The following is a 131,943-nucleotide window of genomic DNA, read 5'->3' as shown; positions in this document are numbered from 1 at the left end:
ATTATAGAACTAGTTTTCTTATGCAAGCCTTTATACAAGTTTACAGCAAAATATAGCTTTTGTTACAGGAAATATGGTCATTTTCACTCTTTAAAAACTCATGGAGGGACTTCCGGGAAGATGGCGACGGAGAAAAGCGGGGCTTAAGAGCCCCGCTAACAACCAATCTCCATTACCACAAAATCAGCGCCTTTCATAGCCAGAAAACACCATCACCAGAGAAACAAAAAAATCACCAGGCTCCAGAGAGAAAGCAGACTGAGAACAGAGCTCAGAGCCACAGAGGAGATACACCAGCCTCATGCCCGAGGACGCGGCAGCAGCGCCATACTGCCGGCGGCAGCGGCGAATTCACCTGACGGCTACAGCAAGCCGAGATGAGCCGCTGCGGAACAGCCAGGTGGGATTTTTCAGCGCAGGGAGCATCTAAAGCTCCCAGTGGCTGAGCTCAGCACACGCTGCAAGAACTCAGAGTGGAATTCAAAACCAAGAAGAAATAAGCCAGCCTCATAGCCGAGGGCGTGGAAGCGGCGCCATATTGCCACCGGCGGCAGCAGCAGTGAATTCACCTAGTCCAGTACAGCTACATCTGCGAACTCAAGAACAGTGAGTCAAATTGCGGGCCACAGAGGAGAAATCCCAGTACTGTACTTCCTGGGACTTGACCCAGTGGGGGAGTGGCGGTGGCAGAGATATCACACCATAGGAGAACGTGCAACCTGGCAACACCCATAGTTTAAAGCAGCCTCTATCGACTCCCTGGGTCGGAGACTCTGTGATACAACCCAGACAGGAGTAGTGGGGTCTGAGATACTACAGACTCGAGATCCAGAGCACCTTAAGTGAAGTCATAGTGACCCAAGGGAAGAACCCAGAGAAGGCACAAACTTCCGAAATCATGGGAAAGAGGAATAACACTGGAGCAATGAATGCCCACAACCCCACAACATCAGAACCCAATAAAACAGAAAATCAGAGATTTCTAGAAGAGCAAATCAGGAAAATAACTGTAGAAATAATAGAGGTGCTTCGAAAAGAACTCACAGAGAGCCAAAAGGAGATAAAGGATGCAATTAATGAAGTAAAGGCCTCAATTCAAAGCACAAACAACCGATTAGAACACATGGAGAACAGAATCTCGCTCTTAGAAGATGATCATTCCAAAAATGAATGCATAGTTTATAATCTAGAAAAAAATATCCGACAGCAGGAATCTGATATTGAAGAAATATGGGCCCATTTTAAGAGAGCTAACGTAAGAATAATTGGAATAGAGGAGGGAAAAGAAAGTGATACCAAAGGGATCAACAATCTCTTCAAGGAAGTAATAGCAGAAAATTTTCCAAACATAGAGCAAGAGGTCGATACACAGATCCAGGGAACTTATAGAACTCCCTTTAGATAGGATCGGAGAAGAGGATCCCCACGCCACATAATTGTCAAAATGACCAATGTGGAAGCCAAGCAGAGAATCTTAAAGGTAACAAAAGCAAAGGGCCAAGTGACATTCAGAGGCAAACCAATTAGAATCACTTCAGACTTCCCAAACCAAGTTATGAGAGCCAGAAGGGCTTGGAGTAACATATTCCCAATTCTGAAAGAAAACAACTTCCAGCCAAAAATTTCCTACCCAGCAAAACTTTCTATCAAATTAGATGGAGAAATAAGAAGCTTCAATGACAAACAGAAACTGAAGGAATTTATGTCTTCAAAACCAGCGCTAGAGAAAATACTCAAAGAGATTAACTACAAAGAAGAAATAGGTAACACACACCAGAACCAAAGAAACAAGATTTTCCATCCAACAGACAACTAAGATTGGTTATCTGTGGAGATTCACTATTTATGTTAGTCTTTTACCTATCTCTAAATGGTATTGTTTGCCTTTATTGTTGTTAATTTTTAGGATTTCTAGTGGGAATATTAATATACTTTCAGATAGAGCATTTGGAAATATTTTATCCCATTCTATTAGTAACTGTTAACTCTGTTTACATTGTCTTTGGATATACAATATTTTTTTTATTTTTTAGGGAGTTTGTATACTCTTCTGTTGCCTGTGCCATTGAAATCATATCCAAAAAATCACTGCCAATTTCAATGTTGTGAGGTTTTATGACCCAGATTTTCTTCTAAAAGTTTATAGTCTTAAGATTTATATTTAGGTCTTTTATCTATTTTGAGTTAATATTTGTATATGGGATTAGGTAAGGGTCCAATTTTATTCTTTTCCATGTAATTATTATTTTTCAACAATATTTAGTTAAAAGATTAGTATTTCCACCACCAAATGTTCGTGGACACCTTGTCAAAAATAACTTGACAATATAAGGAAGAATTTAGCTCTAGGCTTTTATTTAACTCCAATGGTGTATATATCTGCCTTTAGAATAGTACTACACTGTTTCAATTATTGTAGCTTTATATGGTTTGAAATCAGAAAATATATATCTTCTAGCTTTGTTCTTTTTCAAGATCGTTTTGGGTATCTAGAATCCATATTCCATATTAGGATAGATTTTTTTTCTGAAAAATAAATATATAAATATATGGTAGTTTCACCTAAAAAAATAGAAAAAAAATTTTCTGGTAAGAAAGAAAGCAAAAAGAAATATCTAAATGTTATCTTCAAGTCATAAAAAGCTTGGTATCAAGCTGTGCGTGGTGGCGCACGCTTGTAATCCCAGCATTTGGGAGGCTGAGACCTGGAGGATCGCGGTTCGCGGACAGCCTCAACTACTTAGTGAGGCACTCTGCAACTCAGTGAGACCTGGTTTCAAAATAAAGAACAAAAAATAAGGCAGGGGGTGTAACTCAGAGGTCAAATGCCCCTGGGTTCCATCCTCAGACCCGCAAAAAAAAAAAAAAAAAAAAAAAAAAAAAAAGCTTGGTATCAGACAAATGAAACTGTTATGTGAGATTATCATTTTTAATTTTGGATAAATTGCTATAATACTAGATGTCAACCACTAAGCCAAGCATGGGAAGGAGGGATGGGGAGGGAATGGGGTGGGGATCGGGTGGGGGCTGACTGGGTGATGTGTGCATGTATGTCTACAAAAGTTTGTATCCCACTATGATGTATGAATACAGTGCACCAAAAAAAAAAAAAACAACAACAACAAAAAAAAAACTCATGGATGTTTCCAAATACAATGTTCGTTCCATTTAAAGTTTTTCTTTTGGCACACCATTGCTGTGATGATCCATACTGACCTGCTTTGGGTAGAGTTTTACAAAACCTGTATATCTATGGATTATAATTTTTTAGATATTTGTGGTCCAAAAATGTACATGTCAAATTACACTATGACCACATATTTCCTGCTAATTCTGCTTTATGTTTTTCCAAAAGAGCTATAAAACTGCTTTGTCACTTGCCAGGCAGGCAGCCAAAAGACCTGGTGGAAATGACCTTCTGAGTCTTCAAGCTGAGACTTATGAAACAATCTGGAAATAAAGGACTAAGGAAAAACCACCAATATTTTGGTCCTAGTCTTCTAAAGTCAAATACAAGCCAGGGAATAAATGATGGGACTTCTAAGGGTTTTGTAAATTCTGGTAAGTCACCCAATCCCTCGAGAAGGGGGATTGTGGAGACCCCAGAGATAGAGCCACCAACATATACTCTACAAAGGGAAGGTCATCAGAGAGTAAAATGTCCTCTATGCTTCCAGTGAAGCCACGTGGTCAGCAGTACCATGACATGACCTGTCCCGACAGATGGCACGACTGGTACAGGTGAAGCTTCACCAAGTCCTTAAGCCTAACCCTGACAAGCCTTGGCTGGCCTTAAGAGCAAAATTGTTATAAACATACGTTTGCCCAGCTTGGCTTTGAATTACCAGAAAAACAGTATAACCAGAGGCAAATATACTATTTCAAGGGTGACAAAAAGGATCTGTAGTAAAGCCATTTATACAATACTTCTATCTTGAAACTCACAAAACAATAAGTTATGACACCAATACCCAAAACCTTTCTCCACTTAAGTCCCTATAGGATGCAGTAAAGTTAAAAGTTTTACAGGTCCAGGACCATCAGACTTCTACCAAAAAGTGAAAATTCCTATTTCTGTAAACTCATAGAGGATGAGAATCCTGTTCAAAATCCTACAGACAACAGCCGTGTTTGAGCTAAGTAAAAAATAACGTGCTGAATCTTTTTCAAGATTTGTGCCACAAAAGCTTCATGGCCTGTTGCAAATGGGCTGGCTACCTGGCCTCCAAGTGGAAATGCTAGAAAAAAAATAATGAATAGCACAAGGTAATGGGTTACGACAAAATAATTATGGTGAGACATCTGGATGACTAATAATTATTTCATGTAGATTCACACCAAACCCCCATAAATGGCTTTGAGCCAAGATAACCAGACTCCTTCAGCCCTCCAGCTCCAGATGACATTGCTCCTTGCCATAAAACTCACTTTCCTGTGAAAGCTGTAAAGTAGGGAGCCGATGCCCACAGGACTCAGCGATCCCATCTATACCCTGTCGTCCAGAAGCTGGTCTTATAGAATAATGGGCAGCCCTCTTTAAGGTTTAGTTTTGGAACCAGGTGAGAAAACACACTTTGGGATGCAGTCCTAAAGGACTTGTCCTATGCTCCAAATAAGTTAACATTTTGGTGATCTCTCTTATGCTTAACAGAGTGAGTCCAAAGAGTAGAAGAGGAATCAACATCTCATGGTTCTATCTGGAATACTGTCTGTATATTTTGCTTTCCACTGTGAGAAGAGATGAGATAATGTCAGGGGCCCCAGGTATCCCAGCATATTATTGCCAACTGCAGTCACAGCATTCCTTTGATTGACTGTCCCCCTCCCCCGCAGGGAAGAGCAACTGGCTTATTTGCTGCTTGCTCAAAAACGATTTGGTCCTGAATATTTTTTTTTTTTTTTGTACTGGGGATGGAACCTAGGGGCATTCTACATCTGAGCTATACCCCGAGCTCTTTTTTATTCTTTTTCATTTATTTATCTTTTTGTGGTACTGGGGTTGCTGGAAACCATTTTACCTCTGGGCAACATTCCTAGACCTATTTTATATTTGGAAACGGGGTCTCTTAAATCAGCGTGGCTGGCTTTGAACCTGCGCTATCCTGTCTCTGCGGGGATTACAAGTGTGCACCACCACACCCAGCTTTATTCTTTATTTTGAAACAGGGTCTCACTGAGTTGCAGAGGGCCCAAGTAGTTGAGGCTGTCCTCGAACTGTGATCCTCCTGTTTTAGCCTCCCAAGTCCTGGGATTACAAGCCCACACCACCACGCCTGGCTGGTCCTGGATTCTACTATAATGCAGTCCACTTCCTGTGCAGGTGTCAGCTGGCTCTCTGCACACACCACAGTGTGGAACTGAGGCTCTAGTAACTGATGCAAACTTGCTCAAATCTGTTTTGCTGTAATAATGCTGTTTTTTGTTGTTGTTTTTACCCTGCAGCCTCCTGTCTGCACGCAAGGAACTGTTAAGCAGGGTAACCTGTTAGCTTGCAAGTAGGATAGAATCTCAGGCTTTTTAATGGTCTTGCTATCCATTTCCATAATTCTACATTCTTGCTGGTGTAGTAAAAAAAATTTTTCCCCCAGTACTGGGGATAGAACCCAGGGGCATTCTACCTCCGAGCTACACCTTCAGCCCTACTTTTTAAATTTTGAAACAGGTTCTCACTGAGTTGCAAAGGGCCTAAGTAGCTGAGGCTGTCCTTGAAGTGCAATTCTCCTGTCTCCATCTCCCAAATGCTGGAATTACAATCATGCACCAACACGCCTGGCTTGGTGTAGTAACTTTTGTACCCAGAGGTGTGCTTCCACAAGGAGATTCAGTAACATTTTCTCTCAATTGGAAGTTGAGGTTGTCACCTGGCCAGTTTTAGCTCATTTCTCTAGGTAAGCTTAGAGGATGTGGTTATGGTGCTTGCTATGGTGACTGGCCAACAACCACAGGGAAGTATGACTAGAATTTTCCTGGGAGTCTCCTAGAACACCTCCTCACAATACTACATTTTTTTTTCTTTTTCTTTTGGTGGTACTGGGTTTCCTGGAAGCCCTTCTACCTCCGGGCTATACTCCCAGACCTATTTTTACATTTTTTTAAAAATTTGGAAACAGGGTCTCTCCTAAGCCAGTGCGCGCAGCTGGCTTCGAACCTGCGCGATCCTCCTGTCTCTGCCTCCTAAGCACGGGGATTACAAGCGTGCGCCACCATGCCTGGCGTACAATACTACATTTTAAAATACGTTGAACTGTAAAAAAGAAGCAGACTATATACATAAGAAAGAGACTCACCTCAGATCCTTGGGTCCTCCATTAGACAATCTGAACAATGGAGATGCTGGTTGAACAGAGAAATAGGGACTAGGTGACAGTTGTAAAAAATCACAATCTCCTAGACTCAAGTCCAGAACTGAGAACTATGCTTATCATACATGTTTTTCTTCAGAGAAGTGTGGGACATAGAATACACTGTTACTCTGACAGTCTCCTGGAAATTGACTCAGTTGATATGCAATGGGACCCTAGAACTTGCATTTTTAACACAGCCCAGGTGATTCTCACCAAGGAAGCTCACAAAACATGGCTCTAGCTCATGGCACAAGCTTGTGCATGCTTATGTAATTAATTTCCTTGCTTTTCCTACTATTATTGCATATGGAGGTGATAGAACACAATTTTTTCTAGGAATTGCAAACTGTTGAGATAAAATCATTACAGAATCAGAGAAAACGCTGAGATTCTGGACTACTGAGAAAGTATTATGTCAAGCAGCATTATATGTGTATATATGAGAATAATGTATGTACATGTTGATAAGACATAAAGATGGAGCATAGTAGATCTCTGTTATGTTTTTGTGGGTTTTTTTTTTGGTGCTGATTGAGCCCAGGGGCATTCTACTTCTGAGTTACACCCTCAGCCATACACACACACACACACACACACACACACACACACACACACAAGGACTAAGTAGAGGTCTCACTAAGTTGTCGAAGCTGCATGAACCTGCGATCCTCCTGTATCCCAAGTACTGGGATTACAAATTTGCACTACCATGCCCGGCTTCCGATGTTTTTATATTTGGGTGCTATTACCAAACCCATTTTGTACATCTCCTTAAAAAGTAGTCCCATTTTCTACTTTGGAAGCTAAGAGGGTCTGATATATTTGCTATCTTTGATGCCTGAGATTCTACCAGACTCTGAATCTGTAGTGGGTGATACAAATAAGTATTTGAAATCCAATTTTCAGTGGGCATTGCTGCCAACCAGAAGTCTCCCTCCCAGGTCTTCTTAAGACCAGACTTAGACCTGACTTCTGATTCAAAATCAGAAAAAAGTCAGATTTTGAATTTTGATCATCTAGCTTCCTTTGGCTTGCATGTTTTTCCAAACTTGGTTCTCCAATTCTGGTTAACTACTGAAACCAATTCTGGTTATTCTTCTGAAATCCCCCACTTATATAATCATAATTGCTTTTTTGCTCTTTGTAACTGAGAATGCTTATTGGTACACTTTGATGTAATTCATTCTCTAAGAGTCCATTATAAGCCCAGCACGGTGACACAAGCCTGTAATACCATCCTAATACTCGGGAAGTTGAGACAGGAGACTTGTAGGTTTGAAGCCAGTTTCAGCAACTTAGCCAGAACCTGCTTAAAACTTAAAAAGAGAGCCAGTAGGGTTTAGGGGTATAGCTCAGAAGTAGAATGGCCCTCAGTTCAATTCTCAGAACCATTAAAAAAAAGTCAATTTCAAATAATCATTTTCCTTCTCTAATTTTAGAGATTTACCTCATCTTCTATAATCTAAATTTGGAGATGAATAGGATAATAGGATGTGATGGTTTCCCTGATAAATCAGAAATTAAATGTTAGGTTTTAAACCATGATCACAGATATGCTTTTAAAATTGTTAAACATAACAAGTCAATCACTAAGTCAAACGTGAGGAAGGGAAAAGAAACGGGGTGGGAAGTGAGAAAGGGCTAAATGAGTGATGTGTGCATGTATGCTCTACCATCTTGTATGCCATTAAGAAGTATGACTACAAGCACTAAAATAATAAAACTGTTAAAATAATAAACAATCAGCCAGGTATGGTGGTACACACCTATAATCTCAGTACTTGGGAGGCTGAGATAATTTACCCTTAAATACTATATGATTATAAAAGCATCACTTGATTAGTGGTAATTATTAAAGCTGAGGCTGTTTCAAACTAAAGGCAAGCCGGGCATGATGGCGCACGCTTATAATCCCCGCGCTTGGGAGGTGGAGACAGGAGGATCACGCAGGTTCAAAGCCAGCTGCGCTGGCTTAAGAGACCCTGTTTCCAAATAAAAAAGTATAAAATAGGTCTGGGAGTGTGGCCTGGAGGTAGAAGGGCTTCCAGAAACCCCAGCCCTCCCCCCCCATACAAAGTAAATAATTATCAAAAGCAATTAAAAATTCTTTCAACTATTTGGCATATATAAAAGATTGGTCTATAGAAAAAATTTAGTATATAATTATATGTATATATACACACATACATATACACACAGTCTTGTATTGCTTAATGATGTGGGCACATTGTGAGAAATGTGTCATTAAGTGAGTTGTTCCTTCAGAGTATTCTTTTTTTTTTTTTGCCTTTAAAATTTTTTATTGGTGCATTATATTCCAACATCATATTGGGGTAAAAAACTTGTGTGTACAAACATGTACACATCGCTGATTTAACCCCTACCCAATTCCCACCCCATTCCCTCCCCATCTCTCCTTCCCTTGCTCGGCTTAGTGACTGACTTCGATATGTTTAAGTACATTGTGTGTTTTAGAGATTTTCCTCTTCCCCCCTCCTTTCTCCTCCTTTAGGTTGTCTTGTTTGTTCCTCTATAGGAATTCCTTTTTCAAGAGTTCCTCCTACAACCCATTTCTCCCTAACTCTCACATATTAGGGAAAGCATCTGATTTCTTATTTTTTGTGACTGACTAATCTCACTTAGTATAATGTCCTCCAGTTCCATCCATTTCCCTGAAAATGATGTAACTGAGTTTTTCTTGATGGCTGAGTAAAATTCCATTGTGTACATATCCCACAGTTTTGTAATCCATTCATCTGTTGATGGACATCTTGGCTGGTTCCATAGCTTGGCTATGGTGAATTGTGCAGCTATGAACATAGATACAAACTTACATGGTATAGCCTACTGCACACCTTTGCTATCTGGTAAATACCATGTATATGTGTGTGATCCACTGCTGAATAAAATGCTATATTATGCAGTGCATGTCTACACCTTGAATATTTTTTTTTTTTGGTGGTACTGGGGATGGAACCCAGGGGCCTTCTACCTTTCTTAAGCCAGCTGAAGCTGGCTTCGAACCTGCGCGATCCTCCTGTCTCAGCCTCCCAAGCCTGGGGATTACAAGGGTGCACCACCACGCCTGGCAACAGACCTTGAGTATTTTAAGAGAAGTAAAGCCAGGTGTGGTGGCGCACGCTTCTAATCCCAGCATTTGGGAGGCTGAGATCAGAGGATCGCAGTTCGTGGACAGCCTCAGCTACTTAGTGAGACCCTGTTTCAAAGTAAAGAATAAAAAATAGGGCAGGGGGTGTAGCTCGGAGGTCGAATGCATCTGGGTTCCATCTCCAGTCCCCCCCCCCAAAAAAAAAAGAATAAGTAAAAAATTACAAGTATTTTAGCTCTTCCTTCAGATAGGCATTTGTTCATTTATTAACACCAGAGGCAACACAATGCTAAAAATAAACATGCATCAATTATACAATACATACTTACACAAAAACCTCCTGCCCATTATAAATGGTGAGTAGAAACAGTTGTTCCATTCACCCTTAGTGCATTATTTTTCACAAGTAAAACAGAAAAGGAAAATAATGAATTTAATGCTATTCAGCACCTTTAGTAAAGTCTACAGACTCAACATCTCCATATATCAAAAGAAAAGTTGCATCTGTATCACCAAACATGTAAAGTTAACTATTTTTCTCATTTTTAACATGAACTATTTTATTTACATTACCCTTTAGATCAATAAAATTTAACAATATTTAAAAATTCTTAATTCATAAAAGTATTTCATAAATTTCAACATTTAATTATTATGTACATATGAGGAAGTCCATGAAAAAAGGTAAAGAAATGCAGTCAAAAAGTTCAAGCAACATTACCAAATTTAGCAAAACTCCCAACCAAATCAGGGCAAAGGGCATTCAAACATTCAAAAATCTTCATATGCTGCTAACATGAACATGAAAAATTCCAGTAATAAAAGTCAATGTGAGAAATAATGTTGAAATTACCAGTAGAAAATATATTTTAATAGGCATGACAATGTTTAATAGCAACAGTAATGACTATAGAAAACTTTTATAACATTGTTGTATGAACTACCTGGTTTGATCATATGATAAAGGTATATTTTAGGACTAAAGAAGTTGATTTAAAAAATATATTTTAGCAGCCATAATTTTCTTTCCAGTTTAACATATAATAAAATGTTAAAAGTAAATTTATAGTTAATACTCCAAAACTAGAAAATTTAAAATCTCATGCTATTCTAGCAACAATGGCCTCTAACATGATGCAGTCTGATGTAAAGACTCTGGAAAACAAATAATAAACAATCAGACATACATATGGGCTTAAAGTTTCACTGAAATACTTAGGTAGCAAAATATATGAAAAAGTGATAGAAAAGTAAAAAGAAAATTAAAAAAATATTGCACAGCCACATTACCTAGAAAGTAAAGTTGATGTTTAAAAAGCTCTGCACATAGATGATATAAATTATTTTCCATATAAAAAGGTATAAATATTTCTTAGAACTTATCAGCATCTACATTTAACTATTATACATTATTTGAATCACTGTTGAATGAGGTAATTGTCAAGTCTCTAACAATGCTTTTTATCCTATTGGAAATATTTGAGGGCAGCAACCAGAAAGAATTTCTCTAAAAATATTTCGGAATCAAGAACAGCTATGTGTGCAGCTCTCCCAATGAGTGAATCAGCTGTGTTGGGCAATGCATTGATGACATTATATCGAACCAAATTACAGCTTTTGCTTTGCAGAACTGGGCGAAGCAAGTTGTGGATCATTTCTGAATAGATCTGTCCTATGGAAAAAAATTTAAAAAATTATTCAAATGAGTAACTGAAAATAATACTATACAACTTTTATATAATTTATTTAATTTTTGGTACTGGGGTAACCCAGGGGCATTCTACCTCTGAGCTACACCTCTCTCACCCTATTTTTTATTCTTTATTTTGAACCAGGGTCTCACTGAGTTGCAAAGGGCCTCACTAAGTAGCTGAGGCTGTATGTGAACCGCGATCCTCTTGTCTCAGCCTCCCAAATGCTGGGATTACAAGTGTGCACCACCACACCTGGCCCTGTAAGATCTTATAATAAGAAAATTTTGCAATTCTAACAATGAATAGATTCTTATTTGGCTATTTCTGAGTCCAAATGTGCACCACCATGCCTGGCTACTTTTATATAATTTATAAAATATAGTTCTATTATTTTCATCTAGGGTAGAAAATATCTTTTAAAAGGTTTTTCTTCAGCTATCATATCTGTGACTGTTTTATAGAAAATAAGAAATTTCAGTCAAGTAAAAAAACAACAAAATCATTATATATTATTTTTGTCGATATTACATTTTTAACTCTAAGCAATGCATATAGCAAGCAGTTTTTTTCAACATTAGGTCAACTGTAACTTGTTAAACCATTGGGAAAATAAGATAGTCACAATAAAATATTTTAGGCAAATAAGAAATTCAGTAGACAGCAAGTACTTTAAAGATATTTTTATGGCAGTTAACATTTCTAAATTATTTTGAGAAAGAACAAGAACTGCCTACAGCCAGAAGAAAATATAAGTGTGGCTCAAAGAACAACAGATCCCTTTCTGGTCTGAAGGTTTATTTAATACATGGTGGTGCTTTTAATTCAAAGCTGTGCTCCTCTCTTGCTCTTTCTGGTTAATTCTCAGAATGGATTTAGTGAGGTCATGCTAAGCCTAAGAGATAAAAGATTATATATACATACATACACATAGATGTACAAATTGCCCTATAAGGGGCAAAATATTATTTGTAATGCTTATGTACTATTTATCATTAATACATAAATACTAATATTTCCATGGGACTGTGAATTTCAGAGAGGTAATGTTGTATCCAGAAGATGCAGGACGCAGTCCTGAGGAGTAATCAGGAAAGAGTATATGGAAGCACAGTCAGAGAAAGAGCAGAGAGGTATTTAAGAGAAAGAGTAATATCACATAAACTCATAAAATACTTTAACTTTTGCCTCTCCTCTTAGTTTTTACTGAGTCAAGTTGATTTCTGATCCATACTATTTTTAAAGTATGTCTACATAGAATGATGTCCAAATAGATCTTCATTAGATTCTCCCTTTCCCAAAGGCACAAAATCTTACTGTTAACACAATAGACATTTATTTAAAAGTTTATTCTAATGTTACAAGTGAACATTAAATATTTGTTAAACGAGTGGAGTACCTACTATGGTTTCAGATACCATGCGAGATACTGCCATTATAAGCATGCCTTAAGATCCCCTTCTTTAAGGAACTGATCAGTGTCACAATGTAGAAAAAGCTAAGAATGAAGGAGGTTACAGTCAGCTTCATCCCTTCAAAAGAACCTAGGCAATACTGGGAGGGAGAAGAGCCAGGCAAGTTCTTGCTTGAAGCCATGATTAACTAACAGTGACTGAATGAGCAACTTGGTATCTTTTGTCCTTAGAGATAGAAAATGAGCAAACAGAACTCAGTCTCCTTCTAGCTCCATATTGTTATGATTTAAATTCCTTTTGTTAATCACAAATAGCAAAAGAATAAATAATAAAACAAACACTACTATCAGTAAAGAGGGGCAAGATCTTGCTGCTATCTTTGCCTAAAAGTGAGGTACAGCAAAACATGCAAAATGACCATTACTACAATTACCAATCCCAATAACGAAAAGGAATCAATGGATGGATTACTTTTGACACAGCAAAATGGAGAGCAATTGTAATTAGATGAAAGAACTACTTCATTGGTAAAGATAGCTCACATGGCAGGAAATAAAGAATTGAAAAATGGTGGAGGGATAGCGTTAATAATAGTAGATGGAAAATAAAATAAAAGGAAAAGAGAAAAAGAAGAGAGAAAGGGACTAAAAGAAAACTTTGGGAAAAAGTTCACTCATAGATACAACTCCTTGAGAAATACTTTAAATTTACTTCGTTACCTGACTGTTTGTCCTTTAAAGCTGTTTTACACATTTCAATGCGGGCAGAATGATAAGGAACATAGCGATCTTGTAAAGATCCCACCAGCACAACATTTTTAAAATAATGAAGCCCTAGGAATAAAAAATAATGAATTATAATGCATCTAGGCTTAAATGACTAATTCTCTAAAAAAGCCAGCTTCACTGTATGTAGTGAGCTAGTTTGCACTAAATGACAGCAAGGATTGTGGCTTGGCTGCAGGAGAAAAATTAGACATGGTGACTCAAGGTTTAGAGAAAATGTATCATAATATTCTTTCCAAAGAATCAAAATTACATTTTTCCATAAAATAACTAAAATGCCCCATTTAAGATAATTTAGCTGGGTGTGGTGGTGCATGCTTGTAATCCCTGCACTTGGGAGGCGGAGACAGGAGGATCGCGCAGGTTCGAAGCCAGCCGCGCTGGCTTAAGAGACCGTTTCCAAATAAAAAGTATAAAATAGGTCTGGGAGTGTAGCCTGGAAGTAGAAGGGTTTCCAGGAACCCCAGTACCACCAAAAAAAAAAAAAAAAAAAAAAAAAGATCATTGACTTACTCTCTACATTTTTACTTATATGCTATTATTATTAACATTTTCTGCTTACTTAAGTATGATTTCAGGGAAGAGACACACAGATTTTTCAGTAAAAGTGATGGGTTTCATGATCCACTCAGACTTTTGTCAAATCTGGTTCCTATCTTTTCCTTTCTTTTTTTAATGGGTGAATTTAGGGCTTAAGACCCTGGGTTACTCTGTTCATTAACTTATTAAGGTACTAAAACCCTGCTCCTGATCTCTTTAGTATCAGTAATATTCTAATTTTATTATTTATCACAGACTAGTAAATATAATTTCCTATCATTATTAAATAAGATAAAAATCAATGAGGGCAATGTATTAGAATTGGGCTGTAAGGTATATGAAATTTTGTTATGGAATGCTGTAGGCTAAAATTTTGGTACTTTATACCCACAGAAATTCAGATTCTTAGACACAGTTGCTGAGGCTGGCCTTGACCCTGTTATCCTTTTGATTCTGCCTTCCAAGCATTAGAATTAGAAACATGTGCTATACATTTAGCTCATTCACGATTCCTTTTTTTTTCTTTTTTTTTTTTTTTTTACCTTGGTGGTATTAGGGACTGAACCCAGGGGTATTCTACCTCTGAACTATATCCCCAGCCCTATTTTTATTCTTTATTTTAAAATAGGGTCTCACTATGTTGCTTAGGCTGGCCCTGAATCTGTGAGCCTCCTGTCTCAGCCTTTCAAATATGGGGATTATAAGTGTCATCTGGCTTCATTCAGTATTTTTTTTCCCCCCCAGTACTGGGAAATTGAACCCAGGAGCATTCTACCTCCAAGCAACACTCCCATCCTATTTTTTATTTTTTTATTCTAAAACAGGGTCTAAGTTGTGGAGGGCCTCGCTAAGTAGCTTAGGCTGGCCATGAATCTGTGATCCTCCTGTCTCAGCCTCCCAAGTATTGGGATTACAAGTGTGTACCACCACACCCAACACCATTCAGTATTTTTTTTTTTTTTTGGTACTGGGGATGGAACCCAGAGGCATTCTACCTCTGAGCTACACCCCAGCCCTATTTTTTATTCTTTATTTTGAAACAAGTCTCACTAGGTTACAAAGGGCCTCACTAAGTAGCTGAGGCTGTCCTTGAACCACAATCCTATGGTCTTAGCCTCCCAAATGCTGGGATTACAAGCATGCACCACACACCTGGCTCACCATTCAGTATTTATTTTTTTTTCCAAGTCTGGCGATAGAACCCAGGGGCATTCTACCTCTGAGCTACACCCCAGCCCTGTGTTTTATTCCTTATTTTGAAACAGGGTCTCACTGAGTTGCGGAGGGCTTCACTAAGTAGCCGAGACTGCCTGTGAACCACAATCCTCGAGTCTCTGCCTCCCAAATGCTGGGAATACAAGTGTGTGCCACCATGCCTGGTTCAATATTCTTAATACTAAATTCTATTTCCGAAAATTTGTTCACCATTTCGCATTTGTTTTTTGGGGGTGGTATTGGGGTTCCTGGAAACCCTTCTACCTCTGGGCTATACTTCCAGACCTCTTTTTTTTTTAATATTTTTATTTGGAAAGAAGGTCTCTTAAACTAGCATGGCTGGCTTCAAACCTGCGTGATCCTCCAGTCTCCACCTCCCAAGTGCGGGGATTACAAGCGTGCGCCACCACGCCTGGCACCATCTGGCATTTTTATGCCTATCATCATTCTAGTAAAATAAGAAATATTGGGCCAGGCGTGGTGGCGCACGCTTGTAATCCCCGCACTTGCGAGGTGGAGACAGGAGGATCGCGCCATGCTGGCTTAAGAGTCCCTGTTTCCAAATAAAAATATAAAAAATAGGTCTAGGAGTATAGTCCAGAGGTAGAAGGGTTTCCAGGAACTCCAGTACCACCACCACAAAAAAAAAAAAAGAAAAAAAAAAGAAAAGAAATATTGGGCATCCTAATTTCCCTCTGATCCCTCTGTCAATTTTGCTGGCTCCATCTGTAATGATGTCTCTTTCTATTCTCATGGCCAGGATGCTTTCTCCTCCTACCACTATCACTGCAATCTCATTTTCTTTCTAGAAAATTTAATTTCATATACTTTCAGATTTTTATTTTTTGGAAGGGTTATTAATTTAACAAATTATTTCACTGTAACTGCAGAAAAATCCACATCAATTATCATACTTTGGTTATAAATTAAAATAGTGACCATATCACTGAAGTTTTTACACTAAAATATATGCCTTTATCACTTTTGGTTCCTAAGTATTTATAGGCTAAGATCTATTTCCGAGCCACACACCCCCAACCCTATTTTTTATTCCTTATTTTGAAATAGGACCTCACTGAGTTGCAAAGGGCCTCGCTAAATAGCTGAGGCTATCTGTGAACCCAGATCCTCCTAAGCTTCCGAAATGCTGGGATTACAAGCATGTGCCACCACGTCCAGCTTGTCACAGTTTTAAATGTAATTCCTTAGACAGTATTTTACTTTAAAAATGCATTTTAGGAGCTGGGTGTGGTGGCACACGCTTGTAATCCCAGTGCTTAGCAGGCTGCGATGGGAGGATCACAGGTTTGAAGTCACCCTCAGCTACTTAGTGAGGCTCTCAGCAACTTAGTGAGACCCTGTTTCCAAATAAAGTATAAAATAGGTCTGGGAGTGTAGCCCGGAGGTAGAAAAGCCCCGGGATTCTACCTCCAGTACCACACACACACACACACACACACACACACACACAAGTAGCTGGAACTGGCCTCCAACCTGCGACCCCATCTCAGCCTCCCAAGCACTGGAGATACTTTAACACTTCTCATTTACAAGCATGCACCACAGTGTGTGGCCCTTTTTAAATCTTAGTTTCAATTCCTTGTTTAGAGTTTTAAGGAAAAGGGCAGAAACTCAAAGCGAAGCATGGTAGACCCCAGGGTTACAGTACTGGTAGAAATTATGAAAGTACTCACCTGAGTTGGAAGTCTAGCTAATAGAAATATCTGAAAGTCATATATTCTAGGTTCATTTCCTCCGTCTCTACCTCTATTACTGGTTAACTGCCTGGGCTTAATACTTCACTCAGTCCTAGAAGTGGCTATTTCATTGTTGAGAAGTTGCCTTTAACTTGAAGAAGCATGTAAGATTTTCCCTTTCTTGGGAATGGGAGAGTTTAACTAGAAAAATCCCTAAGTATTTAAGTTAATTTTCAGAATTACAAGAAAAATATTAAAATAAATCTTCAACATTCTTGTGGACTACATAGTATTATGATTCATATAAGAACAGCATGTCACTTTTTTATTTTCAGTATTAGGGATGGAACCCAGAGGCATTCTACCTCTGAGCTACACCCCCAGCCCTATTTTTTTTTTTTTAATTTTTTATTTTGAAACAGGGTCTCACTGAGTTGCAAAGGGCCTCACTAAATAGCTAAGGCTGGCCTCAAACCACAATCCTCCAGTCTCGGCCTCCAAATGCTGGGGTTACAATGTGCATCCCCCTGCTTGACACTTTCATTTTCACTCTTGTTATCTTCTTGACACTTTCGGCCACTCTTCCCCCCCCTGAAAATTCTAAAGAGTTTTAAAGCAATTCATATTGAGTTCATGTTTACTTCCTGGAGCTGGCTAAAGTGTTGCTAAACTGGTGATTCTGTATCAAAGGCATGCATCTAGCAAAATCTGAAGGGGAGGAAGTGTGTGTTATTGACATCTATAAAGTATAGGCTGCTAAATACCCTTACAATGCACGACAACCCTTGGTAACAAAGACCTAGCCAGCCCAGAATGGCCATAGTGTGGAGGCTGGAGAACCTGTGCTTTTTAAATCGATATATTATAAACAATATTAAATTATTTATTTTAAATACATTCAAAATAATCTGTTTTCTAAATAATATTAGCTGCGGCTGATTTTTTCCTATACTTTTAGAAACAAAATATACATATGGTTTGTAAATCAAGTGTTACCTATTATCAAACAACTCTACAACCTTCTGGAAAAAAATGATCTGTTTCATAGCAGCACAGCAAGAAACTTCTTTGTTATACTTTGTCAGAATTCAACAGTTGATGGAGATTCAAAGCAGATGCTTCTGGAAAGATCTCTTTTTTTTGGGGGGGGGGACTGAGGATTGAACACAAAAGCATTTTACCTTCAAGCTATAGCCCCTAACCCTCTTTATTCTGAATCAGTCATGCCTGAGGCTGGCCTCAAATCTGAGATCCTTCAGTCTCAGCTTCTCAAACACTTGAGATCATAAGTGTGTACCACTGAGAGTGTGTACCACTGAGCCTAACTGCCCGACTGCCCGATCTTTTTTTTTTTTTTTTTTTTTTTTTTGTGGGTCTGGGGATGGAACTCAGGGGCATTCTACCTCCAAGCTAAAACCCCAGCCCTATTTTTAATTCTTTATTTTGAAACAGGGTCTCACTGAGTCACACAGGGCCTCACTAAGTAGCTGAGGCTGTATGTGAACTGCGATCTTCCTGTCTCAGCCTCCCGAATGCTGGGATTACAAGTGTTCACCACCACACCTGGCCCTGTAAGATCTTATAATAAGAAAATTTTGCAATTCTAACAATGAATAGATTCTTATTTGGCTATTTCTGAGTCCTAAAGTGGAATGCAAGAGTGTTCATGATTACTCCCTCTGCCTTAATAAGGTAAACTTGCCTGCTTCAACAGTGGTGTCACCTAATCTATGTATTTTACTTTCTGCATTGCTCTAGATCCTTCATTTCCCTTCCTCTTAATAGTTAATGCTGCAATACAAATTTGCCAAAATTATATTATGCAAATTATATACATATTTGATCAGCAGTTTTTAGAATGTTATTGGTCTTTTAGGGTACAAGTTGCTATAAAAATTTGCCAGGCGTGGTGGCACATGTTTGTATTCCCCACGCTTGGGAGGCGGAGACAGGAGGATTGCACAGGTTTGAAGCCAGCTGTGCTGGCTTAGGAGACCCTGTTTCAAAAAAAAAAAAAAAATATATATATATAGTCTGGGAGTGTGGCCCGGAGACTGAAGGGTTTCCAGGAACCCCAGTACCACCACCACCACCACCACCACCACCACCACCACCACCACCCACACACACACACACACACACACACACACACACACATTATGTTTATAATTATAAGCAAAAAAGATAATTTCCCTTTAAAAGCAATAGTTCAAACTGAGGGTGGTGGTGCATGATTATAATCCCAGCATTTGGGAGGTGGAGACAGGAGGATCACAGTTCACAGACAGCCTAAGCTATTTAGTGAGGCCCTTTGCAACTCAGTGAGACCCTATTTCAAAATAAAGAATAAAAAATGGGGCTGGGGGTGTAGCTCAGAGGTAGAATGCCCCTGGGCTCCATTTCTAGTACCCAAAAGAAAAAAAAGTAATAGCTGAGGAAGGTGTGGTGGCATATGGTTGTAATTCCAGTACTTGAGTGGATGAGACAGGAGAATCATGTGTTCATTGCTAGCCTTAGCAACTTAGTAAAGCCCTCTGCAACGTAGTGAGATCTTGTTTCAAAATAAAAAATAAAATAGGGCTGGGAGTGTAGCTTGGAGGTAGAGTGTCCCAGGTTTCAAACTCAGTCAGACACACACACACACACACACACACACACACACACACACACACACACACACGCACGCACATATACGTACGTTTTGAGCTAGGTGAGGTAGTGTCCCTGAGTTTAAACTCAGTCAGACACACACACGCACACACACACACACACACACGCACACACACACACACACACACACACACACACACACGTTGTGAGCTAGGTGAGGTGGCATACTACTTGAGAGGCTGAGATGGGATTGCAGGTTCAAGGCCAGCACATGGAAACATAAGACCCTGTGTCAACAAAACAAGACAACAACAAAAACACCAGGGCTGGGGCACAGGGGCAGGACAGGGGTAGACTGTCCCTGGATTCAATTTTAATACCACATAAAAAAGGCAGTATTTCCCTAATCCTTTTCCAGATCTATCGTATTGAAAATACAAAACAGGCAGTATCATAACTTATTAAAAAAAAACAGTATTTTTCAGTGTTTTAAAAGTCACACTAATGATTTTAATCGGCTTTAAAAATGTTTTTTGCCGGGTGTGGTGGTGCACACTTGTAACCCCCGCGCTTGGGAGGTGGAGACAGGAGGATCGCACAGGTTCGAAGCCAGCCGCTTGCTCTGGCTTAAGAGACCCTGTTTCAAAAACAAACAAACAAACAAACAAACAAACAAACAAAGGATAGAATAGGTCTGGGAGTGTAGCCAAAAGTAGAAGGGGCTTCCAGGAACCCCAGTACCACCACCTTAAAAAAAAAAAAAAAAAAAAAAAGGAGGAAAAAGCTTAAATTTTGATTTAGGCTTTCCCAAGAAAATGGAAAGTTGCATGGTTAGGAAAAAAAATTGAAGCAATAACCTGGGAGTTAGAATTTTTTTATGTTAGCCATAGAAAATATGATAAAGAAATGATCCCTTTAATTTTTTTGGTATTAGGGATTGAATTCAGGGGGTTCTACCTCCAAACTACAACTGGAGTCCTATTATACCTTTTTGAAACAGGGTCTTACTAAGTTGTTAAGTCTAGCCTCAAACCTGCAATTCTCCTGCCTCAGCCTCCCAAGTACTCCTGCCTCAGCCTCCAAGGCATGTACCACTATGCACTTGAAAAGAGTATGAATAAAGTAAATTAAGTATTTACTTTAGTAACCTACTTTAGTATATAAAATATTATTTTCCCTTTACTGTTTTCTTATTTTATGGTTTTTTTTTTGGGGGGGGGTACTGGGAATGAAACCCAGGGGCATTCTGCCTCTTAGCTACACCTGGCCAGCCCTATTTTTTATTCTTTTATTTTGAAACAGGGTCTCACTGAGTTGCAAAGGACCTCACTAAGTAGCCGAGGCCGTCCAAGTACCCAGATCCTCTTGTCTCAGCCTCCCAAATGCTGAAATGAGAAGCATGCGCCACCACACCTGGCTTCTTTATGTTTTTAATGTAAACCTATATATAAATATGCATTTTTGTGGTACTGGGTATGAAACCCATGAGCATTAACCTCCACGCTAGGCCTCCAGCCCTATGTTATTTTTTCTTTTGAAACAAGGTCTCACTATATTGCTGAGGATGGTCTCAAATCTGCCATCCTACTCTCAAGCTTCCAAGTACTGATTATAGGCATGAGCCACCAGGCCCAGCATGAACCTGTATATTTTCATCTTCTATTTTTTCTACAGGTATAGCAACTTGCTAGGAATAAACTATTCATTTTTCACAATTCACTATATAAGAAAAAAGAAAACAATTCAAGAAGACAATTCAAAAAGACTTGCTTCAACTCTTTTAACAATATTATAAGCTTAAACTCAATAGACATTTGTTGGCATTCAAAACTGCAATTAGAAGTAGTTTCTAAAGTCCTTTAAAATATATATTATTGGCTTTTCAGGATATGGTTTGATCAGACAAACTGCCTACTAGCTTGTAATTCAGGCTAGTCAATCTCTGTTTCAGTGTTCGCAATTACAAAAACTGAAGCAAAAATATTCCTACCTCAGGCGGTTAATTAAGGTAATATGTATAATGTTCTTAAATGGTGCCTAGGACATGGTAAGTGCCACATGTGTGGATATTACTATTTTTCCTATACACACACACTTCTTTTTGTGTGTGTATGGGTCTGGGGATGGAACCCAGGGGTATTCGACCTCCGAGCTACATTCCCTGCCCTATTTTTTTTACTCTTTATTTTGAAACAGGGTCTCACTGAGTTGCAGAGGGCCTCACTAAGTAGCTGAGGCTGTCCGTGAACCGCGATCCTCAGGTCTCAGCCTCCCGAATGCTGGGATTACAAGCATGTGCCACCACACCCGGCTTACACACACTTTTTTTTTACTTTTAAATTTTTAGCTTGTTTAGTTTTTTTTAGTATTAATATGTTAATTATGACTATCAACATAGCACTCTTTAAAGTTCTATTTTCCTTAGTATTTTTTTTTTTTGGTGGTACTGGGGTTCCTGGAAGCCCTTCTACCTCCGGGCTACACTCCCAGACCTCTTTTTACATTTTATATTTGGAAACAGGGTCTCCTAAGCCAGCGCGCGCGGCTGGCTTCGAACCTGCGCGATCCTCCTGTCTCTGCCTCCCAAGCGCGGGGATTACAAGCGTGCGCCACCACGCCCGGCTTCCTTAGTATTTTAATACCTTTATACTGCTATTACTACTTAGTGTTTAATACTCCTACATGGCTATTAGTATACTTTAATTTTATTTCTTAAATTCTACTTTGTGTAATATAGTATAAATACAAAAACTTCAGGAAATATTTACATTTCGTTTTGCCTTCATATATTTCCTCTAACCTGTCAGTAGCAATGCTGTAAAATTCAAAGCGTAGAACTATACATTACATTTGATTTTGTAGGAATATCTCATAATTTTGTCACTCATGTACATATTACTGTGTACTATAAGCAACTTCTCATTGTTGTTTTGCATCCTTTCAAACAAAATCATAAAATATATCCTATAAAGGAACATTTTTTACTAATTTTAATAATAAGCAATACATGTAATAACCATTTACAAATTTCTCATATTAAGAACAAAATTTAGGAACCGGGTGTGGTGGCGCATGCTTGTAATCCCAGCATTTGGGAGGCTGAGACCTGGAGGATTGCGGTTCACAGTCAGCCTCAGCTACTTAGAGGCCCTTTGCAACTCAGTGAGACTCTGTTTCAAAATAAAGAATAAAAAATTGGGCAGGGGGTGTAGCTCGGAGGTCAAATGCCTCTGGGTTCCATCCTCAGACCTGCAAAAAACCCCCAAAAAACAAAAAAACAAAATTTAGGGAAGAACCCTGAAAAATATAAAACAGGACTCAAAAAGAAGTGTTATTTAAAAATAACTGAATGCATGTAGTGTTCATATTAAATATTTTATGAGCAGGATGAAGTACATGGGTAACAGAAATAAGGGTAAAAACAGATTTAAAAGGTCAGGCCTTGGGTGGGCATGGTGGCGCACGCTTGTAATCCCCACGCTTGGGAGGCGGAGACAGGAGGATCGTGCAGGTTCAAAGCCAGCCATGCTGGCTTAAGAGACCCTGTTTCCAAATATTAAAAAAAAGTACAAAATAGGTCTGGGAGTGTAGCCCAGAGGTAGAAGGGCTTCCAGGAACCCCAGTACCACCAAAACAAACAAACAAACAAACAAAACAAAAACAAACAAAACACAATAAAAGGTCAGGGCTTAAGTTTGTAAGTTCAAGGTGCTTCTAACTTGGAACTCTCAGAAACTAAATATAAGGGTTAGGTTTGTATTTTTTATATTATTTTTGCACTGTCTTTGGATACTGAAAATAATAGAACTAGAGTAAAAACTGAATGTGTATGTGGAAAATGAGGAAGAGTTGTCACAACAGTTCTATTTAAGAAAAGGAGGTTAGGACATCCAAATGACCAACATGAGAAAACTGATGAATATAGCAAAAGAGGTTTGTTCAGAATATTGTGGGAGTTTAGAGATAATATGAATAATCTTGAGACACTCCAGGTAAAGAAATGGGACCATCACAGATAACCCTAAAGTGTTCCAAACCAGTAACTAAGAGGATAAAGCATCATTCTAAAAAAGTGATGAATGTTGAACTAAGGCAGGAGAGCAAAAAGAGGAACAGAAAAATCCATCAGCTACTAAGAAAGATGAATGTCTTAGGACACAGCAATTCAGTAGATATGGGGAGATGAATCTAAAACAATTTCTAAATTGTTATAACTATGAAGCAAAACTATTAATAGTTTAGTTTCTGAGATATGTCAGAAATTCTTGAATACCCTGAAAAAGGAAGGTAGAAAAATATGTGGCAGTTTATAAAAAAGGATTGAGAACTGGGGTGGAAGACATCTAGAACAGGAAGGTTCAGACATGCAGAAGCCTCATTTAAAAAACAGAGACTAACCACAGGTGGTGGCACACGCCTGTCATCCCAGTTCTTGGGAGGTTAATGCGGATTAGTAACTTAGTCCCAAAATAAGAAAAGAAGCTGGGTGTGGTGGCCCATACTTGTAATCTCAGCATTTGGGAGGCTGAGACAGGCGGATCTTGGTTCGCAGACAGCCTACAACAACCACAAAAACAACAAAAAGGATATATACAATCATGAACAAAATTAAAGAACTACTCCTTGTTTGAGCTTTGAGTCTACAGTGGAATGTTATTTATTTTTAATCACCAGGAAGACATGTTGGTTGATTATTTATTTATTTTTCTATCTATTTATTTATTTATGGTACTGGGGAAGGAACCCAGGGGCATTCTACCCCTGATCTATATATACCCCCAGCCCTATTTTTATTCTTTATTTTGAAACAGGGTCTCACTGAGTTGCAGAGGGCCTAAGTAGCTGAGGCTGCCCTTCAACTGAAATCCTCCTGTCTCAGCCTCCTGAATGCTGGGATTACAAGCCTGTGCTGCCACACCCAGCTGATAACTTATTTATTAAAGGTTTATTTAGAAAGTTTCCATGAGCATGTTTTCCAAATTGCTATTATATACTTACCTGCTTTATTACTAAGCTTATATAAAAATGTTTGGCGAGGGTCTGAGTGATCCCGACATGTCAGTTGTAAAAGAGAACCTGATTTTTTCCATTTCTGCATAAACCAGAGACCTAGAGAGTTACATATTATATAAGTATAAATAGCAATATAAGGTAACATATGCCAGGGTAATTAATTTTGATATATATTTTCACTTAAAAAATGACATCCCTCAAGCTTTTGTTTGCTGACCAAATACATATTTACAAAATATTTATTTTGATAACAAATAAAACATATGCATACATGTGCATAGGTTAACTCTGGGTTAATGAGTAACTCTGGTTGATGGAGGGCATGCTATTTCTATCCCATTCAGTAATGAAGGAGATAATAGCATACAAAGAACAAATTTGGGAAAATCTAGATATTTTAGTTTAAATTATAAAGAAGCAGAGGGAGAAAAACTTCAAATACAATAGTAGACCCAAATACTTTTTAGTTGATAGATAATTACAGTATAGTTACAGTAGACTACCAAAGTACCAACTCTTAGAATAAACAATTGGTTAATGGTTTCTAATAATAGTTGAATATATTTTTCATACTTATACTTTATATTATCAGTAACACATATTTATTTATATATTTTTGGCACTGGGAATAGAACCTTGGGACATTCTGCCTCCAAGCTAGGTCACTAGCCCTATTTTTATTCTTTATTTTGAAACAGGGTCTCACTGAATTGCAAAGGGCCTCGCTAAGTAGCTGAGGCTGTCTGCGAATCAAGATCCTCCGTCTCAGACTTCCAAATGCTGGGATTACAAGTGTGCACAGCCACACCTGGCTAGTAACACATATTTAAATGAGTCTTCTTTTTATAAAAATAAAAAAAATCTCAAATATCCCACAAGTGGTTTATGGAATTGTGGAATACTGACGTTCATATTCATCGCTTCTAACATCACAAAGGGAACAGGAAAAAGCTTTCTAATTGATTCAATCTGATAGTTGTTTATAAGGATGTCTGAGAAAAAGTTTTATGTAGAAAAAAATTCAAAGTACAACAACCTATTCATTTTGGGTTCTATTTTGTGTTATTAGGATTTCATTTTTCTCATATCTCAAATATAGAACTGGCTGTGCTTTGAAATCACTTATTTGAAATGGGATAGAAAGGAATTTGGTATGATTTATCAATGAAAGGAAGAAAACGGAAAAACAGAAATAAGGGTTTCAGGAATTAAGGAACAAGACAAAGAAATTTCATTTGTTCTTGTAATGGGAATGAATCGATGAAACAATGAACAATTTTCAAAAATCTAAGAGAAAAAGTAAGCCACTCAACAGGCAAATCAAGTACCAGATATTTATCAATGAAAATACTAACAGCTAATCAAAATTAGGGTCTTAACTTTTTAAAAATTTTTAGAGAAATTTTGGATTAATTTCCTATATTATTATTCCTTAACTGCTACAAAAACAAATAAAATGTTAAGATCCCTATAAAATATAATTTTGTAACATTAAATATATTTTTTGTTATCTGTTCAATTAATAGAATGAAAAAATAGCTTGCTTATATTTACTAAAAATATTTAGCTTTTGATGGAAAAAGGGAAAAATGCTCTTGTGACTTTTGTGAAATACCATCTCAATATGAGATTATTTACTTTCTAAAATTACTTTTATATTTTGTTACTTTTATAACAAAATGGGAAATTAACCATGAAATTCCGTGTATATGACAAGCTGGCTCTAACATAAACACCAGAAAATGGTATTTTTAATTTAAATTTTCTACCTATACCATATTTGTTATATAGTACAATAAAACTTTTTACCTGTGTTAACAAGAGCGCTGCTATTATACAGTGTACCAAGGTGAGGTCCAGAAAGAGACAGAAAAGTATGAAGTTTGTTGAGGTAATATTTAAACCTTGGTCTTGTAAGCACTGAACGGATTATTAAATTGCCCAATGAATGTCCAATAAAGCTTTAAGAGAGAAAAAAAAAGACATTTCTTCTATAGTATTAGCTTACAAAAAGAAATAAGAGCTGATATACTATACAAAAATGTAAAATAGTAAAAATTCAAAAATTTCAATTATGTTTTAAAATTATGACTAAATCATTAATTTTTATTTTGAATTAAAAAAATTTGAGAGTGTAGAAGATTCCTGTTAATTTAAATGTTTACTCTATCAATAAGATATTTTTATCAGAAAATTTTTGTCATAGTTTATACATGTATAGAAATAAATACATTTAAAATAATAATATAATGATTAATTTATAAATCTGATTCCTGAGGCACATACACAAATTATTCATTTGTTGTCATGACTTCTTACAAATAATGAAATTGTACTTATAAAATAGTACAACTTACAAGAAAGTATGTAGATGTTTTTTATTTTTCTAGTCTATACCTCAAAGTTTGACAGTTAAAAATAATTACTAAATTTTAAGACATGTAATATTTATATATATTTATGGGGTAAAGTGTGATAATTCAAAACATCTATACTATGTATAATGATCAAGTCAGAATAATCAACACTTACATCTCCTGAAACAATAAGCATTCCTATGTGTTGGGGACCTCTGGACCCTTCTAGCTCTACCCCCATCCCTTTTGCTTTTTTATGTCAAAACAGGGTCTTGCTAAGTTATAGTATGCTGGCCTCATACCTGCAATTCTCCTGTCCCAGCCTCCCAAGTATTGGGATTACAGGTGTGTACCACTGTTCCTGGCTTGGACAGTTTTACATGGCATAGGTAAAATTGGTGCAACCACTAATCTACTTTTTCTATCTATGAATTTGCTTATTGTGGATATTTCATACAAACAAAATCACATAATATGGTCTTTCTTTAAAATCTTAAGTTTTTTCTTTTCTCTTTGAGTTGCAGTATTTCAGTTTAGGATAACACTACAAATTGTTTAGTTTTTCTATAATTCATAGAAACATAAAAATAAATTGTGTGGCATTATAGAAGTTACCTTATTTTTGAGACTGTTAGACTATATATCTGAATATATTGTATAATTTCATCCAAAAGGCGATCGGTCATACTATCAAAATCAGCAAATGTATCATTCTAAACAAAAGCAAAACACATATTTTATGCTAAAATACATATAATCACATGAAAAACTACCTGAATATAAACACATTTTTAGTATAGGTAATGAAAATATGGTAAAGCCAGTATTTTTTAGAAGTTAGTGAATGTTATGTTCATTATACTAAAATGAGCCAAAAGAGTAAGTTTCTAAAAAGTTCAGTATTCCAATAATACTTATTTTATTTAGTTGTTTATTTTGTCTACTATTACTATTCAAAGAGACTGTTTCCAGCTGGGCGTGGTGCCGCACACTTGTAATCCCAGCATTTGGGAGGCTGAGACCTGAGGACTGCGGTTCGGGAACAGCCTCAGTTACTAAGTGAGCCCCGGTTTCAAAATAAAGAATAAAAAATAGGGCAGGAGGTGTAGTTTGAAGGTTGAATCCCCCTGGGTTCCAACCCAGACCCGCAAAAAAAAAAAAAAAAAAAAAAAAAAAAAGACTGCTTACTATGGCTTAATTAATGAAGTATCTGTACAAAAATGTGAAATTCTATAATATTTCATATGTTAAAAGAACTCACAAGTCAAAATAAATCACATATATTTTCTTTGGATGTATATTTATGTTAAGTTTCATAGAAATCAGAAAATCTTATTTCTACTACCACAGTACTGTTTTTGTTTTTTTGGCAGTACTGGAGATGGAACCCAGAGGTATTCGACCTCCAAGCTACACCTCCAGCCCTATTTTTTATTCTTTATTTTGAAACAGGGTCTCACTGAGTTGCAAAGGGCCTCACTAAGTAGGAGATAAGGCTGTCTGTGAACTGCGATCCTCCTGTCTCAGCTTCCCAAATGCTGGGATTACAAGCGTGCGCCACCACACCCAGCTTACCACAGTACTTTATGGCAAGCAAAAATTTATATACTTTGGTATAAAAACATTTGCCTCCACTGAAGACACTCCTATATTATACCTGATTTCTCTCAGACATAAGAAAATCAATTCTTCCTCCAGGTAGTCCAAGTTCAATGTAAGTTTTTACCAGTCGAAGATCTGCACTGTTACCTAAATAAAAAATGATGTTTAAGGATTAGAAGAAAAAGTACAAAGTGCACAATCATATATTTTTATAGTTATATAGTTTTATAAAAAATTTTATAGTTTTATTTAAACTGGTGTATTGGAGTCATAGATCTTAATGGGGTACAAGATGCATGACTAAAATTCCCCCTCACTCATTCAGCCCGTACCCAATTCCCAGCCCATCCCCTCCTCCCTCCCTCTTTATGCCTGGCTAAAAGATTGATTTTGGTATGTTTATAAATGTACATCATGTACATTAAGAAACTTCCATCCTGCCAGGCGTGGTGGCGCATGCTTGTAATCCCCGTGCTTGGGAGGCTGAGCCAGGAGGATCAAACAGGTTCGAAGGCAGCCTCAGCTACTTAGTGAGGCTCTCAGCAACTTAGTGACACCCTGTTTCCAAATAAAATATAAAATGGGTCTGGGAGTATAGCCCGGAGGTAGAAAGCCTCTGGGTTCCACTCCTAGTACCAACAACAACAACAACAACAAAAAAAAAAAAAAAAAAAAGAAAGAAATTTCATCCTCCCCCCTCCTATCCTCCATAATTAGGTCTCCTTATTTGCTCATCTAGAGTTTCTTCTTCCTCGTCTAAAGTTCCTATGACCTTTATTCTCCCTAGCTTCCGCATATTAGGGAGAACATCCGATTTTTTACTTTTTGTGACTAATCTCACTTAGCATAATGTTCTCTAGTTCCATATGTATGTATGTATGTATGTATGTATGTATGTATGTATATATATATATATATATATATATATATATATATATATATATATGCTTAATCACAGTAATGAACTAGACTAGTTCTAGTTGAGACTTAAAATTTGGTGCAGTTGCCTTAATTGGAAATGAATACTGAATCTTATCAATGTTTCTTACTTGATTTGTTGATGTAGCATATCTTATTAATAAGGGCTTTTGTTGTGTGTGTAGGGATTGAACTCAGGGGCATTCTACCTCTGAGTCTCAGCCCAATTTTTAATTATTTTTAATTTTTATTTTGGAATAGGGTCTAAGTTGCAGAGGGCCTCACTAAGTTGCTGAGGCTGGCCATGAATCTGTGATCTTCCGGTTTCATCTTGCCAAGTTCTGGGATTACAGGCATGCAACACCACGTCCATCTATTAATAATTTTTTATATTAGTTTAACTTCAAATTGTGGGAATTAAACTCGGTTGTAATAACTTTAATATACTGATTTTATTTGCTAGAATTTTATTAAGTCTATGTCAGGCTATTTTACTGCTTTTTGGGGGTGTCGATGTGATATTGCCATTAGATTGGGTAATAAGATATTTTACTTTTTTTTTGGTGTGTGATACTAGGGGTGGAACCCAGAGGCTTTTCTACCTCCTGGCTATACTCCCAGGCAATAAGGGTCTCACTAAGTTGCTGAGAGCCTCACTATGTAGCTGAGGCTGGCTTCGAACCTGTGCGATCCTCCTCTCTCAGCCTCCCAAGCACGGGGATTATAAGCGTGCACCACCACACCCGGATGGTATGTAACTTTAAGGAATGGGCTGCATTCCATCATTTCTTCCTATTATTCTGGAACGACATATAACATAGGGCTAATCTATTTCTAGAAAATTAAAAAAAAGAATCTGCCACAGATTCTATTGGATCAAGAAGTCTTTCATGGTGGATAATTCTTTGAAAGTTTTATTGTTTAAGTAGGAGAGGAAAGGTTACTATTGAAGTCTTGAAGGTATTTTATTTCTTTAGAGCCTTTTCTTATTTAAAAAGAAACTATTATTTTATGATAATTTAGAAGCAAAGATTTTTTTTGGTATTTTTATAACCCATAAAATCTCACTTGTATCATCATAATACTAATACATGATTAGTCTAATATTATTAGGACTCTTCTAACAATTCCTATACCTAGGATAAGCTTGCTGAGTCAACAAAACAACTATCATAAAGTCACAGCACGGAAGCCAGGTGTTAGAATTTTTTTTCTTTCTTTTTTTTTTTTTTTGTGGTACTGGGGTTCCTGGAAGCCCTTCTACTTCTGGGCTACACTCCCAAACCTATTTTTACATTTTTATTTGGAAACAGGGTCTCCTAAGCCAGCGCACATAGCTGGCTTCGAACCTGCGCGATCCTCCTGTCTCTGCCTCCCAAGTGCGGGGATTACAAGCGTGCGCCACCACGCCCGGCTCAGGTGTTAGAATTTAATCTATATTTTAATGATCATCCTTAGTTCCTAGAAATATTGAATTTTCTAGCCTATAAGGTTTAAGCAGCAAGCTAAAAGAAGTAGAAAAACTCTCTAAGGGGGACAAAATGATTACTATGAGGTGACAACTGATAAAACCAATAGTAAAAAAAAAAAAAAAAAAGAAAATAAAAATTTAAACAAAATGTTATTTTATGGAAAGTTTTACTTAAAAAGGAAATTTAACTTTACAATTAGTAAAATTAAGGAGATTTCTGCTTCAGAATATTCAATTAATTTAAACCATTATATATTAACTTTAATTTCAAAAAGTAAACAAAGCTAAATGAGATTAAGGAAGAAAAATATACTGAGTTGCTATGGGTTACATCAATAGATATCACATACCATCTAAACCATGCACACAGACAATAAGATGTATGCCATCCTCAGAACCGTCTTCTTCTTCCAGGCTAAAATAAGGTACTGAGGATGCCAGCAGAGGAACATCACTATACATGAATCCTGGGAGTTTAAGTTGCTTCAATTCTTCTTTTGCCTGAAGGAAGCTGAAGTAAAATAATTATTAAAGATACTCTTTACTAAGGGTCAGTTTTCAGAACCAAAAGAACAATCTTCTGAATTTAGAAGAGGAAACCCAGCCATATTTGGTTTGAAAATCATGAAAATATGTAGGATCACCTACATGACTTAAATTACAGAATTTTTTTGTAAGGACATATTCTGATCAAATACAATGAGAACCTTAAGTCTGAAGTCACTTAACAATATGCTTTAAAATTTCATACCAACTAAGAAAATATTAGAAGTGATTATACTTCCTGCAAAATGTAGTATAGAAAAGCTAGGACAAGTACTGAAAAAATTAAAGTCTGATCTTTATCATGTAAACAAATCTTATCTTCTTTTTAATCTTACATAAATGGAAGGGAGATGTTACTCTGCATAATGAATGTAGCAGTGAGAATTGTATTCAGTAGGTTAGGTTATTTCTATTTTTCTCTTAAAATACCAGTAAGAAGGAGCAGGACCAAGTGGGGAATATAGATATAATTGCTGGCATGTACTCTTTTGGAATGGTTGAAAGATCTAACCAACATGAAGATTGCAAACATCAAAATTATTACTACTTAACATTGTATCACTGAAACTGATAAAAGTATAAGTTAAACTGATGAACACTACAGTGAGAAGGATACACCATGTGAAGACAGACCAGTGCTTTCTAATAACCCAGAGATACTGAGAAGAACCCAACTGGTGGTGTAATCTTCAGCCTCTTAACATATTACAATTTTTAAATTGGTCATGTCACCTCATTGGTTTCACTAGCTTTGGGTTCTATAGGTCTTAATATCACAAATAAATCAGAATAATCTATGAACTAAAAAAAATCTACACATGCTGACTTTTCACTCCAGAGAGTAAGATTCAGTCTAGGGTGAGGAAGCAGAATATTTTGAGAATCCATGTATGCTTGTAAACCTCTATCATCCCCCAATTTTTCTGGATATTTTATTGGTCCTAAAATCTCAATTCTGGATATCACTGATATCCAGATATTAGATGAGACAATTAGGGTCTAGTAGGCTTAAGAAGTTTCTCCTAACTTGTTATTCATTTATCTAATACTATCCTTAATTCCTAGATATACTCATGGAACCTAGCTTTTGTCTGGGAATGGATGAGGGAGAAATGAGGTAATGGTGAAAAAAAGAGTTGTACTTTAATTATTCTATACTTTTAATATAAATTTACCAATAAAAGCTTTATAACAGGAATATCTAGCCTACTGAACAGGACAATCATTCAGAAACTGCAGGCTTAAGGGCAAAATGTGTTCATTTAAACCCTTGAGAGCCTGGCGTGGTGGCACACGTTTGTAATCCCTGCGCTTGTGAGACTCAGACAGGGGGATCGCACAGGTTCGAAGTCAGCCTCAGCTACTTAGTGAGGCTCTCAGCAACTTAGTGAGACTCTGTTTCCAAATAAAGTATAAAATAGGTCTGGGAGTATAGCCCAGAGATAGAAAGCGTCTGGGTCCCACCCCCAGTATCACAAAAAAAAAAAAAAAGCAACAACAAAACAAAACAAAAACCTTGTAGATAACTAAGCAAAGAAACACTTTTTGTACTATAGAAACTGGAGCACACACAGACATTCAACCCTGTTGCTATCTATATGATATATATATTTATGATCTATGTATATTTAGTAGCATATAACTCTGTACTCCATTACTTACGCTTGAATTTGAGGTTTTGGTGAATTTTCATACCAGGAACCTGAAGAAGTGAAGTTGTAAGACGTGCTGCTTGGCTGCTTTGTAATGGCATCAAACTTAATTTTAGAAGAATATTTAACACTACAAGGAGACTCTCGTGGTGCAGATGGGAAGGACAAACAACCAGAAGTACAAACAGCAGGCATACTTATGCCACCCCCCAAATATTCACTGTTTACTTTTTCAGATTTTACAAGTTTTTCTTCTATTAGAGCATCTCTGCTTGTATAGTGAGCATTTATCGTTCCATCCAAAGCTGAATAATCTGTTTCTTCATAGTACCCATTTTGGACCATTTGCTGATCCTGCTCTTCCTCCTCATCCTCTTTACCCTGTTCCCACTGAAGATTACTAGTTTCTTTTTCAAAAGTTTCTTTCTGAGGGCTAAGTGAACTGCTGTAGCTAACAGCACATGCGTCAGAAATATCCGAACTGTTCTGAAAACCAAAATAATTTTCCACAAACCCTTGCTTAACCATATCAGTACTGGCTGAAAAAGGGTTACTTGTATCCAGGTGAGTTTCACTTTCAACTGTAGGGACTTCTGAATATATTTCTTTGAGATTTAATGTATCACTATTTTTTCTTTCCACAGTTCTATCTTCATTAACTTCTGCATTAGTAGAAATGGAACCTGAAACAACACAAGAAGTGCCTAAACAAATCAGTTCTGAATTTAATGTAATTGCTGTTCCTGCTGAGTTACTAGATTTATCAGGACTCTGGAAGTCTTTACAAACAGCATCGAAATTAGTTTTGGAGCTGCAATCACTTTTTGCATCACTCGAAGTATCTTTACCTGAAAAAAGTTGTAAAGGGTCTTTAGTGCTTGAATTTAAGGAATGTATTGCTAAAGTTTCATTGTCCAAATGCCCTGAAAATATAACACTTTGCTGTTGTAAAATAATATTTGACTTTTTAGTGTCATCACATTTTGGCAAATTAATTGTTCCTAGGTCTAACATAGTTTTGCTATCGCTTAGATGGCATTCAGGCACAAGAGATTTCTTAGAATTCTCATCAGGTGACAGTTCATCATCAGAAGGAAGAGAGTTTATAGATGTCAAAGATGACTGGATTTCACTTACGGCACTTGTACTCTCAGTGCAATGACTTCCTAATGAAAGCTTTACATTATAATCAGGCTTCACCAAAAGCAGAGGAAATAATCTTTCATTGCTGTAAGGACCTTGCCCTTGTACAGTTTCAAAGACTATATCAGGATTTGGATGTGTTGCAAAAGAACTTGGTTCACTTTCAACACCAGAATCTGAAAATCTAGATGACGCATATGTGGCATTAATATCTGGTAACTTAATTGTATCTCCACCTACTACAACATGATATTCTTTTGTAGAAGGAACAGGCAGATTAGTTCTTAATTTAGCTAATGATTCTCCAATAGAATGATATTTTGCTTCTTGCAAAGCTTCCTTTTCAAGTGTTATTTCTACAGGTTTAGATTTACCATTAGATTCTAAACATTCAAAACTGGGTAGTAAATTATCCACAAATATTTCATCTTGTTGATCAGTCGAAGGTCCTACTTTAACAGGTATTTTTTCTCCACTGAAAGGCTCTTTATTACTGGGCTTTACTTCAATTGTTCTAATTCCTGAAGATGGGGTTGTTTGATGATCAGGGCAATCGTCTGATGAACTTCTGGATGCCACATTGTGTTCCGTGTGTGCAATTTCACTATCGTCCTGGGAGATATCAAGTTTACCTGAAATGGACAAATTTGCACAAAGATTTAGGCTTCCAGAGTTCAAAGGATCAAACTGGTCTGGTTGCATATTTTCAATATCTGGAGACTTTTGTTCAGTTCTCTCTGTATTAGTTTGACTTGACTGTCTGATGTAGGTCTTTGGGTCAAAATTATATCCACATATTGTGGGGTCCAGACCTTCCTTCTGACTATGTGAAGGATTGCCTTCAAAGCATTTAGTGAGATCATCTGATGATGTATTTTTCAAACATCTGTAGCCTACCAAAACCACAGAATCCTTAGAGTTCTGTTTTGTTAATTTTTTTGTGTTTTCTGGTTTCATTGTTTTCATGAGCTTAGCAACCTTAACCTTGGATTTATTTGATTCTTCATTCTTTCCTTTTAGTGATTTTGTTAGCTGCTTTTCACCTTCTGTGTACCATATACTGGAGGCACCAGCAGTTCTGACCTTCAACTCTGGGCTAGAAAGTCCTGCTACAGAGCTTTCTTCAGTCTCATATTTATCCATTTTACTGGACTCTGATCTCTGAAGATTCTGAATTCCCATCCAGGGTGCATCTAAGTCTTTTATCCAAAGAAAAAAAGATTCAGGTTTAAAACAAGTGTGAGAACTTATAAAATGCTTAAGACTACATTTTCTAACTATAACTTTCTAATATCCTCAAAATAAATAAAACTGGAGGGGAATATTGCTTCATATTAGGGAATGGTTTTATGTATATTAGGAAATATATGAAAATGATAGACATAGCTTATATATTTTAGTTGAATTATACTTACCTTCAATTACTGAATCTAAATACCTATCTTCAAAGATTATGGGTAATGAATTGAGATCTCCATCTAATTCACTACATTCAATAGGTAGGGGTGGAAGAGAACTGCAGAAGGAAGTATTTTTGATAGCGGTGCACATCTGTAGATGACTCTGAGCACTGAAAAATATTTCTTAAGTCAGGGTAATGAAAAAAAATGACTACCAGCTACAATTTACAGGCTATCTTGTCCAAACCCGCCACCTTTCTCATCCTATTTCCTCAAGATGTAACCTCCTTAGGAAAGAGATTCTTGGTCAGAGATTAAAAACTGGTAAAATAAAAATTATGGTTTGTTGACAATAAATTTTTGACTTACAGTTTTTAAAAATTATTTAATCTCTCTTATGTTATATTTTTTATTTCAGAGTATTTATGCTTAATTACTGTCTAAGCTTTAAAATACGCTATGAGTAGTGTATAGAAAATACCAAAAGCTTAAATGTTTGACAATTACTTTTTATGAAGACACTGATTAAAAAAAAAAGCAACTTTCTGTGCAGGGCATGGTGGTGCACACCTATAATCCCAGTACTTGGGATGCTGAAACAAGAGGGTCACAAGGTTTTATTTTTTCTTCCATGGTACTGGGGGTGGAACCCAGGGGCTTTCTACCTCCAAGCTATACTCACAGACCTATTTTATAACTTATTTGGAAACAGGGTCTCACTAAGTTGCTGAAAACCTCACTAAGTAGCTGAGGCTGGCTTTGAACCTGTGCGATCCTCCTGTCTCAGCCTCCCAAGCGCTGGGATTACAAGCATGTGCCACCACACTTGGTGTAGGATCACAAGTTTGAGGACAGCTTCACAAAGTACTGAGATTCATCAACCTAGCAAGATCCTGTTTCAAAATAAACAATAGAATAGGGCTGAAGGTGGAGCTCAGAGGTAGAATTCCCCTGGTTTAGTCCTTAGTACCACAAAACAAACACATTTCTTATGGAAATTTTCAAAAAATTGAAATAAAATAATATGAAATACTCCATGTACCTATCACCGAACCTCAACAATTAACATTTGCCCTTCCTGTTTTATCTATACTTTGATGCTTGCTACCCGCCCATTTATTATTGCTTACAGGTAGGTTTTTGAGGTATAATTTATATACATTAAATATATATATATATAATAGCCAAATTATGGAAACAATCTAGGTGTTCATTAACAGATGAATGGATAAAAATGTGGTATATAAACACAATGAAGTTTTTCTTAGCTGTAAAGAACAAAATTATGTCATACTCAGGAAAATGGATGAAGCTAGAAAATATTATGCTAAGTGAGATCAGCCTGTCTCTGAAAATCAAGAGTTATATCTATTCTCTCACATGTGGAAACTATAGAGAAAACAAAATAAAATCAACTACAGATAAATGAGAGACCAGTCAAATAATGAAAGGGGTTTGGGGAAAAGACGTGAGAAGGGGATAAAGGAAGCTTGATGAAGGAAACTGCCCAAATAATGCTATGTTCATATTTGAAGGTACCACTACCAATCTCATAAACATGTATGGGGAGGGAAAAGGGGAAAGCAAGGTTGGATGTGGAGAGAAATACACCAAGTGATGTGTGCATGTATGTTTGTATGACTTTGAACCTCACTATGACAAATAATTAAAATGCATCAATACAAGTTTTTATAAAAAAAAAACCTTAGCTATATGATTCAGACAAATACATGTCACAGAACATTTCCATCTCTTCAGACAGTTTCCTCATCTTTCCAATTTCCCAGCACAGGTCAACCTAAAGATGACCACTGTGTTGATTTTTTTTTTTTTTGGTACTGGGGGTGGAACCCAGGGGTTTTCTACCTCCAGGCTATACTCCCAGACCTATTTTATACCTTATTTGGAAACAGGGTCTCACTAAGTTGCTGAGAGCCTCATTAAGTAGCTGAGCCTGGCTTCGAACCTGTGCAATCCTCCTGTCTCAGCCTCCAAGTGCTGGGATTACAAGTGTGCGCTACCATGCCTGGCTTTTGTGTTGACTTTTTTTTACCTTAGTTTTGCATCCCCAAATTTCATAATATAAAATCATGGAGCATTCACTCTTATGTTTCTCTCCTTGTCTCCTCCCCTCTCTTCCCTCCCTTCCTTCTTTCTCAGAGCTATACCCTAAGCCCTACTTTAAATTTGGGTGGTACTCTGGATGGAACCCAGGGGCATTCTACCTCTGAGTTACAACCACAGCCCTATTTTTTATTCTTTTTATTTTGAAACAGGGTCATACTGAATTTCAAAAGGTCTCATTAAGTAGCTGAGGCTGGCGGTGAACCACGATCCTCCTGTCCTAGCTTCCTGAATGCTGGGATTACAAGTGTGCGCCACCACGCCTGGCTACTATATTTTATTTTGAAACAGGGTCTAACTTAGTTGCCGAGAGCCTCACTAAGTAGCCAAGGATGGCCATGAACCTGTGATCCTCCTTTCTCAGCCTCTTAAATACTGAGATTATAAGTCTGCACCACCATGTTCAGCTTTTCTTTTTCTTTTGCTCAGCATAATACTTAAAATGTTCTTTAAAGCCAAAGAAAATCAGACCTAAATATATTCAGTGGAGAAGATGGAATGCATTTATTCTGGATATTTTAACTGTAAATTATTTACATAACAAGAAGGCAGTGGCAGTTAGACTATCTGCGAAAATCTGTAATAGAAAATGAATGCTAGAGATTCTGATAGTAAATATAAAGATTGAACAAGATGGCCAAATGGAAGGCTGGAGCTGTATGGAACTATCAAGGTTACAGTAAATGTGACAAAAGGGGAGGGAGTGGCAAGACAAGTGCAGTGTGCTTCAGGTAAAGTAAGGGGCCTTGCAGGGCGTGGTGGTGCATGCTTGTAATCCCAGCATTTGGGAGGCTGAGACAGGAGGATCACAGTTCACAGACAGCCTCAGTACTTAGTGTGGCATTTGGAACTCAGTGAGACCGTTTCAAAATAAAGAACCAAAAATAGGGTTGGGGTGTAGCTCAGAGGTAGAATGCCCCTGGGTTCTATCCCAAGTACACAACAACCAAAAAAAAGGCCTTCATTAAATAATTCATAACGTTAAGCTCAATTTGACTAAAGAGCAGATGTTAGAACTTCAAATTCCTCTAATTTCTTCTATTTTAAATATTGTATATTTTATCACAAATAACTTCCAAAATACATTATGTAAAAAGAAAAAGTAAAATCACGTAAGTTTAGGTTTATGCTACTCACTGAAGTTCCTGGTATGCAATGGCAGCTTCTCTTGGATGTTCAAAACAAAAGAATGCTTCAGAAAATCTCCGTACCTAAAGAATTCCAAAAATGAGTATTAATAACAGCACATTTTTAAAGTCAATGTGACATACATGCCAGGAATAGAAACCACCTCTATTAGGACTGTGAGAATTAAAGAAAGTTAAATTTGAGAATTAAACTTCTTGCCCTCTTCAGTATTAAAACATGGTATTTTTTTGTAATGCATGAAATAAAACAACAAAATTTATAGTGAGAAATTTGTATTTTAAAGCTGGGTATAGTGACTCACGCTTGTAATCCCAGCATCTGGGAGGCTGAGACAGGAGGATCGTGGTTCGAGGACAGCCTCAGCTACTACTTAAAGAGGCCCTTTGCAACTCAGTAAGACACTCTTTCAAAATAAAGAATAAAAAAGAGGGACGGGGTTGTAGCTCAGAGGTAGAATGCCCCTGGGGTTCCATTCCTACTACCGCAAGAAAAGAAAAAAAAGAAATTTGTATTTTAGATTTATCATCCTTAAAGGCAGGAATTCTATTTGCCTTATTTGCCACTACATTCCTAGAATCTAGAATAGCGTCTACCACATGGGAAAAAGAATGAGGTCAGCTAGCTCTCAGGCGGCCAGCTTCTTCCAAATTATGTGGTGAGTATTCAAGTATATGATGCTAACTACCGACAGACTGACTTATAAGCACTGTAACTTTGGGCATTTAACCTTTGAGCCTCAGATGACTCATTTTCAAATTATGCTTAATACTTGTCCTACATAGGGGGCTTTTGTGAAGAATAAACAAGATAATATGTGATAGCAATTTTTAATTTTGAAAGTACATGTAAGGTATTTTAACTGCCAATATAACTTCACTACATATTGCTTTAAAATAATTATATATGCAAACTGTCTCTCCTTTTTAAGTGTAATCTTTAGAGCAGGAACTCTTGATGACATTGTGTACTCTTTATCTTGGCATGTTACAGAAGTATATAGTAAATATATATTGAATTTAGTTGAATATGTCTTCCATTATATTTGTATTTTGACTCTTTTACTTTTTAATTATGAAAGCATAGTGGCACATGCTTGTAATCCCAGTACTTGGGAGGCTGAGACAGGAGGATTGCAGGTTTGTGGCCAGCCTCAGCTACTTAGTGAGGCTCTCCACAACTTAGTGAGACCCTATTTTAAAATAGAATTGAGGGGGGAGGGAGGTAGGTAGGGAGGAAGGAGGGGGGAGGGAGGGAGGGGCAAGGCTTTGAGAACTGCTGGAGCAATGCTAAGCAACAGTGAATTAGAAAAGATATCTTGACTTCCGGGAAGATGGCGACCGAGAAAAGCGGGGCTTAAGAGCCCTGCTAACAACCAATCTCCATTACCACAAAACCAGCGCCTTTCATAGCCAGAAAACACCATCACCAGAAAAACAAAAAAACCACCAGGCTCCAGAGAGAAAGCGGACTGAGAACAGAGCTCAGGGCCACAGAGGAGACACACGCGCCCGAGGACGCGGCAGCAGCGCCATACTGCCGGTGGCAGCGGCGAACTCATCGGACGGCTACAGCAAGCCAAGGTGAGCCACTGCGGAACAGCCAGGCGGGATCTTTCGGCGCAGAGAGGATTTAAAGCTCCCAGTGGCTGAGCTCAGCACACGCTGCAGGGATTCAGAGTGGAAATCAAAACCAGAGAAGAAAAAATACGCCAGCCTCATGGCCGAGGGCGTGGCTGCGGCGCCATATTGCCACCGGCGGCGGCAGCAGCAGTGAATTCGCTGAATCCAGTACAGCTACATCTGCGTACTCAAGAACAGTGAGTCAAATTGCGGGCCACAGAGGAGAAATCCCAGTACTGTACCTCACTGTACCCAGTGAGGGAGTGGTGGTGGCAGAGATATCACACCATAGGAGAACGTGCAACCTGGCACCCCCCATAGTTTAAAGCAGCCTCTATCTACTCCCTGGGTCGGAGACTCTGTGATAAAACCCAGTAAAGGAGTAGTGGGGTCTGAGATACTACTGACTCGAGATCCAGAACACCTTAAGTGAAGTCATAGTGACCCAAGGGAAGAACCCAGAGAAGGCACAAGCATCTGAAATCATGGGAAAGAGGAATAATACTGGAGCAATGAATACCGCCCACAACCCCACAACATCAGAACCCGATAAAACAGAAAATCAGAGATTTCTAGAAGATCAAATCAGGAAAATAACTGTAGAAATAATAGAGGTGCTTCGAAAAGAACTCAGAGAGAGCCAAAAAGAGATAAAGGATGCAATTAATGAAGTAAAGGCCTCAATTCAAAGCACAAACAACCGATTAGAACACATGGAGAACAGAATCTCGCTCTTAGAAGATGAGCAATCCAAAAATGAACGCAAAGTTTCTAATCTAGAAAAAAATATCCGACAGCAGGAATCTGACATTGAAGAAATATGGGCCCATCTTAAGAGAGCTAACCTAAGAATAATTGGAATAGAGGAGGGAAAAGAAAGTGAAACCAAAGGGATCAACAATCTCTTCAAGGAAGTAATAGCAGAAAATTTTCCATACATAGAGCAAGAGGTCAGTACACGGGTCCAGGAAACTTATAGAACTCCCTTTAGACAGGATCAGAGAAGAGGATCCCCACGCCACATAATTGTCAAAATGACCAATGCGGAAGCCAAGCAGAGAATCTTAAAGGCAACAAAAACAAAGGGCCAAGTGACATTCAGAGGCAAACCAATTAGAATCACTTCAGACTTCCCAAACCAAGTCATGAGAGCCAGAAGGGCTTGGAGTAAATTATTCCAAACTCTGAAAGAAAACAACTTCCAGCCAAAAATTTCCTACCCAGCAAAACTTTCTATCAAATTAGATGGGGAAATAAGAAGCTTCCATGACAAACAGAAACTGAAGGAATTTATGTCTTCAAAACCAGCACTAGAGAAAATACTCAAAGAGATTAACTACAAAGAAGAAATAGGTAACACACACCAGAACCAGAGAAACAAGATTTTCCATCCAACAGACAACTAAGATTGGTTATCTGTGGAGATTCATTATTTATGTTAGTCTTTTACCTATCTCTAAATTGTATTGTTTGCCTTTATTGTTGTTAATTTTTAGGATTTCTAGTTGGGATATTAGGATATTAATATACCTTCAGATATAGCATTTGGAAATATTTTATCCCATTCTATTAGTAACTTTTAACTCTGTTTACATTGTCTTTGGATATACAATATTTTTTTTATTTTTTAGGGAGTTTGTATATTCTTCTGTTGCCTGTGCCATTGAAATCATATCCAAGAAATCACTGCCAATTTCAATGTTGTGAGGCTTTATGACCCGGATTTTCTCCTAAAAGTTTATAGTCTTAAGATTTATATTTAGGTCTTTTATCTATTTTGAGTTAATACTTGTATGTGGGATTAGGTAAGGGTCCAATTTTATTCTTTTCCATGTAATTATTATTTTTCAACAATATTTAGTTAAAAGAATATTATTTCCACCACCAAATGTTCGTGGAAACCTTGTCAAAAATAACTTGACAATATAGGGAAGAATTTAGCTCTAGGCTTGTATTTAACTCCAATGGTTTATATATCTGCCTTTAGAACAGTACTACACTGTTTCAATTATTGTAGCTTTATATGGTTTGAAATCAGAAAATATATATCTGCTAGCTTTGTTCTTCTTCAAGATCGTTTTGGGTATCTAGAATTCATATTCCATATTAGGATAGATTTTTTTTCTGAAAAATAAATATATAAATATATGATAGTTTCACCAAAAAAACAGAAAAAAATATGCTCTGGTAAGAAAGAAAGCAAAAAGAAATATTGGAATGTTATCTTTAAATCATCAAAAGCTTGGCATCAGACAAATGAAACTGTTATGTGAGATTATCACTTTTAATTTTGGATATTGCTATAATACTAGATGTCAACCACTAAGCCAAGCATGGGAGGGAGGGATGGGGAGAGAATGGGGTGGGGATCGGGTGGGGACTGACTGGGCAATGTGTGCATGTATGTCTACAAACGTTTGTATCCCACTATGATGTATGAATACAGTGCACCAATAAAATAAAATTAAAAAAAATAAATAAAAAAAAAGAAAAGATATCTTATTTGGGATAAAGAGAGGAGAGAAAAAATTATATTGCATATGGAAATTATATGACATTGAGATTCTCTTCTCGAGGAAAATGTGATTTAGAATTCTTTAGGGTTTTTTTTTTTTTTTTTTTTGTATTGGAGATTAAACCCAAGGGCAATCTACCAAGTATAGCGATTACAAGTCTGTGTCACCATGCCCAGCAGCATTCTTTAGTTTTAAATGCACAGTGAATCAGAGATTGATTTTACTTGTCATCAAGATTTGGCCAAATAAATATCTGACTTATTAAATGTGTTTCCCTAAGCACATGAGCCTGACTCTTTAGAAGAACATGTCAACAAAGGGGGTGAGGAGAGGCAGGTATAAGGTATTGACAAGATGGATGCAATCCATGTCTTTACTTTCAAATACTATTCTATTGTGTCTTCTTTCTAACACTGAAGAGAAAGATCTATTAGATATGTTTTCACTGGGGATTTATCTGGATTTCTAGAACTTTGGCTGGACTTGCAAAACTAGTGGGTTGCTTTTCTTTCCCTACTTCCTACAATTAAGTATTAGCTTCTTTTTTCTTTTTTTTTTTTTTTTGCGGGTTTGGGGATGGAACCCAGGGGCATTTGACCTCCAAGACACACCCCCTGCCCTATTTTTTTTTTTTTATTCTTTATTTTGAAACCAGGTCTCACTGAGTTTCAGAGGGCCTCACTAAGTAGCTGAGACTGTCTGCGAACCGTGATCCTCTGGTCTCAGCCTCCCGAATGGTGGGATTACAAGCGTGCACCACCACGCTGGGTAAGTATTAGTTTCTGATAGTATTGTACTTACAAGGCTCTATGCTAAGAGTTATATTATTTATTTATTTATTTATTCATTTTTCTAGAGAAATAGACAAAATTATTTAGGAAAGTAGGAAATATACATTCAAGGGAGCATACCGTTCACCACAAAAGTGAGAGAAGCCCTTTTGGAAATGTGCAGGGTTCTTATATGGGGACTTTCATGAGGGATGGGCAGAAGTTATGTAATGTTGATTCCAGTCCAGTAGTCACAGATGATTTAGGATGTGTAGGTCCTCTTCCAGGTCCTGACCTCCACTGTCTTATCAGTAGGTAATCATTTTGCATAAACTGCTCAAGGACAGCCAACAATGCCTGAGGAGACTGCTCTCATGAAGTGTCCAAGATTTGATTTTGTGTGACCTCTGTTGTCTGATAAACACTTAAGGATGGCCTACAGTATTCAAGGTCACTTGTAAATTTCTTTTGGGTTTCACAGGCCTTATAATGGGCTTTCATATTAACATTACATTTCCTTTTTTCTCCCTTATGTCTCCTTTCCACCTATTTATTTTTCTATCCTATAACAGTACCTCTAACTGCCCTACCCCGAGACTGTGATCCCTTAATTTTAAGAACTGATGATGGGTAGAGTTCCATCTTCTAGAGCTGTTTCTGGCAAGAGGTGACCTCAAGGAAATAGAGAAACTGGCCTCAGTTGTTTAGATGGGTTCTTGATAGTCAGGTCATAAGCTAGGACATTGATTGACCCAGGAACATGAAGATCAAAAGGTGGCTTTTTCTGTGTGCCAATTAGTTTTTGGTATGTCCATTATGCCAAGCCTTCTAAGTAGATGTTCCCAAACCTGATTATTTTGATTTGTTGGTCAACAAAGCCATTCATCTACTTTTTGATTACAGTGAATATCTTAAAAGTCCCATTATCCCTGGGTTCCAATAAATCTTGGAGGGCAAGGGTCAAGATATTGGTTGTTCTCTCATCTTTTACTTCCTGACTGTCCTCCAAGTCTCAGTTGTTGAATGAACAGAAAGGTCCGTTTCATCAGTCCTTTTTAATGAATGGGGGTGCATATAACAGCTTAGGTGTTTTGTAGGTGATGGCTATTGTCTCATAACACCGGGTTGTTCTATTAAGAGTTGTACTTCAAAGTTGCTGCTTCTGAAGTCCCATCTGAGTTGCTAAAAGATGCCAATGCAGTAGGACAGATACCTCAACTCTGGAAACATCAATGCAGCAGGGTGGATACCTCAACTCAGGAACGACAGGGTCCTTGGCTTATGTGATGGAAAAGAATTTTAGCAGCCAGGTGTGGTGGCGCACACTTGTAACACCCCCCACCCCCCCATTTGGGAGGCTGAGACAAGAGGATCGCACAGGTTCAAAGCCAGTCTCAGCTATTTAGTGAGGTTCTCAGCAACTTAGTGAGACCCTCTTTCCAAATAAAATATAAAATAGGTCTGGGAGTACAGCCCAGAGGTAGAAAAGCCTCTGGGTTCTACCCCCACTACCACCAAAAAAAAAAAAAAAAAAAAAAGCACATACCAATCAGAGAAATTTATTTAGAAAAGTAGGACATATATTCAAGGGAAAATAAGAGCCACCCCAAAAGTGAAAGAAGCCTTATTCATTTAATTAAAAAAAATCCTATGGAGATTTTTCATTTAATAAGTGAGGAAACTGAGGCAGAAACAGGTAAAATACTTGGCTAAGATAACATAAATAGTAAGTGATAACTTAGGATTCAAAAATAGATTTGAAAAATCCAAATTTTGTGTTCCAAAGCACTTCTTTTCCCTTCTGCATTAAGACTGTGTAAAAATCTTTCATACCCAATATGTACTCTAAGATTTTTAATGATTACCACACTGGGATAATATGTAATGAATAAGTCTCCTAACTGTATTATGTGGCAATAAATGTGGTATGACTGCCACCTAATGGCAATACAGCTTAACTTTAGACAAAAGACACAACTTTTAAAAAGTTAAATTCAAGCCGGGCGTGGTGGTACACACTTGTAATCCCTGCATTTGGGAGGCTGAGACGGGAGGATTGCAGTTCGTGGATAGCCTCAGCTACTTAGCGAGGCCCTTTACAACTCAGTGAGATCCTGTTTCAAAATAAAGAATTAAAAATAGGGCTGGGGGTGCAGCTCAGAAGTAGAATGCCTCTGGGTTCCATCCCCAGTACCACACACAAAAAAAGTTAAATTCACAAATTTAAACTTAAGATATGAGAAATAAATATTAATGCTTTTGTATGAATGTTTATACAAATGAATTATACATATCTTAGTTTTCTTAAAATATTTACTTATTGGTAATATAAAATATTCAAAATTTTGCAATGAGAAAAAATGCTGAGCATTCAAAATGAGTATTTATAATGCTTTATAAATTAAACATTTGCCGGGCGTGGTGGCGCACGCTTGTAATCCCCGCGCTTGGGAGGTGGAGACAGGAGGATCGCGCAGGTTCGAAGCCAGCCGTGCTGGTTTACGAGACCCTGTTTCAAAAAATTATAAAAAAAAAATAGGTCTGGGAGTGTAGCCCGGAGGTAGAAGGGCTTCCAGGAACCCCAGTACCACCACCAAAATAAAAAAAAAAATAAATAAATAAAAAATAAATAAATAAACATTTAAGTATCTTCAAAAAAAGGCATATTGCAAATGTTTACTGAATAAATGTTCTTTAAGTTACTAATAAATGTTCTTTAAGTTACTGTGTTATACTTATAACAGGATACTATAAAGCCATTTCATAATAGAAAAAAGATTTATGCCTATATTATAGTTCTAATTAGTTTAAATAAATTGATTTCTCAATCCACAGGTGTTTTGGTAGCTGAGGCTCGCTGGGAACCATGATGCTCCTGTCTCAGCCTCCCAAATGCTGGGATTACAAGCATGTGCAACCATGCCCGGCTCATCCACAGGTGTTTTAAAAGAGCAAATTAAACAAGAACAACAACAACAAAAAGAATTACAGAGGTAATTACACCCAGGCAGTTACAAAAAATTATGAGAATTTAATGTTGATAAAAAAGATCCCTAGAGCATTCCTATAAAAAGCATGCAAAAGAAATTAAAAGTTAATATAACTTCAAACTTTTTAATGTAGAATCCAACATTCTAATATTTTTAATATCATAGGACACTGTGCATTAAAGTTGAGCACATTATGTGAACTAAGTCATAATGAAAGAGTTAAATTATGGCCAGTACATTCTACTAAAGAACACAGGGAACTATGAATAACATTACAAAGTTCCTATTTAAATAGTTAAAATGACTTAAGGAAAAAATCCTTTCTTTTTAAACTAACCCTTTAAAAAGCACATCATTAGAAAATAAGTTCACTTTGGGTAGACTACTGAAAAAGCTGGATTATGTTTTGTATATTTATAACAGCTAAAATATATTTTTGTTTAAAATTACAGGGAAACTGGAAATCTGCCCAAACTATGCAAAGTATAAAGTAAAAAACCACAAATAAGTAATATATTTCCAGGAAGAAGTTACAAAAGATGGCTTATATAGGTTCATTAAGTGGGAAAAATGGTTATACAAACTATTATACTTTTAGAATATAAATTTATCAATAGCAGTGAGAATAACATTTTATAATCTTAAAATCTCAGTAAAAGCCTAAGAATTTACTGCTCCACATCCTCCCCAGCATTTGTTGTTGGCTGTGCTTCTAATGACTGCCATTTTAGTTAATGTCCATTGACAGATGAATGGATTACAAAACTGTGGGATATGTACACAATGGAATTTTACTCAGCCTTAAAGAACAAAATTATATCATTTGCAGGGAAATGGAGGGAACTGGAGAATATTATGCTAAGTGAGATTAGTTAGTCACAAAAAGTAAAAAATCAGGTGTTCTAATATGTACAAGCTAGAAAGAAAAATGGTCATAGGAGGAACTCTAGACAAGAAAGGAGAAACCATAAATAGCAAATAAGGTGACCTAACTGGGGAGGATGGGAGGAGAAAAGAGGGAAATACCCTACTGCACATTCACAAACATATCAAAGTCAATCACTAAAGCCAAACATGAGAAGGAAGGAGGGGGGAGGGAATGGGGTGGGAATTGGGTTAGGGCTAAATGAGTGATGGGTGCATTATACCCATATATCTTATACCCCATTAAGATGTATGATTACAATGCACCAATAAAAAATTTAAAAAACCAAAAAAGTAAATTTGAGTGATGGAAATAGTGATTTTAAATTTCTTTCTGATGTTGCCAAAGCAAATATCTTAAAAAAAATAAAAAAAAAGAATTCACTGATTCACTAGCTTCTTTCCTGAAAAGTAGTAGCTTTAGATTAAAATCTAGGATCTTATAAATCCATATACTTTTATTTATTTTGCAGCTTTTACTTTTATTTATTGTGGTACTGGGGGTGGAATCCAGGGACCTTTCTACCTCTGAACTATACTCCCAGATCTATTTTATTATTTTATACTTTATTTGGAAACAGGGTCTCACTAAGTTGCTGAGAGCCTCACTAATTAGCTGAGGCTGGCTTTGTTATTTATTTATTTATTTATTTATTTATTTATTTATTTATTTATTTATTTGTGGTACTGGGGTTCCTGGAAGCCCTTCTACCTCCGGGCTACACTCCCAGACCTATTTTATATTTTTGAAACAGGGTCTCTTACACCAGCGCGGCTGGCTTCGAACCTGTGTGATCCTTCTGTCTCCACCTCCCAAGCGCGGGGATTACAAGTGTGCGCCACCATGCCCTGCTGAGGCTGGCTTTGAACCTGTGTGATGTTCTCAGCCTCCCAAGCGCTGGGATTACAAGCTTGCACCACACCTGGCTTATAAAGCAGCTTTTAACTGTGAATTTTAAAAAGGTGTTCTATCCACAGGCAGATGAACCTGGACAGCAATGAGGACAACCAAATTTTAGTTCTCACTCTTTCTAGCACAATGGTCGAAGTCAGGGTGTGGCCTAATCCTGAGAATCTCTTAGAACACCTAAACCAACCAACCAACCAACCAACCAACCAACCAACCAACCAACCACCCACCCACCCACCCGGATCCAGGCCTGGACTTGAATCAGCATTACCACTTAAAAAAGTTCCCCAAAGCCAGGCGGGATGGTGGCTGCACGCTTGTAATCCCTTAGCTTGGGAGGCGGAGACAGGAGGATAGCACAGGTTTGAAGGCAGCCATGCTGGTTTAAGAGATCCTGCTTCCAAATAAAAAAGTATAAAAACAGGTCTGGGAGTGTTGCCCTGAGGTAGAAGGGTTTCCAGGAACCTCAGTACCACCACCACCACACACACACACACACACACACACACACACAAAAAAAAAAAAAAAAAAAAAAAAGAAGTTCCCCAATGGCTAGGCAGGTTGAAAACTTCTAGTTTAACTTCTACTTAGACCATGATAGAGAAATTGGTATGGACTTGCCTTCCTTCTGGAAACAATGGTAAAACTGATAAAATACAAGAAGCAAATGTTTCACTGCTGAAGAACACAAGATAGGCAAAGCAGGAAATTATAATTCTCCACCAAGAAATAAATATCGCCAGTATAAATGACTCCAAGATAATCCAGATGTTAGAGCAGGAGGCAATTTTATTTTTCTTTTCTTTCTGTAACTTTTTTTTTTTTTTTGGTGGTACTGGTGGTGGAACCCAGAGGCTTTCTACCTCTGGGGTATACTCCAAAACCTTTTTTATATTTTATTTGGAAACAGGGTCTCACTAAGTTGCTGAAAGCCTCACTAAGTAGCTGAGGCTGGCTTCGAACCCGTGCAATCCTCCTATCTCAGCCTCTCAAGATGGGGGATTACAAGCGTGCGCCACCACTCCCAGCTCTTTTTTAAACTTTTATTTATTTTTAAATAAATTTTTATTGATGGACTGTAGTCATACATCTTAACGGGGTAAGAAACTTGTGGAGATATACATGGACACAATACCCAATTAACCCTTACCCAATCCCTAACCCCTTCCCTCCCTCTCCCCCTCCCCATACTTGGTTTCATGATTGACTTTGCTGGATCCTATGGTAAGTTCATTATCATTCTTCTGAGAATCATCCATACTGTTTTCCAAAGAGGTTGCATTCATGTACAATCCCACCAATAATGTATTAGAGTTTCTATTTCTCCACATCCAATCAATTACAGATTTTTTTTCTTCCTTGGAAATCCTTCTTTTATTTTTCACACTGATTCCCACTTACTGAAATTCTGAACGCTACAAGATGAGTAACTTTGATGAGATGATCCACTCACAACCAATTTTTTTCATAGAGGTCACTTGGATTTGGGAATCTGCTGAGAGATGAGGTGAAGCAGCGGCAGTGTCAAGTGCTTCCCAACCACTGTTGCAGGGACCTGCTGGCCCTTTGCTGTGGAGCAGACTCCGGTCCTGGCCTCTCTGTGTGGGAGGCTCCGGTCCTAGCCTTGCTGCATGGCAGGCTCTGGTCCCTGCCTCGCTGGCTTCAGTCCTGGCCTCGCTGGCTCTGGTCCTGGCCTTGCCATGAGGCAGGCTCCGGGCCCCATCATTGTGGGCAGGACGTTTAAAGAGGATCCCATTTTTTCTTCCATATTTTCTTTTAGTAGGAGAAAACAGTACGTGTCTTTTGCAAAAGCTGGGAATCCAAATACCTAGCAGCAATGGATTTTATCTCCTCACTGAAAGTGGAGGCCCACAGCTGCAGCAGAGAGGGGGATCTGCTGCTTCAAGCACACCACTGCCCCTAGCGTGGTGGTCATGAGTGCAGAATCTTCCCGGAACGTGCAATGTGGCCAGCCGGGCTGGGCCATGCGGGCTTTCCTCCAATGTGCCCAGAACATTTTTCCTATATAGTATGTTGTCCAGAATTCCTGAGCATGTGCTGCAGGAGCAGCCTACTTTTAGGGAGATTTCTTCAAAAATTCAGGGTGTGTCAGATTGGATCTGTCTGCCTCTCCAGAATACTGGCCACTGGTGCCATCCTGGTCTGTCTTCTTCAGTATTTTTTTAATAAAAGAAAACAGTACATGTCTTTTGCAGAACTTGGGAGCCCGAGTACTTAGCAGCAATGCATTTTCTCTCCCCACCAAGAGTGGAGGCCCGCAGCTTCACCAGGAAGAGCAAGATCTGCTGCTCCGAGCGCACCATAGCCCCCAGCACAGCGTAGAGGAGTATAGCGGCTACGAGCACCAAGGCATCTGGGACACACATCTGGGCATTCTGGTTCTGCCATGCTGGGCTCCCTCCAACGCACCCCGAACATTTTTATTACAGAGTATGTTGTTAAGAATTCCTGAGCATGTGTGGCAGGAGGAGTCTACTTTCTGATATCTTCTGGGATGTTCTTCCAAATATCACTTTTCTTGCAGTGGTGGGCACCAAACTGCCACCGTGTCTCTAATTCTGCCATTTTCCACTCTCGCCCATATATTTTAGATAGGATGTCATGACTGGAAATGTCCCTGTATGTTGTCCCAATCAGATATTAAACCAAAATCTGTTGTCCAGGGTTTCTCAGAGGAAAACATGTCCTATTTGACCACAGCTAATCTTCAATGCTGCGGCCACCACCATCTTGTCCAAAACTCCACTTTTATTTTTCAATTAATTTTTTAGAGCAGTTTTAGGTTTATAGAAAAAATGATCAGGATGTAACAGAGTTTTTACAGAGTTCCCCCTCTTCACACTTTTCTAGTTTCCCTATTATTATTATTATTTTTTTCCCTTTTTAAAATTTTTATTGGTGCACTGTATTCATACATCATAATGGTATAAAGAAAATACTTTTGTAGACATACATGCACACATCGCCCAGTCAGCCCCTACCCAATCCCCACCCCGTTCCCTCCTTATCCCTCCTTCCCATGCTTGGCTTAGTGGTTGACATCTAGGTTTATAGCAATTTATCCAATATTAATGATGATAATCTCACATAACAGTTTCATTTGTCTGATACCAAGCTTTTGATGACTTAAAGATAGCATTTCAATATTTCTTTTTGCTTTCTTTCTTACCAGAGAAATATATTTTTTTTCTTTTTTCTTTTTAGGTGAAACTATCATACATTTATTTATTTATTTTTCAGAAAAAATCTATCCTGATATGGAATATGGACTCTAGATCCCCAAAATAATCTCGAAGAAGAATAAAGCTAGAAGATGTATATTTTCTGATTTCAAACCATATAAAGCTACAATAATTCAAACAGTGTAGTACTGTTCTAAAGGCAGATATATAAACCATTGGAGTTAAATAAAAGCCTAGAGCTAAATTCTTCCCTATATTGTCAAGTTATTTTTTTTTAATTTTTTTTAAATTTTTTATTTTTTTGGTGGTACCGGGGTTCCTGGAAGCCCTTCTTCCTCCGGGCTACACTCCCAGACCTATTTTTTTATTTTTGAAACAGGGTCTCTTACACCAGCACGGCTAGCTTCGAACCTGCGCGATCCTCCTGTCTCCGCCTCCCAAGCGCGGGGATTACAAGCGTGCGCCACCACGCCCGGCTCAAGTTATTTTTGACAAGGTTTCCACGAACATTTGGTGGAGGAAATAATAATCTTTTAGCTAAATATTGTTGAAAAATAATAATTACATGGAAAAGAATAAAATTGGACCCTTACCTAATCCCATATACAAATATTAACTCAAAATAGATAAAAGACCTAAATATAAATCTAAAGACTATAAACTTTTAGAAGAAAATCTGGGTCATAAAACCTCACAACATTGAAACTGGCAGTGATTTTTTGGATATGATTTCAATGGCACAGGCAACAGAAGAATATACAAACTCCCTAAAAAATAAAAAAAAATATCGTATATCCAAAGACAATGTAAACAGAGTTAACAGTTACTGATAGAATGGGATAAAATATTTCCAAATGCTCTATCTGAAGGTATATTAATATTCCCACTAGAAATCCTAAAAATTAACAACAATAAAGGCAAACAATACCATTTAGAGATAGGTAAAAGACTAACATAAATAATGAATCTCCACAGATAACCAATCTTAGTTGTCTGTTGGATGGAAAATCTTGTTTCTCTGGTTCTGGTGTGTGTTACCTATTTCTTCTTTGTAGTTAATCTCTTTGAGTATTTTCTCTAGTGCTGGTTTTGAAGACATAAATTCCTTCAGTTTCTGTTTGTCATGGAAGCTTCTTATTTCTCCATCTAATTTGATAGAAAGTTTTGCTGGGTAGGAAATTTTTGGCAGGAAGTTGTTTTCTTTCAGAGTTTGGAATAATTTACTCCAAGCCCTTCTGGCTCTCATGACTTGGTTTGGGAAGTCTGGAGTGATTCTAATTGGTTTGCCTCTGAATGTCACTTGGCCCTTTGCTTTTGTTGCCTTTAAGATTCTCTGCTTGGCTTCCACATTGGTCATTTTGACAATTATGTGGCGTGGGGATCCTCTTCTCTGATCCTGTCTAAAGGGAGTTCTATAAGTTTCCTGGACCCGTGTACTGACCTCTTGCTCTATGTATGGAAAATTTTCTGCTATTACTTCCTTGAAGAGATTGTTGATTCCTTTGGTTTCACCTTCTTTTCCCTCCTCTATTCCAATTATTCTTAGGTTAGCTCTCTTAAAATGGGCCCATATTTCTTCAATGTCAGATTCCTGCTGTTGGATATTTTTTTCTAGATTAGAAACTATGCGTTCATTTTTTGAATGATCATTTTCTAAGAGTGAGATTCTATTCTCCATGTGGTCTAATCTGTTGTTTGTACTTTGAATTGAGGCCTTTACTTCATTAATTGCATCCTTTATCTCTTTTTGGCTCTCTCTGAATTCTTTTTGAAACACCTCTATTATTTCTACAGTTATTTTCCTGATTTGATCTTCTAGAAATCTCTGGATTTCTGTTTTATCAGGTTCTAATGTTGTGGGGTTGTGGGCATTCATTGCTCCATTGTTATTCCTCTTTCCCATGATTTCGGAAATTTTTGCCTTGTCTCGGTTCTTCCCTTGGGTCACTACAACTTCACTTAAGGTGCTCTGGATCTCGAGTCTGTGGTATCTCGGTCCCCACTACTCCTTTACTGGGTTGTATTGCAGAGTCTCATACCCTGGGAGTCAATTGAGGCTGCTTTAGACTATGGGGGGTACTAGGTTGGGCGTTCTCCTATGAAGTGATATCTCTGCCACCGCCATTCCCCCACAGGGTCAAGTCCCTGGGAGTACAGTACTGGGATTTCTCCTGTAGGGGCCCCAATTTGACTCACTGTTGAGTGTGCAGATGGAGCTGTAGTGGACTCGATGAATTTGCTGCTGCTGCTGCCGCCAGTGGCAATATGGCGCCGCTGCCATGCCCTTGGCCGTGAGGCTGGCGTATTTCTTTTCTGGTTTTGAGCTCCGTTCTGAGTCCCTGCAGGGTGAGCCCAGCCTCTGGGATCTTTAGAAGCTCCCTACGCCGAGAAATCTGCCGAATTCCTCCCAGCTGATCCGCAGCGGCTCACCTCGGCTCGCTGTCTGCCGCTCCTCTCTGGAGCCTGGTGGGCTGTTGAGTGCGTTGGTCTGGTGCTGTCCGGTGAGCTTGCTGCTGCCGCTGGCAGTAAGGCGCTACTGCCACATCCTCGGGCATGAGGCTGGCTTATCTCCTCTCTGGTTCTGAGCTCCGTTATGAGTTCTCCTCCTCTCTGCAGCCTGTTGCTGCAAGGGAAAATGGTGCCCGCCGCTTCACGCTGCGGCTCCGGCTGCAGCACTGCGGTCTGGTTTCTTTTTGATGTCTCGTTTTTCCAGCCCTCTTTTTCTCTGTCTCTTGTAATTACAGTTTTTGTTTCTCTGCTGATGCTGTTTTCTGGCTATGAAAGGCGCTGATTTTGTGGTAATAGATATTGGTTGTTAGCGAGGCTTTAAGCCCTGCTTTTCTCTGTCACCATCTTCCTGGAAGTCTCTAGTTTCCCTATTTTTACATCTCATATTGTAACAAGTGCTATACCTGTTAAAACCACGAACTACTGCTGACCTTATCAACTAAAGAGTATAGTTCACATGTAGGTTCACAATCAGTGTTGGATTTGACAAATGTATAACGACACATATCCATCATTGTGATATTATACAGAGTAGCTTCATTGCCCTAAAAATCCCCTTTGTACCACTTACTTAAATATCCTTCCCTCCCTCTCATCTTCTGCCAATCACTGATCTATTTACCATCTCCACAGTTTTTCCTTTTTAAGAATGTCATAAAATCGGAATCATATAGCATGTATGGCCTTTAAGAACGACCTCTTTCACTTTACAAACCTTTCAAGGTCCTTCCATGTCTTTTTATGGCTTGATTAATAATTTCTTCTTAGTATAGAATATGACCGTGTTACATGCAAATTTAATAGCTTGTTTAAACAATCACCTATTAAAGGTTACCTTGGTTGCTTCTGAGTTTTGACAGTTTTGAAAAAAAGTTGTTATAAATATCCATGTGCAGGTTTTTGTATGTATGTAAGCTTTTAATTCATCTGGGTAAATACCAGAAATGGATTCTTTGGCTATTTTTGCTATAAATTTCTAATTTTGAAGACAATAGTTTATCTATGACCATAAATATCCGTTAGATCTAAGAAGAATGAATAATTTTAATTTTTTTTTCCCTGTTAGAATAGTGATGAATTCCAGGTCTCTTACAGCTGGATTGAAAACTATAAGCACAGGGGGAGAATAAAATGGCGACTGTGGACATAGCACCTCTTAGTAGCTGAAACAAAGTTCAACTACCGAAAAGGTAGAATCTTGACAAGCAAAATAAATAAAGCTAACGAACCAAAACAGAACCAGGAACCTAGGCAGAAGGAATCCAGTACTCTGAAATGCGAGATCTGCTGCAAAAAGCCCGAGCGCATGACTGACCTGCTGCAAAAGTGGCTCAGCCTCTAGTGCCAGAACGGGCTACAGGCCACTCACCCAAACTGGGAGTCTTGGCTTAGGCCGACATGGCAGCCCCAAGAAATTCAGAAAAATAATCCAAGAACTAGAAGGCAGCCACAGAGCTCCAACGCAACTTTTTCTGCTTCAGGAATGCAGAAAAAGATCCATAAGCCCGTGTGCTCTCCAAAGATGGCACTTGCAGCGGTGCAGCGAACCATCCAGAGATGTTGCAGCAGGACCAGGTAATTGCTTGCATTACTCAGTACTTAGCGAAAGATCATGCAGAGAATCTATGGGACCCTGCAGGCTAGTCTAGTTAGAACCTCCAGAGATACAGAAAAGGTGCTCAAGGCCTAGACCCTGCACAGGGTCATAGGGGGTTGCTCCAAGACTACACTGGATGCTCCACTCCAGTACAGGAAGGAAGCACAAGCACAAAGCAGAGAGCCTGAGGCCTGGGTAGAGAGTGCAGAGGCCCAAGAGCATGCGCGGAACACAAGGTGGAGAAATGCAGAACCCTGGACTTACACAGAACTCATTAACAGTAACACCTGTCAGAGATGAGAGGGGTGCAAATAGAGAGTGGGTTCAAAAGCTGACAATCGGAAAAAGAGTAAATAAGAGACACTGGAATATAATCTAGAATCTACCACAGTGATCAGACATACAGATAGTATATGGGACCAGCCCCATATTTGGAAACAGGTTCTCATTAAGTTGCTGAGAGCCTCACTAAGTAGGCTGAGGCTGGCTTTGAACCTGTGCAATCCTCCTGTCTCAGCCTCCCAAGCGTGGGGATTACAAGTGTGGTCCACCACACCCGGCCTTGTTATTCATTCTAAATTGCTATCCTAAGATGAACTAGATCATCAGTATAAGTTGGCTATTGTGATTTATCAACTGTAGACTCTCTTGTTTGGCACATTAGAGAAAGTGATGATCTTTAATAAATAGCTTTTAAGAAAAAGCCTAAAAAATAGTAGTTAATTTGATAATCTTGTTTACAATATAGCAAAAATAACAAGAGAAAATGAAACATACAAAAGAAAGAAATAATAACATTAAAAGGTGGTAAATATCAGGTACAATTGGTCAATAAAAAGAGTGAAGACACAATAATTAACATAAGTAATGGAACAGTAGAAAACACCATGAATCTTACAGATAATAAAGAGATAATTGAAGGATACTGTGAACTACTTGCTATCAATAAATATAAAAATTTAGACTGAATGAACAAACTCCTAGAAAAATTTACTGAAATAGACTAGAAAAAAAATAAAATGAAGTATCCCATTATTGCTTTATTATTGTATTTTGATCACCAAGAAATTTAATACAACACAAACTGAGGGGTAGTTGACATAATGACCAGCCAATACTATTATGAAATGATTCAAGAAAAAAGTATGTATGTATGTATGTATGTATGTATGTATGTATGTATGTATGTATGTATAAAAAGAGGACATGAAAAAGCAAATATGCCAAATGGTAATTTGCATATTTTTTTTTTCTTTCTTTTTTTTGGTGGTACTGGGGTTCCGAAACCATTCTACCTCCTGGCTACACTCCCAGACCTATTTTATACTTTTTTTTATTTGGAAACAGGGTCTCCTAAGTCAGCACTGCTGGATTCGAACCAGTATGATCCTCCTCTCTGTGCTTCCCAAGCTCGGGGATTACAAGCGTGCCCCACCACGCCCGGCTGTAATTTGCATATTCTGTTGAAGAGTTTAGGGGAATACACTGTACTAATTTTTTTAATTCCAAAAATCCATTTTGAATTGAATTTTATATTTTTTTCTATGGGGACACTCAATTGATATCACATCATTTATTGAAACTGTCGTTTTCAATCTTACTAGCATGTGTCAAAAGGGTGTACCTTTATCTGTCCTTTCTCCTGTTCCTTCTGCTCTAAAATTAAGACCTCTAGTTTATCAAAAGATTGCATAAATACAGAGAAAACAAACTAAAAACTACCAGAAAGTTAAGGGTCTATTTATAAAAAAGTAATAGAAAGAGAAGTAAAATTTAAAATATATGAAAAAGTATTCATCAATACATTAGATAAGAATCAGACTTTTTATTCATTAGAAATGTCTAAAGATAGACAAGACTCATTAAAATGCTCTAATCAGTTTTTGCAACTTACCCTCAAGGTATGATGCTCTTGTGCTAATAATATTCTTAAGTCTTCATGCAGTGTTATAATTTCCAGAAACTGTCCCCACAAAGCCATCAGAAGTGAACAAAGCTGTGCAAGGTTCATATTTATAAGTTCTGCCAGTTCATCAGGATTTTCTATTTTCTGAAATGAGAAGAAAAAAACATCACTGCTTTGAGACTTTTCAACATTCCCAGATATACTATGATGAGAATATTAATACATATGGTTTAAATTAGAAGTGTGTGTGTAAATGGACATGTGTGATGAGACCAAATGATAAATGAATTTTATTGTTAATTCTAGATTATACTTCACATTATTTCAGTAACAAGATTATTTCATATTAAAATACCAGTTAAGCTGTTGAAATTGCTTCAGTAATTATCAGTTAAGTAGAAAATCAAAAGTCAGGATGATCCAAATTGTAAGAGAAAAATATTAGGAACTTTAAATACAATGATAGCTGGGCCTGGAGATGCACAACCTATAATCTCACTATTTGCGAGGGTGAGACAAGATGATTGATTGCAGGTTTGAGGCCATCCATAACAATTTAGCAACACTCTCAGCAACTTAGTGAGATCCTGTTTCAAAATAAAAAAAAGTACTTTTTAAAAAAAAGTAAAAAATGGATGAGAATACAGTTTGGACGTAGCATGTTCCTGGGTTCAATTCCCAGTTCCACCAAAACCAAACATAAGGAATAAAGCATAATGAAAGTTACAAACAAATATTTTTGAAAGATGATAACATCTTAAAGATTTTCTTCCCCATTAAGCTAAGTGAGGCATTTAAAATATCTATAACTCCTCAGAAAAGACTGAAATTCTTTTGGAAATACTTCTTTTCCCTCACTTCTATATTGTTAGGGTCTATTTTACTTGTAGGCAATCCTTTTACAGTGCTGTCAAACACTTCCTTTGTTTTGTGGTACTGGGGATTGAATGCAGTGCTTCATGCATGCTAGACAAGCATTTCTTTTTCTAATACTTCATTATCCATTATTTTTTGAGCATTTTTTTCTTTTTTTGTGGTGCTGACGATTGAACCCAGGGGCATTCTACCTCAGAGCCACACCTCTAGCCCAATTTTTTTTTTTTTTTTTGCTTTTTCCATATCTTCTCTTTATTTTTTGTTTTTTTTTTTAAAAAAAATTTTATTGGCTGGGCGTGGTAGCACATGCTTGTAATCCCCGGACTTGGGAGGCTGAGACAGGAGGATCGCACAGTTTCAAAGCCAGCCTCAGCTACTGAGTGAGGCTCTCAGCAACTTAGTGAGACTCTGTTTCCAAATAAAATATAAAATAGGTCTGGGAGTATAACCTGGAGGTAGAAAGCCTCTGGGTTCCACCTCTAGTACCACCAAAAAACAAAAAAGAAAAGCAAAAAACAAAAAAACTCAAGGAAAAAAAAAACAAAAATTTATTGGTACATTACAGTCATACATCTTAATAGGATACAAGATGGCAGAGACATACATGCACACCCAGCCCTATTTTTTATTCTTTATTTTGAAACAGGGTGTCACTGAATTGCAAAGGGCCTCACTAAGTAGTAGCTGAGGCTGTCTGCAAACCACGATCTTCCTGTCTCATCCTCCCAAATGCTGGGATTACAAGCAAGCGCTACCATACCTAGCTCATTTTTCTTTTTCTTTTATTTTTTTGGCGGTACTAGAGATGGAACCCTTCTACCTTTGGGCTACACTCCCAAACTTATGTTATATTTTATTTGGAAACAGGGTCTCTTAAGACAGCAAGGCTGGCTTTGAACCAGCGTGATCCTCCTGTCTCCGCCTCCCAAACATGGGGATTACAAGTGTGCACCACCACGCCCAGCTCTTTTTTTATTTTGAAACAGGGTCTCACTAAGTTGCAGAAGGCCTCACTAAGTAGCTCAGGCTGGTTGCAAACCCGTGATCCTCCTGTCTCAGCCTCCCAAGAACTGGGATTACAAGCATGCACCATCACACCTGGCTTTTATTTTTTGAGCCCTTTTAATACTTTTATTGGTGCATTATGGTCTTACATCATAATATAATTCATAGTAGCAGTGACATATGTGCACACAGCACTTGGTAGGCTTCCTCTGCTCCCCTCTCACTCGCTCCCCTTCCCATACTGGGGTTGGCATTGGTATTCGCACATATGTACATACAGTCAATGGAAGCGATTCCACTGATCCTCCCTTTTGCCACCCCCTTCCCCTAGAACAACTCCCTGGCTCCACTGTAGTTTCTCCTCCAATAGGGCCTATACTCTAGAGATAAAACATAATATGAAAATTTCATAGTCTAGAGGTGAGAAAGGCAGATAGCAAAGTCATTATAAAATTCTATTATGCTATAAAAGTGGTATTAAATTGTTGCATTTATGATCATGCAATTAACAGTACTATGTTATATTATGACATGCATAGTCCAAAATGCAAGTGTTTTCCTTGCACAACTAAAATTGCTAAACAGAGAATAATTAAGACTAAAAATAAGAATTATTGTCTCTCATTAAGACAGGCATTTTTCTTAGGAAGACCAGATTGTAATTCATTGAGGTTACAGTAAGTTTTCAGGTAGATTAAAATCTTGGTGCAAAAATTTGTTTTTCAATTTCCATGTAGATTAGTAAATCTACCTTAAATACACAGATGGATGACTTCATTCCCCCAGCCTAAAAAATATTGGAGTAGTCAAGTCTATATAGGCTCCCATAGTATTAATTACCACCTCTCCACCTATCAACAACTGCTAAATCTATATTTCATGATTATTACCTACAATTGTACTAATATCTTCTCCCTTCCTTAAGAATTATGCTTTTAAAAAATATATTTAAATAAGTCAAGCTTGGTGGCGCATGTTTGTAATCCCAGTACTTGGGAGGCTTAGACAGGAGGATCATAGTGTTCATGGCCAGCCTCAGCTACTCAGTGAGGCACTTTGCAACTTAATGAAACACTGTTTCAAAATAAAGAATAAAAAATAGGGTTGGGAGTGTAGTTGGAGGTAGAATGCTACTGGGTTCTATCCCCAGTACCCCCCACACAAAACAACACAAACACACACAAAACAACACACACAATACATTTAATATATCAAATATTTATAAATAGACCTTATATTTAAATATTTAATGATTCCCAAATGCTACATATCACATATGATACTACTACTCTCAGTTTATTTCTACTTCTTTTTGAAGTCTATATTTTTGGCAGACTTTTCTTTCCTCATCCAAATCAAGTTTCCAAAAAATCAAGAAATGACACAAAATAAAAATTAAAATTAGTAAGAAGTGAAGGCACTTACATGATGTACTATCATGTTTGTGACTTTAGTTACTGGTACACAGTTAAAACCCAGTAAATATTTACTAAGCAAACAAACAAACAAATGAGGAGTTTAGTTAAGAAAAAAAGAAGCCCCAGAAATTTCTGGGCAAACTCAAAAGTAATTTTTAATTTCAGAATTTTAGAATAACAACTAATAGAGTCAACACATGATGAATATGGATTTGTTAACATATGATGAATCTCCAAGTGTGTTCTGCCCTAGGAAATTATAAGTACACTAGAACTGAAGCCAACAAAATTTTCATGTCTCTGTTAAGAACATAGAGATTAAAATATAACATGAATTGAAACCTGCAGTATTATTGTTCCAAGGATGGTATCAATGGATTTTAGAAAAAAAAAAGTAAACATTAGAGAATAACTAAATAACATGGTATAATGAAGGAACAGTTTACTTAGTATAGTCTACATACAAATAGAAATCATTCTCTTAATCTTACTACAGGATGTATAAAGTACATAGTTCTTTTGTTTCCGAGGACCAGGCTATCTGGGTATCTTGCAATTATTAATTTTATTTCCTAATACTGGGGATTATTGCACCAAGGTTCTGAGAGGGAACTTCAGTATTTAGTTATTTAGTATTACTGGAAAAAATCCCAAGTATAAATTACTTCTCAGGGTTACATTGATCTCTGAAAATGAATATTAAGTTAATAATAAAGTTTTTAGGTTAAAAACAAAAATTAGGATTAAGTTTGACAAGATCTTATATATACATATGTGTATGTATATATATATATATACATACACACATATATATACATATATATATATACATATACATATATATGTATATATATATATACATACACACACACATATATATACATATACACACAAAACTGAGATGTTGCATTTGTGTACTTTTGAGGTAACATTCATTATTTTCTCTTAAAGTGATTATGATTTTTTATAACATTCACTGATCTTGTTTGATTACAAAATACTGTTTAATAGACTTGAGGAATAGAGAAAAAAGTTCATTTTAGTGTATAGGCTTAAAAATTTTTTCACTTATATACATAAAACAAAAAATAAGTTTATATTTAGCTCTAAGGTCATTTTGACTTCATGACATAATATAGGTATATTTCTACATCAAACATTTATTGTTGCTGGGCGTGGTGGCGCACGCTTATAATCCCTGCGCTTGGGAGGCAGAAACAGGAGGATCGCGCAGGTCGAAGCTAGACGTGCTGATCCTGTTTCTACAAAAAAATATGGGTCTGGGAGTGTAGCCCGGAACCCCAGTACCACCAACAAAACAAAACAAGTAAACATTTATTGTCCACCATTTTTAAGGCAGCAAAACATTTTAAGACAACGAGTATCTCCTAATTTATTAAACCATTCTACTGGTGAGTATTTATTTAGGTTCATGTTTTCACAATATTATATATCTTTCTATGAATCCATTTCTTTGACATAGACTAAGAAGAGCTTTGGCTTTACATACAAACCACTAAACCAATTTCTGAAAATGATCTATAAGGTATGAGAATCTGCACCTCATCACAAAGAAACACTCTTACATAAAAAATTTTGCAACCCATACAATAGGTTATAAAGAGTATCAGAATGTTTTAAGTTTTTGTTTCTTTAATAATTGATAATATTTTTCATGTTAAACTTTTTGCAACTGGGTGTTTATTCTATGCTAACAAGAAAAATGGTGACCACATGTTTTACTACTGATTTCAAGAGCTCTTTTTATATGGTCATTATAGCTTTTGTCAACTCTATTGTTAAAAATTTTTTCCTAGCTCCTGGGCGTGGTGGTGCACACTTACAATCCCAGTATTTGGGAGTCTGAGACCGGAGGATTGTGGTTCGCGGATAGCCTCAGCTACTTAGTGAGGCCCTCCGCAACTCAGTGAGACCCGATTTCAAAATAAAGAATAAAAAATTGGGCAAGGGGTGTAGTTTGGAGGTCAAATGTCCCTGGGTTCCGTCCCCAGACCCGCAAAAGAAAAAAAGAAAAAAAAAATTCCTAGGCTGTTGATGCAAATAATTTTGTGTGTGCGTGTGTGTATGGGTGGGGGGTACTGGGGACTAAAAACAGGAGGTTCTACCTCTGAGTTACACTTCCAGCTCTATTTTATTTTTATTTTAAAACAGGGTCTCACTTAGTTACCATGCATTGGCTTCAAACCTATGATATTCTTGTCTCAGCCTCCCAAATACTTGAATTATAGGTGTGTGCCATCATGCCCAGCTTACTGTGAAATTTTATGTTTACTCACACACTAAAATTTGAATAACGTACACCTAAAAAAACTTAATAGCAAAATAAGAATATAAATATAATGAATTTCCCTTTCTAACTTTGTTTTCTAACTTTCTAACTTTCGCACACACAAAATTATTTTCGTTCTAACTTTCGCTACTCTTTTCCACGTTACCTTTAAGAACTTGGAAATCTTTTCACATCAATATGATCAAATACGTAGCTTTTTAGGGATTTTTAAACATATATAAAATCATATTTGTCTTTTTCTTTTTCAACTGGTAAATTCTATTTTTTTTTCTTTTGTGGTACTGGGGATGGAACCCAGGGGCATTCTATTTCCGAGCTATACCCCCAGCCCTATTTTTTATTTTTAAACTGGGTCTCACAGAGTTGCATAGGGTCTCACTAAGTAGCTGAGGCTGTCCGAGAAACATGAGCCTCCGGTCTCAGTCTCCTGAATGCTGGGATTACAAGAATGTAGCACCATGCCTGGCTTGATTGGTACGTTCTAAAGAGCTTTTCAGTATGAAAACAGTACCTGGCATGAGACTTCAATAAGTATTTCTTACTTTTTTTTGTGTGTGTGTGCTGGGGATTGAATCCAGGGGTTTGTACCACCAAGCTACACCTCCAGCACTATTTTAATTTTTTTTCTCTTTGAAACAGGGTCTCACTAAGTTGCGGTGGGCCTTGCTAAGTTGTTGAGGCTGGCTATGAACCTCTGATGCTCCTGTCTCAGCCTCTCAAGTACTGGAATTACAAGCATGGGCTACCACATCTGGCAATCTAATATTTTTTAAATGGCTATATGAAAGTTTATTAATAATTTAAGAAATTCTTTATCTTCATATTTGTGTACATTTATAAAAACTTTTACAAAAGAGATTAAAAATTATCATGTGAGAGGTATTATGTATTTAATAAATGTTTTTAAAACAAACCGATGAATTAATTCATTTTAAAAAAGTATCAATTTAGCCAGCCGTGGTAGCGCAGGCTTGTAATCCCAGCATTTGGGAGGCTGAGACAGGAGGATAGCAGTTCGAGGCCAGCCTCAGCTACTTAGTGAGGTCCTTTACAACTGAGACCCTGTTTCAAAATAAAGAATAAAAAATAGGGCTGGGGATGTAGCTTGGAGGTAGAATGCCTCTGGGTTCCATCCTCAGGATTGCAAAAAAAAAAAAAAGTATCAATTTATGTCATCACCAAAATATACATAGATGATAGTTTCCCTACAATAAATATTAATAGTCACTTTAATTTTTACAATTTCATGGGCCAAAATAAACCCAATTTTAAAATATTTAATCTGAATTTCCCTGTGTTTTAGTAAATATCATTTCAGTAAGTTAACTTATTCGAAGAATTGCCCATTAGTACATCACCCCTTTCTATCCCTTTTCCACCAGGATAAGCGTTTGAAATTGATTCATGAGAGAAGTAACCAACTGCCTCTTTTAAATATTGCAAATATCCTCCTCCAGTTGCTTGCTTGCTTTTAACTTTATTTACAACATATTTTGTTATAATCCCTGTACCTGGGAGGCTGAGACAGGAGGATCGCAGGTTTGAGGATAGCCTCATCAAGTAGTGAGACTCTCACCAACCTAGTGTGAGACTCTGTTTCTAAATAAAAATTAGGGCTGGCAGCTTATTTTGGAGATAGAATGCCCCTGGGTTAAATCCCCAGTACCATAAAATCCCCACTGGAGTCGGGCATGGTGGCACACGCTTGTAATCCCAGCATTTGGGAGGCTGAGACCTGAGGACTGCGGTTCGTGGACAGCCTCAGCTACTTAGTGAAGCCCTCCCACAACTTAGTGAGATCCTGTTTCAAAATAAAGAATTAAAAAATAAAAATAGGGCAGGGGACATAGCTTGGAGATCTAATGCCCCTGGGTTCCATCCCCAGACCTGCAAAAAAAAAAAAAAAACAGTGGAAATTTGATTTGGACTCATTAAGCTGATTAACTTGAGAAAAATTGGCATCTTTCAGTGATTATTTTTCTATGCAAAAGTATAATAAATGCATTTACTTAAAATTTTTCAATCTCTTAATGGAATAATGTAGATTATTTTAATATAAACTGCATATATCTTCAGATTATTTTTAAGTGTTTACTATCCTTTGGGATACTAACTATAAGAATATAGGTGATGTTTTATTATTATTATTATTATTATTATTTTTTTTTATTTATTTATTTATTTATTTTTTGTGGTAGTACTGGGGTTCCTGGAAACGAATCCTTCTACCTCCGGGTTACACTCCCAGACCTATTTTTTTCTATTTTTTTATTTGGAAACAGGGTCTCTTAAGCCAGAGAGGCTGGCTTCGAACCAGTGTGATCCTCCTGTCTCCGTCTCCCAAGTGTGGGGATTACAAGCGTGCGCCACCACACCCGGCTATAGGTGATGTTTTAAAGAAAATATTTATTTGAATTGTGAAGGAACCCTCTAGATAGTATTGAAAATTACTTGTGTATCTTATATTTGTAAAATATTTAAGGAGAAGGTAAATATCTTCTTAAAAGAAGTCTAGTGCTCATTTAAAAAAAATATATATATATATATATGCCAAGTGTGGTGGTACAGGCTTAATAATCCCAGTACTTGGGAGCCTGCAGGTTTGAAGACAGCCTCAGCAAGTAGTGAGACTCTCATCAATCTAGTGAGATTCTGTTTCAAAATAAATAAAATAAAATAAAATAGGGCAGAAGGTGTATCTCAGAGGAACGCCCTTGGGCTTAATCTCCAGTAGCGAAAAAAACATCAAAACAAAAAAACAGAAAAAACCCTCTGAAACAAATACATATTTTTGTTTGATTTATACCTCTTATTTCTTATTGATACAGTGGATTAAGAGTGATATATAAGCCAGGCACATGCTTGTAATTGCAGTACGGGAGGCTGAGGCAGGAAGATGGCAGGTTTGCGGACAACCTCAGCTACTTAGTGAAGTCTTCCGCAACTTAGTAAGACCCTATTTCAAAACAAAGAAAAAAAAAATAAGGCTGGGGGTGTAGCTCAGAGATAGAATGCCCATGGGTTCAATCCTCAATACCGTGAAAAAAAATAGTGACTATATAGTAAGTTACCAAAGTCAAAACATTTAGTTTTCTGGTCAAAAGGGAAGAAAAGAAAACTCTATTCAATTTAACTGCCAAGAATTTGTTCTGTTGAACTAGAACAAATTGCTTTGTTTGTGTATTGTGTGTGTGAGGAGGAGAGTGCTGAGAATCAAATATAAGTTGTCATGCCTTTACCCTCAGCCCTTTTTAATTTCTTGTTTTGAAACAGGGTCTTGCTAGGTTGCTAAGTGTCTTGCTAAATTGCCAGGGCTGGTCTCAAAGGAACCCAAGATCCCCATTTGTCTAAAACTTCCAAGTACTGAGATTACAGGCTTGCAACTCCACACCCAGCTACAATTGTCACTTTCAAAGAATATCATGAGCCAAGCTGGGCGTGGTGGTGCACGCTTGTAATCCCCATGCTTGGGAAGCTGAGACAGGAGGATCACACAGTTTCAAAGCTAGCCTCAGTTACTTAGTGAGGCTCTCAGTAACTTAGTGAGACCAATGTTTCCAAATAAAATAGAAAATAGGTCTGGGAGTATAACCTAGAAGTAGAAAGCCCCTAGCCCCCCACCCCCAATAAAAAAAGAATATCATGAGCCAGGCATCAGGGTGGGTGCATGCCTGTTATCCCAGTACTTGGGAGGCTAAGACAGGAGTGAGGGTTTGAAGGGCAGCCTCACTTTATTAAGGAACACCCTAAGGAACTTAGACCCTGTTTCAAGGTAAAAAATAACAGAGAACTGAGGGTGTGGGTTGGAGTTAAAAATTTCCAGTACTACACACACACATTAAAAAAAATTATGTTACAAAACATAATATGCAACTTTTATTGATGCTTTAAAAATTTGTACAGAAATTCTTTGAATGAAGCCGGGCATGGTGGCGCACGCTTGTAATTCCAGCATTCGGGAGGTTGAGACCAGAGGATCGCGGTTCGCGGACAGCTTCAGCTACTTAGTGAGATCCTCTGCAACTCAGTGAGACCTGATTTCAAAATAAAGAATAAAAAAAAAAGGGCAGGGGGTGTGGCTCAGAGGTCAAATGCCCTCGGGTTCCATCCCTAGACCCACCAAAAAAAAAAAAAAAAAAAAAAAAAAAAAGAAATTCTTTGAATGAACAGATGAAAACAAATGCTTTTAATCAGGTAATTGTCCTTACTAATTCATATATATGCAGAATAATATATTTTTAAAAGATAAATTCTGTTAAAATCAAATGTATTTTGATAACTAAGCTCTATTTCTACAATGGTCAATCAATTTGTTGTATTTTAATAAAGGTAAGCAATGAATTAATTCATTTTATTATAGAAAATATTTAGAGTAGGAATCAGAAACCACTCAAATAACTTGATAATGTGAATTTTAAAATCCAAGTACCTTAACTTCTTCACATAATTCAGTAAGTCGAGCTTCTATATCCATTTCCTCTGAAAGGAGTAAAGAGTAATTAGAGGAAATATTTTAGTGTTAGATCTAAAAATTATCTTTGAAATTACATAAACATATTAAATTCCCTTTAAAAACCAGAAAGATTGAGAAATATCTGCGTATATTTATTGATTAAACGTCAATGTAATAATATACTTTCATAAACACATTAGTTACTTAGAAAATATGATTATTAAATTAATTTAGATAATTAAACAGAATGTTTCAGTTCTCACAAGAAGCTAACACTGAAGAAAATACTGACCAAATATGGTACTGACCAAATACGGTTGTACGGTAACTGGTACAACACTGTCACAAAAAGATAAAGCATTTCATATTCTATAATATCTAGTAAAGTTTAGTATTTTGTGTTATATGTGTATGTGCCTCACTTTTTATAGAAAAAAAGTTAAAATAGAATTAATTTTTATAACCAAAACATATTTAAAACATATCTGGAGTGTGGGCTATTGAGTGAAAATGACTAACAAAATCCTTTTCAATAAAAAGGTGACTAACAGTTTTCGTAAGACACACACACACACACACACACACACACACACACACACACACTTTGTATTGGGATTGAACCCAGGGCCTTAGTGTATCAGGAAGCACTCTGTCACTGAAATGATATCCCCAGCCCTGCTTTTACAAGATACTCCTAAAATGAGGCAAAGTTTTACCATACAGTCTTGATGCATACTTTACAATTAAAATGGCAATATTTATAAGAGAATACAGAAACGAACAGAATATAAATATTTATTTTTTAACAGGGAAAAATTATATTATGGCCTTAAGTATAATTTTAGATATACTCTAATGTTTAATTAGATATCAAACTAAAATGAGTTTTGTTACTAGAACAACATAAGCATGATCATCCAAAGTTCTATAATCTTGTTGTGAAAGTGAGTTTCATTATTCTCACACAAAGGCAATAATCACACAAATCTGTGACATGCTAGATACTCATTAGCTCAGTGATTTCACTGTTGGATAAATTAGTAGTTTCCAATTAGGTTTTCAAAAACTAAAAAAAAATCAGCAAAAAAATCTGCTTTAATATCATAACTTCCATATATGCTAACATCTATTTTCATATCACTCATGATTTTTTCCTGTGATAAAGAAAATCATTAAAATTAGAGTTTTGTTTTTTTTCCTGGCTACTGGGTATTGAACCCAGTGGCATTCTACCTAGGTTATACCCCCATCGTTTAAAAAACATTTATTTTTGAAACAGGGTCTCATGAGGTTGCTTGAGGCTGGCCTTGAACCTTTTAGCTTCCCAAGTACTAGGAGTAGGCCACCACACCCAGCTAGAATTAGTTTTAGTAGGTTCTATAGCCTACTTTCAAATGAAGAAAAGAAACTTTTATAAAGTTTTCTAATGTCTATATACTTGCTTAGATGGCACATTTGAATTAGTGCTAGTGTCACTTCAATTCAAAGAATACCTTAAAGAATGTATAAAAGCAAAAGTTAACCTCAAAATACTGAAATTAAAATAATTTCAAAATCACTTCAGATTTTTTTTTTTTTGTGTTACTGGGGTGGAACCTAGAGGCTTTCTGTTTCCGAGCTCTACTCCCAAACCTATTTTATACTTTATTTGGAAACAGGGTCTCACTAAGTTGCTGAGAGCCTCACTAAGTAGCTGAGATTGGCTTCGAACTTATGCGATCTTCCTATTTCAGCCTCCCAAGCGCAGGGATTACGAGCGTGTGCCACCACGCCCGGCTCGCTTCAGATTTTTAACCAAGTTTAAAATTCCACTTAAGCTGTATATTTCTTCTAAAAAGACATATGACATAATATGATAATTTTAGAGCAATTAATAAATATGATTATTACCATATACATGTATATTCTTTTTGGGGGGAGACTGGCTTCTCCTGCTAGTCCAAGTTTGCAATCTAGAACTCATATTTACATATTTTCAAAATCAAACACACACAGTTACTCTCTCTCCTATATTACACTCTTTGCCCAAATGATGGTCATTATCTGTTAGTGTTTTGCAACTAAGAACAATACTGCAGTAAATATGCCTGTACATGTATCATTAGATACATTATTTATAGAGCTCAGAAAATGCCAATACAATGCTAGGTTTTAAGGATAAAAAAAATTCAGAGTGTTATCTGACTAACTTTATTAGTTTCTAACTAAGTCTTTTACTATCCAACCCAAATCTGGCTCTTCATTTACAGAGTACCCATTACATTGAGCATCATTCTAAAACCCTATTTAGAATACTCAAATATAAAGAGTCTAAGCAATCTAATAGTTTAAACCAGAAGTATATTTTAACCATTAAAATAGTGTTTGAAGATGTCATAAATGGTCACACTTTCATATTTTAGTAGTAACTTTATATGAGAATATAAAACTTTTCCAAAAACGAATGTCTATAAACCTTACTTTTTCTTAACCGCCTACCCCCAAATATGTTTCTCTTAAAAATTTTATAAAAAAGTAATATAACTCAGATATTTCTGAGATAGGTTATATCTGAAAAATATTGAGGAAACTTTGGCTTTTTTTTTTAATTGATACATTGTAGTCATACATCTTAATGGAATACAAGATGGAAGAGGTACTTCTTTATTTACTTTTGTTCAAAGTTCTGACAATTAAAAAATAAATATTACAATTTTCCTTTATTTAAAAAATTTCTTCAGCTGGGCATGGTGGCGCACGCTTGTAATCCCAGCATTCAGGAGGCTGAGATCAGAGGATCGCGGTTTGCGGGCAGCATCAGCTACTTGTGAGACCCTCCACAACTTAGTGAGACACTGTTTCAAAAATGAAGAATAAAAAATAGGGCAGAGGGTGTAGCTCTGAGGCTGAATGCCCCTGGGTTCCACCCCCAGACCAGGAAAAAAAAAAAAAAAATATATATATATATATATATATAATTTATTCAATTTTTTAAAGTTTAAAAAAGTAACTGTGATAATCTATCCAAAACAAACTGAAGACTCAATATACTTTACAAATAGTAAATTAAGTACTACTGTTATCTAAGAACAAAAATCTAAAACATATGAAATATACAAATAATATATCAGAATATTTCCTTTAACATACATAGCATCTGCATAGTTGTGATTTGATGCTTTTTTCAGTATTCAGAATAAAAAAAATACATGCAAATTGACTAAAACACAAAACCAAAAACTGAGGATGTTTATTATTTCTGCAATATGTGAAACCTAAAGCATTAAGATTTTCAGTTTTAAAATCACATTCATTCTCAGTAAGCATATCCAAAGATAAAATTACTCTAAGCAAATTTAAAGTAATCATTCAACCTGCAAATTTTGGCAGTGTACCTGATTTCAAAAAAGTCATCTTTGTAGAAACACAGAATGTAAAAAAGCAAAAGAAATAATTGCAAATACTATTTCCAATTTTAAATAAAAAATTCAATATTACAAATTAAGAAATTAACCCAAATTTATCTATAAATCAAACTGATTCTAGAAGTTCTTAAAATAAAAGTGATGGAATATATTATATTAGTAAGTATATATTAAATGAAATTTGACACTAAAGCAAAATTCTATACTAATTAAAAAGAATTATTTAATTACCCTATTTGAAAACATACCTACACAGGTGTCTTTCTGGGTTCTTGGCTGTTTTCTTCTGAGAAGGCGATCATATAGGGCCTGCATGTTGGCCTTGGCTAGTTATAAGGATTGCACACAGCACTAGTTACTATATTCCTTTTACAACAAAATTTACTAGAGCTTTCCAACTTGTTAATAGAGATGTAGAATTGATCTGATAGTGCAGTTAGTTAATTAGCTTATTAGAATTACAAATGATGTACATTCAACTTTATATTATTTTGGTTTTGTTATTTAAATATTTTTTCACTTAACATTTTACATTCCAATATTGTTTTTATATATATATTTTTTTAAGCTCAGAATTTTAGTGTTGGCAGGGATCTCAGAGATCCACTAGGTCAACATCCTGCTTTTAATAGTGTACATAGTAGGGCTCAGATAGGTTATGTGACATGCCAAAACCCAGATTCCATAAGTCCTGAGTTTCATTTTCAGTACAGCTCCTTGTATTAAACAAATATTTAAGTGTCATTAAAAAATGTACATCATTCATCTAGGAGAAAAGAAAGAGGCAAAAAAGCAGAAAGCAACTTCAGGTATTATTTTAAAAGTTGTTTGGGAAGAGAAGTTTTTCCAAGCATAATGGAATTTAAGAGTTTTAAATATCTGCTTATTTGAAAATTTAAAGCTAAATAACAGAATATAACATATTCTCTAATCATTTCCACTTATATCCACTTAATAAAATTAGTGAATATAGTGTTCAGTCAACAGTGTATTATGAAAATATGTCAGTGTCACAATCTTATTTTGATAGGACAAAAATAAAGTGTTGATAAGTTCAGAATATACAACTGCTTTTATTTTGAATAATTAATAGTATTTTTAAATATTCTCCTAGAGGATAAATTAAAATATACAATAAAAAAGAAAATACAAATCATAAAGAAATGTTTAAGATAAACAAAAGTATATCAATAAGTATTTACTGAAGATGGGCCATAATTTTAAAAAACTCCTACGAAACTGTCACAAGTTACATGTTGATGGTTATACTTTCATACTTTTTCAGTAACAATAAAAATTATATTGTGATGTTTCATCCAGTCATTTATTCATTCAACAAACATTTTGAGTAATTATATGTGTAAGGCACAGTCTGGGTTTGTTTAGAATTTTCTTCTTTTTTTCTTTTTTATTGTTGCTGTACTAGGTGATGAACCCAGAGGCAGTCTACCTCCAAGCTATCCCCTAGCTCCTAGTTCCTAGCTCTTGCTCTCTTTTTTTTTTATTCTTTATTTTGGGACAGAGTAACTAAATTTAAAATTATTTAAATGATGCTATAGTTATATTAATAATAATAGAGTAAAAGTTATTTGAAACAAAGATTTGACTTTGATAAGAAAAATTTTATTTAATCAACTAATTATAAATTTTACCAATTAATAGACTGATTTTTGAGAAATATTTTTCCCTAAGTTAAAATGTGGCTCATGTATTTTTTCATTTGTAATCATTACATGTTAAATCTACTAGTATAATATATACATCTTCTTTACACAGGCATTTATAGATCTATCTCCTTTATTAAAAGCTTAAGAAACCTTGTGTCATTGGGTGAGTTTCTCCTGCTTATCCCAGTGTTAATTTTCTTATTGCTATGTTGCTATGAAAGGAGAGGAAAAGCAGAAGTCGATGTTCTTTCAAGACAGAGACCTATCTTTTCCTCAGCACCTCAGCATCGTGCCTGATACAGTAGGTGCTAATAAAGAGCCCCAATGAATTACACTGTTAGAAAGTGTTATTCTCAGAGCAACTTTAAACTCTGTCTTTCCTTCCTGACTCAGGTACCACATCTGATTCCTTTCAATCTCCCTTATGTTGCAGATGAAAATTATTCTGTGTTTGTAGATGTAAACAAGTGGCAGAAATAGCTCCAAATGGGCACTCTCCTTTTGGTTATTGTTGTGGTACTAGGGATTGAACCAAGAGGCATTCTGTTTCTGAGCTACACCTCCAGCCCTATTTTACTTTTTTTTTTTTAAAGAGGGTTTCAGTGACTCTCACTAAATTGCTGAGGATGAACTCAAACCTGTAATCCTCCTGTCTCAGCTTTCCAAATACTGGGATGACAGGTGTATACCATTGCACTTGGCTCAAATGTGTACTCTTAAACACAAGATAATGTCTCCCTGAAACAATTAACACTTTTTCTTGGCTTTAAATTTTACATGACAGCTTTCCATAGATACTACTTTTGGGGCTGATGACATGATCCTTCATTAATCCTGTGGCTTAATAGTTTTGTGGTCTGGTTATTAAACACAATTAAAATTTATAACATGATTTTCCAACAAAAATGTTTTTTAGTTACAAATCATAAATTGAAAATATTTGGAATAGCTGGGCTTGGTGGCGCACACTTATAATCCCAGCATTCAAGAGGCTGAGATAGGAGGACTGTGGTTCATGGACAGCCTCAGCTACTTACTGAGGTTCTTTGCAACTCAGTGAAACCCTGTTTCAAAATAAAGAATAAAAAATTAGGCTGGGGGTGTAGCTCAGAGGTAGAATGCCCCTGAGTTACATCTCCAATACCATACATACAAAAAAATTTGGGACGTAATTTTTCTATTAGTTGAGGATAAGGTATAGTCTAAATTAGATATATTGTATAAATGTTTCATTCTCAAATGAGAACATTTAAGACATTTAAACTTGAGGAAGTAGTGTCTAACAGAATTTTTCTAAGTGAAATAGAGAAAATCTAAGTATATGAAATATCAAGAAAAAAAAGAAAATGTTTCAGAGAATAATGATCAAAAGGCTGTCTTTTCCATACTACCATTTTTGTTTTGAGGAAGAATACATGCTCAAAGAACAATAAACTCATTTTCTTACTGTTTGTTTTTCTGTATAAACACTGGGAATACTGAATCAAGTATTGTAAACAGTTAATGCCTGTGTTTAGTCAAGTGAGGAAAATGTGAACAGAGCTGATTAAACAATGGAATTAATTAAGTCCACTAGAGTAGTCCCCATAGATACTGATACAGTATTCAGGCATTTCTCATAGCTGAGCTAAAGTGGGGTAGAAATCATTGGAATTGTTTTGTAACCCAAAACAGATAATTTTAAAAATAGTCTAATTAGTCTCAAACTCAAGAACTATGTTCAATAACACTGACCATTTAAGAGAAGGTATTGAAACTGTTAAAATACTGAAATCCTTGAGGAATAAAGAAATAACCCCCCAAATACTGATTAAGTAAAACTGTGATAGCAATGTACTGATTATTTAAATATATAAAGATAAAACTCATTTATTTTGAAGAGACAATTAGGTGTACTTTTTGTGAGCTGATAAATCTGAGAATAAATCTTAAATGTGCCAGGAAAAGTCTGAACAGAAACTTACTTTGCTAATCCCAACAATGTATCTTCTTTCTGTGAGTACTTTGCAAACTACAAATGTTATGTAAAAATCAAGGCAGAATGGTTTTTATGTACTATAACACAGATACAGATACTACTCTTAGATAAAATGAAGCTTGATTTTTTTTAATGACTAATTTTTCTTTTAAGTTGTACTGGGGGTGGAACCCAGGGGCTTTCTGCCTCCGGGCTTTCCTCCCAGACCTATTTTATATTTTATTTGGAAACAGGGTCTCACTAAGTTGCCGAGAGCCTCACTAAGTAGCTGAGGCTGGCTTCAAACCTGTGCGATCCTCCTGTCTCAGCCTCCCTAGTGCTGGATTACAGACAGAGCCATGCCCGGCTTTTAATAATTAATTTTCAAAATGTTAGAGTACTGAGTAATGCTATTATTTCCTAAAATGACATAAAATAAATAAAGATCTGATATAAACTGAAACCAAATGTATACAAAATGTTCCATGTATACACAATTTGTTTATATTTTTAAATATTTGGAAGTATGGATTTATGTTCCTATATATGTTTACATTTGCTTTACAGTACATTTTCTGCTTACATTTTAAGAGGAGAAGTATACTGGCATTAGGTTTTTAAAAAATCTATCTGAAGAACTCATTTAAAATTAGCACAAAGAAGTTATTTTTTAATATTACAGTAAAGAATTTTCATTGCAAAAAGTGATTACCTAGGGTTGAAAAAGATGGAATTGAGAGAGGAAATAAAAGTGAAGCAGATACAGTTTTAGTATAGAAAAGCCTATGGCAAAGCTGATAAATAGCTATAGAAGAGTGAAGAGAATGACTTGTATTGTAAGAGTTTGGGCTATTTTTCACATACCCAGTTCTAGTTTCTGACAAGAAGGAATCTCTTCTGTTACCGTAATGTAGTAGTTGTGCAATCCCTTGAAGGCTAGCAGCAAAGTAGCACAAAGTGTATAATGAAAATGATAGGCATGATGTAGGAAGGAGTCTGCAACGATGAAGCTGCAGCCCTAAACAGAGAACAAAGTCAGAATACAAAGTTAGTAATCAAAATCTATAAACATTATACTCAAAAATTGGAAAGGTTAACAAATATATCTTAGATTATACCAGATACAATTATTCTAAAACATATAAGAAATTCATCAACATTCTGGAATAAGCACATAGAATATGACCATGGTAATTTCAGTTATGGTATATTTCTTCGTTTTAAACTGGGAATTACTCAGGGACACTCTACAAATGAGCTATATCCTCAGCCCCCCTCTCCGCCCCTATTAATTTGTATACAAGATCTCCCTGAGTGGCTGAGACTGGCCTCAATCTTGCCATCCTCCTGACTCAGCTTCTTCAGTGGCTGGGATTACAGGCTTGTGCTACCATGCCTGCTATAGTTGATTTTTTAATAAATAGATTAATTATGATTTCTCGTAATATGAAATTCATGTTACATTTGAACTAATGGGTAGATACTGTCTTATAGGATCAGCACCACTTTTTTCACAGTAATGGGTACATCTGTACTCTTTTGGGCTGGGTCTTAACTCTAGCTATTGTTCTTTTTGTGGAAAAGAGTCTACCAGTTTTCTTAAAGGAATGGGGTGATAGTAACAAGTTTGAGAGAGGCAATGGCTGTCATAGATCTCTATTCACTAAATTTGGTAAAATGTTGAGGTATCAGCTTGGTTATAAATAAGAGATAACTAGAACTAACCAATATTTTATATTCAATTAGGTTCCTAAGATGCTGGGCTCAAATAATAAAAGGAATATCATACTCACAAATAAAACACTTAAAACATTTTTTAAATAAGGGAAAAATAAAATAAGAAGGAAAAGATGATTTAGAAACATATTCAATTCTTACATCTGGTGATAACTGTTTTGTATAGTTAGAACCGAAGACCACACTTTCAAGAGTAGGAATCACAGAATCTTTGTTTTGTGCTGGTGCATTTCTATTTAACCAAGTAGTCTTCACAGGGCGAGGAAAGCTGGAAGGATAAGTATTACATTATTATTGCTTGAACAGTCTGTTTAATATGTTAGATATTTATTTATTGGCAGTACTGGGGTTGGAACCCAGGGGCATTCTACCTCCGAGCTACACTCCAGACCTATTTTTTTATTCCTTATTTTGATTGAATGTTTCATACATGATTATATTTGAGATAAACAGGCCAAAACTAGCCAGGCTTGGTTAAAAATGCCTGTAATCCTAGTATTGGAGAGGCCAACACAGTAAGATTAAAGATTCGGGAACAATTTCAGAAATTTAGAAAGACCCTTGGCAACTTAGCAAGATCCTGTTTCAAGTAAAAAAGGGTTGATGGTGTAGCTCATAGATAGGATGCCTCTGGGTTCAATCCCCAGTACCAAAAAAAAGTGGAGCAGGGCATCATAGGTGAGTGCTAAATTCCACTTGCTATACTGTACTTTTCAGAACTGATTAATGAAAGTTATATTTCAAGAAATTCAAATGTAACAGGACATGTTAAAAAAAAATAAAAGCCGAGAGTGGTGTCACACGCTTGTAATCCCAGCATTTGGGAGGCTAAGACAGGAGGATCTTGGTTTGCGGATAGTCTCAGCTACTTAGTAAGGTCCTCTGCAACTCAGTAAGACCCTGTTTCAAAATAAAAAGAATAAAATTTATGGCTGAGGGTGTAGCTCGGAGGTCAAATGCCCCTGGGTTCCATTCCCAGTACTGGAAAAAAAAAAAAAAAAGTAAAAGAAAGAAATGCTAAATCCTTTTACTCAAATAACTGATGTAGCCGAGTATGGTGGTGCACGCTTGTAATCCCAGCATTTGGGAGGCTGAGACAAGAGGATCACAGTTCATGGCTAGCCTCAGCTATTTAGGGAGGCCCTCTGGACCTCAGTGAGACCCTGTTTCAAAATAAAGAATAAAAAATAAAAAAGTAGGGTTGGGGTATAGCTCAGAGGAAGAATGCCCCTGGGTTCCACCCTCAAAACCAAAAAAAAAAAAAAAAAAAAAAAAAAAAAAGAAAAGAAAACAGATGTATTATGACTGGCCATAGAAATTCTTTTAAATAAGCTGGGCGTGGTGGTGCACGCTTGTAATCTCCATGCTTGGGAGGCAGAGACAGGAGGATCGCACAGGGTCGAAGCCAGCCATGCTGGCTTAAGAGACCCTGTTTCCAAATTAAAAAAAAAATAAAAAATAGGTCTGGGAGTGTAGCCTGGAGGTAGAAGGGCTTCCAGGAAACCCAGCACCACAAAAATAAAATAAAATAATAATGAAAATAAAAATAACACTTAATGGAAGATTAATTTTAAAATTAAAACATTTTCAATGTCTCTAAAGGATAAATAAACTTCAGGTAAAACTTACTGGAGTACAAATAGTGAATGTTACCTTTACATATTACCCCTTTACCAGCATACCACCAACAGAAGCTTTCCTTTACCTGTTTCTTGGGCCACTTTTCTAGTTTCTCACTTACACTCAAAGTAAGGCTGGGAAAGATGATGCTAGAATCAGAACAAAGTTCTTGCAGAGAGAGAGAAGACAAATGGGACCATGACAACTAGGCAAAAAACCATCCTTAGCTGTTGCAGAAAGCTTGTTTTTCTTTTCCAGTCACTAAATTGAACTAATAGGTAATTCTCCTTGCTTATGACTCTGAGCCAAAAATGTCTTCTTTCAGGAAATGGTCTCTGGAAGATGAGCTGCCCGGTTCTCCTACTCCTTTGTGGACAAACTGCTATATTGCAAGGGGAAGCACACTTTTTGTGTGTGTGTGGATCTGGGGATGAAACCCAGGGGCATTCAACCTCTGAGCTACACCCCTTTATTCTTTATTTTTTCAAACAGAGTTTCACTAAATTGTGAAGGACCTCACTAAGTAGCTGAGGCTATCTGCAAACTGCGATCCTCTGGCCTCAGCCTCCTGAATGCTGGGATTGCAAGTGTGTGCCACCACGCCCTGCTCGAAGCACACTTTTAACCATGAGGATAGAATTAGTGATGTGAATACCACCACTTTACTTAATCAGGACCTTAAAAGGCAATACTAGAAACACGAGCTAACTTCTATAAATTGTCTACTTTTCAAGAGAAAAAGGAGCTAGTTTTATAGTCTTGGTAAGTTTTTTTTAAAAAAAGTCACAACAGTTTTATTAGAGTTTTTTAAAATTATATCTACAAGAAAGAAAATTCAGAAAACTACAGTAGTGTATTTTATAAACAGATAAACTTTTAACAATAAAAACTAATGATTTTTATAAAAGTAATATTTTATATTACTTAAGTTATAGCTAAAAAACATTTTCTTGTCAAAGACGTTTCAGTTATGTCACTGCAAATTAATCTATTCCAGAAATTCCAAAATTTTTTCAAGTTTCTAATAATATTATATACAATAAAACAAACACTTTCCTGCTTGCAAAAGCTACAGCCACTATGCCTAACCTCTCAAAGGCCCAAGAAGTAAGAGAAAAACGGGGAAAAAACCAGTTACAGATCCTATTATAGAAAAAGGAAGGCAATACATGTTAGAATAATTTAATTCTTGGTTCTGCATGCTAGGAGAGCTAAGTCAAAAGAGAACAATACAATGAAAGACATTCTCAATAACAATTAAGACAATGTAAAAATATGCCACAAGAGGCTGTCAATATGTCAAACTATGCTGAGCTTCTAAAAATTCTGAGAATTCTGCAAATTGACCCACTTAATTTTCTGATAAATCAGCTTACCATTTTAACCCCTTAAGTTTCATCCCCATTAACAGCTGTCAGAATTAGATTTGTGTCAGAAAGTGCAAATCAATTTGTAGTCTTTTCATGTAAGTTACTGAAGTGTCCATCTAGTGCCCATACTACAAGTATAAATTATATTGTATTAACTGAGCGAGTTGAATTGTATTTTTCCATAATAAAAGACAAGTTATCTTCCCATGGAAGTGGTCAGAAAATACAAATATTCCAAAGTACTTATTAGCCAGAAAATTATACACCTTCAAACTAAAATAGTACAGGACATAACTTAAAAATCAATGTAAAAATCCATAAAATTGGTTAAGACTTAGAAAGTAACAATTACTATAGACATAGCATTCAGAAGATAAAATTAGTCCACTCAGAGAAGAAACAAACAAAACAAAAAAATTAAGAAAAGAATCCATACATTTTTCCAGAGAATGAGTAATAACAGTATAGCACTGGATAAAAACACAGGTACAGACTAAACAATGTTATATGGTTATTTCTGGACTGCACTACTCTTTCTTGGTCAACTCATTTAGGATCGACAAAGATTGCTCCAATTTCTTTAATAGAAAAGTTATCAACCTACTGGTCCCATGTTCTTGAATTTTATTACTTAGAATAAAATGAAAAGTGTTTCTTGATAGTCATGAATTTTACCTCTCTTCTCTTTTTCAGTTACCTTCATCAAGGCCTAAGTCTTCCCTATAAACATGAAGGCACTTCATCAGTGAAGATGAAGGTGCACCTTACCTTATGAGTGGCTGGTGGAGTGCTACCAAGGATGCGTGGACTGTAACAGACACGACAGAAAGGTGGAAATAATCAAACATGACATTGGCATGATGATGAAGTCCTCTGCAGAGGCTAAAATGCAGCTTCAACATTCGGCTACTTATTAGTTGCAAGGTGTTCAGATCACCTGCCCTATAAAAAGTAACACATTTGCATATAAAGATGAAATATTTATTATATTTTGTATAGTAGTTTAACTATCAAAAGCATCTGTTTAGTTACTTTTTAAATTTTTGGATGAGAGCAATTTTAAAAGTATAGAAGTAGTTGGGCATGGCGGCACATGCTTATAATCCCAGTATTTGGGAGGCTGAGACAGGAGGATCAGGTTTGAAGACAGCCTTAGCCACTTAGTGAGGCCCTTGCAATTCAATGAGACCCTGTTTCAAAATAAATAATAAAAAATAGAACTGTGGTGTAGCTCAAAGGTCGAATGGCCCTGGGTTCCATCCCTAGACCTGCAAAAAAAAAAAAAAAAAAAAAAACCCACAAAAAACGGAGTCCTTGTTGATACTTCAGGAATTAATCTCATCTTAAAGTAAATTTTGCTCTGTGGAGAATACTGTTTATTATAAGGTTGCAGCATAACACAAGTCAAATTATATTCTAATAAACCCCCTCAAAATACTTCAAATTATTTTTACTGTATTAAATGCTGCTTTAAAATAGTCAAGTCAGTCAAGATAAGTCACATCCAGACACAGCACTTGTCTGGTGTACTAGAGTTCTCAAAGATAATTTGCTGACGGTGATTCACTGGTGCAGCCAGTGCTCCTGTTAGTAACTAGATGAGAAAATATGTCCAATTCTGGGTCCTAGAAAGTCTGGGTTGACCTCTTTCTTTCCTCATGCCCATTAGAAAGTTGGACCTGCCACAGTATGTTGTAAATTCTTCTCTTTTTCTAGAATAAAAGACTTAATAGAACTCTATACAATGTAAAGAAGAAAATAAAACAGGCAAGTTATGGTTTAATCAGTAAAATAAAAAACTTTTATTATATTTAGTCTGACATTACATTTATAAATGTAAAAATGTAAAACAATGTCATAAACATTAAATATACTTTAAAATTCCACACACATTATAACTACCTGCTCATTTCTGCTTACTCTCCACGTAAAAAATTCTGATTTGGTCAATTAAACAAACCTTACACAATTCTATTTGTTTTTAGGGAAGGAGGGTAGTATTGGAGGTTAGGTGCAGAGGCATTCTACCTCCAACATAAAACCCCAGCCCTATTTTATTTTTATATTAAAACAGGATCTCACTAATGTTGCTGAGGGTCTTGCTAAATTGCCGAGGCTATCCTGTCTCAGTCTCCCAAATAATGGAATTACAGACATGTATCACCACATCTGGCTCAGAATTCTTACAATGATACTTATGCCAGAGGAGCAGTAGTTTTCAGTAGAATTTCTTATTCCTCATTGATAGTGATGAGGACACTTAAAGCAGACCTTTCTGGAATGTGACTATTTAGTCTGACAAATAGTCTGAATTTATATACAATTTTCAAGTAGTTCTAAAACTTCATTTCAAATGGTTGGTGAGGGAGAGAGCTCTCCAAGAATAAAATGATTAAATAGACCTCAGATTCTTATTTCAAACGAATACAAACACACTTTGTCCCTAAAATAATGACTGCATATATTTTAGGTATGTAGGTATGTGGGCAAGTTCAGGGTCCTAGAACTTTCTCAAGGTCCTGAAATTTTCTCTAAGGCTAGAAAAATTAATGAACTAAAAACACCTGTCAAGCCTAAGAGTCATCAGTCTTGATGATTCTCAGTGTCAACAAAGTCCCATCTCAAGAAGGCAATTCATGATACAAGAAAGATTCACTAGTGAGACAGTAGAAGAAATTTCAGTTATATCTAAATGTCTTGCGGTAGTGTTATTATATCAACTACATGATTTCCAGAGTTTAGGAAATTGTTTTATATTTCTTTGACTTGTCTGGCTTTGCTCTCTGGAGTTCATGAAATCAACATGGGGATAAGAGAGCAGGTCTAATCATTCTCATGAGATCCTTGCAGAAAATACAAGTACTTCTTCCAAATAAACAAGAAAGAGATAAAATAAATTCTGGAAAAAAAATGGGGAACCTAAGAAATTCAGTCATAAGCACCCAAAGATTTTTTAATTATTTGAATAGCCTACTTACGAGTAATCGCCATCTGTGAAGTGTAGATCCAAAGACAATAAAAAATTAATTTCTTCAAGGGTTTCTTCAATCTGAAAAGAAATTGAGAGATGCGTTCTAAATATTTATAAAGTTAGAAACATGCCATAAAGCTTTAAAAGGTCATTTATCTAAATATATGTGAAAAGATGTTACCTTTTTTTCATCCAATAACATTTTAACTTTGAAGATCATAACATCATTTAAAACAACCTCTTCATTTTTGTACAGAATTTGAAATGTTTTACTGCAAATCAGAGAATCGTGAACTGAAGCTGGAAAGGCTAACGTTATACCTAAAACAAATAAGGTATGTAAGTGACTGGTAAAAAACAAAATATAATATCACAAGAGGTACTGTTACTTTAAAAATACAACAAGTCTTATTATATTACTCCGTTGTTATCATTACTTAGAGCATTTCTAAAAATTTACTAATTTCTGATAAAATGTAAGTAAGTACATTATAACCATTATAAAACTATAATTACTTACCTTAATCTGAAATGTAAAGTAGGCATACTGTCTACTAAGTAAAAAAATCCTCAGAATTCTTCTACTGTACTAGAAAGCTAGCAGCTTGATTCATATTCTCCAGAGCAGAGATAGACAAGAGACTTCTCTGGTGATTCAAAAACTGTCAAGAATCTGAGACTTATCTTACTTGCAAGCAAGCTAACAAGGTAGTGGCCATGGTTTCATAGATGCTGGTAGAAGATATGAGTCTCAGGTCAAAGATAAAAGATTATTCACAACACAGCAAGCAGCATGGACTTCTTGTTCCTATCGGTTCACCTGTACCCTCTCTCTCAAGTCCCAAAGGACTGACATGGAGGCATGCTCAGGTGGATACTGTGCATGCAATGGGTTTCTGGTCACAACTCTTAACTTCAGGAAACCTCAATCTTTTATAGGGGGCTATAATAATTCTTCTCTAATCTTTGTACTGAAGGGAGATGTTATTGTTATTATATTGAACAGTAAAAAAAATTAACCTATGCTGTAGACACACTGAGACCTATCAGACACGTGAAGATTGGATTAGTGCCGGGCGTGGTGGTGCATGATTGTAATCCTCGCGCTTGGGAGGCAGAGACAGGAGGATCGCGCAGGTCCGAAGCCAGCCGCGCGCACTGGCTTAGGAGACTCTGTTTCCAAATAAAAATGTAAAAATAGGTCTGGGAGTGTAGCCCGGAGGTAGAAGGGCTTCCAGGAACCCCAGCACCACCACCACCACCACCACCACCACCACCACCAAAAAAAAAAAAAAAAAAAAAGGACTGGATTAGTGGGCCTCAAAAGATATACTGGGGTCTGTCATCTGAAAGATCCCTGCTATCATGGTCCTATCCTTTTAGCCTGAGTATAAATTAAAAGCTAAGACAGACATTTTTTGAGGTTTCTATTCTGTTGTCTTATATTATTTGAGGGTACTCTTTTCACCTCACAGAGGCTTTCTGCTTTGACAAGCCATGAGAGTAGGAGGAAGGCCACGGGTAAATTTAAATGCAACTCAGCTTGTTACATTGGTCATTCAATAATTTATCAAGCTGGGCATGGTGGCGCATGCTTGTAATCCCAGCATTTGGGAGCCTGAGACCAGAGGATCGCGGTTCGCGGATAGCCTCAGCTACTTAGTGAGACCCTATTTCAACATAAAGAATAAAAAAATAGGGCAGGGGATGTAGCTTGGAGGTCAAATGCCCCTGGGTTCCATCCCCAGACCTAATAATAATAATAATAATAATAATAATAATAATAATGATGATGATGATGATGATGATGATTTATCACATGTGACCTTTTCTCTACCTCCCAAGGGCAGGGATCACAAGCCTGGGCCACCAGCCCTGCTATTGTTTCTATTTTAATGATTAGAAAAGAAGGGATCAAAGTAAGTAAGTAATGTGTTTTTATAACCATAAAGCTACTGAGTGGCAACACAAGACTTGAAACTTGTTACCTACAAATTCAAACATTTTCTACAGACTAAGCTAGTTTTTATTTTATTTTTTTGGTGGTACTGGGGTTCCTGGAAGCCCTTCTACCTCCGGGCTACACTCCCATACCTATTTTTACATTTGTATTTGGAAACAGGGTCTCCTAAGCCAGCGCGCGGGGCTGGCTTTGAACCTGTGCGATCCTCCTGTCTCTGCCTCCCAAGCGCGGGGATTACAAACGTGCGCCACCACGCCCGGCAGACTAAGCTAGTTTTTAAAGTATAGAAATGCAAGCCCAGCTACCTAGATCTCCTTGATACGTTATGAATTCCAGGGTCATTTGTGAGGTCTCTTCTCTTCAGTTCTCCCTTCTTACCTTGGTAATCCTAGCTCATGCTTATCTCAGAAATGTTTTTTAATGATTTTGTAAAAAAAATTAAATTTAACCATTAATAGGCTATCCTATGCACTTACTTCATTACTATGCTGAATAATAGAAATCAAATTAACTTTACTGGAAGTTTCAGTTCTTTATAATGCACAGAATAACAAATGAGTCAAAACTTGACTGCTTCTCATTCTTTCTTATATTTCTAGAAGCCCAATAATAATAATTTACATATAAAATTCTGTGTAACACTACATACTCTTAAAAAAGTTTGCTAAATACTTTCACTTTACTTAATACCTAACAACTCTGTGAAGTAGGTAATACACTGTATAGATGAGAAACTGAACTTCAGAAAGGTAGAGTTTTTCAAGGAAGCAAAAGAGGAAGCTGGTCTCTAGATTCCAAGTTACCACTCTGTGATCTATATCAGAGTATGTCTGGATCAACAATTTATAAAAAAAAAATAGACATGCATAAAATGCAGATATAACCAGTGACCTAGATCAGTACCAAGGTAACTAGATCTGCCTTAATTATCTTCCAAGAAACTTAAGATATTCTTCTTTGTGTTAGATATTCATATCAGTTTAATAATTTTTTTCTTTTTGTGATCCTACAAAAAGGCAAATGTTATTTACTTGTTTTAAACCTCTGGAATCAACCAAAAGGCAAAGCACAGAAAATTTACCTACAGTCAAAAAACAGAACATAAGTCAGGAAGGGGCTGGAGAATGAAGAAAGAAATCTGAATGCTTAAATCCTCAATACAAAAAGGGTCTGACAGTTGCTGAAATAGGACACAGAATTTTATGTAATTATTTGAAGTTACAGGGATAGAGAAAGATAGGAGAGTAACATCATCTCTTTCAAAAGGCAGGGGGAGCTGGGTGTGGTGATGCATGCTTGTAACCCCAGCATCTGGGAGGTTGAGACAGGAGGATCCTGGTTAATGCACAGACGCAGCTACTTAATGAGGTCCCATGCAACTCAGAGAGTTCCTGTTTCCAAATAATGAACAACAACAACAAAAGTAGAGCTGGAGTATAGCTTGAAGGTAGAATGCCATTGGGTTCTATCCTCAATAAGGGGGGGGGGGATGGCAGGAGGAGATAAGACAGGAAGTGGAGAAGTGGGGTAAATAAGAAATTATCTTTATCATAAATAATGTCCATATAGAGTTAACCATCAGGACTACAGAAAAAATTAAAAGTCACAGCATTTAGAGAAAAAATTATGGTTTTTGCTACAAATATTTCTGAATTAATAGGTTTTTTAATCATTTGCCTATACTTGGATAAAAATTATTTTGAAAAAAAATAAAGAATAAAAGCAAATGAAACAAAATACATTTCATTTTAATTATACTATCACTACTAGAAATGAAAAATTATTTGAACTTTTTGTGAAAACTGTACAGAACACTTCAAATTGAAGCCAGCTTCCCAGAAGCAGCAGTGCTTTCTCTGTTGTTAAAGTCCATGAATGCTTTATTTAATCAATTTTCAACAGTCTTACAAATACTCATTGTCTTTCATGACTGATGTTATTGCAGATGACAGTTGTTTCCTGATCCAAACCTCTTACTGTCAGAACAATCTTGTGCTGGAAATAATTTAAATGTACTGCAATTAGCTGTAAAATACCATGTAATTCCCATGTCATCCAACCTGTCCTACTGCAACTCACAGACAAAAGTCATTATTACTTTTTCTGTTTCCTATAAGTTTCCCAGGAATATTTAGAAGGTGTAGGGATTATGATAAAATAGAGTGCTATATGAAAAAGACACTGAGATAAAAGTACATATCCAAGGTAGAAATATTGAAAGCATGGAGAAAAACCCAAGTACTTAGAAAAAAAAAAGGAATTTTTAAGTAAAAGAGAATAGAAAGGATAAAGGGATATTATTCTTATAAATATATTTATTTTTAGCCGGGCATGGTGGCGCACGTTTGTAATCCCCGCGCTTGGGAGGCAGAGACAGGAGGATCACACAGGTTCAAAGCCAGCCTTGTTAGCTTAAGAGACCCTGTTTCCAAATAAAAATATAAAAAATAGGTGTCTGGGAGTATAGCCTCGAGGTGGAAGGGTTTCCAGGAACCCCAGTACCACCAAAACAAAAAATATATATTTATTTTTATAAAGTTAGATACAGAGAATTCTGTAGGCAAAACATTTTTGTAAGGGTAACTCCTCCTTAATACTATTTTATTTAATTAACTAATTATTTTCCTTGCGGGTCTGGGGATGGAACCCAGGGGCATTCGACCTCTGAGCTACACCCCCTGCCCTATTTATTATTATTATTATTATTATTATTATTATTATTATTATTATTATTTATTTATTTTGAAACCGGGTCTCACTGAGTTGCAAAGGGCCTCACTAAGTAGCTGAGGCTGTCTGTGAACTGCGATCCTCTGGTCTCAGCCTCCCAAATGCTAGGATTACAAGCATGCACCACCATGCCCGGCTTTAATACTATTTTAAAATGAAACAAATCTCTAGAGAGCCTGTTTCAAAATAAAATATTTAAAAATAGGGTTAGAAGTGCAGCTCAAGGGTAAAACGCCTCTGGGTACAATCCCAACACACACACACACACACACACACACACACACACACACACACACACACACACACACTTTCTCTCTGAGAAAACTAAGGTAGTGATAATTCTTTGAATGACACAGAAGTTGCTAAATGATAAATTAACGATTAAAATATTTCCATTGTGTTACGTTTGGATCTGGAATGTTTCCCAGTCTCATATTGAAAGCACAGTCTCCAATGCAGCAAGGTCCGGAGATGGGGCTTTTAGGCAATAACTGGACATAAGACTCAGATGTCCTCAATCCACTGAGGTATTCATCCATTAAGAGCTGAACTGACTACTGGAAGGCAGCAGGTCACTGAGGGAATGCTCTGGAAGAGTTTTATCTTCTCTCTGGACCCTCCTCTCTCTCTGCCTCCAGCCTGCCAAGAGCTGAGTAGCCTTTCTTTGCCACGCCCGCTTCCATGTTTTTGTCTTGGAGCCAACTGAACATGGACTGAATCTTCAGTAACCATGAGCCAAAACAAATATTTCCTCTTCTAAATTTTTCTTGTTAGGTATTTTTGGTCATAGCAACAAAAAGCTGATGAACACGAGATACAATAAAGAACATTTTAATCTTTTAAATATGAAATCTATTTGTAATTAAAGAAATAACAAAATCAAACCTAACACTAACAAGAATAACCAATTAACTGGTTTGCTACAAGTAAGGCTACACAGTAACTGAAATGAGGAAGTAAGCACTTTTTATTTCTTCAGGCACATTTGCTTTTGGCTTGTCAATCAGTCATCTACTAAGAATTTATAACTTATCTGATTTTATGTTCTGTCATTTCCCCACTTTTCTCACTAGAATATTATATCTCCTCCCCACTTTGAATATATTTTTTTCTTGGATTAACTAAATAATCTCATATACAAACACTTAAAAAACAATGTTATTTAATTTATTTCAAGTTAAAAATAAACCAAACACCAAAATGTTAATTTCAGTATAGTTAATTCAATCTCCAAAATCTTCAGGTCCTCATGAGGAAGATTTGAGCTGCCCAGAATTAATATTCAGTTTTCACATTATTTTTTTCTGAACTTCATGATAATAAAAAGGAAACTGGTTCCACTTAGAAAACACATTTCTTAAAATTAGTCAACCTTGCCAGGTATCTTGGCACATGCTTGTAATCCCAGTACTTGGGAGGCTGAAAGAGGATTGCAGGTTTAAGGTCAGCCTCATCTACTAGTGAGAACCTCTGCAACATAGTGAGACCCTCTTTCAAAATTAAGAATAAAAAATAGGGCTGCGGGTATAGATCAGAGGTTCATACCTGGGTTCAATTCCCAGTAGTGCAAAAGATAAAAGGTCAACCTAGTTAATCTTTTAGAATTTATGCCAAATAGGTTGCCATCTTGAAAAGTACATCGGAGGCTAACATTTAAATTTTTATTTTTGTTTTTGCCTTAAATGGCAACTTCAGGGGAGAAATAGAACAAGGAACTTCATCTACTAGATTTTTAAAAAGTCCAAAAGGAAGTGCCAAATTTGTTTTATAGCATCAGTTGTTTTACTACTTGTTTACTGAAAGCAAACTTACAAAAGAAGGCCTATTATGACAAATGTAAACATTAAGATATAAATGCCAGCGCCAGGTGGGGTGGCGCACGCTTGTAGGAGGTGGAGACAGGAGGATTGAATCTACACAGGTTCGAAGCGAGCCGTGCTGGAGACCCTGTTTCCAAATAAAAAGTATAAAATAGGTCTGGGAGTGTAGCCCGGAGGTAGAAGGGCTTCCAGGAACCCCAATACCACCAAACAAAAACAAAACCAAAAAACAAAAAACAAAACAAAAAAAAGACATAAATGACAGGCTGAGTAGAGCATGCTGTTACATGATTGTAATCCCAGCATTTGGGAGCCTGAAACAGGAGGATCCTTGTTCGAGGACAGCCTCAGCTACTAGAGAAGCCCTTTGCAACTCAGTGAGAATTTAAGAATAAAAAATAGGGCTGGGGTGTAGCTCAAAGGTAGAATGCCCCTGGATTCCATCACCAGTGCTGGTGGGAGGGGGACATAGATGCCAAGACAAGAAGAATTTTTTTTTTCTTTTTAAGAAAAAACAATTCTTTTTTGTCAAAACAATAGGCCATTCTGAGCATTTTGATAGTCTTTCAGACACAGTAAACTCTCCATTTATGTACAGGTCACCATAATTTAACATTATCTAGTAGTTTAGTTTCTATAGTATAAAAAAAATCCTAAAAAGTTCAGAGTCCCTGTAAATTTTTTAAATTTCAAAAATGAACTGAATCATGCTCAGCATAGATTCAGTTCAGATTATTATTATTATTAGGATGCTTTGGAAACTAGTAATATCAAGTTTACACAGTAATTTTTTTTTATTTTGCGGTGCTGGGTGTTGAACCCGTGGGCATTCTACCTCTGAACTACATTCCCAGCCCTATTATTTTTTTAATTCTTTATTTTGAAACAGGGTCTCACTAAGTAGCTGAGGCTGTCCGTCCACCTGTGACCCTCCTATCTCAGCCTCCCAGTACTGGGATTACAAGCTTGCACCACTCTCTACAATGTTTAACCATTTAATTTCCTTACTATTTGGAATAAAACAGCATATGTTGAACATTCCTTTTCCAAAATACTTAGAACTGTTGGGAGCCATCTTATCCCACGAGATGAGGTTACCATTTAGACTGACTTAACCATATACACAGTATATGTTAAATGGAAATTGTCTAAAAATAAACAAACTTCCTTGGTCCGAATGGGACCAAAAGGTAGACTTTGATGACTCCTATTCTCCCTGAAATGTTTACCTTGCTCCTCTCTAAACTAAGCTTGTGACTGCCACTCCCTAAACCTAGCTCATTAAGCTTAAGTTTCCCTAAAACTTAACTTGAAATCCTAAACTTAACTTGTAACCTCCTTGCTGTTTGCTTTGTTTAAAGGTGCTGGCTGCAGAAGGCCAGGAGAACTGCCAGCTAACTTCTTCCCAACTTCCAGATATTAAATTTAATTTTCTCCAAATTATCATATCTGATTCTTTGTCATTTTAGTGTAAGAAGACGATTTTTAGGAAGCTGCCTGGAGCAGCAACCTTCTGTAGCAGGACTACTGAGCAAGCAGCGATGTACTGAGATCCTCAGTGCCTGGCCACACATGGACTTAACCCCAATATCTCCTAGGAAAACTGAGCAAACAGATCTTTCCTCTAAATTATAGGTCAGGTCTTTGGGTTATAGCTGGGAAAATATGATGACTAGTAGAGAAAACAGTACCAGAGGAGTGGGGTCATAACTCTATCTAAATTTGACCATATGGATTATAAGACTTTAGAACTGTTTTGTGAGATGAAATTGGAAGGGTCAGGATATGGCTAGAAAAGTGGACAGTAGAGACTGTGCTCAGGAGATTTTGGAGGGCAAAGATGACTCCATAGAAAAATGGAGTAGAGGCCTAATGTGTTAAATTTTGGCAAAGAATGGAACCACATTTTGCCAGTGTCCTGAAACTTTATGTGAAGTTGAATTTAAAGATGATGGACTGATTAATTGGCAAAGAAAATTTCAAAACAGCAAAATATCCAAGTTGCATTATGTATATTGATGTATGTATTCAGCAAGTTGTATGGTGAATTTCAGAGAAGGAAAGTAAAAGAGAGACTATAGATTTGCAGTTTGGCCAGAAAGGCACATGGAAAGAGGGGCCCAGAGAGATGATATCAGTAAGATAGCTGAAAGGAAGAAGGAACCAACCAGTGTCCATGATGGAGGTGGGAGATGGACCTGAAACCAGTGGGAAACCGGATGGATGTGGGCCCAGCTGTGACCTGGATGGAATGGGCCAAGTGACTGTGACTGAAAAGGCCTCAGTGGCAATGATCAAGAAAGGTGTAACTACCATTTCTGTAGGCCCTTAGCATTCACATAATGCTGGGTTTGCTGTGGGGGTGGGGGGAGAGAGGGTCATGGTGGCTTCTCCCCAGATTTCAAAGAAAGGGCTGGGTAGCCAAGCAACATGTTGCAGGGTCGGAATCTTTGCAAGTAGGCCCAAATGGGGCAATCTGTAAAGCCAGGAGGATGAAGCAAAGGTTGCAAGAAAAACTCCCAAGATTCACAAATTCTAGAAACATGGAACAACCTGGAGGAAAGTGTGTGTATTTTTTGTGGTGCTGGGGATTGAACCCAGGGGCATTCTACCTCTGAGCTACATCCCTAGCCCTACATATATTTTTTTATTCTTTATTACGAAACAGGTCTCACTGAGTTGCAGAGGGCCTCACTAAGTAGCTGAGGCTGTACAGGAATCGTAAACCTCCTGTCTCAGCCTCCCAAATGCTGGGATTACAAGTGTACACCACCACGTCTGGCTGCCATTGTATACTGTATGCATGTACTTGCTTTTTATTTTGATCTTCATGCTCTTTTACATGGGCTCACAAAGTTCACTCTGAGTCTCAGAGGAAACTTGGGGACTTTTCAATGACGCTGAAACTGTTACAACTTTGGTATTCTTGGAGATGGATGACTAAATGCATCTTGCATTTGAAATGGGCGTAACCTATTCAGGGACTGGGGAAAAATGTTATACTTAGATACAGAATTGTACTTGAAGAGCTCATGAATTGGTTTTTGGAGTTGATGTAATTGAGTCGTGAGGGCTATAATCCCAACAGTGGATAAACCATTGTAATACATTTATCTGGGTGGTGGCCCGGGCTGGTAGGGTATGACTGGAGAAGGTGACTCCCTGGGGGTACAGCCTTGGGGATTGTATGTAAACTTGCTCTCACATCATGGAGGCTAGAAACAAGCAGTTTCCATGATGTGAGAGCAAAGCCTTGTGTGCTTTCTCTCTCTGTGTGCTTCTCATTGCTGCCATGCCCTGGGATCCGCAGCCCCTGGCCTCACATAGACTGAATCTCAATATTTCCAAGAGAAACTGAGCAAATAAACATTCCTTTCTCTAAGTTATGCAGTAAAGCCTTTGGGTTATAGCTATGAAAATTTTGACTAATACACATGGTATCTATAATCAGGCCACTTTTACCATGGACCAAAAATATATTTCTTACAAAGGCTATCACAAGATACTATTTCCTACCTTTATTTATAATAAATAAAAATAAAAATACTAGTGAAAAGTTATTTTTGACCATTATTAATGTTACTTGAATATTTTTTTTTTACTTGAAAATATTCCTTGGCTTACCTGTTGCATGTAACAAACTGGCTTCTACTCTGTGAGGAATTCTTGGTGGAATTTTCATAGAAGCACGAATCTGGTAAAAACTAAAGCAAATAAACAGTCATTTCAAAGCATATTTAAGAATATGCAATATTCCAACTTCTACACTTAGTATGCATTAAAATAATAAATTTGATGTAATACTATTAGTTTCCCATATTTATCACTGGTCGAAAAAAGATATCAACAGACCCAGACATCATATACTAGCACGGTACAAAACCAAAGTGGAAACTCAGAAAGTATAAAGATAAATGAAAGAAACAAATACAATACATATGATATTTTTACTTTACATGAGAGAATATGAGAGTAACCTGTAGGATTAGAAAAGCATTAAGGAGTTTCACTGTTAAATATAGTTTAACTTTTTTTTCTTCACTCTCTCTTCTGTGTGTGTGTGTGTGTGTGTGTGTGTGTGTGTGTGTGTGAATGTATGTATTTGTTTAAGTGCTGGGGATGAACCCAGAGCCTAACATGCAAACAAGTGCTTTACCACAGAGTTATAGCACCATCCTTTAATTTTTTTTCTAAAAAGACAATAAAAAGCTGGGTACAGTGGCACAGGCCTGTAATCACAGTATGTTGGAGGCTGAGACAGTCAAGGCTGGCATATGGTAACTTAGGAAAAGCCCGTTTCAAAATAAAAATAATATAGGGCAAGGAGTATTATCTCAGAGGTAGAATGCTCCTGGGTTCAGTCCCCAGTAAAACACACACACACACACACACACACACACACACACACACACACACACTCACACATTATTCTTAAATATAATTTTGTGAAAACATTATATACTACAATATACTACAAATTAATTACAAATGGCTAAAAAACTGGCTTAAGACTAAATGACTAAATATAAGTAAAGAATTCAGTTTTGTCAAAGAGCTATTTTTTAAATGTATTCTTACTTGCTTATATTTCCTAAGAACTTTGAAACATTGTACATGTTTCTATAAACCTGCTGGTCACTAGAGTAATCATTTTAAATTAGAAAATAAAGGGATAAACAGAACGTAAAGGGAACGGGGCAAAACTCCACAGTGATAAAGGACTCACTGACTTTAAGATGAGGGTACTTGAAAATGCGAGGTAGCTGAGAACAACAAAAACCAAATCACCCTTGAGACCAGAGGAAAGCAGAGTTTCCTAGGTACTCTTTGACCTCCCATATTGAGCTAAATGTTGGTGGGAGTGTAACTTTATTTAGATTTCAATTCCTTTAGACATATACCCAGGAGCAGGATTACTAGATCATACGATAGTTCTATTTTTATGTTTTGAGGAACATATATATTGTTTTCCATAATGGCTATACTAATTTACATTCCTACCAACAGTATATAAAGGTCCATTTGCTCTATATTCTTATAGGCACTTGTACTTTTTAAAAATTTTATTTTTTGCGGTACTAGGGATTGTAACACAGGGATATTCTATTTCCAAGCAACATCCCCAGCCCTATTTTTTATTCTTTATTTAGAAATAAGGTCTCAATGAGTTGTAAGGGCTTAAGCAGCTGAGGCTGGCTTCAAATCTGCAAAATCCTCCTGTCTCAGCCTCCCAAATACTGGGATTACAAACGTCCACCACCATGCCTGGCTTTTTTTTTTTTTAATTCTTGTTCTTTTTTTTATAATAGCCACTGTGGTTCCATATGAATTTTACGGTGATTTTCTATTTCTACAGAAAAGGGCATTAGATAAATGCAGTGTTTTGCTTAAGTATCTCTGCTATTAGCAAACATATATTGAACATTTAATTGAATTTCAATCATCTAACATTGTGTGTGTGTGTGTGTGTGTGTGTGTTTTAGTTAGGAGGGATTAAACCCAGGGGCCTTCTACCTCTGAACTACATCCTCAACCCTATTTTGAAACAGGGTCTAAGTTGTTAGGGCCTTGTTAAATTGCTACAGGCTGGCTGCAAATCTGTGATCCTCTAGTCTCAGTCTCACACATAACAGGATTTCAGGTATGTGTCACCATGCTGGCTTTATTAAGTCATAATAAGCAGACTTTTGTTGGTTATTATTCCCTGAAAATATAGTATAACATCTATTTAAATAGCATTTACATTGCACTATGTAAAATAAGTAATCTAGAGATAATTTAAAGTATATGGGAAGATGTATGCAGGTTATATTATATATACTATATATATATCTTTATTATTTTATGCATTTATTATGCAGGTTATTGTATATAAGAGATTAGAGCATTCCATTATTTTGCTACCCTGCATGGAGTTGAAAGGTATGCGAGGGATAGTCCTTAAACTACTGAGGGAACATTGCAATTTAAAATTCCCTGAATACAAGTGTATGTGTGTGTAATTTCACAAAATTATACACACCTTCCTCCCTGCCCAGGATACTAAAATCATTGGATAGTCAAGTCCTTAATAAAACAGTAGTATTTGCTTATAACCTATGCATCCTTCCATGTGTTTCAAATAATCTCTAGATTTTACACACACACACACACACACACACACACACACACACACACACAATTTTTTGAAGGCCTATCTATGTTATAGCCACTGGGTTAGTACCAGAGATACAGGTAAAAACAAAACTCTCAAGCTAATAAACACATTACTTTAAATGAAGTTTATTTATTAGAAGTAGGGATAATGATATAAAAATTTTAAATTGAATAAAACTTTTAAATGTGCATATATTAACTAATTTTTAGAATAAAGTATCAAGTAAGAGAAGATAAAATTTAAAAAAGAAATATGCTGGGCATGGTGGTGCATGCTTGTAATCCCAAAGAGGATCACAGGTTCACAGCCAGTTTCAGCTACCTGGTGAGGCCCTCTGTAACTTAGACTTTGTTTCAAAATAAAAAAAGGTCTGGGGTATAGCTTGGAGGCAGAATGCCTCTGGATATTCAATTCCCAGTATTGCAAAAAAAAAAAAAAAAGGTAAAAAAGAAAAAGAAAAAGAAAAAAGAAAAGATAAAACACTTGTATTTTAAAGGCTATGATGGGCTAGGTGATTCAGAACAACTCTTCTTAAAAACAAAAACAAAATCAAACAAAAAAACTAAAACTACCATAAAAACTATAAGAATATATCTTTGAGTTAATGAAGAGCTGACAAGATAGTATGAAATTACCAGACCAAATCTGAGCAAAAAAAAAATTTACAGCAAAGTAGGCAAAGCACTGAAGCTGGTTTTGGTCTGAGGAAATGTGCTGACCCATTCTTGCAATCTTAATTTTGGTCTTTAAAACCAGGTGGCACGCCGGGCGTGGTGGCGCACGCTTGTAATCCCCGCGCTTGGGAGGCAGAGACAGGAGGATCGCGCAGGTTCAAAGCCAGCCACGTGCGCTGGCTTAGGGGACCCTGTTTCCAAATATAAAATGTAAAAAGAGGTCTGGGAGTGTAGCCCGGAGGTAGAAGGGCTTCCAGGAACCCCAGTACCACCAAAAAAAAAAAAACAACAACAAAAAAAACCAGGTGGCACAAGCTTGTAATCCCAGTCCTTGGGAGGCTGAGACAAGAGGATTACAGGCTCAAGAACAGCCTTGGCAAGTAGTGAGGTTCTCATCAACCTAGGAAAGACTCTTTTCAAAAAACAAGGGGGGCTGGGGTAGGATGCCCCAGGTTTAATCGCCAATAAAACACACACACATGCACGCACGCACGCACACACACACACCCTAGCCAATATCCCAGTAGAATGCCCCAGGTTTAATCCCCAGTAACACATACACACACACACACACACACACACACACACACACACACACACACACACACACCTTAGCCAATATTCCAGTAGAATGCCCCAGATTTAATCCCCAGTAATACCCACACACAGGTTTGCAGGTTGGAAGACAGCTTTAGCAAGAAGTGAGACACTCGTCAATCTAGTGAGACTCTATTTCAAAAAAGTAAACTAAAATAAAATAGGGCTAGAGGTATACCTTGGAGGTAGAACACCCCTGGGTTCAAACCCCAGTACCAAAAAAAAAAAAAAAAAGTGTTCCTTTCGCATATATAATAGATTTTCATAACATTTCTCAGTAAAAGCAAACAGGGCTTCTTAGCTGATTCCAGGTCTGGAGCAGAGAAAAGTACAAGAGTCTGGAACAGTTAAAGAGTAGAGAACAAAGAATCCATCAAACATTATTTGGAATGTGTCCAGTGGGAAGTTCATAGAAACCAGTCTAAAATGGATTCCTTTTCAATCTAAAATGGATTCCTTTTAAGGATCAGAAAGAATTAATGATGCAACATTATCATCTTACATGTTAAAAATCCATGAGTTCAGACTTCCGGGAAGATGGCGACCGAGAAAAGCGGGGCTTAAGAGCCCCGCTAACAACAAATCTCCATTACCACAAAATCAGCGCCTTTCATAGCCAGAAAACACCATCACCAGTGAAACAAAAAATCACCAGGCTCCAGAGAGAAAGCGGACTGAGAACAGAGCCACAGAGGAGATAACCGGCCTCATGCCCGAGGACGTGGCAGATGCAGCAGCAGCGCCATACTGCCGGCGGCACCAGCGAATTCACGGGACGGCTACAGCAAGCGGAGGTGAGCCACTGCGGAACAGCCAGGTGGGATTTCTCCGTGCAGAGAGCATCTAAAGCTCCCAGTGGCCGAGCTCAGCACACACTGCAGGGATTCAGAATGGAAATCAAAACCAAGAAGAAAAACACCAGCCCCACGGCCGAGGGCGTAGCAGGGGCGCCATACTGCCACCGGCGGCAGCAGCACCGATTTCAGCGAGGCCAGTACAGCTACATCTGCGTACTCAAGAACAGTGAGTCAAATTGCGGGCCACAGAGGAGAAATCCCAGTACTGTACTCCCTGGGACTTGACCCAGTGGGGGAGGGGTGGTGGCAGAGATATCACACCATAGGAGAACGTGCAACCTGGCACCCCCCACAGTCTAAAGCAGCCTCTATCGACTCTCTGGGTCGGAGACTCTGTGATACAACATAGTAAAGGAGTAGTGGGGTCAGAGATACTACTGACTCGAGATCCAGAACACCTTAAGTGAAGTCATAGTGACCCAAGGGAAGAACCCAGAGAAGGCACAAACATCGGAAATCATGGGAAAGAGGAATAATACTGGAGCAATGAATGCCCACAACCCCACAACATCAGAACCCAATAAAACAGAAAATCAGAGATTTCTAGAAGAGCAAATGAGGAAAATAACTGTAGAAATAATAGAGGTGCTTCGAAAAGAACTCAGAGAGAGCCAAAAGGAGATAAAGGATGCAATTAATGAAGTAAAGGCCTCAATTCAAAGCACAAACAACCGATTAGAACACATGGAGAACAGAATCTCGCTCTTAGAAGATGATCATTCCAAAAATGAACGCATAGTTTCTAATCTAGGAAAAAATATCCAACAGCAGGAATCTGATATTGAAGAAATATGGGCCCATTTTAAGAGAGCTAACCTAAGAATAATTGGAATAGAGGAGGGAAAAGAAGGTGAAACCAAAGGGATCAACAATCTCTTCAAGGAAGTAATAGCAGAAGATTTTCCAGACATAGAGCAAGAGGTCGATACACAGGTCCAGGAAACTTATAGAACTCCCTTTAGACAGGATCAGAGAAGAGGATCCCCACGCCACATAATTGTCAAAATGACCAATGTGGAAGCCAAGCAGAGAATCTTAAAGGCAACAAAAGCAAAGGGCCAAGTGACATTCAGAGGCAAACCAATTAGAATCACTCCAGACTTCCCAAACCAAGTTAAGAGAGCCAGAAGGGGTTGGAGTAACATATTCCAAACTCTGAAAGAAAACAACTTCCAGCCAAAAATTTCCTACCCAGCAAAACTTTCTATCAAATTAGATGGAGAAATAAGAAGCTTCCATGACAAACAGAAACTGAAGGAATTTATGTCTTCAAAACCAGCACTAGAGAAAATACTCAAAGAGATTAACTACAAAGAAGAAATAGGTAACATACTCCAGAACTAGAGAAACAAGATTTTCCATCCAACAGACAACTAAGATTGGTTATCTGTGGAGATTCATTATTTATGTTAGTCTTTTACCTATCTCTAAATGGTATTGTTTGCCTTTATTGTTGCTAATTTCTAGGATTTCTAGTTGGAATATTAATATACCTTCAGATATAGCATTTGGAAATATTTTATCCCATTCTATTAGTAACTGTTAACTCTGTTTACATTGTCTTTGGATATACAATATTTTTTAGGGAGTTTGTATACTCTTCTGTTGCCTGTGCCATTGAAATCATATCCAAGAAATCACTGCCAATTTCAATGTTGTGAGGTTTAATGACCCAGATTTTCTCCTAAAAGTTTATAGTCTTAAGATTTATATTTAGGTCTTTTATCTATTTTGAGTTAATATTTGTATATGGGATTAGGTAAGGGTCCAATTTTATTCTTTTCCATGTAATTATTATTTTTCAACAATATTTAGTTAAAAAATTATTTTTCCACCACCAAATGTTTGTGAGAACCTTGTCAGAAATAACTTGACAATATAGGGAAGAATTTAGCTCTAGGCTTTTATTTAAATCCAATGGTTTATATATCTGCCTTTAGAATAGTACTACACTGTTTCAATTATTGTAGCTTTATATGGTTTGAAATCAGAAAATATATATCTTCTAGCTTTGTTCTTTTTCAAGATCGCTTTGGGTATCTAGAGTCCATATTCCATATTAGGATAGATTTTTTTTCTGAAAACTAAATATATAAATATATGATAGTTTCACCTAAAAAAATAGAAAAAAAATATTCTCTGGTAAGAAAGAAAGTAAAAAGAAATATTGAAATGTTATCTTTAAGTCATCAAAAGCTTGGTATCAGACAAATGAAACTGGTATGTGAGATTATCATTTTTAATTTTGGATAAATTGCTATAATACTAGATGTCAACCACTAAGCCAAGCATGGGAGGGAGGGATGGGGAGAGAATGGGGTTGGGATCGGGTGGGGGCTGACTTGGCGATGTGTGCATGTATGTCTACAAAAGTTTGTATCCCACTATGATGTATGAATACAGTGCACCAATTAAAAAAAAAAAGAAATAAACCAAATCACTAATGTTTTCAAAATGTAAATTGTTTTTCAAAAGTCCTTATAGAAAACTTGAAGTTTCTTTTTAAATAGAAGTCATCAATTCATCTATGACATTACAGAAAAGAAATCTTGATTTTCAAGGTTGTAATCAATGTCAATAATACAAAAATTTATCTCATATTTTCTTTCTCCTTTTCACTTGATGGTCCTTTAATTAACAAAAATGATTTAGGATAATGTGGTACAGAACCCAGTTTATGGAGCTTTTCTAAAAAGACTGATGTTCCTTAGTTTTATGATGTTATTAAATTTTTTTTTTTTTTTTGGTGGTACTGGGGTTCCTGGAAGCCCTTCTACCTCCGGGCTCCACTCCCAGACACCTATTTTGTATTTTTATTTGGAAACAGGGTCTCTTAAGCCAGAGCACGTGCCTAGCTTCGAACCTGCGCGATCCTCCTGTCTCTGCCTCCCATGCGTGGGGATTACAAGCGTGCGCCACCGCGCCCGGCGATGTTATTAAAATTTAAGAATATAATTTCTAAATCCATGACCTTTACTCTGTACTAGTACATTTTATAACAGTACATGACTAAGAAAAGTAGTAGTAGCTATAGGTATAAAACTAAAGTGTTTTAACCCTGATATAAAAATAAAACAAAAGCAAAATATTACTTTAACCTTTAACATTATAACTTATAACTTTAACCTTATTTTCCCCAAAATGTTTCCCTCATGAAAGATTATTGATTGTTCAAACATTTTTAGAAAAAAATAAAACTGTGACAGCATTTCACTTGCATTATAACATGGGTTAAATTCAGCAATCAAAAGACAAAGACCAGCTGAATGGATACAAAAATAAGACTCAATTATATGCTCCCTACAAGAAATTCACTTCACTGGTACAGATAAACATGGACTAAGTGACTGGTTTGAAAAAGATACATCACACAAGTGGAAATAAAAAATGAACCAGAAGTAGCTCTACTCATATCACATAAACCTGACTTAATTAAAAACTGTAAAATGAACAAAGAAAGTCTTTATATATTGATAAAAGGTTCAATTTGGCAAGCAAATACAACAATTGTAAACATCTGTGCATCTAATACAAGACTACCCAAATACATAAAACAAGTATTATTAGATCTAAAGGGAGAAATAGACTCACAACAATTGTGTGGGGACTTCAACATCCCACTTTCCCCAAAAGGACAAATCATCCAGACAGAAAATCAACAAAGAAGCATCTAATTAACTATATTATAGAGCAAATGGACCTAACAGACGTTTATAGAATTTTTTTTTTTTTTTTTTTTGGTGGTACTGGGGATGGAACCCAGGAGCTTTCTACCTCTGGGCTATACTCCCAGACCTATTTTATATTTTATTTGGAAACAGGGTCTCACTAAGTTGCTGAGAGCCTCACTGAGTAGCTGAGGCTGGCTTCGAACCTGTGCGATCCTCCTGTCTCAGCCTCCCAAGCGCAGGGATTACAAACCACCACGCCCGGCTTATAGAACTTTTCATTCAAGAGTAGCAGAATATACACAGTTCTTGTCAGCACTTGGAACATTTTCCAGTATATATCATATGTTAGGATACATTTCAAGTCTTAATAGATTTAAAAAAAAATGTATCTTCTCAGACCACTATAGAATAAAGCTACAAATCAGTAAGAATGAAAAGTATATAAATACATACAAATTTAATGATATACTTATAAATGGTCAATAGGTAGTGAAAGAAACTAAAAGGAAATTTTAAAAAATTTAGAAATAGCCAGGCATGGTGGCGCATGCTTGTAATCCCAGCATTCGGGAGGCTGAGACCAGAGGATCGCAGTTCAGACAGACTCAGCTACTTAGTGAGGCCCTCTGTACTCAGTGAGACCCTGTTTCAAAATAAAGAATAAAAAATTGGGCAGGGGATGTAACTCGGAGGTCAAATGCCTCTGGTTTCCATCCCCAGACCCACAAAAAGTAAAAAATAAAAAAATTTAGAAATGAATGGAAATGACAACAAGGTATACCAACATCTATGAAATACAGCAAAAACAATACTTGAGAGCGAAGTATATAGTAATACATGAATATATAAACAAACAAACAAACAAACAGAAAGCTGGCAAATTTACTTCAAAGACTTAGGAAAGCAAAAACTAACCAAACCAAAGTTAGCAAAAGGAATAAAATAATATAGAACACTGCATAAATAAATAAAATCAAAACTAAAAAAGCAATTTAAAAGGTCAACAAATAAAGTGTTGGTTTTGGTAGTACTGGGGATGGAACCCAAAAGCATTCTTCCTTCAAGCTATACTCCCAGCCCTATTTTTTATTCTTTATTTTGAAACAGGGTCTCACTGAGTTGCAAAGTGCCTCACAAAGTAATAGCTGAGGCTGTCCACGAACCACGATCCTCCTGTCTCAGCCTCTCAAATGCTGGGAATACAAGTGTGCGCCACCACACTCGGCTAAAGTGTTGTTTTTTTGAAATGATAAACAAAATTGACAAAACTTTAGCTAGACTACCTAAGGAACAAAGGAGGAAGACCCAATAAATAAAACCAGAGAATAAAAGGAGACATTGCAATTGACACAACAGAAATATGAAGGCTCATAAGAAACTATTCAGAACAATTACATGCTAAAATCTACTAAATGGAATAAAAAGAAACAAAATCTAAACAAACCAATAATGAGTGGTTATTTAAAATTTAAAATTTACCTTCTAAATAAGTCTAAGAACTAATGGCTTTATTGATAACTTATATAAAACATAAAAACCCTAATTCCAATTCTTCTTAATCAATTCTAGAAAACTGAAATGAACTCTGCCAAACTCATTTCTATAAAGCTATTACCCTGATACTAAAACTAGAAAAAGATACAACAAAGAAAGGAAACCACACATCTACACCACTTTTTAATTTTTGATGCAAAAATTCTCAGTAAAATACTAGCAAACCAAATACAAATAACAAAAAGATCACATACCACAATCAGGTGAGTTTGATATATACAAGTCAGTAAATGTGATGCAATATACCAACAAAATGAAGAACAAAAAAGTATATGCTCATTTCAATTGCTACAGAAAAACCATTTTATAAGGTTCAATTTTTCATCATGATAAAATTTTAACAAAAATAATCACAGAAGGAACATACTTTAAAATATTAAAAACTATATATATATATATATACACACACACAAACACACACGTGCGCACGCATGTGTGTGTGTGTGTGTGTGTGTGTGTGTGTGTGTGTATACAGACCCATAGCCAGTATCATACTAAATGGGAAAAAGCAGAAAGCAATTTCCTCTAAGACTGGGAGGAACATGACAAGGACATTCACTTTCTCCACACTTCCACATAGCAATGGAAGTCCTAGCAAGAACAATTAGGCAAGAGAAAGAAGTAAAGGGCATCTAAATTAGAAAGGAAAAAGTTAAAATGTGTCCATATTTGCAGATGACATGATTCAATACCTAGAAAAACCTAACTATACTCTCCATGAAAAATTTTTTAGAACTTATGAGTAAATTCAATACAGTTGTAGGATATAAAATAAGAGCACATTTACATACTGCTAATGAATTTGCTGAAAAAATGTTAAAGCAATCCCATTCAGTATTAAGTTTTTTAAGTTCTTTGTATAGTCTAGATATTAGTCCTCTATCATATTCACAAGGAAGTGAAAGATCTCTATAATGAAAATTGTAGAGCGTTTTGATGAACGCACTGATGAAAGAAATTAAAGAGGACACAAAAAAGGAAATATAGCCTATGCTAAAGAATCAGAAGAATTAATATTTTTAAAATGAACATACTGCCCCAAGTGATCTATAGATTCATTTGTAATCCCCATCAAAATGCCAGCAACTCCCTTCTTTCCCATTCCTTTCTTTCTTATTTGCAGTGCTAGAGATCAAACCCAGCAAGTTATACAAGTTTGCTGACCTGTAGATCTCAAGGCTTTTCTTCATAAAAATAGAAAAAATAACCCTAAAATTCATATGGAACTACAATAACATATCACTTCACCCCAGTTAAAATGGCTGTCATCAAAAAGACAGTAACAAATGCTGTGAAGGAAACAGAGAAAAGGGAACTCTTACACACTGGAGGTGGGTATGTTAATATAACCATTATAGAAAATAGTATGAGATTCTTCAAAGAGTTAAAAATTGAATTATTATAAGATCCAGCAATTTTACCATTACATATATATCCAAGAGATGAAATTTTTACACTGAAAGACACTTGTGTTTCCATGTTTACTACAGCACTATTCATGAGAGCCAAAATATGAAATTAACTGAGATGCCATTAGAAAACGTATATTTACACAATGGAAAGTTATTCAGCCATAAAAAGAATGAAATTCCATCATTTGTAGCAAGATAGAAGTGGAGATCATTATGTTAAGTGAAACTAGCCAGACACCGAAAGACAAATACCACATGTTTTAACTTATAGAAATCAGTAAGTCAATCTTGGAGGACAACAGAATGAAACAGTGGTCACTAGAGTCTGAGAAGGGCAAGAGGAAGGGAAAAAGAATCACTCTGCTGCTTCTTAAGCATGGCAGAGTAACTACTGGTTAAAAGAATCTATGATATACTGCAAGACAACTAGAAAAGAAGTATTATATTCCAAACACACAAAAATGACTATTGATGAGATAGGAATTCTTATTACCCTCATATAATTTCACAAAGTATACATTTGTTTTTTGTTGTTTTTGCTGGTTTTTTTTTTTTTTTTTTTTTTTTGGTAGTACTGGGGGTAGAACCTAGAGGCTTTCTACCTCCAAGTTATACTACCAGACCTATTTTATATTTTATTTGGAAACAGGGTCTCACTAAGTTGCCAAGAGCCTCACTAAGTAGCCGAGGCTGGCTTCGAACCTGTGCGATCCTCCTGTCTCAGCCTCCCAAGCGCGGGGATTACAAGCGTGTGCCACCACGCCCGGCTACAAAGTATACATGTATTAAATTAACAATACATAACCATAAAAGTTTACAAATACTATTTCAATAAAAATAAGAATACTCATATTTAAACAAAAAATAAGTAAAAATAAAAATCAGAACATTAAAATACTTTTTAAAATTCTATCTTCTAAATATTTGAAAACATATGACCCAGTCCAATTGCTTCCTTTCAAAATGAATTAAACTCTACTCTAGAAGTTGCTAATATTCTTTTTAAAAAACATTTTTTATTAGCCGGGTGTGGTGACCCATGCTTGTAATCCCAGCGCTTGGGAGGCTGAGACAGGAGGATCTCACAGGGTCAAAGCCACCCTCAGCTACTTAGTGAGGTTCTCAGCAACTCAGTGAGACCCTGTTTTCAAATAAAATATAAAATGGGCCTGGGAGTATGGGAGAAGAGCCCAGAGGTAGAAAGCCTTTGGGTTCCACCCCCATGACCACACACACACACACACACACACACACACACACACACACACAAAATTATTGCATATAGTCATACATCTTAATGGAGTACAAGATGGTAGAGGCAAGCCAGGTGTGGTTTCACATGCTTGTAATCCCAGCGCTTGGGAGGCTGAGACAGGAGGATCACACAGGTTCAAAGCTAGCCTCAGCTACTCAGTGAGGCTCTCAGCAACTTAGTGAGACCCTGTTTCCAAATAAAGTATAAAACAGGTCTGGGAGTATTGCCCGGAGGTAGAAAAGCCCCTGGGTTCCACACCCAGTACCACCGAAAAAAAAAAAAAAAAAAAAAAAGATGGTAGAGGCATACGTGCATATATCACTCATTTAGCCCTTCCCCGATCTCCCCACCCCATTCCCTTCTCCCTTTCTCCTTCTTAGTCAGCCTAGTGACTGACTTTGATATGTTTGTAAATGTACATCATGTACATTAGGGAATTTCCCTCTTCCCATCCCCTCGGTTAGGTCACCTTATTTGCTCATCTATAGTTTTTCCTTCTTCATCTGTTTGCTAATATTCTAAAGCTGTGCTATTAAAATAGGATACAAATGCTGTTAAATCTCTGTGAACTCCCCAATTTGTGGTGAAATAAAGTATCACAAAGCATATTGACTTTTTCATAGCAACTTTCTCAATGAAGACAGCAGTCCATGGATTCACATTCTGGCAAAGTTAAAAAAGAAAGTTTTTCTCCTTTGAATCAGTAACAAACCATTTGCAGACTACTCTGAACAGCACTCACCTAAAAAATTCAAGGAAAAAGATGTTCTAATAACTTTGCAATGGCCTTTATTTTTATTTATTTTTTTTTTTCATTTTTGGTGGTACTGGGGTTCCTGGAAGCCCTTCCACCTCCGGGCTACACTCCCAGACCTATTTTATATTTTTGAAACAGGGTCTCTTATGCCAGCGTGGCTGGCTTCGAACCTGCGCGATCCTCCAGTCTCCGCCTCCCAAGCGCGGGGATTACAAGTGTGCGCCACCACGCCCGGCCTTGCAATGGCCTTTAAAACAAGAAAAATCATCCCCAGTTTAACAACTAAAACTGCTATGCTTCAATTTAATCCATTCTCTTTTCTTTCATGCCAATGAGAATGTTCAAATAAATTTTTTTTTCCTTAAGTATTTAAAAGCCAATACTTTCCCTAAACATTTAAAAGATAATCCTCCCAACTTTGGAGCCCTCCTCAGAAATATATTTTGAGTAAAATCATTTGGAAAGTTTATCATGATATACTTCTAATATAATAAAAATATTATGACAATTTGTATTACTCATTTTTATAAGACATACATTCACATTCCATTTACTAACATATATGATCAATGCTTTAGAATTTCTATTTTGTTTTTCAGAATTTATAAATCCACTAAATTTAAAAAAATGATGGAACATATTAAAAATACTTTTTCCTTTAGATTGTTAGTATCTCAACTTTTTACCATAAGGAAAACAATGCAATTCAATAGCAAAATACACTATCATGTAAAAAATTAGAAATTAAATTTTTTAAAGATAATTACAAATTTTAAATGATTTTTAAAACACTGACTAGTCTATTGCACCCAACAAATGTAAGCAAATAAGTGATTTTGCAATTCCATTAAAACAGGGCTAGAGAGATAACTAAAAGTTAGAATGAACCTCTGGGTTCAATTCCCAGTACCAAAATTAATATAGAAAATAAGCACTAAAGTTGAACCATCTATTTTTCAGTTCTTGTTTCCTGCTCAGTTTATTTCTCGCATCTGTTAAACAAAACACCATTTTCCAGGGATCATCTTAAGCAGGAGGATGCAAGGGATTAAGAGTGTCTATGAACAACGTTTTATGGTACTGGGGATTAAACCCAAGAGCGTTCCACCTCTGAGATACGCTCTCAGCCCTATTTTATTTTTTGCTTATCTGTCAGTTATTTAAGTACCGTAAGGTAAGTTCTTCTTAGATCTAATACTTCACATAAAGATAAGCTGAAATGAACTATGACATAGCTAAATCCTTTAAGGAGTAGTCATACAAGTAAGAATTGCTCTTTACCATCTGGACAGAGATACAATAGGCAGAGAAAGGAAAAAAAGTAAATGTATCCGATCTTTTTCTGTTGCTGAGAAATCTGAATGGTTTTTGTTTTTTTTAGGGGGGAAAAGAAAAGTGACTAATTCAAGCTAATGGCTAAAAGAAGGTATTAGTGAATATTATTATATTTTCAATAAAATGTTTTGTTTGGAAAGAGTAATTTTTATATTTTTACACTATATTTGATTTGTTTTATAGTATAAGCTGCTACTTTGTTTTATAGTATAACCTGATGTTTTATAGTAACCTGATAATGATTATAGTTATGTAATATTTTGTTACAACTTCATAATACAAAATAAAGGTCAGTGATGCTATGTATGTATGTATGTATGTATGTATGTATGTATGTATGAAAAGTATCTTATAAATAGCAGTTAATGGTTTTCAAATAGTCATTAATTCATTAACATGAGCAAGTGAATTGCTTTCTAGCTAAATTAGTCTCCAAATCCAACACCAATATTTCATTTTTACAAAAATACCTATAAAATATAATATGTAGATTGATTTTTTAAATGCATCCAATTTTTTTCACTTTTCCTTGTATTCATGTATCTTGCAATGTGACTCAAATTAAAAACTGGAGTGCTTTTCTCCACTTCTTAAATCTGGGCTGGCCTTACGTATGACTTCTCTTGACTAACACACTGCAGCAGAGGTGACAGTTCCAGCCTTATGTATGAAGGGTCTCCTTGCATGTTTCTCTCTGTGGACCCTTGCCTCCTACATGAGTACGAACTGCAGAATGAGACACTTAACAAGGCAGTCTGTCCAGCAGAGGCCATTCTGCATCAGCTAGCACTGGGCCAACAAAGATTAGCCAAGATAGCTCAGGCCAGCAGAATTATTCAGCTGATCCAGAGTTGTGAGCAAAAATGAATGTTTGTTGCTATAACAATGCCATTGAGGCTTTGTGTTTGCTGTTAGCTATTAGCTGTTAGTAGCTGTATTAGTGTGGCAATAGATAACAAATAGAGTAATTGGCACCTGAACTTCTGTGTGTGTGTGTGTGTGCAAAAACCTAAGTGGTGTTGACTTTGGAATCAAACTAATGATCCTGTTACAGAAGGTAGAAAATCAAAAAAACTAGAAAAATGATATCCTATGCTATACAGTTATAAAATACGCTATTGACAAAGAAGTCAGACAATATTTTGGACCTGAGAAAGCTAATTTCCATGCAGAAAGCCGAAAATGCCAACTAGTTGCTCCGACCCAAGTACAGTAAAGTTAAATATAATAAGGCTATGCAAGAAAGAAATGAACTAAAGAATTAGTCATTTTACATGAAAAATCTGGAAGGAACATATAGGGGACCAGTACTTATTGGCTGGAAAAATAAAACTTTTTATTTCCAGCCTCCTAAAATATTTTCAAAATAAGATGAAGCCTATGGATAAAGATAAAGTCAAGGATGTAACTGCAGGTTTTCTCCTTAAGATCACTAAAATAATTAAGCCAGGCTCTAAGTAGACATTCTTAGTATGATATAAGTTCTTAGGAATGTTATAGACATGACCCACAGAACTCTGATTTCCAAGTAATAATGATTATATTTAGAGACCAAGCATATGTAAAAAACAACTGTGGGCTTAGATTTTAGAGTATGGAATGCATCATAACAGGTATACAGAAAGCCTACAATAAAGAGAGTTGTACCAGCCAAAAACCACCAACTTGGACTCCGTTGGTCAGCCCTTGCGATTTGCCTAACCAACAGACTACAGTGGAAGTAACAGTGCCACTTCAAAGGGCCTTGCACCTTCTGCTCTCTTGCCTGGAATCTTGCTTTGTCCTTGAGAATGAACCCAGGCTAGCCTGCTGAAGAATGAGAGACCACATGGAGTGCATCACAGCACAGCTGTTTTCTTTCTTCTTTTTTTTTTTTTTCAGTAAGATGGCAAAGCCACGCCAAAAATTAAAGGAAAATCTTTTACCCTATGCCTTCTGTTAGTAATAGCAGCACTACCACTACTCAGTACCTTCAGATTTATACCTGGAGTTATTGCAAATGCCTCTAAATTGTTCTCTATGCTTCTATTTCTTTTATGCAACCATCGACCTAATGTAGCACAATATGAAACTGTTAATATGTGCTTGTTGTAAGAATGTGATAACTTTATCCTACTTGGAAACTACTGATTCCCACCTAAATTAAAGCCCTTCACAAACATAATTTTGCCATTCTTTATTACATTTCTTCTATAATTCTACAAATTCACCAATTTCCTAACTATTCTTATGATAACAAGTTCATTCCTATTTCCAAGACCTGGTTCTATGAATCTCTTAATTCACTCTATTCTTTTAAGAATAGGTGTTAGACAGAAATGAGCAAGTAGGGAAAAGAAAATTCACCCCCCACCTGTATGCCATACCCAACAGGCAGTTCTATTGCCCAGAGATCACCTTCTTACAGTTGGATAGCTCCCTGTCAATCTAGAGAAAATGGATAGTCAGCTCAGAGGGAAAAGAACATGCCTAGACTACTAGTTCTTTGTCTCTAGATGACCTCAGGATCATTATAACATCATTTGCATTGTGGTTTTGCACCCCATAGTGAGTTTCACTTAGGTGGTAATGGGGAAAATTCCAACATGGTGAAACTTGATGCAGCTGCACTAAACTTAGGTGGTAAACAAATATAACTACCCATAATAACTAATTCATAAAGAGGGAGGATCACAGGCAGCCCATAAAAACCCATGATGCAGAAGAGACAAGTCCTATTCTCCTTGGATAGCCTGCTCCACATTCTCTAGAGTGTACTTTGCTTTCATTTGGCTAAATAAATCCTTTGTGCTTTCTTACTCTATTTAGACTCTGTGTCTTTCAAGGGCTTTCCTTTAGGAAGACAAGAACTGAGGCACTTCCTCCCAGTAAAGCTCTCTCTAAATAAAAGGATCTTTTACTTCATCTTTTGCCCAGTCATATCTTATTCATACTTTGATGCTCCTCTTCCACTATGACTTTCCTAACATGCTAACTGTTATGCTTTAGGTTTGAAGTCTCCCCTAAAAGCTCATGTGTTCACAGCATGATCCTCAATGCAGAAAAGTTCAGAGGTGGAGAATGGCTAGGAGAGGTGGGTACCAGGGGTGTGGGCTGGCTGCTTCCAAGCCATCATGAGCTGAGCAGCCTTTCTCCACACATGCCCTGCTGGTGCTGTCTCTGCCTTAGAGCTGACCAACCATGGATAGAAACCTCTAAAACCATTTGAACCAGACAAATCTTTCTTCCTCTATGTTGTACTTGTCAGGTATTTTGGTCACGGTGATGAAAACACTGATTGAAACACTAACCCAGAAAGATGTTCTTCTGTTCTACTTATTGAAAATTCAACATGTATACTTTGTATTTCTACTTTGCTTCTTTTTAAAGAGCAAAAATGAGACGTTACATGTTTTCATTAAAATCCTCTTAACATTCAGTACAAAAATTATAAACATGTTCTCAATATATTCAGCATTATCACTAAATCTATGTGAATATTTCTTAAATACTTAATCTAACAAATAATATTTCTCAGAAAATAATTACTTGGTGTGGTTCACTTTTCCTTATATTGGTATAAAAAAGAATATATAAATTTAAAATTTAAAGCTATGTATCATATCTTATTCAAAACACTTAATTTTTACATTAAAATACATACCCTCTCTGGAATAAATCCACATTGTAGAACTTGTTCAGCTCCACGGAGAATTCTACCATTGCTTGAACTTCAGTCATTTTTAGTTTACACCCAGAAGACAAATCTGGTAATAGCACCTTAATTAAAGAAAGAGAGGAAAATCAGGAGAAGTACAACAAAATGCTAACCTGTAAAAAATAGTTATTTAAACACACTAGGTCTGGTGCAAAACACCTGTAATCTCAGTACTTGGGAGGCCAGGAGGAGGAGTGCAGGTTTGCAGCCAGCCTCACCAATTTCCAGAGGCTCACTGCAACCTATTGAGACCCTGTTTCAAAATTAAAAATAAAACAGGGAATAGGGCTGGGGGCTATAGCTCAGAAGTAGAATGCCTCTGAGTTCAATCTCTATTACCAAAACTACAACAACAAAAATAGTACCATGCATATACACATATGCTTACCAAAAAGCACCACTCTCTAAATTTAAGATTCATATTATTAGAATACTTTTCTAAGATTTGTATCCTTTAATACATTTATGTGCGAACAAATACAATAAATTACTCAAATATATTCTTTATTATATTTCTAAGTAAAATAGCAGCTTAAAAAATTAGACAACCTAAGCCGGGCACGGTAGCACACGCTTGTAATCCCAGCATTTGGGAGGCTGAGACTGGAGGATCGTGGATTGCAGACAGCCTCAATTACTCAGCGAGGCCCTTTGCAACTTAGTGAGACCCTGTTTCAAAAATAAAAAGACTGAGTCAGGCATGGTGGCGCACGCTTGTAATCCCAGCACTTGAGAGGCTGAGACAGGAGGATCGCACAAGTTCAAAGCCAGCCTCAGCTACTTAGTGAGGCTCTGAGCAACTTAGTGAGACCCTGTTTCCAAATAAAATATAAAATAGGTCTGGGAGTACAGTCCAGAGATAGAAAGCCCCTGGGTTCCATCCCCAGTACCACAAAAAAAAAGAAAGAAAGAAAAAAAAAAGACTGAAAAATAGGGCTGGGGGTGTAGCACAGAGGTAGAATGCCCCTGGGTTCCATCTTAGTACCAAAAAAAAAAAAAAAAAAAAAGAAGAAAATTAAGCAACCTAATTATTCTTTTCTAGTTCTAGTTCTATCATGCACATAATGGTAACTCCACAGTGAAAATAAAAAGTAACTTTCTTTAATCCCCATTTAAATCCATGAAAGGCTTTTCTTGGTTAAAAAAAAGAATTCTTATATGATTATTCCATTTATTTATTTATTTATTTATTTATTTATTTATTTATTTATTTATGGTGGTACTGGGGTTCCTGGAAACCCTTCTACCTGCGGGCTATACTCCCAGACCTATTTTATATTTTTAATTTGGAAACAGGGTCTCTTAAGCCAGCGAGGCTGGCTTCGAACCAGCGTGATCCTCCTGTCTCAGCCTCTCAAGCGCTGGGATTACAAGCATGTGCCACCACACCCAGCTGATTATTCCTTTTAAACTTAAAAAATATATATATTTTTTCTTCATTATAAAAGCTCAAATAAAGTATTTATTTTCAAAGAGGCTTAAAAGAAATGCCAGGTATGGTGGTGCATGCCTTTAATCCCAGTATTTGGGAGATTAAAGTAGGAGGACTGCAGTCTTGAGGCCAGTGTACAATAACTTAGCAAGACCCTGTCTTAAAACAAAACAAAACAAATGCTGAGAGTATAGTGCAGAGGTAGAAATGTTCTGGATTCAGTTCCCAGTCCTACAGAAGGGGAGTAGGGGAGAAAACAGAGGACTAAAAAAGAAAATATTCACAATTCTATCTGTTGAAATATATAACTTGGTATACATTGTAATTCATGTATATTAGCACAGTAAGTATAATTCTTATGGAAGTGAGATCAATCTACATGTAATTTTGTGATCTGCTTCATTTATTTTTATTAACACCTAAATCAATAATCCAGATATACAATATTATTTTTAATTGTAACTATTATAATGTGAGCATCTTATAAATAATTACCCGCTGTTGGGTATTTCTTTTTGCTATTTCAGAAAAAAATAGCAATCTTTCTTATTAATTATTAGACATATTTAAAAAAGCAATTTAGAGTAAATCTCTGGTATTTCTATATGTCTTATCAACAGAGACAATGACAGCTTTTGTTCCAGGCTAACATCTCAAAGAAGTTTACATAGAGCACAGTCTTAAAAGTCAGAGACAGTGTCTTACACAAGAAAAGAACAGATCTATTTACTGTTGTATGTAATAAACAGTCTCTCTCCAAAGCAAAAGTCAGGTGGGCTTATTGTCCACTGTAAAAAACTTGGGTTCTCTTAGCTCACAGTTCCTCTTCTGTTTAATAACCTGTAACATATGAAGGTGCCCCCTTGTACTCTAATTACTGCTCTGAGTATAAGCCATCTGTGTCTTTGATCCACGACTCTCATGTTTTCTGCCAATATTCACGGCAGTATGGCAGGTTAATTGCTACCTTGCCAGTCAGTTAAAATCCCAGACCCTGAAAACAGTTTTTTAAACAGTTCTTCATTGAAATTCATCAAGTATTTGAATCTATAATGAATCAAGTTCAAAGAAAATGCCATAGTCTTACCTCTGCTGATCAAAACTTCATTTTAACATTATTAAATAATCAATCTTGTACTTCCAGTTACTAATTCTTGTTAAAATTATACTGTTCCCCCTAAGAGAAAGAAACAATGTCTCAAAATAGTGAACATAAAAAGGCTATCTATGCTTCATTACTAAGTATTAGGTTACATAAAATATCATCCATAAGCTCAGGAATAAATTATAACTTCAACAGTATCAACATCAATTATTATAACTATTAAGAAGTCACTTATGTATAATTCAAGTATAATACTTTCTTAGTTCAGTGGGTTCAAAAGCAATTGTCATGAATACTCAAAATATTATAAACTTATTAATTCTTAAGATGTAATACTCATTTAAAATAATGCTGAGTAGATTTGTTAAATTTTATATGTATGTATGTTTTTTATGCATATCTATGTGCTTTATGAGCTATTTAAAATATTTGACAAAATATTCTATCAGTTTTTCTCATATTTCAAATAGTGCTTAAAAACAAACCAAAAATCTTTTACACTTGGTATAATAATTTTTTATATTTTCATTGGTGCATTATAGTCTCACATCCTAATGTAGTTCATAATGACTAGTATAATAATTTAAGTACTAAAAATCTGAGAATGAAGATCATGTTCACTCTTCAACATAGTTTTTTCTTCTCTCCATCATAAAGGCAGACTTTGCCAACTTCCAAAGTGGCAACTATAAAAACTGAATAATTTAAAGTTTCCAACTTTAATAATCATATCACTAATAATACTCAATATCGATCAAAACAATGCTATCTTTATATAAGATATATCCTATTTCATGGAAATAATATCTAAGACAGTTTCTCCTATGCAATATATTCTTGTGTGCAGGGTTTAGATGACACTCTGGTTCTTATTCTGAGTTGTTTGGTCAAGTTTCCATGCCTTATTTTACTTAGATATGAAATAAGTATTCACTCAAACATTTACTGAATATCTACTATTGCCTAGGAATTGCCATATGTACAAAGACAGCTCAATTCCTGATCTTAAAGAGTGAACTAGCCATCAGGAAGTGATAAATATATTTAAGTATAGTATAATTAATAAAATGCAGGCTTAGAATTTGAGTCCTAGATCCAACATTTCTGTAGTTTTCTGATATCTGCACTGCTTTTATGGAACCCTACTACCTAATCATGTAACAGTATGGAAAAGAAATAAACTTTTTTTCCCTCATTTAATTTTCATTTATGTATCCCTATATTGGCATATTAGCCAATATTTTCATTTATGTATCCCTTTATTGGTATATTAGCCTTTTAATACAGAAATTAATATAAGATTTAGGCACTACTATCACAAAATCCTGAATTATGTGGCACTAGCTTAGTAATTACATACCAGGCAAGAAGGGAACATACTACTAGAATACTGGTGACCCTCTTATGCTGGAACAAAACAAGTGATAAAACTGTTGTCTACAATAACCTGCAGAACTAGGTGTCCACAAAAAGCCCACGGCCACCAGAAAAACAGATGAATGTGGTGGTGGTTCTTTCCTGTGTTTACTTAGGCAAGAAGTGGCTAGTTTGTAGGCAAAGGTAGAAGAAAATAAGAGAGAAGAAATGTGGGGCCTTGCAGTCAATTGCTCCAAACCTACATAAGGAATAGCACCTTTTCCAAAGGAATTCTTCTAAGATTTCTTGACAAAACAAAGGAATTCAGCTCTGTAGTAAAAATTAGATGAAGGTTACTGCCATTTACCACCTGTTGTGTCAGATAGCATCAACACAATGGCCATTAAAATAAGGGATGATAGCCGGGCATGGTGGCGCACGCTTGTAATCCCTGCGCTTGGGAGGCAGAGACAGGAGGATGGTGCAGGTTCGAAGCCATCCACGCTGGCTTAAGAGACCCTGTTTCCAAATAAAAATATAAAAATAGGTCTGGGAGTGTAGCTCAGAGGTAGAAGGGCTTCCAGAAACCCCAGTACTGCAAAAAAATTTAAAAAAAAGGGATGAGGATGTACCTCATTAAAATAAAACCATTAAAATGCGTTGGGTGCACAGAAAAATAAATAAGGCATGCCTATTAACTGCATATAGAAAATAACTTTAGTTACTGGCACATAGAACTGAATGGAAACAAAGAAAAATCCTGTTATGTTTTTGACAGATTCGTATTTATCATTATAAGAAACTACAAGCTAGCAAACAAAAGCTTGTGACCACATAACTTGCCAACTGGCAAGCCTGCAGTAATAGAAAGTAGGTTATGAAAACTGTGTGCCCTCCAGAGTAGACAAACTTTCAACATTAGCTTCAAGTGTGGCTGCGGAGGTTGATGTAAGGAAGAAACATCCCACAGCAAAGATAGGAATCATAATGCAATGAACATAGGCATTCTTACCAGAAGGCAGGACTAAGGACTGCTTTCTGGTAAGAATATTTTTACTCCACTGCCATTGCCATATTACTCCATTGCCACTGTTTTTATGTAGGCTGAAATATCTTCTTGACAATAATCTTATTTTAACCACTCAGATTAGGACAAAGTCCTGAAGAATGATAAAGCAGAAAGATGGAAGGATTCTAGTTTCCTAAATATTTTACCTACCACCTAGACTGCTTATATCTATTTGCTTATTATCTCTTTCTTCTATTACTTCTTTGACCTCATTGCCCACCGCTCTGCCCAATCATACTTATTTCCTTTCTACTCCCCATACATACTCAATATATTCATATCTCAAGGCCTTTGTACTCATTGTTCCCAGAAACATTCTTCCCTCCATATAATTAACATGACTCGTTCCTTTCCCTCCTTTTGGTCTCAAGATATCAATTTCTCAATTAGATCTTTTCTGGTCACACTACTACTCTGCTCCTGACATGCCCTGTTTAATTTTTTTCCTAAGCACTTACCTCCATCTAACATAGTAAAGATTTTACTTATTAGTCTTTACTGTACCTTCTTTGCTAAAAAATAAGCTCCATGCAGGCAAGAAATTCTGATTATTCTGTTCACTTCTGAATTCTCACTGGCAAATACAGTAGGTAGTTTTAATATTTATACAGAAAAAAACCCACAAACCTATAGTCAATTAATCTTTGGTAAAGGGGCCAAACACATATGCTGGAAAAAGGAAAGCCTTTTCAACAAAAGGTACTGGGAGAACTGGCTATCCATTTGTAGAAAGATGGAACTAAATCCTTACCTCTCACCGTGCACACCAATCAACTCGAGATGGACTGAAGACGTAGAAATTAGACCAGAGACTGTGAAGTTATTAGAGGAGGGCATAGGCTCAACACTCCAACATATAGGCACAGGCAGTAACTTTCTCAACAAGACCTCCAAAGCATAGGAAATTAAAGCAAGAATTAACAAGTGGGATGGCATCAAACTAAAAAGTTTATTCTCATCCAAGGAAACCATCAAGAACCTAAAGAGAAAGCCTACAGAATGGGAGAAGATCTTTACCAGCCACCACTCTGATAGAGGGCTAATATCCAGAATATAAAAAGAGCTCAAAAGAATCTACACTAGCAAAACAACCCAAACAAGCAATAGGCAACTGAATTGAATAGACACTTCACAAAAGAAGAGATACAAATGATCGATACATGAAAAGATGTTCATCATCATTAGCCATTAGGAAATATAAATCAAAACTACACTGAGATTCCATCTAACCCCAATCAGAGTGGCAAGCATAAAGAAATCAAATAATAAATGCTGGTGAAGATGCAGGGAAAGAGGAACTCTTTTACACTGTTGGTGGGAGTGCAAACTAGTTCAGCTGTTATGGAGATCAGTGTGGAGATTCCTTAGAAAACTGGGAACGGACCCACCATATGATCCGGCTATACCACTCCTGGGTATCTTTCCAAAGGAGTTGAAATTAGAGAACTACAGAAGCATATGCATACCCATGTTCATAGAAGCACAATTCGTAATACCCAAAATATGGAACCAACCTAGGTCTCCATCAACAGATGAATGGATTGCAAAATTATAAGAAATACACACAATGGAATTCTACTCAGCTATAAAGAAGAACAAAATCATGTCATTCGCAAGAAGATGAAAAGTCCTGGAGAACATTATGTTGAGATCAGCCAAACACAGAAAGAGAAGGGACATATGTTTTCTCTAACATGCCCTAACTAGGGACTATTAGAAATACCAGTGGGACTCCAGATAATGGAGGGGAAACCTCAGCTAAGCTGAAATGGAAGGGTAGGAGACGAAGAAGGCTGCGTTAATTAATGGAAGAGCTACATTTGAATATGTGTAAAAGTATGAATGTAGCATGGTTAACCTGGACAGTCATTGTTGGGAAGGGGGAAGGGAAAGTGGGGGAGAGAGGGCACCAAGCACCGTCTGAATGTATACCATTTTCAATATGATCCACATAAAAATAAAAACAAATAAAAAAGAAATAATATATTAACATTAAAGATTCAATAAATATTAACTATTATTATTTTGTCCTGTTTAACCTGAAACAATTTGGAGAAAAGAATTATACTGACATACTGAAAACAGAGACACATTAGGGATACATTTTGATGATAAAAGTCTTTTATAAATTTAAAGTCTGTTAGTTTCTCCACCATTATTCTTGTCTCTTGCTATGCTTTTTGTTCTATTGTTGATGTCAAATCCTTCTCTTTTATTAACTATACCCTAGAATGATACTGATAAATCACTGTGATTTTCATCTCTCCCTTGCCCGCAGGGAAAAAAAATATTTTTATATTTATGTACTGGTGGAAGAAAAATTAAAAGGGACTAAAGGAAAAGGAGAACAGGCAAAAGGGAAAAGAAAAATTTAGAGGACTCAGGGTCAATAGGGTTCTGTTTGATCCTCTTGTCATAAACTACTCTTTTCCAATCTAAACAAAGCAAAGCAATTGCTACTTGGTCCTACCAGGCCTTGCCAGTCTGACACTATCAGGCTCTTCTAAATTTTCAAAAGGAAGTTGGATGTCTTTTTCTCCCCTAAAGGTGAAATTTAAAAAAATTTTCACATGGATTATATTGAAAATGGTATACATTCACACAGTACTTACTGCTCTCTCCTCCACCTCCCCTTTTCCCTCCTCACAGAGTGTCCAAGTTGACCATACTACATTCACACTTATAACACATATTTAAATATAGCTAATCCATTAATCAACCTCAGCCGCCTTCTCCTAACTTTCCATTTCAGCTTTGCTGCGTTCCCCTCCATTATCTGGAGTCCTTATGGTATCCCTAATACTCCCTAGTTTGGACATATTAGAGAAAATATACGTCCCTTTTCTTTCTGTGCTTGGCTGATCTCACTTAACATAATGTTCTCTAGGTTTTTCCATCTTCTTGCGAGTGACATGATTTTGTTTTTAATTTTAGACATTGCCAACTAAAAACAAATAAAAAACAAATAAAAAATCAAATAAAAACAAATAAAAAATCCTGTGTACTTCCAGCCAAATTCAAATAGCAAACAAATTATTTCTGTGGTCTAACAGTTTGAAATCCCTGATTTACATAGATTCTTATGCCATGAGCCAGGAAATACCCTGGTTTGTCCTTTTTACAGAACTAAAGACACACAAATGACTTTCCTTTCACTCAGTGATGAATGGGAAACTGCATTGCAAGGAATTTTATGCAACCACTAGAAATTTTCATGCCTCCACTACATAGTCTGATGGCTGGTTCAGAACTTAACACTTTAACCTGAGCCTCTGAAGCTACTGTTATCAGCCAAGTTACCTGAGACAAAATTGTTCATTCTACCTAATTCTCCAGATTCTGGCAAAGTGGCCTAAAACTGAATAATCTGGAGGTCATTCAGAGATCCTTCCCAGGCTCTTTTTTTTTTTTTTTTTTTTTTTTTGGTGGTACTGGGGGTGGAACCCAGAGGCTTTCTACCTCCGGGCTTTACTCCCAGACTTTTTAAATATTTTATTTGTAAACAGAGTCTCACTAAATTGCTGAGAGCCTCACTAAGTAGCTGAGGCTGGCTTTGAATCCGTGCGATCCTCCTGTCTCTGCCTCCCAAGCGCGGGGATCACAAGCGTGTGCCACCACGCCCGGCGATTCCCAGGCTATTTCTTAGGTCACTAGTGAGCAAATGACAAACCCCCAATCAGAAGAAGATATTGGGGGAACCCAAACAGGAAATGACTCTGATACTAAATGAGAAACTTATGCTGAAAAACCCTTAAGAGACAAAAGATTTATCTGTTAATTGCACTTCATATGCTGAAAAATCTGCCAGTTATCTTGTAATCCTCAAAAGTTAGCTTCCTTGCAAAGAAAAAAAAGTCATTGATTAATCTGGAAGTCATCCTTAGTCCAATAGAGCTGTTCTCTCCAACTCTAAGGGAACAAGCAACATATGGTTTCTCAACAATTAAAATGTGACTTGTATGACAGAAACTGAATTTTAGTTTCATTTAACTTTTTTATTATTATTATTATTTTGGTGGTACTAGGGATGGAACCCAGGGGCCTTTTACCTCTGGGCTACACTCCCAGACCTATTTTAATATATTTTACTTGGAAACAGGGTCTTTTAAGCTAGTGGAGGCTGGCTTCGAACCTATGTGATCCTCCTATCTCAGCCACACCCTGCTAACTTTAACTTAAATTTAAATCCAGAGCCGGGTGTGGTGGCACATGCTTGTAATCCCAGCATTTGAGAGGCTGACAGGGAAATCGCAGTTCACAGACAGCTTCAGCTACTTAGTGAGGCCCTTTGAGTTATATTTTATTTTAATCATTGAAAAGTAGAATACAAAGCTGGGCATGGTGGCACACGCTTGTAATTCTAATACTTGAAAGGCTGAGACAGGAAGATTGCAGGTTCGCTGCCAGCCTCAGCTACTTAGTGAGGTTCTTCACAACTTAGAGAGACCCAGTTTCAAAATAAAGAATAAAATATAGGCTGGGGCATAGTTTGAAGGTAGACTGCTCCTGGATTCAATCCCTAGTACCAAAAAAAAGAGAGAGAGAGAGAAAGAAAGAAAGAAAGAAAGAAAGAAAGAAAGAAAGAAAGAAAGAAGTAGAATACTGAAAAACAGTAGTGTACCAACTAGGAAATTTGAGTATAAACTACATAATGGATTTGAAAGGCTGAGTACAAAAAAAAGAATGTAAATATCTCACATGTGTTTTATTTATTTATTTATTTATTTATTTATTTATTTATTTATTTATTTATTTGGTGGTACTGGGGTTCCTGGAAGCCCTTCTACCTCCTGGCTACACTCCCAGACCCATTTTTACATCTTTTTTTATTTGAAAACAGAGTCTCTTAAGCCAGTGCCGCTGGCTTCGAACCTGAACGATCCTCCTGTCTCCGTCTTCCAAGCGCGGGGATTACAAGCATGCGCCACCACGCCCAGCACTCTCATATGTTTTTATACTGATATCTTCAAATTATATTTGGGATATAATAGTTTAAAATATAAAATAATATTACCTGCTATTATTTTAATTTTAATGAAGCTACTAAAATTTTTAAAATTATACATCTCGTGTATTTCTTTTTGGGGTGGTACTGGGGTTCCTGGAAGCTCTTCTACCTCGGGGCTACACTCCCAGACCTATTTAATATTTTTATTTATTTGGAAACAGGGTCTCTTAAGCAAGCAAGGCTGACTACGAACCTGCGTGATCCTCCTGTCTCCATCTCCCAAGTGCAGGGATTACAAGCATGCGCCACCATGCCTGGCTACATCTCATGTATTTTTATTAAATAGCATAATCTAAAAAATAAATCAAGCTATCCCTTTAACTGTAGATGTCCCAGAAATCAGACTGGGTATATAAAACCATACATAGCTTCTAAGACTAAAGGAATGCCCACTCCTATCCGATTAGTGAAAGACACCCAATATCCACAAAGGACAGCCCAGGAATGGGTATCTGGAAAAATGTGATAAAATGCTCCTGCGCCATCCACACTGATCTGAAAATATCACTGTGAACTCAGATTCATGAGTGCTTCAGAACCTAGAAGAGGATGTGGTAACACCTGAAACTAAGAGACACAGCTTAGAAGTTCCTTGGTATGAACTGGAGACTGCAGGGGAAAATCAGTTCCTCTCACAGAAATCAAACAGCAGCTTGCTCTTTAACTATGGATGTACCCATGGCCTTAGGATATTCTTTCTCCTAAGGCAGAGGGTAAAAGAGATGAACAAATCGGAGATTCCAGACCCCTTTGTTAACCTGGTTGGTCTATCTTTCATCAACTATGCATGCAACAGCTCCAGTTTCTGAATTCTACTCACAAGTTAGCAACTATGAGACAAAAGGGCTCAGAGCCTATAATACTGATGATCCAAATAATGATTCCCAAAAGATACCACCTAAAAGAAAAAAACCTCCTGTGCAACAATTTACCTTAAAATCCCTTTGAAAGGCTCCTTGTTGCAACTGATATATAATTTCTTATTAGGTGTAACATACTCATTTTTTCTTCCAGCTTTAGAAAAAACTTGTTTTTTTTTTCCAGCCAAATATTTGTTAATGTAAAACATTAGGGGTCATTTTGTACCAAAAATATCCAAAACACACACACACACACACACACACACATACACAACTTTAAAAACATTAAATATAGTAAGAGGCTCACATAATAACAGACACATGGGAACTGATAACAAACGAAGGAACAACAGCGTCACACTCAACTAGGTGAAGCCCCCTACTATAACGGATAGGTGAGAACTTAGACCGACATGTGGGATTCAGAATCAATGTAGCCAAGAACATATAACAAGAACAAAGAAATTTTCTAGACCTAGAAGGAGATTACTCAAGACATTTAGTAGTAGCTTATCTAAATTCTGTGTTGATTTTTTTGGGCCTTCCCTAAAAGAATAAGCAAAGGCCTTAAAAAAAAAAAAAAAAAAAAAAGGAGAAACCCTAAGAAGTTTTCAGAACTCTATTCCCTTGTGAGAAAAAAAAAAAAAATCATATATAGCAGACAAAGGAGAGTAGGCTACTAGGTCTTTTAGTGGAAGGTATACTCAGTTTCCATCCTTTTTTTGTGTGTATATATGTGGCACTGAGGATGGAACCCAGGGGTATTATGACTCCAAACTACATTCCCAACCCTATTTTATTCTTTTATTTTGAAAACAGGGTCTCACTAAGTTGCTGAGGCTGGCCTTGAACCTCCTGTCTACACTGGGGTTACAAGCATGCAACACCATGCCTGATTCCATCCTTAAGCCCAGCTGACCTAGGGCACAGAAGAACTCCAACCCACACAGACTTTCTGAGCACCCCTAACCCCACCATCTGGTGTAATTTCTGGTCACCTGAGTTCATTGTCTGCACTGCTTGGTTCAGTTTGAGTACCTGAGCTATAGTTTTATTTCCTGATGTAAAGATAATTCCTTTCTTAGTTGGCTGAGACCATGACACCTTAACCATCTTTGTAAGCTCTCTCTTAAAGGGGCTAACCATGCACAGACACTAGATTATATCCTACAACTGTAAATGCCTGACTGAAGATTACCACTAACTCAGGTGGCTTTCAATTTTTTTTTTAACTTACTCACATGTACAACACACTTTCATCAGCAACATCTTGTTACTTTAAAAGGTGAAGCTGAGGTTATCAGAACCATTACAGTAAAGGGGATATATGAGTTAAGACAAATCACTTTGTCTAGAAATTTCTGTTGCCCCTCTCACCAAAATGAACTTGGGATGTTAATTTTACCAGCCATAGGCTGTAATGCATGAACTGCAAAAATACTTAAGAGAGTACTAATTTCTTCTCTTTTGAGAAGAGAGGTAGAAAGTACAACTTCCAAAAGAAAGATAATGAGAACAGCTGGATAAATAATGTTTTAAAGGCTATATGTTCTCTACTGATACCAAATATAGACCAAATAGTAATATAAAATAAAAACCAAATATAGACACTTAAAACTTGCTGGCCCACCAACTCTTATACCAGTAGTTTTAATTATGTTATTTAATTCTCCCCAAAATTTGAAAGTTATTATTTTATTTTACAAGCAAGAAAACCGAGGAAGAGAAAGTTTCTGTTATCCAACTTCACATAGTAAGAAAATAATGAAAAAGGACCAAACGCTCAAGTATGTCAAATTCCAAGGCATATATGTGCACCTGCAAAATTCTAAAATCCATCCATATCTGCATTGCTCTTAAGAAATAGTCAACGGCCATCAAACCATGAGGTAAATGCAGCTACCAAAAGAACCACTTAAATCAGAATGTAACACTAATGGGAAAAAACACTTAATATAATTAACAGTATTTCCTAATTGTGAAATCCTCAAATTTCTCATACTGTATACATGCAAAAGTATAATTCTTTTTTGTTTTTTTCTGTGGTACTGGGGACTGAACCTAGGAGCATTATAGTATTGTTTTTGTGTGCAGGGGGGAGTAATGGGGATGGAACCCAAAGGCATTCTACCTTCAAGCTACACCCCCAGCCCTATTTTTTATTCTTTATCTTGAAACAGGGTCCCATTGAGTTACAAAGGGCCTTGCTAAGTAGCTGCAGCTGTCCTCAAACTGCGATCCTCCTGTCTCAGCTTCCCAAATGCTGGGATTACAAGCCTAGGAATATTATACCTCTAAGCCACACCTTCAGCCCTTTTTAATTTTCTTTTTTTTTTTTTTAATAGGGTCTCACTAGGTTGATGAGAGTCTTGCTATGTTGCTGAGGCTGTGCTCAAATCTGCGATTCTCCTGTCTCAGCTTCTCAAGTACTGAAGTATAGTCATGTGTCACCATGCCCAGCTCCGAAAGTATATGGGAATCTTCTCTTCCAATATCTTAAAAAAAAATTGTGTTTTAACAGTTGTCTATTGAAAGGGAAATACATTACTACTAGTCAACATTCAGTGCTTTCTCAGTTTTTTTGTTTTGTTTTTAGTCTACCAGCAAGTCTGATATCAGACAGACCTGGACTCTAGACCATTCAAGGCTCAGTTTTCTCAAATGGGAATAATATTTATAATTCCTAGCTTAAAAAATAAAAAATAAAACTTAAAAAGGTAATATATACAAAGCATAAAGCATGGTACTTCCCGAATGACGTTCAATAATTAGCTGACATTGTAATTTTATTTTTTCTAAATATTAAAATATGATTCCATGCAAGAAATGGAAAATAATACAACTTGGGTAAACAGGCTATTAAAAGTTTCAACTGCTTGGCTTGAAAATATTTTCATTTATAGGCCAGAGAACCACAAAAAGAGAAGGGCTAGGCTCAATTAAAACCCAATTAATATCTTTTTAAGTATTGGGATCGACTCAAAGAATTCTTTCTACTGATTTCATTCCTATTTCCCCTGGCTCATCCTGCCTAAGAACTTAACTATTTAAAACTCTTCTGCCAAAATGGGGTCCATCACAAGCATTTTCATTTTATGTTATTAGTATATGTCAAATAGATGACTATTAACTTTACATAAAGAGGCTCATGACTGCCTACATTTCAACCTTAAAGTCTTAAAGTAAACCTGAATAAGAATGAGGGTTGTCTATAAATCTGCAGGTCTCCATTCCAAAAATACAAAAGTGATGGTAAATAGAGGTTTTCAAAGTTTTAATTTTTATTGCCAATAAACTCGATTTTGTTGCTTAGACTTTTACAGAGAGCAACATTCCACCTAAGCCTATCACTTACTGGCAATTTGAAGACATCAAAGAGCAGGTGTCAGTTGCTACTGTTCTAAAAACAACTGTGAATGTTGTATGTGCATCCTCTAGACAACTTTCAAGGAAATCAGTAGAGGAATACTAAATGTAGTTCAGATTAAATTAAGAACTATAGCAAAAGGACATTTCATAAAAATTAATAGAAATGTTGAAGACTATTACCAATAGACTTCTATATTGGCAAACATTGGTCTGATAGAGACCTTATCCCAAAAAAGAAAATAAGCTATAATTTTCTCAGAATAGTTTATTGATTGATAGTTCATAAAGATTCATAAAGTTTGTTTCATCACACTATGAACTATATAAAGTTATTCAACTAGGAAATATTTTTAATGGTACAATATGCCCAATACCTTTACATTCCTGTTAAGAAAATACAGGCTAATTTTTATTTTAAATTTAGCACAACTCTGATAACCAAGATGAAGCCTACTATGAAGTTGCTTCAGTATATCCTTCTGAAAATCCTATACCATCCTAAAACCTGTGTTTTGTAATTTTTCTGAAAAGCCACTGGATCCACTAAGAATGCTTTCTTCTGTACGATCACTCTGCTTTTCATTCCTATTTCATTTCTAAACCTTCTTTCTAACAAACAAAAACAAAACTATCCACTTTACATCTGTACGTCCCATCACCACTCACTTACTTAAATAAACACATCAAAACCAAGGACATTCTTGCCTTCTCTAACCTCCCTAAATCTCAAGGATCTACATTTACAAAAAACAATAAGAAAATACAAAAACAAGAAGTTAGAAGGTACCCAAAAACATATATAACCTTACAGCTCCTCTCATTAGCAACTCTTGGCAAAGGTGTTGTTTTACATATTAAATACTATTGTCTATCTTACTACATATAAACATCAACTAAGTAGTCCATGATATACTAGCATTCTACTAGGTTTTTTTGCAGAAATCTGAAATGAAAAAAAAAAAAAAACCACAAAGTTTCAGGTTGATCATAAAAGATTTACTCTTACTATATAATCTAAAATCAAAAAGGTAAAAATTAAGTATTTACATAGTAATTTTATCTGTGGTAGTCCTAGCATTTTTTAAATGTTTAGGGCTTTGTGACGGAGATGACTGGGTGGCCACTTTTATTATTCACATTTTACAGGTGGAGACATTGAGGTATAGAGGTTAAGTGGCTTCTACAAATTAATGTCATGAGTCATCCATCATAAGAGTTCAAATCTTTTGACATCTAGTCCTGTGCCTACTAGACACCATGAATCCTTTATTTCCAAAAGCACAGAATCAACTCACTCTAATACCAAGAATTTGTAGGTAACGATTTTTAAAAAATGAATATTTACCTAAAAATAAAAAAGACCTGCCTTTGAAGGAATAGCATGCTTCCTTCAAAAATAGTAGTTTTTTCTATTTGTACTGCCTTGGTATTTCCCTTCTTAAAAGAGAAACAAAAACACAATTCCTACCTGACATAGATAATGTAAGGAAGAATTTACTGTTTGTGGACTGCTTTGAGATTCCAGAATGAAATACATAATCCAGTTGCTCTTCAACCCTAGAATAAATTCAAACTTCAATGAAAACAATTGCTTCAGCAGATACCACCAAAATAATACACATCATTATTTACAGGAAGAGAATTTTATTTAAATCACATCTTGATCACAATGAAACAAAAACTGTTCAGAAAGTTCTTTTGCCCACTTTAAGAATTTAATACTTATGTATTTCTCCTTCAGTAGCACCTCGATTCTAACGTTAGCAGAAATTGCATACACTATTAAAGAGAACAGTGACATTCAAGAAAATGATGCCATTTATTACAATGGCAACATCTAAAACATAAAATTAGTTGGGCATGGTGGTGCATTCTTGTAATCCCAGCATTTAGGAAGCTGAGACAGGAGGATCTCCGTTTTCAAACAGCCTCAGCTACTTAGTAAGGTTCTTTGCAACTCAGTGAGATTCTGTTTCAAAATAAAGAATAAAAAATAGGGCTGAGGGTGTAACTTGGAAATAGAATGCCCCTGGGTTCCATCCCTGGTATCGCAAAAAAAAAAAAAAAAAAAAAAAAAAAAAAAATTAATGATAAGGTTTATAAAGTAAATCGAGTTAAATTTCATTCCATATTTGTTCTTGAACAGCTGTTTTACTGGTAGATAATAAAGTTTCCAAAATTTAAGCATGTTTGTAAGCAATCTTTTACAAAAAAATTTTAAATTTTATTTTATTGGTGCACTATAGTGTCACATCATAATGTGCATCATGTTGACAATGGCATATATTCACACAGTACTTGGTGCCCCCTTCCCAATACTGAATGTCCAGGTTAACAATGTTATATTCACATGTATACACATAGTCAAATACAGCTTTTTCATTGATTAACCTCAGCCTTCTTCCTCCCCTACCCCTCCTTTCTGGCTTTGCTGAGGTTTCTCCTCCATTATCTGGAGTCCCTCTGGTATCCCTAATACTTCCTAGCTTGAGCATATTAGAGAAAACACATACCCATGTTCATAGCAGCACAATTTGCAATAGTCAAAATAGAACCAACCTAGGTCTCCACCAACAGATGAACAGATGGCAAAATTATGGGAAACACACACAATGGAATTCTTCTGCTCAGCAATAAAGAAGAAAATCATGTCATTAGCAAGAAGATGGAAAGACCTGGAGAATATTATGTTAAGTGGGATTAGCCAAGCCCAGAAAAGAGGCGGGACATATGTTTTTCTCTAATATGCTCAAACTTTCACAAATTTAATTCTTTATTTTCAAGAAATCTGTACTTGAATTGCTTTTCCAGGTATCACACGTACATAGAATTCTTAAAAATTAAAGCTGAAATCAGTAAGTGTAACACTGTGTGCTGTCACTTTTTCGATGGTATTTTCAGCTGATGAAGAATTTTTTAGACTGGAAGCTGAACTAAGAATATCGAGTGGATACCAGTTTAGGTTAAAAAGCAGAAAAGAGCAGAAGAATATGTTAGAACTCTTCAGGGATGTAATTAAAAAGCAAAGCAAACCAATTGAAATGGCTCTATTTATACAAATGGGGAGGGGGGGAAGTGTTGCCTTTTGGGGAGATGAAGATTAGAGAAGAAAAGTGGAGCCAGGAGGAAAAAGGATGGAAGGACAGGGCCACTGGCCCGAAGTCACTCGACTAGGGTACCAAAAGAGCACGGAATGAACTCCCAATGCGTTGCTCTTAAAAAAAAAAAAAAAAAAAAAAGAACGAAGATAACCACAAGGAGAAAAAGGAGAGGGGGTAAAAAGCCAAGGAGGAATTTTTGGAGAGAGCAGTGAGAAACCTCTCAGTCCAGAGCGCCGAGATGGGAAGAACCAGACTAAGGACGTAGAGTGACCGGGAATAAATGGGGCGCAGGAGGCTGCGCCGCCTCCGAGGGGCCGCGGGCGCACCGCGCGTGGGAAAGGGGCGCCGGCGGGCGGCGGGCGGCGGCGGCGGGCGGGGCGCTCTGACCTTCAGCCGGCCGGGCCGCGGGCGGCGGGCGGCGGGCACCCGGCGGAGGCCGCTCGCGGCCCGGGCCAGGCGCGGCGGGGGGCGGCGGCCGCGGAGGGCGCGCGGGGCTTACCTCCCAGCCGGCTCGGCCTCTCGCCCGCCGGTCGGATGCAGGAGCTCGGGGCCCAGCTGGAAGAAGACGGCCCTCCCCAGGTCAGCACCATCCCGCCCGGGCCCACTCACTTCGCCATCGCCGCCGCCGCCGCCTCCCCGGAGCCGGCTAGTCACCGCCGCCCGGCCCCTGGCCCGGCGCCCCAGCGAGCATGCGCAGTCCGCGGTCCCGGGGGATACCTGCGAGCAACAGGTCCGCGCGCGGCCCCGCCCCCGGCGCTCGCCGCCCCTCCCCCTCCGCGCGGCCGGCCCCGCCCCGCAGGCCCGCGCCCCGCCCCCCGCCCGCCGCTCCAGTGCGGCGCCGAGATTGGGACGCTCCGCCGGCCCCGCGCCGCCCCGAGTTCCCGCGAGATTGGGAAGTCTGCGTCAATAAAACGCGCGAGGCGGCGTGAAGGGGCTGGGTGGGTTTAAGGGAGCGGGTCGGAGGCCGGTAGGGGACTAGCTGGGCACGAGGAGTGCTTACACTTCGGCCGTGTTGTTCACGTAATTCCTCCCCGTTTCCATCTTCATCTCCTCCTTGCAGTTCCAGGTTGACCTTCCGCTCCCTGCGCTACTCAGTTTATGCAGCAGAGAAGGCAGCTGTGGGGAATCAGTGCTGGCTCGGGACGGCTGCTCGTAGGGACCCAGCTGTGTTTTTGGCCAGAGATGGGCCTGGCTGGCGGCGTCCAAAATAATGGGAAGGGGCGATGGATTAAAGTTTTTGGCTCTTAGTCCACTGATTTATTTCACAGTAATGTTTCTGTATCTGTATTTGCAGAACTTTTTATGCTACATAAAGCGCATTTTGCAACCAGAGCAGAGTTCATAAAAATTGTGGCTGTGGCTTGCTGCATGTCAATAAATTAGGACGGATAGTGGTGATGGTCACACAACGATGTGAATAGACTTTATACTACTCAACTGTGCAATTAAAAGCGGTTAGAGCCAGGCGTGGTGGCGCACGCTTGTAATCCCCTTGCTTAGAGGCTGAGACAGGAGGAGCGCACAGGTTCGAAGCCAGCCTCAGCTTTTTAGTGAGGCTTTCAGCAACTTAGTTAGACCCTGTTTCCAATAAAATATAAAATAAAATAAAATATAAAATAGGTCTGGGAGTATAGCCTGGAGGTAGAAAGCCTCTGGGTTCCACCCCAGGTTAGAATGGTATATTTTATGTATATTTTACTACAACAAAACAACTCAGAAGGGAAAAGCATTGTAATGGCTCTTTTGTTATAGGCTATTTGGTAGCAAGTTTTGGGAGTAATTAAACCGTTGATTTTTCTTCACCTTGGGGTGAATTTTTAACATGATTTAAAGTGTCCCGTTACCATAACTAGTCTATTAGGATTTCATAAATGGCCTTTTTTCCTGGTTCCTAATTTATTCCGTGTGTGTGTGTGTGTGTGTGTGTGTGTGTGTGTGTGTGTGTTTTAACGGGGATGGAACCCAGGGGCCTTCTACCTTCGGGTTACACTCCCAGACCTATTTTATATTTTATTTGGAAACAGGGTCTCACTAAATTGCTGAGAGCCTCAAAGTAGTTAAGGCTGGTTTTGAACCTGCAATCCTCTTGTCTCAACCTCCCAAGTACTGGGATTCCCAGCATGGGCCACCATGCCCAGCTATACCTTCTTTCATTAATCTTTACCGTTTTACTTTCTATAAGGGCTTCTCTTGCTTATTTTGTGACCTGAAATGTATGCTCAAAATGGAAACTTTTTTTTCTATTAATGTGAAATATCTCTTAGGAAAATACACAAAACCAATTATTTTCATTTCCACATCCATGCATCCCTAAAATATACCCTGTCCCAAGATTATTTTCCTCTTCTGTGCTATTTATTCAAACCACATTTAAAATCATCAACTATGTGCTGGGCACTGTAGTTATCTTGGAGGAAACCAACATGAATAAAACAACTCGGGTGGATTGGAGTGGATGCATAATTGCCTTGTGGAGCTTTTTGGAGCTCAGAGACGCATTAATCCAATGTAGGTTTGGGAGGGGTTGGTCTTAAGTTAGGAAAGATTTGCAGGAGAAAATTACTCCAAAGGGTTAATAAAGTGGGATGTGTGATGTGGTAGAGGGGAGGAATAGGGGAAAGGATTGAACAAAAGCTATGCAGTGGAAAACTGATCTTTGTCCTGAATGAAAACTAAAAGGAGTTCACTGCCTCCTTTAGGGGATTATGACTCTAGAGAAGTAGTAGAGCATAGCCTTTGAAAAAGTCAGATCAATTCAGATAGCATTTTTTGTTACTGTTGTTAATAAAAAGATGTGTACCAAGTCCTGTACTAGTTTCTGAGAATGCAAAGAAGACTGAGTCAGTCTGAACTCTTGGGAAGTTTACTATTTGGTAGGGAGAGACAGGAAAATAGAATGCCAATTAGTTCTGCTAAAATGTCAATTAAATAGAGTTAAATTTGGGATAGGCACAAAGTTGTTTGTGAACCCAGAAGAGGAGCACTTAACTAACCTAGAGATTTAGGTAAGGCTTTCTGGAAATTCCATCTATTAATAAAATGATCTCTTAAAATTAGAAAAATTATGGTAATTCCTGAAGTGCAGACTACTTGAGAGATCATCATGCAATGATCAAATTGTTGTATTACTTGGGTTTTAGTTCTGCACTATACTACATAATGAGAATCTCTTAGCTTTTCTAGGTCTCAGTTTTCACTCAAATATAACAAGAGAAATTGTGTAAAATTTAAATTCCTCTAGAAATTTTATGATTTTATATTTGCTTCCAATATGTCTCCCCAGGTTCTATATCCTCCTATAATCTGCTAGTATTTTGGTGTTGCATTTAATGTACATTAAGCTAAATCTTGGTTACCTGTTTCAGTTTCCATCCAAGTTCTGAGTGCTTAAAAACTGCAAGATCTGGGAGGCTTAAACAGAAGAATCACAGGTTTGAAAAGAACCTCATCAGTGTAGAACCCTCTAAGCAACGTAGGGAGATCCTGATTGAGAACAACAAAAAATAAAATTGGGCTGAGGGTGTAGCTCACAGGTAGACTGACCCTGGGCTCAGGCCCTAGTAATTAACACACACACACACACACACACACACACACACACACAACAATGTTTAAATCATACTAAAGATTAAAAGTTCAAATTCATTTCTG

At 36.8% G+C, this 131,943-nt stretch overlaps 1 protein-coding gene across 8 annotated transcripts; it reads right to left on the bottom strand.

Annotated features, from left to right (window-relative positions):
- Positions 1-10,919: 10,919 nt before the first annotated feature.
- On the bottom strand, positions 10,920-128,882 carry FAM135A (family with sequence similarity 135 member A; the record flags this gene model as incomplete). Of its 8 annotated transcripts, XM_080699930.1 has the most annotated exons (21): positions 10,920-11,125; positions 13,279-13,392; positions 24,405-24,515; positions 26,229-26,380; positions 27,392-27,489; positions 28,434-28,525; positions 31,118-31,278; positions 32,976-33,813; positions 34,483-34,740; positions 35,524-35,678; positions 38,770-38,843; positions 57,713-57,868; positions 67,764-67,813; positions 71,440-71,517; positions 75,680-75,833; positions 76,694-76,820; positions 80,311-80,484; positions 82,521-82,591; positions 82,695-82,834; positions 92,651-92,730; positions 110,939-111,015. In XM_080699930.1, 21 exons carry the CDS (start codon positions 111,013-111,015, stop codon positions 10,920-10,922), a joined length of 3,366 nt encoding a protein of 1,121 aa, XP_080556056.1. The 8 variants fall into 8 exon arrangements, with proteins under 8 accessions (XP_080556056.1, XP_080556050.1, XP_080556051.1 ...); XM_080699924.1 differs by lacking the exon at positions 110,939-111,015 and adding an exon at positions 128,792-128,882 and having other exon boundaries at positions 32,976-35,307; XM_080699925.1 differs by having other exon boundaries at positions 32,976-35,307.
- Positions 128,883-131,943: the final 3,061 nt, after the last annotated feature.

The sequence above is a fragment of the Muscardinus avellanarius genome (genome assembly GCF_963383645.1).
Source record: "Muscardinus avellanarius genome assembly, chromosome: 8".
In the NCBI taxonomy this organism is placed as follows: domain Eukaryota; kingdom Metazoa; phylum Chordata; class Mammalia; order Rodentia; family Gliridae; genus Muscardinus; species Muscardinus avellanarius.
Note: the sequence above shows the minus strand (reverse complement) of the source record. Positions and strands in the feature narration are given on the sequence as shown.